Source organism: Microtus oregoni, unplaced genomic scaffold (genome assembly GCF_018167655.1).
Source record: "Microtus oregoni isolate MIOR12 unplaced genomic scaffold, Mior012 000060F_004, whole genome shotgun sequence".
Taxonomy (NCBI): Eukaryota; Metazoa; Chordata; class Mammalia; order Rodentia; family Cricetidae; genus Microtus; species Microtus oregoni.
The window spans coordinates 416,653-557,766 of NW_024543839.1; the positions used below are offsets into that span (position 1 = coordinate 416,653).

General features: G+C 49.1%; 6 protein-coding genes across 9 annotated transcripts in view; 1 reads left to right on the plus strand and 5 right to left on the minus strand.

The window, feature by feature from the left end:
- Positions 1–32,037: 32,037 nt before the first annotated feature.
- Positions 32,038–56,787, minus strand: LOC121439118 (182 kDa tankyrase-1-binding protein-like). 3 transcript variants are annotated; one of them, XM_041639621.1, is made up of 12 exons: positions 56,670–56,787; positions 53,794–53,893; positions 52,207–52,831; positions 50,741–50,810; positions 45,804–47,177; positions 41,265–43,366; positions 35,004–35,373; positions 34,610–34,760; positions 34,367–34,503; positions 33,374–33,531; positions 33,081–33,153; positions 32,038–32,447 (listed from the first exon to the last, which is right to left on the minus strand). In XM_041639621.1, exons 2-11 carry the CDS (start codon positions 53,876–53,878, stop codon positions 33,093–33,095), a joined length of 5,133 nt encoding a protein of 1,710 aa, XP_041495555.1. In that variant the 5' UTR covers positions 53,879–53,893; positions 56,670–56,787; the 3' UTR covers positions 32,038–32,447; positions 33,081–33,092. The 3 variants fall into 3 exon arrangements, with proteins under 3 accessions (XP_041495555.1, XP_041495557.1, XP_041495556.1); XM_041639623.1 differs by lacking the exon at positions 56,670–56,787 and adding an exon at positions 55,749–56,301; XM_041639622.1 differs by lacking the exon at positions 56,670–56,787 and adding an exon at positions 54,219–54,310.
- Positions 56,788–57,663: 876 nt separating this feature from the next.
- LOC121439131 (FACT complex subunit SSRP1) lies at positions 57,664–68,105 on the minus strand. Its single transcript, XM_041639637.1, has 16 exons — positions 67,966–68,105; positions 67,328–67,503; positions 66,722–66,907; positions 65,480–65,585; positions 65,012–65,202; positions 64,578–64,912; positions 64,360–64,488; positions 63,916–64,137; positions 63,182–63,254; positions 62,652–62,790; positions 61,882–61,927; positions 60,289–60,418; positions 59,187–59,357; positions 58,982–59,070; positions 58,344–58,530; positions 57,664–58,135 (listed from the first exon to the last, which is right to left on the minus strand). Exons 2-16 carry the CDS (start codon positions 67,379–67,381, stop codon positions 58,064–58,066), a joined length of 2,130 nt encoding a protein of 709 aa, XP_041495571.1. The 5' UTR covers positions 67,382–67,503; positions 67,966–68,105; the 3' UTR covers positions 57,664–58,063.
- Positions 68,106–69,953: 1,848 nt separating this feature from the next.
- On the plus strand, positions 69,954–103,661 carry LOC121439123 (P2X purinoceptor 3-like). Its single transcript, XM_041639629.1, has 12 exons — positions 69,954–70,072; positions 78,055–78,190; positions 78,546–78,617; positions 78,826–78,883; positions 79,632–79,725; positions 79,949–80,026; positions 80,719–80,860; positions 81,272–81,408; positions 102,142–102,235; positions 102,507–102,572; positions 103,273–103,350; positions 103,548–103,661. Exons 1-12 carry the CDS (start codon positions 69,954–69,956, stop codon positions 103,659–103,661), a joined length of 1,188 nt encoding a protein of 395 aa, XP_041495563.1.
- A 5,964-nt stretch (positions 103,662–109,625) lies between these two features.
- Positions 109,626–114,054, minus strand: LOC121439114 (proteoglycan 3-like). Its single transcript, XM_041639613.1, has 5 exons — positions 113,994–114,054; positions 113,242–113,525; positions 110,923–111,054; positions 110,091–110,202; positions 109,626–109,684 (listed from the first exon to the last, which is right to left on the minus strand). The coding sequence occupies exons 1-5, from the start codon at positions 114,052–114,054 to the stop codon at positions 109,626–109,628; spliced, it is 648 nt and encodes a 215-aa protein (XP_041495547.1).
- A 5,804-nt stretch (positions 114,055–119,858) lies between these two features.
- Positions 119,859–122,112, minus strand: LOC121439140 (bone marrow proteoglycan-like). Of its 2 annotated transcripts, none has more exons than XM_041639646.1 (5): positions 122,055–122,112; positions 121,258–121,529; positions 120,705–120,836; positions 120,092–120,203; positions 119,859–119,917 (listed from the first exon to the last, which is right to left on the minus strand). In XM_041639646.1, exons 1-5 carry the CDS (start codon positions 122,110–122,112, stop codon positions 119,859–119,861), a joined length of 633 nt encoding a protein of 210 aa, XP_041495580.1. The 2 variants fall into 2 exon arrangements, with proteins under 2 accessions (XP_041495580.1, XP_041495579.1); XM_041639645.1 differs by having other exon boundaries at positions 121,225–121,529.
- A 17,259-nt stretch (positions 122,113–139,371) lies between these two features.
- The window catches only part of LOC121439124 (solute carrier family 43 member 3-like), a 21,911-nt gene continuing 20,168 nt past the window's right edge, over positions 139,372–141,114 (minus strand). Inside the window, 1 exon segment of the mRNA XM_041639630.1 lies at positions 139,372–140,335. Coding sequence (XP_041495564.1) covers positions 140,237–140,335 — 99 coding nt within the window. The 3' untranslated portion in view covers positions 139,372–140,236.

A 141,114-nucleotide genomic window follows, 5' to 3' on the forward strand; every position in this document is an offset into this window, starting at 1 on the left:
CAAAGGTATCATTCTGTTTATCCATGGCTGTTCTGTTGTTGCTTGTTGGTTAGTTGGTTGATTGGTTTGAAAAAAAAAAAGTCATTATATAGCCCAGGCTAGCCTTGACTCTAAAGCATTGCTCTTGCCTCAACCTCCAGAGTACTGGGATTACAAGCATGCACTACTCTACCTAGCTCCAGCCACAGATTTATTAGCAACAAGCAGGCTGACCCATGATTTTGTGTGAACAGCCCCTACGTATACCAAAGGCTCTGCTTGTGAGCCGCCCATTAGTTCTCAGACACAGCCAAGATCACAGATGCCCAATAACAATATATCTTGCCAAAAAGACAAAATACTAATGCTACATTGTGTCCATACTCGAAACTGCTCGGGGCTGCTGTGGTTGGTCAGATAGAATAAGGCTCTGGACACAGGTGAACTCCACTAGAATACCCAGGCTTGGGAGGTTTCTTCAGGGCCTCTAACTGCTTGGTGATGCTGACCCCTGCTGGCCATGTCCTGGTACTCCGCCTGTTCTCTCCCCACCTCCCGGGTTTGCCGCACTGGCTCCTAAACGGGCCTCAGGGATTCAGACCTATCAAGGAAAGGCCCAGAAGATCCAACTGTGACTGACCTCTTCACTTGTTGAAGGACCCCCAGGCCTCTGGAACTGATAACCCCAGAATCTTGTGGCTTTTGAACTGAGTGAACCATTAAAGAAGGAGATTTACCCCAAGCAAATCAGCTGATGGTTTTGAGGGTGAACCCAGAACCCAGCACAGGTCCCCATGACCCCCAAAACCAAGCTAACACCCCTCCACCTTGTTCAGGGTTTTAAGGTACATGTTCTTTCTTGAAATGTTGTTAGAGCACGCTGTCACGGCACACTATTATGCTATGACTCTGGCAGAGAGGAAAGAAATGATCTTGTGTTACTATTTTCTCTTTGGGCGTTGCAGGCATAAACACAGCATTGCCCATGACTCTTCCTTAAGCATGTCATTCTGCAAAGGTTATTCAACAAAGGCTGAATGAAAATGTTTGACTGAGGAAAATTATGGGCTAGAAAGCGGCTGCGAAATTGCTTTAATAAATTGATAATTGGTGAGAAAAGGGTGACAGTGAGGTGCGTAGCAAAGAGACGCTCATTGCTGAGCACACAGCACCACCTGGTGGTTACTTCTAGAACTACCGTTCCGCCTTCACACTTCTTCAAAGCCTGGTCAGAAATGCACATATGTGTGAGAGATTAGGAAAAAATTAAATGATTTTTTTAAAATGCATCTTCTATAAAACCTCTTCTAGGCACTTTGCCTTGGTTTCTTCACTAACCCCTTTTCTTTGCCTATGCGTCTTCATGGACTTTGCTCTGGAGTCTCTTGTGCTATCCCTACTAAGTTTAGCTTTTAAAAAGTGTGTACGCATCAAATTGGCCCAAGTAACAGATGCAGGGAGGCAGTGTCTATTTATAATCCTGCAAAGAGATTTCATTCTTTGCTCTGGGTAAAATAAACACTATACAGAAATTTGACAGGAGCGGAGAGGAGAGGGGGCTGATTGAGATTGTACTGTCCTGTGTCTTTGGCTCTGGCCACTGAAAAGAATATGAACTTCAGCACAGACAGGCAGAGATAATCAGCTGTCAAAGGGAGCTAGAGTTCTAGGCCCCTGCCATTTATTTAACACTGCCACCTCTTCAAAGGACCCCAGGTTAAGCCCAGCAATGTCAAAACACCACCTCAGCCTCTGCCTTCATGGGACCTAGAGTCTTGTGGGGGAGAGAGTTGGGAAGAAAAGTGCATTTCAGATACTAATGCAGTTCTAGTACAGGAAGAGTTCTGAAAGCCCAACTTTGAGCCTTTTGGTGCTGGCCACAGTCTCTGTGACCTAAGAGGATGAAAGAAAACAGAAAATGCTATGTGTGCTGGCATGTGTTAGGCCCTCCATCCAATCCTCAGTGTTTCCAAAAAGAGTATAAAGAAATCCTTGGCAAGGTCCTATTTCTCCTTTAATGATTTCTTTGAAATGAATTTCATAGCTTTAAAAAATTCCATGTGATCAAGGATGAGGGAAAAGGGGACACTTACACACTGTTGGTAGGAACACAAATTGTTACAACCACTATGGAAAACAATACAGAGGGGCTTCGCTAAACAAAGAAGAGGGCTACTTTGTGGCCCAGTGTATCTATCACTGGGCCATCCAAAGGAAGGGAGATTGGTCTTGCACTGAAGAGACATCTGTGCTCCCATATTAACTCCAGGGATTTTTATACTAGTCAAGATCTGGCCTCAGCCTAGATGTCTGTTAAAAGATGAGTTCAGGGTTGGGGAGATGGATCGGTGGTAAAGCACTTACCACACGGTCTGAGGACCTGAGTTCGAAAACCAGGAGCCTATGTAGAGCCAGACAACATCGGTTTGGGATTTGGAGGATGCCTGGAAATCTGGTGAGCTAGCAAGCTTGGCCTCCAGCAGCAAGATGTCCCTCTTCAAAGTAGGTAGAAGTCAAGGACTGACATCTGAGCTGTCCTCTGTCCACCACAGGTGCGGTGTGGCGCATACAATCACGAGAATACAATTCAGCAGAGATGACAGCAGCCTGGATTAATAACGCACTGTTCAGAGCCGAGAGACGTGAGCAGACTGGGGTTAGATGCAGACATAAGGAAAAGGGGGATGACAGGGTAGCACCAAGATTGCCTGTTCTCTGGACCCAAATGAAGAGGGTCACACTTGGAAAGGGGTGGAATACACCCTTTGATTATTTAAGTATAACCAAATGGAAACAGCAAACACCTGTGCCCCGTCCTCCTTCCTCTGACAATCACAGTTTCCCACAACCTCCCAGTCTCTCCATTCTCCAGTATGAGCTCTGCAAGGGCTCTGATAAGCCCGCAGGCAGCAGGCAAAAGGTCCTCGCGCCTGGGCGCTGCCGCGCATCCTCTTGCTTTCAGCCATTGTACACCCCAACTAAGATGATCACCCATTTAATATTTTCAATGATTAACAGAATAAAAAAATGGCGAAGCCCTGTTGCTCTGACCCACACTTTAACGTTTACCATAATTAACACATGAGGATCAAGGGAACAGGACCAGGTCTGAAACTAAGTGGTATTTCAGGAACCTTAGTGGGGGTAGGTGGACATGGGAACTTGAGGGATCGGGCTGGGAAATGGGCAGTGGGGGAGGGGGGGTCTTCTGCATTGGCAGCCTGAGGACTTTTCCCAGGGAAAGTCTTTTCCCTTACGGAGCAGAGTGTGGCTAGTACAGCTGACTGTAAGTGCGGGATGTTGAACTATCCTCACCTGGTTCATTTCTAAGACAGAGACTCATGTTGGGTCAAGACAAGCAGAGGTAGCCACCCCTGCCAGATGAATTAGGATTGTCACTCTGAGAAAACTGGGCCACTGCCTCTTCCGAGCTCTGAAGAAGAAAGAGTTTGAGATGTTGGTGAGAGGGAAAGACAGTCTATTAGCACGGAAGGTTTCAGAGCTCACGGCAAAGAGACTGGCTTTGTCTGAAACAGAAAATAGGCAAAATCAAGTTCAAGGTCATTCTCAATGGCAGCAGAGATGTCGGAGCTCATCAGGAAGAAAGCAATTAGATGGTCTGTCAGAGTCAAAGAAATGAGTCTTCTAGAACACCAGTGAGACTCAGGATGAGAGACAGCTAAGAACCCTGAAGGTCAGAGCAAACCAACCTTGCTCTTAATCTGAATTAGGCTGCAGAGCAATTGATATCCAGGATATCCAGTCAGGCATTGTGGAAATTGTAAATGATAATAATAATTTAAGTTATATTAATCGAATTTACTCCAAGACACCTTTAAAATGGGCATTCTCCATTTTTCATGGAGGCTAGAGCGACAGCTCAGCAGTTGGCTACTCTTGCAGAGAACTGTAATCAATTCCCTGGAACTACATGACAGTTAACAACTGTCTGTAACTCCAGTTTTAGGGTCTTCAATGACCTCTCTGGGCTCCTAAGGTACCAGGTACTACAACAAAACACCCATACACACAAAATAAATTTTTTAAAAGGTGTCCTCCATTTTCCACACAAAGAAACACGTCTCCACGTTTAAAAAAAAAAATGCTATACTATGGTCGTTCATCAGCTAGGACCAGTATCTCCTTGACTGTGGTCTCCATGGAGACCCTCTCATCACTACTGTCTGGGAGCATTTGATAGTGTTACAAAACCTCCGAGAGACATCCCCACCCCCGCCCTAAGCATGTTGCCTTTGAAAAAAGAGATCTGTGTCCTTGAAGAGATGCAGAGCTAAGCCCCAAATGCTACTTGCCTCTTCCATCACCTGGAGAGCCAACGGCAGGACAGAGCTTCAGTAAGAGCAGCTGAAACCGGGCACACAGTCCGGCAGCCTCATTGGCATGGCTGAGCTGGCAACGGGAAGCTCACGCGGGGCAGTTGAATAATCGGCACTGAGGCCTGGGCTTTAACCACTATTATTTGAAAGATGATTGTGTGCAGTTATTTCAGCCAATTAAACCCTGATCATCAGCCAGCCTGGCTTCCAGCTCACAGCAGTTGGTACAGCTTCTGCCTCAGCTTCTCTCTGTCTGTGTGGGGAAGTAGAACTGGAGGCTAATCGGCATGGTCTTCATGCCAAGAAGGTGGGGAGGGGAGAGTAGAACAGGGTGCTTAACCTCTCACCAGGAAAGCAAGAGGTCCATCTACTGCTGCAGGAAGACTCGCTCTTTGGCACCTCCTTTGTCTGTTTATCAGGGGAGAGGCGGAACTGGGACAAAAGCTGGGGCTGCCACTGAAGCATTGATGGGGCTGCCAGTTTTATGGCTGGAAGCTGTGATGGTTTGAGGATTGTCTTGTCTCCTCATCCTTGATGATGTAAGGAATGCAACCTTACGGAGGCAGCAATGCAGCTCAGTACTGTTTCTATCCAACGTGGTAGACGTGGAGAGACATTCTGGTTTCCACTAACTCACAGCTGAGGATGTTGCTCAGGGTGCACCGTGTGCTTTAGCGTGCTCCAGGTCCTGAGATAAACTCCCAACTCCAAAAACAAAGTTAGATTTTAATCAAAGTTAGATCAGGTGGCTGGGAAGAAGTCTCTGTCACTAAAGTCCTTGCCACGTAAACATGATCCGTGTTTGGATCACCAACACTCACGTAAAAAGCCAGGTGTGTTGGGGAACCTCCTTCAGCTGATGTCCTTTGAGAGTCTGGATCAGGTTGCGCGTGCTGGGTTTGGTTCCTGTTCCCCATTCATGCAGAGGGCTGTAATCTGTGAGTTCCCCTAAATAAAAAATAAATAAATAAAAATAAAAATAAACCTTTCTTATGCTCAATTCTGAGCTAGTGTGGAATTATTTTATTCATGTTCTTCTACACAAGTGTGCTGGTGTACACTTGTGATTTCCGTGCTGGGGAGGCAGAGAGTGATGTCTCCAGCCAGCTGGTGAGCTCCAGGTTCAATTAGCAACCTTGACTCAAAAAATAAGGTGGAAGCATGAAAAGGGATGATACCTTATAAAATTAACCTCTGACCCCTACTTACATGTGCACACACATAGGAACCTTTATAGACTCATACACCTCTCTCTCTCTCTCTCTCTCTCTCTCTCTCTCTCCAAATAAAACTGGGTTCAATCTCCAATACACACACATGGCAGCTAACAACCATCTGTAACTCCAGCTCCAGGGGATCCAGTGCCCTCTTCTGACCTTTGTGGGCACCAGGCATACATGTGATGTACAGACATACATGCATACAAAACACTTATACACACAAAATAAAAACAGATAAATCCCAAGACTAATTTTACAAAAACACTCGGTGTTTCAGGCATAGAGCCGCACTTCAAGCGCTCAGTAGGGCTGTACTATGGTTTGTATGTGGAATGTTCCCCCAAAGGCGCCCATGTTTGAACACTTGATCCCAGTGCCTAACTGGCTGCCCTGTTTGGGAAGGCTATGGAATCCAATCTGGCAGACATAGACCACTGCGGGAAAACTTAAAGTTTTCAAGCTCTCTCAGGTTTTTATGTGGATGAGTCCACGTTGGCACCAATTCGCGCATGTGTGTGTGCGTTTGTGTTTGTGTGTGTGCATGTGTGTATGCAGAGTTACTTTTCAAGCTCCCCCAGGTTTTTATGTGGATGAGTCCACATTGGCACCAATTCTGTGTGTGTGCACGCATGTGTGTGTGCGTATGTGCATGTGTGCATGTGTAGAGTTACTTTTCAAGCTTCCTCAGATTTTTATGTGAATGAGTCCACGTTGGCACCAGTTCTGTTGGCCAAGGCTGCTTGTTCGTCCCTGGCTGCTCAGACCCAAAATAATTACACAGAATCTGTATTAATTAACTCACTGCTTGGCTAATAGCTTAGGCATCTTTGTAGCTACCTCTGATATTATAAATTGACCCATTTCTTTTTTTTTTTTTTTTTTTTTGGTTTTTCGAGACACAGTTTCTCTGTGGTTTTGGAGCCTGTCCTGGAACTAGCTCTTGTAGACCAGGCTGGTCTTGAACTCACAGAGATTCGCCTGCCTCTGCCTCCCGAGTGCTGGGATTAAAGGCGTGCGCCACCACCGCTCAGCTAAATTGACCCATTTCTATTCACCTGTGCATCACCACAAGGTCGTAGCCTACCGGCAAGATTCAGACATCCGTCTCCTGTGGTGGTTACATGGTGTCTCACTGACTCCACCTACTCTCTATATATTTTCCAGCCTGGCTATATCCTGTTAAGCCATTGACTGAAAGCAGCTTCTTTATTAACCAATGACAATAAAACATATTCATAGCATACAGAGGGAAATCCCACATCATATGGGTGTTTTGCATACATATATATGTATGAATACAAACATACATATATATATATATATATATATGCATGGCATCCATGTGCTACATATATATGTATATGCAGGCAAAACACTCATATGTATACACATGTGTGCCTTGGAGGTCAGAAAAGGGCATCAAATCCCTTTTTCCCCACATAGAAAAACCTCTCTCTCTCTCTCTCTCTCTCTCTCTCTCTCTCTCTCTCTCAGCTACCATGACTTGAACACACACCCCAACTCCCATGACATTCTGCCCATGGTACTAAGTAACTTCTGAGTTTGTGAGGGGGGGAAATCCTTCCTCCTTTAAATAATTTATGTCTGGTGTTCCAGTCACAACTATGCAAAAGTAACCACTACACTATGGAGGCAGTGGCCTAAGGACCCACAGGGTGCTGCTCCTCCCCATTTACCTCTCACAGACCCCTCCTTCCTTGTGTTTCAGCCACAGGGTTCTCCCTCCACTCCTCTTCTCCCATCCCCAGAAAAGCCTCCTTTGACCCCAGAACCACGCCTGGCTCCCCATCATTTGATCCGTACCGTTCTATGCCTGTCTTTCCTTGCACCGGTCATCCTGAGAAAGCCGATGCTCCTGGCATCACTAGACCTCACCGTTTGTGGGAACTTCTACATCCCTGGTACCTCTGCATTATATGGCCGGTGGCCAATGCTCAGTATATACCCAATGGGCAAGTGAATATTACATTCTCAAAATGTCTTCGATTGACAGCCCTTTCCCTCTGACGTTCAGGCTTCTTCTATTATTCTTCATAACGATTAGCTTTTATTTTCCCACTAAACGTTTTTAACTTTTCTAGAGTTACTTATTTTATGTTATGTGTGTGGGCGCTTTGCCCACATGTATATACGCGCATCATGAGTGCCTGATGCCCTTGGAGGTCAGAAGAGAGTGCCAGGTCCCCCGGAATGGGAGCTACAAACAGCTGTAAGCCGCTATGTGGGTGCTGGGAAAAAAACCAAGTCCTCTGCAAGAGCAGGACGTGCTCGCGATTGCTGAGCCACCTCTCCAGACTCCTGTCGTTGCATTTCCTTTTCTATTGTTAATTATTAACAGTGTGTGTGATGTGTGAGTACACAAAAGTGTGCATAGGGAGCCAGAGGACAGCTCTCCGGAGTCAGCAATCTCCTTCCAGCTAATCGCCTCTGCCTCTCTGAGTCCTCCAGGCTAACCGACTTCTGAGCATCCAGGAAATCCTCCTCTTTCCATCACCCATCTCACTCCAGGAGAGGTACAAGGAGCTGTACCCCGCCCTTCCCTCTGTACAGCCAAACAAAGGGAAATACACCTGGTGGGGTAATCCCAGGCTATGCTTGGCACAAACCAACTCTCCGCTCAGTACCTTCAGCTCGCAAAGACTGGTGTGAGCCTAGCAATTCCATCATCCCCCAGGTGGCTCTAAGAGAAACACAGGGAATGGAAAAGTAGCAGGCACTGAGCCCTATGTGGCTCCCCCTAGAGGACATGCATGTCATCGCGGCTCACACGTCACGGTCCCAACCAGTGCATTGGTGAGCGTTTGATGAATATGTCTTATCTTAGTCCCAAGCAACCATCCTGTACCTGTTAAGATCAAGGAAAGGTGAGGCTTGAACATTTCAGCCCACAGGTTACCAAGGTATCAACAGAGGAGGAACAAAAGCCAAGATCCAAACTTGTAGTTAAGGAGTCAGGAAGAAGTGACAAGATTCAGCTGGGCAGTGGTAACACATGCCTTTAATCCCAACACTTGGGAGGCAGAGGCAGGCAAATCGCTGTGAATTTGAGGTCAGCCTGGTTTACAAGAGCTAGCTCCAGGACAGGCTCCAAAGCCACAGAGAAACCCTGTCTCGAATAACAAAACCAAAGCAAAGAAAGAAAGGAAGGAAGGAAGGAAGGAAGGAAGGAGAAAGAAAGAAAGAAAGAAAGAAAGAAAGAAAGAAAGAAAGAAAGAAAAAGATTATAGAATTAAAAGCTCCAGGACCTGGAGCTGAGAAGATCTCTCAATCAGTAAAGTGTTGCCACACAAGCCTGAGGACCTGAGTTCAGATCCCCAGTACCCACACAAAACAGTCAGGTATGGCAGTGTGCACCCGCAACCCCGGCATGTAGGTGAGTGGGGGCAGGGACAGGAATATGGCAGCGGATGGCAGGCCAGCTGGCCAGGTGGAACAAGGAGCTTCAGGGTCAGTAAGAGACCCTGTTTTAGAGTAATATGGCAGAGACACAACTGAGAAAGGCAGCCGATATCCAGTCTCCCCAGGCACCAGCATATATAGGCATTCACATCCGTATACACGCATGCTCGCACATGCATACAGATACACAAAGAAATAAATGCATGAAAGGAATGCGTTACTTTTAAAGTAGACTCTAAAGCCAGTGCCTGGGCGGCACCATGATCATTGTTTTGAGTATCGCCCAGGAGACGCAGCCAACACTGAACTCCCTGGCTGAGACTCACAACTCCTATCATCAAGACTCGGGACTGCTAATGACAGGATGTGACCTGAACTAAGTGAACAATGTAAGAAGAATAACAACCCCTAACTTCTCAAATCGCTGGGGTGGACAAATCGTACTCCCAGCCACAATCTCATCTGACCTTGCAGCAACCCTGTTGACTTAGGCACGTTGTCTCCATATGGGACAGAAACCTTGAGAAGGATGATTAATGGACTAACGTCACACAAAACCTGCACGGGCCAGGCACTCCTCTGTCCCTGTTGTGTGTTTGTTGGTTTAATTTCTATCATGTTGTGTCAGCATTTGCTCTCATGTAGGTGACCACAGGCATTCCCACGGCACGACACACATGTGGAAGTCAGAAGACAGCCTCAGAGGTTCCACCTTGTTGGAGGAAGGGTCTCTTGTCATTGGCCACTGCCTACCTTAGACTCGCTGGCCCATGGGCTTCAGGGATTTTCCTGTCTCCCCCACCCATCACCCCGTATGAGTGCTGGAATTACAAACACTCTACCGTGCCTGGTTTTTTTGGTGGGTTGTTCTGCACAAAGCCTTCCATCCACCAACTGTCTCCCCAACCCTCAGCTCCAGGTTTCTAATCCACGCTTAGGCCTCTTGCTTCCTCGGGTAGCTACCTTCCAGGACAGCATGAAACGAGCATATGTCGGCTGTGGGTTCCAGAGCGTGGGCGCTCTGAGCATCAAAAGGAGTTTACAAGTGCAGATATTCCAATCAGACCGCTCTGCCACCTGCTTGCTGGGTGGCGGCTGGTAAGTTTACCCACTCCGATGACATACAGACACACTGCCTAGCCCTTAGGGTTACGGTTGGGATTTAAATGGATAAGGAATACAAACTGCTTAGCGCTGTGCCTGGCCCAACATTAGAACTTAATAAACACCGAGTGCTGTTGCCAAGATCCTTCTCGGAGACAGAAAGGGGCCACTGTCCCTTCCTTCCTCCCTGGGGTGTGATCTGCCTCACAGGGCTACACTCTGCCCTTAGTCAGGGAACAGCCTCACCAACCACTTCACCGGCTTCACTGCCTGTGAGAAGTGAATGTCCCTTCCTTTGTCTAAGAACCAGCACTGGCCACACTGCCCATCCCCCAGGCCTCCCTCTCAGTTTCCTGGCCACTGGGTGGCCCTATGGTGCCACACCTGAGTTACTCTCAAAAGTGTTTCTTTCAGGATAGTTTTCAGAGGAAACAAGAGAAGGGGAGGGGAGAGACAGGAAAGACATCCAGCTCTTGGGGGTAGCTGAGGCGTGGGAGGGAGGAAAGAATCTCACAGGTGACACTAACAGTCCCCTGTGCTCTGCACCCTGAGATCACCCTTCTGACACAGAGAAAACTGGCGAGCAGTGGGGTGGGGGAAGGGAACGGGAAGGACCTGTCTGTTCCACTACCACCAGGCCTGCCTCCAAAAAGGCTGTGCCCACGGACGACGGACGACGAACCAATGTTTATTTTCTGTCAGTTCTCCAGTCAGTAAACACAGGAACCAGGAAGTTAGGAAATGGCCTTTTCTAAATAGCCTTAGAAGTAATCCAACATGAGGGACGTGTGGGGGAAGGATATAAAGAATTTACACTCACAATGGAAGGAAGAACCAGCAAAGACTATGAATCGTTCCTTCTCCAGTGACGTAGCAGGAGGCCGGGGACATGACACTTGCCGCTGTCTGCAGGGGTGCTCTTGCATACTTCTCGTCCAGGGACACAGGCAAAGAAATCTCTGTGAATTTAAGGCCTGCCTGGTCCACATAGTGAGTTCTAGGACTGCCAAGACTATGTCATAGACTATGGGGGTTTAAATGAGAGTAGCGCCCATACATAGGTTTATATATTTTAATACCCAATTCCAAGATGGTGGAACTGCTTAGGAAGGATGAGGAGGTGTGGCCTTGTTGAGGAGATGTTGTTAGTAGCTCTCTTCTCGGTGTTTATGGATCTAGATGTAAGCTCTGAGCTACTGCTCCCTTATCCATACCCACCTGCCTGCTGCCATGGTTCCTGACATAATGGCCAAGATTCTAAGCCCCAGAAACCATAAGTCTCCAAATTAAATACTTTGCTTTATAAGTCATGTTGGTTGTGGTGTTTTATCATAGCATTAGAAAAGTAACTAAGACATAGAACCTACTTTAGACACACAAACACACAAAATTACTTGCTGCTCTTGCAGAGGACCTGGGTTCAAGTCCCAGCACCCACCAGACAGCTAACAACCATTTCTAATTCCGGAGGAACCCACTGCCCTCTTTTAACCTTTGGGGGTATTGCATGAACACGGTAGCCATACCTACATGCAGGCAAAACACCCATAAACATAAAATAAAAATAAATACATCTTCTAATAAAATTTTAAAGAAGGCACATGAAAGGCCTATCAGAAAATTAGAAGGTTATTTGCATCTTTAACCTCTGGTGAAACATGAACCCATAGATAAGCCAGATGTGGGGAATCTGGACACTATACTACCAGTGGGAACAGAAAGGCAATTCAACTGTTGAAAACGAGCCTGGCTCTAGGGACTAAACAGAGAGTTCTTATATGGTCCAGCAATTCTATCCCCAGGTATATGCCTGTACAACATATATGTCCAGAGAATAATACACACAACGTTTGCATTAACCTTTTTGTTTGTTTGGTTGGTTGGTTGATTTTGAGACAGGGTCTCTCTAAGTAGCCCTGGCTGTCCTGGAACTTGCTACATCTATCAGGCTGGCCTGGAGTTCACAATGAACCTGCCTCTGCCTCATGAGCGTAAGATTAAAAGTAGACACCAACAGAAGAAAAACATTCTTCTTTTTTTCTTTTTAATTGATTTTTATTAAGCTCTACATTTTTCTCTGTTCCCCTCCATTTCTCTCCCCTCCCCTTCAATTCTCCCCCAAGGTCCCCATGTTCCCAATTTACTCAGGAAATCTTGACTTTTTCTAAGCAGCCCAATCCCCCATGAAGCAGATTCCGGGGTAGTCACATTGGGGACCGCTGATGGTAATATAAAGGAATAAAGCTGTCAAGTGTGGCCGCACGTGCTGTCCAGGAGCTGAAAGCAAAAGTTTTGTACATGAAGGCCTGCCTGGGACACTAAGCAAGACCATCTCAAAATAACATATTTATAACTTGCCTATCCTGAGCAAGTCCTTCAGTAGCCTTTTACCTTCACCCTGGGAAAAGCACTGAAACTCTAACACATACGGTAATGTGCATGAAGCTGAGGACCAGGGCTGGGGAGGTGGCTCCCTGGGTAAAGACACTTGCTGCCAAGCCTGGAAACCTGAGTTCATTGTCAGGGAACTTTATGGTGGAAAAGAAGAAGCTCCTGAAAGTTGGCCTCTGACCTCCACGTGTGGCATGTGTAAGAGTTAGATTTGAAGAAGAAAGAGAACAGGAAAAATACAGAGGCCAAAGGGTAGAGTGGATAATTAGTTAAGAAACGCAGGCAAGAAACAAGCCTAACTAAGGGCGAACATTCATGAATAAGAATAAGACTCTGTGTGATTCATCTGGGAGCTGGGTGGTGGGCCCCCGAGAGGAGTTCAGAGAGCATAACATCGTATTACAACAGAGGGACAAGACCAGAGACTGACCTCTGGCCTCCACACACACAATATACACACACACAGCATTTTAAAAGTCCGTAATAAATGCCAAACACTCTGCTTTTATTTTTCTTGGTCAACACATTGATAAAGGCTGCAAATGAGTGATTTTCTCTGAGTGTCTTCGCTACAGTCCTAGACGCACTCAGGACTGTTTATTGTTTTTACGACAGAGACAACTGAAGTTCATTGTGACAATATCCATTGTCACACAGCAATCAAGAAGCCACTATACCAGCCATCATCAAAGTGCCATATTGGTCCATATGACCACGATATCGGTCACATCTATATAGTGAAGGGAGCATCTCATAATGTGGGAAAGGAGATAAACACAAAATTAAGCACTCAGCAAAGAATTCTGAAAGTCAAGGCACCAAAGCCCTTCTTCCTGAGTGATATTCCTGTCTGGTGGCCAGAGGGAAGGTTGTCTCTGTGGGCCAACCTTCCCAGCACCGAGTCCCCAGCTCTGATCAGTCCCCAGCTCTGCTCTACCAGCATCCTACGAGCCCTCCCTTCCGGAGCTCTGTTAAGGAGACAAAGACTTGTGAGTGAGACCTTCTGTTTCCAGAGCCATGCGCTCAGAGGTATTCCAGATCTCTCTCCTTCTCTGAAAAAACACTGACCAAGACCAGCTGGAGAGGACAGTCATACATCAAGATAGAAACCTTAGCAGAGACTGTGGAGGAATGCTGATTACGGTTACTACCCATGGCTTGTATTCAAAACCTGCCCAGGGGTGGCACCATGGACATTGGGCAGGGTCCTTCCACATCAATCATTAGTCAAGAAAATACTCCCTTAGACATGCCCAAGGGCCAGTCTGATAGAGGCAATTCCTCAACTGAGGTACCCTCTTCTCAAAAAAACAAAAAAACAACAACAACAAAAAAAAAACTCTAGTTGTGCCAAGTTGACAAAACTAACCACAACAAGAAGATTGAGTTAAAAGTGATAAGAAACTCTTAGGAGAGGCCAGAGGGTGCAACAAGCAGAAAGAAGACTCAGAAGATCAACTGTGTTGGTTTGGTTTGGGGTTTTTCCGTTTTCTACCCAGTAAGAAGACTCTGGCTCTTCTAGAAGACATCCTCTTCCTATCTTATTTTATGCACATCAAATGCTACCCAAAAGTTCAGCTACTTAAGAAGCCATTGTATTATGTGCCTGTATGCTGTGGACCAGAGGTTTGGACAGACCACAGATGGCATGGGCAGAGGAATGACATGTCTCTGCTTCCTCATGTCACAGACCAAGAGGATGGCTTGATTCTGGGGTCAGGATCGTCTGGAGCTCATCCCCGAATATTCTAGGAGTCCCCAAACACTGGTATCTTCAAAGCTTCTATGCATGATTGACATGTCATTCCAGTTGCTCTCACAGTATTGCAACCTTGAAGACACTAAGACTTCTGAGGTGGCAGCTATCTTACTCTGTCGTTTATATTAAAAGATAAGGTATGTTTTGTGCTGCCGCTCGCGTGGCTTGAGTCCTGGAACCCTGTCTGGGGTTACTGAGGAAATGAAGAATGATTGAATGCATGAACAAAAAGTTGGGGCCAAGAAGGCTGTGTGCATTCTGATGGATGGTAAGGGGTCTCCGAAGGTGAGCAGTCTCAGGCTGCCAACACCCTGGAGGAAGAAGCTAAAGCTGATACACACTGGTCGCTTGCTTGCACTCAGACCCCTAGGAAGGCTCTCAACATCCCTCTTAGCCTGGCCCATATGGGGAGTGGTATTGCCAACATCCGTGTGTTCGAGGCTTCGGTCTTTGTCATGGCTGTGCCCCTGTCAGCAATACATACTCACTCAGGACTCCAGATACTCGGGACTTCTGCTTCCTACAGCTTAGGTCCTAGTTCAGGGGCCTGAGAAATCCAAGGGTGGGGCTCCAGCTTCTGGTGAGGGCCAAATAAGGCATCTTCCTTTCTTTCTTTCTTTCTTTCTTTCTTTCTTTCTTTTTCTTTCTTTCTTTTTGTTTTTTGTTTGTTTGTTTGTCATCTTTTTTTTTCTTTTTTGTTTATTTTTCAAGACAGGGTTTCTATGTAGCTTTGGAGCCTGTCCTGGAACTAGGTCTTGTAGACCAGGCTGGCCTTGAACTCACAGAGATCCACCTGTCTTTGCATCCCAAGAGCTGGGATTAAAGGCGGGTACCACCACTACCCAGCTTCTTGGTGCATCTTTACTTGGCGGTGAGACAAAGGAAGCATGATGGCTTGGGTCTCCCTCTTCCTTCAAATGCATTGCTATCTTTGGTGCCCCTTCGTGTCATCGTCTAATCTAACCACCTCCCAAAGGCCCCACATCCAAATAGCATCAACATACGAGTTTGCGAGTAAGTTCTTAACATTGACTCCCAGCGCCTTAAAACCAAACTGAGAAATGAAGGAGTACCCACTAAATGATCCCTTTATTCAGCCTCCAATGAAAGACAGAAGCTCTCCCCGAGGTACAAAGGAGGCAGCTTGCTGAGCTGCTGGTCTGTTCTAAGCCATCCTGCAGCGGTAGCTACACTACTGTATTTGTGTGTGAGGGATTGGCCAGGCTCTGAACTGAAATACACACAGCATCCACTGTTCTTTATTCTGTAAATACCAGTGCTTTAGACAGGGCGGGGGACAGAGCTCAGTAACAGAGCACATGCCCAGTGTTCAAGGCCCTAGGTTCACTCTCCTTCAGAGAAAACAAAAGTGTATATGTTAGGGAGTAGATACAAGACAGTCCTGGAAGGAAGGGTGTGATCAAGGTATATTATACTGCTATGTGCAAAACTGCAAGAATAAATATAGAACCAAGGAAAATGGAGGATAAATAAGATCAAAGCACATTGTACAAAGTTCACAAAGAACTAAGAAAAATATTTTTTGCTTAAAAAAAAAAGTACAGCCAACACACATCTCTGTCCATCCTAACTCCCAGCCAGCCTTACACACCTTAGGAAAGCAGATTCCCAAGCCTCCCCACTTTGGCTGGGATATAGAATTTGGGGTACCTCCACCCAGAGTGGAAAAGTCTTCCCTCACCACCTCTTCCTCTGGGTTTCAGAGTCTAAACACGCCTGAAGTTCCAGGCCCTTAGTTGTGTTAGCCTGACCCTCATTTTATGGAGAAAGAAAACAGTAGTCAGTGAGGCAGCAGGAGGTAAATGGACCCAAGGGCAGCGGTGTGGGGCCTTGGACCTTCTGAGATGTGGGGAGTTTACAGAAGGCAGAAGTCTGGTTCCTGGTTTTTCTCTTCCTCTCTACACCCATAAAACTGCTCAGCACGAGTGCTGTGCAGTCACGTCTGTAAAGTGGGAGTTTCCAGAAAGTTTCTGATAAGCTTCCAGCGCCCACCCATCTGGGCAAGGATCCCATACTGCCCAGGCAGAGAGCCAAAACTGACGCTTCCTTGGGGCGTGGCTCCTGTGATCAGCGCTAGGGGCCACATGCTTGAAAGATCCTGTGCCGACCAGAACCGCCAGAGTATGGCAGACAGGAAGCTGGGATTGTTTGCTTTCCAATGAGGTTTCCCAGGCCAAAGCAGCAGCAGGCATCTTTAAGTCCTAAAGTGTGAAACCCAACCCAGAGAGCCAAGGCATTCCCTCACGGAACTCTGCTCTGTGACTACCGCCTAGGCCCACCTCTCCCTCTTCCATAGCCACCCTGATGGAGGCTCTGTCAGCTTCTCCAAAACATATGTTGCAACCCCTAGTCCTTGAACATGTGACTAGATTTGGAGACGATACCTTTAAAGCCATGACTCCACTAATGAGGCTACTAAAATGGGCCTCCTCCGGATTCAACAAGGAAATTTGGACACACAGACATGAAGAATATGAGCACACATACATGGAAGAGACCTCACAAGGCACAGAGAGAAACCAGCTATTTAAAAGTGGAGAGGCTTCAAAGGAAGTTCAGCCTAGGGACACCTTGCTCTTATACTCCAAACCTCCAGAGTCACAGGGAAGTAGTTTCTATCAAGTTTGGAGCCTTTTGTTATAGCATCCCTGACAACCTAATGCTGTTGCTGCCTTCTGAGAATTACACATCTTCACACCCAACCTTGGTATAAGCTGGATCAATCCTCTCAGGGAGCTATTCCCTCCCTCCTCCTCTGACCTAATGACTAACTTCCACAGTCCAGACCTCCTTGCTACAGCCATCCTCTCAGGCCCTTATCCATGGGGATATATTCCCAGGCCCCTCATGGATACCTGAAACGACAAGCACTCCCGAACTCTGCATTTTCATATGTGTACATTAAAATTTACCCTAAGAGATTAATAGCCATAATAATGGAATGATGATAGCATCCAATGATAAAGTTACATTTTTCCTCCCTCAAAATACTTTACTCTCCCACTGACTTATGACGTCAAAGATTAAAGGAAGCATTTCATAGTGCGTCTCTTTGGCACATCTAAACGACCAGCATCCCTAGTCTTGCACTTTGAGCTAGTAAGTAAAATGAAAGATTACTTGAACACAATGAGCTGGTGGGTAGTACCTGCAGCGTGGATATGTTGAACAAAGAGAGGATGCCCGTTCCAGGCAAGATGGAACAGGACTACACAAGACTTCACACTGTTACTCAGACTGGGATGCAATTTAAAGCTTATGAACTATCTATTTCTAGAATCTCCCATTTGCTATTTTCAGACCACAATCCACTGCAGACAGACAAACGTACGGAAAGTGAAACCGTGAGCAAGGAGATGGCAATACATTTGCCGCCATTCTAAGCTCTATGACATCATATCTTAGTTTATCTCCCGTCAGCACCTCCCTTACAAGAGATTGACCTTTGAGACATGACTGTATTTGGCTCCTTGCCATCTCCCAAGGATGAATAATTGATTAACTAACAAAACAAAGAGTAGGTTGAATTGAACTTGGACGTCTGATGAGTAGCTCAGCTTCTCCTGGCAGGCTTTCCCACCTTAGACCCCATAGCATACTTTTTGGTGTGTTCATCTTCTTCCTATGCAAATTCTAAAGCCACACTAGGGTCAGAAGAATTAGCGCTGCTCTACAGATTGCAGATCACAAAATAGAAGCCCGAAGAAGAGTGGTACTTAAACAGAGATACTGGTTGTCTACGATAGCAGTGCAGGATGTCCAGGCGTTGAACACAGCAGACTTCGGGGAGGCCCTTACCACTGTTCTACCATCCCCTAAAGCTTGAGTCAACGGCTCCCTCTCAGTCTGGGTAAAGTTGTCCCTAAATACTACAAATCTGTAGGATTGTGCTCGTGTCTTAATGTGACATGCCTGTGACATCAGTAAGAAGCTGGAGCAGAAGGATCATTCGTTTGAGACCAATCTGGGCAATACAACAGTGTCTCAAAGGGGAGGAAGTGATGGAGGAAGGAAAGATGGGAAAGATGAAGGGAAGGAGGAAGGAAGGGAGGGGAAAAAAGAAGATAGAAAGGTAGAAAGGAGGGAGGGAGGAAAGGGAGAGGAAGAGAGAAAAGAGCAGGAAAGAAGAAAAGAACAGGAAAAGAGGTGTGTGTGTGTGTGTGTGTGTGTGTGTGTGTGTGTGTTCACTCAAGATTGACAGATGCATATGTGCCCTCAGGCACTAGAGGAGAATTGGGAAGAGGGAATGTTGAATCTTGAGGTGAGGGTGGAAATCCTACCCTCACCTGTGTGCAGAGGAACGGCTAGAATCCTCTGGGACCCTAGAAAGTAAGAGGAACGGGAATACTGGAGACCAGAAAGGCCTAGTTAACAGCTCAGTGCTTTAACGGATGAAATCAGCCTGGCATTCCAGTGGAAGAGTCTGGGATCGATGGCTCCTGGTCTTTGGTGAGTGCTCCTCTTACTTCGGAGGCTACCCCTCTCTTACTCACCTCACCCTCACACCGAGCCCAAATCACAGAAATCATTTTGTCTGGGGTCAGGCTGGCTAGGATTAATGAGAGAAAGATGTTTGTTTCCCCGAAAACAAAGACCTGGGTCAACAGATCTCCCATGGCCGCTATTGATTAGGAGAGCCAAGGCTCTCGACCTGGGAACCCAGTGGCCCTGCAGGAAAGATAGGCCATGACTGGAGAGGCCTTTTGTAAGCGTGTCTGTGGGCTACAATCCTAAGAACAGAGTACCTCTCCTCACACCTGGGATGCCTCAGAGTCAGACTCAGGATCGTACAGTTGGAAAGGACCCCAAGAATTCCCCCAATTCGGTTCTTTATCTGGAGTCCACATTAAGAATTTGGCGCGTGTGAGCTAAGAAAGGGGCTATAAAAGTTTCACTCATCTCTTTCTGAAATTTAGCATTTCTTTTCAACATAAACATAGCCAACAAGACACCTATGAATTAGGAGTGGCCAACCCCTTCTCATTAAGATTAACAAGCTGGGCACCACGGTACGGACAGGCCTGGACTACCAGCATTTGCCTTGCTGAGACAGGAAGAGTGTGAGTTTCAAGTCAATCTGGGCTATTTAGTAAAACCCTGTTTCAAAAGACAAGTCTCCCACCCCTGTGGCACGGTGGCATGTACCTCAGAGGAAGGTGGATCTCTGTGAGTTTGAAGCTAGCCTGGTCTATATATCGAGTTCCAGGACAGTCAGGGCTACACAGACAGACCCTATCTCAAAACAAACAAATAAAAAACCAAAGCAAAAATATGGAGTTTATCAGGAGTGGGAGAAGAAGAGAGAGAGAGCAATGGGGGTAAAAATGGCCTGAATAATTCATATGCATATATGCAATAGCAAAAACATTATAACTAGCCGGGCGGTGGTGGCGCATGCCTTTAATCCCAGCACTCGGGAGGCAGAGGCAGGCGGATCTCTGTGAGTTCGAGACCAGCCTGGTCTACAAGAGCTAGTTCCAGGAGAGGCTCCAAAACCACAGAGAAACCCTGTCTCGAAAAACCAAAAAAAAAAACAAAAAAACAAAAAACATTATAACTTTCAAAAAAATTTTTTAAAAAGAGGCTGGAGAGAAGACTCAGCAGTCAAGAGTGTTTGCTGCTCTTGCAAAGAACCCAGATTCGCTTCTTAGCACCCACAGAGCAGTTTACAACTGTCCAAGTTCCAGTTCCACAGGTCCAGCATCCTCTTCTGACCTCTGGGTACCAGGCATGCATGTGCTTCACACACAAACATGGGTGCAAAGCCCTCACACATATAAAATAAATAAATCTCAACAAGCAATGAACAAAAGGGCAATGGCAGGTATTTGATAGTGCATTACAGTCATTGCACGAGTCTCAAAACATTAGGATTGCGCAAACCTCAAAGCTGTAACTCCAGATCCTTGTTTTGTTTTGTTCATTCTTGTTATTGTGTACATGTGTGCGCTTGCAGGTGCCTCATGGAGGGGGGCGCGTGTGCCATTGCACACGTGAGGGGGCTAGACAACAGCTTGTGGAGTGCTCTCTGCTCACCTCCGTGTGAACTCAGGTCACCAGGCTCGCACTTCTGAGCCTTCTCGCTGATCCTAGATCTCATTGTTTAATACATTTATAAGCTCACTTATCATTGTGGGCACTGTTGTACGCTGTCACCAGGAAGAAATGCTACACCATACAACACACACTACTATATCCCAAACATACGTTTTAATATTTTGGAAGCTTTCAGTACAATCAATGTTTTAATAAAGTTTTATTAGCATGTGTTTGTTGCATATGATAATGGGCTTCACGATGATATTTACATGCAGACATGCAATGAATCTTGATCATGCTCTCACCCCCGTTACTCTTCCTAGTCCTGCTCTCACGCCCACTGAACACCTTCCTCTTCCCAGAGAGCCCTTCTTCTTATTTTTTTTTAAAGATTTATTTATTTATTATGTATACAACATTCCTTCCATATATGCTTGCATGCCAGAAGAGGGCACCAGATCTCATCATAGATGGCTGTGAGCCACCATGTGGTTACTGGGAATTGAACTCAGGACCTCTGGAAGAGCAGTCAGTGCTCTTAACCTCTGAGCCATCTCTCCAGCCTCCTTATGCTACCTTATCTTACCATCTTTTCAGATGAGCTTATGACACACACATACACACAGGCGAGAAAAAGGCTAAAACCTTCTACAGCTTGAAAGCATATGGTACTGTGGCTGAATGGGTGGAGTGTACACAGACAGTGGATAGATTACTGTGTAGAACTGCAAAAGAAAAAAGTATCTTAATAATAGCAATCCTCCTCATTGCTTTCACTGAGCCAATAACCCTCACAACAGCCCTAAAAGGAAGGAGAGCCATTGTCCCCATTGAGCAGGGCAGAAAAACAAGGCACAAAGACTTGACCTGGTTTACCCAAAGCTGTGTCCACACTTGGAATTGTTCTTCTCTAGGCTTCCCTGAACCTGTCTGCTGCAGCATGTTTTGGTGCTGGCCTCTGGGGTTACAGACCAAGGGCTGAAGACTAGCCTAACCAGTAGACTGTACTACTGACTTCACCACATATCACAGTCCAGCCCCACTGAAGGCAGAAGCATTACGTCCAACCTGGGGTCAGACGTAAGTAAATAAGGGGGGCATGGGAAAGAAGGAAGCACTTAGCACAGAGCCTGGCACCTCAAAACTGCTGGATAATTTTGGTTTTGATGAGGAAACTAAGCCTAGACCCATTTAGAATGATTGTAAGTGTCTCCATGAAGTAACCACCAGAAATAAGAAGATTAAACGATTAAGACTGGAACCCAGATCCAAGCAATGAGCGAAATAGATGGATGCTGGGGGTGAACAGATGTCTGGTGGAATTTTGTTCCTTTGGAAAATAGTATGGGTGGGGAGTGTAGTTCAGACCCAAAGTAAATGCATGGAAATATAGCCCTTTATAGCTTCTTCCTAAAGAGGACAGTGTGGGGCCAGCAGGATGGCTCAGTGGTTGATACAGCACCTACCTAATACCCATGGAGCTGGGCTGGATCCCCAGAGCCACCCAACCAGGCAAGAAGACACCTGCAATCCCAGCACTTGGAGGGTGGAAGCTGGAGGATCAGAAGTTCATCATCTGTTATATCACAAGTTCGAGACCAACCTCGGTTATATGAGATCTTATTATATGCACACATACACATGCACATACACACACACATGCATACACATATATGAATTAATGGGACAAGAAGAATAACTTCATGGGGGAAATATTATCAAGCACTCCACAGGTCAGCTGGTCCAGGTAAAGTCAACTGATAAATCGCTGTGACAGCAGGTGCCTTTGATGTGGAAGATAGGATGGTACTTTACCTTCGACTCCAACCACTCACAACCCCAGCCTAATCAGGAGAAAACCTGGCAAACTCAAATATAAGAATATTCTACTAATGTGTCCAGGTCATCCAAAACAAGGAAGAGCTGAGAACTGTCTCAGTCAAATCTAAGGAGTCACAGCATCTAAATTTAATGTGCTATCTTAGATAGGATTCTGAAACATTTTTTAAGGATGTTTGGTAGGGCTGGAGAGAGGTCTCAGAAGTTAAGAGTTCTTCTAGAGAACTGGAGTTCAGCTCCAACCCCCTCATGATGGCTCAGTAATTCCAGCCCCAGGGAAATCTGATGCCCTCTTCTGACTTCCGGGGTCAATGCCTGCATGTGTTACACATACAAGCATGCAAGCAAAACACACATGCACATAAAATATAAATAAATAAGTCTTTGTTTTTAAAAGGACAGTGTGTAGAAAGTAAGAAAATGTAAATGAATTATACACTTCAATTAGCAATGATGTGTTGATATTGTTTTATTTGTTGTAATGGATATACTATAATAGTATAAGATAGTTATATGAGGGAAAACTGGGGCTAGAATTCTCCACTATCATTTTAACTTTTCTATAAATCTATTCCAAAATAAAAGTATCTCTTTAAAAAAAATACTGTCAGTATAACTGGTGGTGAGATTACAGCCAATTTATTTATGCATCTAATTATTTACTTTGTTTTCTTGTGACACTATTTCATGAAGCCTAGGCTGGCCTCGACTTGCTATGCAGCCAAGAAAGACCTTCAAATCTAGATTTTTCTGCCTCCACCTTCCCAGGTCTGGGCTTGGAGATGTATACACCTTCACCCTGTTTTGGGGGTACTGGAAATGGGGTCCAGGGTTTCATGTTGGGTAAGCACTCTGCCAGCTGAGCTGCCTCTCCTGCTCGAGCAGTATCTCTTCTTAGTTCTCCTTCCGAGTGTTTCCTCCATTGTCGACAATGAATAGAGTCTGTGCTAGTTACCAGAAAAATAGTCAATAAATACTGCTTTAAAAAATTAATGAATGGAGGTCAGGGCATCGGAGACAGAGAGCAGTATAAATTAGAGTCGTTCCTTGGGCTGCGATCCAAACTTCACCAGGGCTTGGCACCCACAGCAGGGTACGATGCAGCACCTATGAAATTTACCAGCATTTTTCCTCCCTGTGATGGGCACTGAATCACAGGGGACGGACAGGAGTCAGAGCAGCTGCTGTAAGGGTTTTTCAGGTGAGCCAACCTTCTGGCTCAGAAGGACCAGACACTGAATCAGCTCCCAACAGCATCACATCCCCAGCCTCCAGGGAAAGATCAGCATCATAGAACTCAGAGATGGGAGGGCTCCCCCTGCTCCCCAGCCCTCACGATGGTCAGGCGAGAACAGAGCCAATGCTCCGTCTCGGGGACTGGGTTTGCTGTCTTTCAGATCTCAATCAGTCCTGTCAATCTAACACTCTCTCCACCCCTTTTTTATTTAGCCATTTTTACTTTATATTGGGAATTCCGTGTATGCATGTGATGACCACCTCTTTCCCCTCCCAGCTTCATGTGCTCTTTTTTTTTTTTTTTTGGTTTTTCGAGACAGGGTTTCTCTGTGGCTTTGGAGCCTGTCCTGGAACTAGCTCTGTAGACCAGGCTGGTCTCGAACTCACAGAGATCCGCCTACCTCTGCCTCCCGAGTGCTGGGATTAAAGGCGTGCGCCACCATCGCCCGGCTCATGTGCTCTTTTTAAAAAATCCACTGAGCCCACCTAATGCTGCCGTTAGGTACACGGCCTTAGAGCCGTCTGCTGGAGCATGGGTAGACTATCTGGGCCTGCATCCCTGAGGCGAACTGATTCTCACTCCTGCAAAAGCCATCAGCTGCCAACAGCACCTCAGCTAGCCCTGCCTCATCAAAGTTGGGGTTTTCATCCGGCTTGGTCTTTTTTGCCTGCATGTATACATGTGTACCACATGTGTGCAGTGCCCATAGAGCCCAGAAGAGGTCAATGGATCCCCAGGTCTGAAACTGCAGACTGTTGTAAGCCACCATGGGTATTGAACTCAGGACCTCTGGAAGAGCAGCCATTGCTCTTAACCACTGAGAAATCTCTCCATCTCTCGCATTTTGTTTCTTTTCTTTAAAGAACTGTTTTTTGGACCAGGTATTGTGAGGTACACCTTTGAGCCCAATGCTCAGGAGGTCAGAGGCAGAAAGATCTTTGTGAGTTCAAAACCAGACTGGTCCACACAGTAAATTCCAGGACAGCTAGAGCTAAAAAGACAAACAAACAAAAGATTTACTTTATTGGACCGGAAAGATGGCTCAGCATTTAAGAGCGCTTGTTACTCTCACAAGGGACTCAGGTGTGGTTCCCAGCACCCATGTGGCAGCTCCCAACCATCTGTAACTCTGGTTTCAGCACCCTCCTATCTCTCCCACAAGCACTGGGTATGCACTTAGTACACATACATTCACACCAGCAAAACTGTCATATACATAAAATAAAAATCAATCAATTTCTGCCAAAACTTTTATTTGACTTATTGATGTGTGAGTGGGTGGGTGGGGGGGTGGATGCCCACACCTGTGCCCATGCAGAAGCAAAGGCTAAGGGAGGGTGTCAGGAAGCCCAGTTTGTTACATGGATGCTACATGGGGTTATAGGCGGCCACGCAGGTCTGAACAATGGTCCTCAGGACTGAGCAGCAAACACTCCTAACCAGTGTCGCTACTTTCTTTTGTCTTTTGAGACAGAGTGTCAAATAGCCCAGACTGGCCTCGAACTCTCCATTGACTGTGACTGGCCTTGAACATCTGTTCCTTCAGCCTCTACCTCCAAAATGCTTCGTGTGCAGGCTTGCCCCACCGCACCCAGTACGTACCCATTTCAAAGTTGAGCTCCAAGAGTGTGAGTTTTGATCGGTTCACAACTCCTTCTGAACCGTCTGGGGTGGGGACATGTTTTTCTACACTAACTCTCAAGGAACAAGGTATGACCACAGTACAGAGCTGGACCACAACTCAGAGGCATGATGCTAGAGGAAGGAAGGGGCGCACAGCGTGCAGCAATCCTTCAGACGTTCACAGTACCGATGCCCCCACAAAGGACCCACAGGGCCAGCTTCCCCAGACGCAGTGTCCTGGAATCATGGGGACGTGGAAGGGCAGCAGAGACTCCTGTTAGTCGGTTATGAGAGCATCTTCCACCATCCCAGAGCGCAGTTCGCACATGCGCATTCTCTTTGACAAGGGCAGAAGAAGCAGAGGAGCCGGAGGAGAGGTTTGAGGCATTTCTAATTGTAATGAGATTAGGGCCAGATTCCCTTTCTGCATTATCAGCAGGAGCCCAGGGGAAGAACAGCCCAGCTTTCTAGCTGGTAAGAGACCTGGTGATTGTTTTTAGAAACACCCTGAACGGCTGCCTTCAAAGTAGTCCAGTGACTTCCGGAGCTCATTCATCTCTCTAGAAATGTCTCCAGAGCCAACCTTGACCCTGATTGGTCAGCTTGCTTGATGGTCTAAAGTCTTCCCCAAGATGAGTCTATAAGGCCCTCTGAAGCCACTCATGAGAACCCCGGGGCAGTGTTTGAGAAAGAACTGCACGAAACGGTACCATTATTTTCTTGGGAGCATTGCAGACACCTCCCTTTACGCCACAGCACTGTGGGTACTCATCTCCTCTCCCTGACAAAGGCCCTAAGTTATTCCCTGATACAGAAAGAAAGTTTGAGCCTCTGCTCCAGGGGCTCCTGCCTCGCCTTTCTCCCAGCACCCACTCTGGCTCTGGGATCGACCCAGGCTCCATTTGTTTCCCCTAATGAGTCTTAAGTGTTTGGCTTGGGTGCCTGCCAGTCCCGCTCCTACAGGGAGGAGGGGTGGGAGAGAATGGGACAGAGCTCACCACGGCTCAGCCATGCTAGGCCCTGGGAGGACTGGCATAGCCGCTGCCTGATTCAAACCAATCAGGAACGCTGCCAGGCAGCCCCTTTAGGGCCCACTTTCTCCTCCACTTCGGAGACTTCCCCAAACGCACAATTCCTTAAACATGCTTCCCAGGTTGGAACCTGGGGGTGGGCCCAGAAAGGTGCATTGTTCTTTCCCCGCTGTCTTGTGTATGTTTGTACGGTGTGGATGCATGTGCCTGTGTATACAGCCAGCTTGCTCACAGATTCTGTCTCCACCTTGCCAGACTAGAATTACAGGTGAGATATCAAACTCACCAGGCATTTAAGGAGTTCTGAGGATCTGAGCTCCAGTTCTCAAGCTTGTTTGGTGAGCGTTTTAACCACTAATCATTTCCCCAGTTCTGGAATGTGCATTTTTAATCGGTGATATGCAGTGAAGATTAAGAATTAATTCTTTAAGGATTGGGGAGATAGTTCAGGGGTTAAAGTGGCTTGTCACCAAGAGGACAAACAGGAGTTTGGAGCCCCAGAGCCCAGGTAAATGTAGGGTAGCCATGTTTGCAATTCCAGCCCTGTAAAGGAGAGACAGGGGATCCCCAGGGCAAGCTGGCTACCGAGACCAGCCTGTGAGCCCAGGAACTGATTGAGAGACCAAAGCATAGGGCGGAAGAGCAATAAGGAAGGTTCTTGACTTTGGCTTCAGAACTCCACACATGCATGTGCACACACACACACACACACATGCATGTGCGTGTGCACACACACACACATGCATGCGCACACGCATGCAAGTGCACACACATGTATGCACACACATGCATGTGCACGCACATGCATGCACACACACATGTATGCACGTGTCCTCATATATGCGCACATGAAAACAAACATGAAAAGAAGAAAAGAAAGAATTAGGCTTTAGAAAAATGTGGTACATAGCAAGACAAGATAATTTCATGCAGGCGCAAAGGAAAAGTGAAGCATGACTTTTGCAAAGAAATGGGTTGTCACTGCAAAGAAATGGGTTGTCACTGCAAAGAAATGGGTTGTCACTGCAAAGAAATGGGTTGTCACTGCAAAGAAATGGGTTGTCACTGCAAAGAAATGGGTCGTCACTGCAAAGAAATGGGTCGTCACTGCAAAGAAATGGGTTGTCACTGCAAAGAAATGGGTTGTCACTGCAAAGAAATGGGTTGTCACTGAAAATCGCGGCACTCTGTGAAATAAGCCAGATTCAGAAATGCAGAGGCCACATCTTTTCTCTCGTATGCAGAACCTAAATTTGAAATTGTCTACATATATGTGCTGAGGAGATGACGCTCAGTAAAAGAACTTGCAACACAGCATGAGAACCTGAGTTCTGATCTCATGTAGTGTGTCTCTGTAATCTTAGTGCTGGGAGACAAAGATGGGGGGACCCCTGGAGCTGTTGACCAGCGGTTCTCCCTGAATCAGCTCCAAGTCTAGCTAGAGAGCCAGTCTCAAAACACAAGGAGGGGTCCACAGAAATAGTTCAGCAGTGTAGAACACTTGCTGTTCTTGCAGAGGACTTGGGTTTAATTCCCAGCACCCACTTAGTGGCTTGTAACCACCTGTGCCTACAGTTTCAGGAGGGCTGACGTCCTCTCCTCCAGCACCAGGCACACAGGTGGTGCACAGAAATACATGCAGGCAAAACACTCATATGCATAAAGTTAACTAACATTTAAACCAGGGTGGAGAGCAACTGACGGAGTCACTAATGTTAATTGCTGGCTTCCATATGCATATACACACGCACATCCGCACACACATGAACACATACACATATCAACACTTCATGTGTGAGTGTAGCACACTCATGAATACATACATATCAACACTTCCTATGTGAGTGTAGGTCATGAAGCTCCAATAGGGATGATAGGAGAGGAAGAAGAGATGGGAAACGAATAATGGATTATACGACACAGGCAAACAGAAGGGAGCACTAACTGGAGGGAGACAAAATCCAGCTGGAGCAAGGAAAAAGGCTCGGAGACAGGGAAGAGCAATGCAGAGAGCAAAGCACACGGACACACGCATGAAGGTGCCATGATGAAATGCATTCTAAACTTTTTCAGAAAAAAAAAACTCTACTTTAGGAAGTTGAAAGCAGGGATTCTGGGAACGTTGAGACGTTTTATGAATGTCTTAGTTTGCTTTCTAGGGCTGTGATGAAACACTGACCAAAATGAACTTGGAGGGAAAAGGGTTCTTCTGGTTTGCAAGTCACAGTTCATCAGCAAGGGACGTCCAGGCAGGAACTCAAGGTACGGAACTCAAAGTACCAAACTGGAGTAAAGGTGTCTCTAAAAAGATAGTGTGGAGATGTAGATGACAGAGAACTGTCTGTGTGACAGCTCGGTGTCAGAGGTAGGGGCTTAGGTGAGAGCAGACCACGCCTGTCATTCCAGAATGCCTGAAAAAACCTGAAAGGGCCTCAGGAACCAGTCCTCTAGATGATGGTTTTTCAATACCCGTCCAGCTTCCAGCCACATGATGAAACTACATTTCCCAACTGGCCTTGCGGTTTCTAAGAGCCATGAGTTGAATCCTGCCCAATACAGTCTATTTTAGGTCTCGACTAAGTTCCAAATGTTTGTACCCCAGACCCAAGATTCATATGTGAAATTCAGATTTTCAGTGTGGTGCTAAATAGGCGGAGAAGCCTCATGACAAGTTATTAGCTCACAAGGGTAGACCTCTCCTGAAGGGTGTCTGGGCTCTATCAGAAGCAACACCTTGCCTCGCTCCCTCCACGTGAGCAAGAAGTGAACCAGAAAACGGGTCCTCACCAGATCCTGAATCATCTTATGCATTTTAGCCTCCTGAACTCTGAGCGCTATTGTATATATGCTATCTGTTAACAGTATTTTCTATAGCAGGTTTGTGATATAAGACATACATATTTTGGCTTTCAGCCAGTTTCTGGTTTGTTGCTTTTTCCCCAAGACAGAAATTCTAACCTTCCCCAGCTTTTCAGTGGCCATAAAAAGTATTATCTGGCCTGCTTTGTCTGATTGGAAGTCGAAAGACCTGCTTCACTCCAGAGGTCCTGTGCTTTACCCTTCAAGACAGGAATGCTGAAGAATCTGAGAGGTGCCTATACAATGAAGTCTCAAAAAAAAAAAATAGAGTCGGGCGATGGGAAAGTATGCTTTTAATCCCAGCACTCAGAAGGCAGAGAGAGGCAGGCAAATCTCTCTGAGTTCAAAGCCAGCCTGGTCTACAAGAGCTAATTCCAGGACAGCTAGAGCTGTTGCACAGAGAAACCCGGTCTCAAAACCCGAAAACAAACAAACAAAACAAAAACAAAAATAGGGATTAGAGATTCTCGGCAGCAGAACTCACGGAGGTTCCTAGAGGGTAACTGTGTGGTTTGCATCTGATGGACCTACAAAAGCTCACAACATCGAAGTACTGGTCCCAAGTTGTAACGGCGTAAACGAATGCAGACAGATTGTAAAATATATATATATATATATATATAGATATATATATATATGTTTAATGGAGAAATAGACTTACAGAACCACCGTCCGCGGAGACCAGGAAAGCAGAAGCAAGCACTGCGAGTACACTTGCCAGATTTATAGGTAAACATTAGCCCGAGGCAAACACGCCCCCTAAGGGGTGGGACTTATCCCTACACCAAGTACCACAGTATTTGTAGGTAGGACCTTTGGAGGTGATTATATCATGAAGGCTATAAGCTCATCGGTAGATTAAGTCATGGATGTGTACGTGGCTCAGTGGGTTATTGGAGGACAATGGCAACTTTAGGAGGTGAGGTCTATTCGGAAATAGGTCAATTAGGGGCAAGCCTTTGAAGAGTTTCAAGTGCATTCTCCACCCCACCTAACTCACCCGTGTGTGTGTGCATCTGTCTGTATCTCTCTCCCCTCTTCTCTCTTCTTCCTGTTCACTGTGAGACAGGCTGCTATCCTCTGCCACCCCCCCATGATGTATTTAATACTGGCCTCAGGCACAACAAGCCAAGTGACCATGGGCTTAAGTCTCTGGAACTATGGACCAAAATAAACCCTTTTTGTTGTTGTTTCAATCTCAGACATCTGGCTTGGCTATGCAACGCTGGCCAGCACAGCCATGCAGCCAGAGCAAGCGACCGAGCCCCTCTTTATTGATAGTCTTTGTAATATCCCTCATCATAACACAGAAGAGCTTCCCTCATTCTGGGAGCCATTCAAGCCAATTAATTACCCCTGAGCAGAGTTGTAGGAATCCCTCTGAGAGACAGCTGCTTCATTAGGGGCACAAGTGAAAAGACAGGGCGTTTGGCTGAAGAAGTCCTAAGCAGAGTGTTGAAGATACAACTTGGCTTTTGCTTAATAGATATAGTAAATACAGAAAGGGTTGAAGGATAAATTTTTAAGATAGATGTTGTAGTTTTTAATCTGAAATGTATCACACACACACACACACACACAGAGGTTCAAGTACTCTCTTCCCAGATTAAGGGGTTATTCTGAAGGCTTGGAGCTTCTGCAATTGGAGCCTGCACCTGGTTCTGGTTCAGCTGTCCTTGCTTCCAAGTCTGTTCTGTGTGACAAATCTGACACCATGGGCCCTGCTGCTCTGCTCCGCCTTCCCCAGCATGATAGCTCTGACCATCGGAAACTCGGTCACAGGCCATGAAGGAAGGTGTGGTACGTTTAGGAAACACCACCAGAGTGTGATGCAGATGTTAGCATGGACCGTACGAGATATCCGTACAGTGTGTAGGATGCCGTGTCTAGATGCCGCTCATCTAGACATGCTGGGAATGATTTATTCCTGCCTTCTTGTCAATGGCTCCCTTTAGACTGGGAATGTCTAGCCCATGACTGTCCTGTGGTGTATTTGGGAAGCGTAATAAATGTCTGAGTTCACGGACTCACAGCTGGAGAGCCATGTGCCTCAGGATAATGCGCACCTTGAACTGTCATGCTATCTGATTAGGTGATGTTGAGAAAAGACCTTGGGTGGCTGAAATGCAAGCCTGGAATGTCTGCCGCTGAAATGGCGCAATTCTAACCTACAAGCTGATGGTGTGAGGGAAAAAAGGGGCCTTCTGGGAAGTGACCAAGAGAAGAGGCATCATAAATGAGATCCGTAGATCGTAAAGGAGCCCTGGAGCCACTTGGTCACTTCCACTGTGTCTGCACACTACGGAAGGGGACTGGTTAGACACCGTGAATTAACTTCTCACTAGTCATGGCATCTGACGGCACCCTGATTTGACTTCCCAGTCTGCAAAGCCATCAGAAATAAATTCATTTAGAGGTCATTCAACCTGCTGCTGTTATAGCTGCTATAACAAAATACAGTAGGTTGAGCGGCCTCCACGGTGACTAAGACTGACTCCCTGCCGCTGCCTCTGGAAGCTTGGCAGGATTCCAAGGCCCTACGAACAGTCAGCCTACCAGAGGAAGGACTTTGAACTCCAATGACTGAAACACAGTCACCACACTGACTGACTGGACCATAAGAAATAAACATTTTTGTGTCAAGCTACTGAGACAGGGTGGTGGTGTTTGAATCAGCACCCAAACCACTACACCATCCTGTACAGACGGAAGTCCAGAGAGTGGAAGGAGGCGACGCGTCCAGTGTCTGGGTGAGCTCACAGAGTACATGGTTGATCCCACTGACTAGAGAAGAGCCTAGATCAGCAGCACACACCTGTGTCTGGGGAGGCATTTCCAGAAAGGGAAGGAGGTTTACCCTGAATGACCATGGAGTACCCGACAGGTTGGAACCAGATAGGACAGAAACAAGAGGGATACCCGCTAACACAAAAATAAAGGGGTTTCTCTCTGCTTCCTAGACACCATAATGTCCCTGCTCTGTTCTATCCTGCCCACCCTGCCACAACAGAACAAAACCGTAAGACAAAGTAAGTTTTCCTCCCTGGAGGTGCTTGTTTAACTATTTTGTCATAGGAATGACAGGCTGTACCAACACAGGGGAGAAGTAGCCTTTTCCAAATGCTGCACCAGAATGGGGGATACAAGCACCGCCACATACCACAGTCCTGCACAACACCAATTCCCAAAAAACTTTATTCATTGTTTCAAGTGGTAAAATGTCATTGGTCTCCATGGGGCACCTGGCGGGAAGGGTAGGATGGGGCTTGGGGTGGGGCTTGAGGTGGGGCCCACCCATTACAAAAATCAAAGGCTTTTATAAAAAATGCTATAAATTGGTATCAAAAGAAAACCCAAGGAGAGCTGAAGAAGGAAGCGAAGAGGGTAAAGGGAAGAGAGGGAAGGTCAGAGAATCCGGGCTGGAAGAAGTTGGGACGGTGATACAAAGTGCATAAATGTGCCTCCCAGACTCTCCTCAGAAGGGGAGGGGAGGGGGGCTGCAGTCTGAGCCTTAGTGGGGCTCCAGCTGTCTCCTCACTTGGGGACCCCACAGGAATGGCACTGCCTGAGACTGCCAGATGGAAAGACCTGCAATTGGGAGAGGGGGCAAAGGTCAGAGAAGAGGCAAGGCTTCTGCTTCCTAGGCCCCATGGCCATCCTGATTCCCTCATGTGAGCCCCATACTTGGGAGCTCTGAACTGTGTAGGCTGGATGACCGGAAGATGACCGGCCTAGGCTAAGTGCAGGAGCTGGAGGACTGTCCCAGCTCACAGGAAGATGACCGGCCTAGGCTAGGCGCAGGAGCTGGAGGACCATCCCTGCTCACAGGAGCACAGCCTAGGCTAAGTGCAGGAGCTGGAGGACCGTCCCTGCTCACAGGAGCACAGCCTAGGCTAGGCGCAGGAGCTGGAGGACCGTCCCAGCTCACAGGAGCACAGCCTAGGCTAGGCGCAGGAGCTGGAGGACCGTCCCAGCTCACAGAGGCACAGGCTAGGATGGAAGTGCTTCCCACTCTTCAATCCCAGAATCTACTCCAGCCCCAGGAACAAACCTAGAGGAGCCAAGAGACCCAACCAAGTCTTCGTTTAGTTTCTCCGGCTTCCTTCCAACCTCTCACAGAAAGAGGAGAGCCTCAAGGACTAGGTGAGAGGACAGTTCAGGGCCTCCCAAGCTCTCCACACAGGGCCCTACTCTCACTCAGGCCCAGGAGCCCAGCCTTACCTTGGCCCTCGATCAGATCTTTTTCTTCTTTAGCTTCAGGGCTTGTAGCCAGTTGGGTGATGATCCTTCTGACCTGGAAGACAGAGTGCAAAGGTCACAAGGTGAGAAGATCTACCCTCTGACCAGGAGAGGGAGCCTGGGGTTCAGTTGCAGGCCTGGGACCCCTACTTAATGTGAGGCAGCTCAGTGTCCTCCCCACCTCAGTTTTCTATTTCTGCAAAGTGGGTTTCCTCTTCTCAAGATAACACCTGAAGCTCAAGAGATACCCAGATAGAACGCAGTGACTTACTTACCCTGAGGATTTTTCTGGCTTGGGGGGCAATGTGAGGGGCTTCCCTAGCCCTGGGACCTTGCAGGACTTCGATCGCTGGACGGAGGACTCCTTCTGGCTTGATTTGCTCTCTGTCGCCTCCCCCTCCTCGGCTGAGCGGTTCCGAGAGCGCAGCTTAGCCTGGGCGACACAGACAAGACTCAGAAGGCCAGGCCTTTACAAAGAGGGTACAGCGCCCAGAACCAGGCCTGAACTCCTCCATAGACAGAAAGTCAAAGATCTGCCTCCCACAGAGCTGATCCTCTCACACTTGAACATCAGAAAGATATCAGATGGACAAAATTCAATAAATTAGGCTGAACCAAGAGCGGTAACTTCCTGCACCTACGCCTTTGCGTGTCTACCCTTTCTGCAGGCAATGTCCTTTCTACCTCAGAGCCAATTCCTGCACCAACCTCAAGGCTAAGAGAAACTGCTTAGAAGAAACCATGCCCGAGCCACCTCCCATGCCCAGTTACAGTCAGGAAATAACTCCTTCTACCTAACGGTCCTGCCCATGGTTGAACTCCCCATTTGCAGTTACGCATCTCCCTTCACAGGAGATACTCACGTGCGTGGACCATGCCCGCCCCCCAACCCCCACAACACCCTGGAGGCGCTGAGATTAAAGAATATCCCATTCCTTCTTCCATCAAACTTGGCACACTGAACCAAGTTGAGCAAGTAACAAAGGGAACCTTCCGGAATCCAGTAAGAGAAGAGATGGGAGAAGGGCTGGACGGATGAAGGGACGGATGTGGGTAGATGGGTTGATGGATGGACAGACGGATTGGTGGATGGATAAATGGGTGGATGGACGGAGGGATTGGTGGGTGAATGGACGGACGGACAGCCTAACGGACGGGTGGGTGTGGATGGATGGATGGATGGATGGATGGATGGATGGAAGGAAATGCTGGGTTCAAGGCTGGCAGGCCAGATGGCCGGGTGTGTGTGCTGAATGATTCGATGGTACCTTCAAGGCTGATGGGCTCAGGCCAGGAAAGAGGTTAACTTTCAGCCCTTTGGAACCCAAGGACATGCGTGTCCGGCGGCTCTGAGGCTCCTCCACTACCTCCTCATCTGAAGATGGCACCCGGGAAGCCCTTGGCTCTGCAGATGTCAACGGAAAAGCATCACAACCTGAGCAACAAGGCAGACACCACGCTTCCCCAAAACCTGACATCGACACAGACCCCACCCAATACACTGATCATACCTGTTGAATCTTGGAACAACCGAGCATCCGAGTCTGCTGTCTCTGACAGGCCCAGGGTACCCCCAGGCCGTATGGCTGGGGCCCGGTGTCCCCGCTTACGCCCTAGGTTGGCACGACTCCGATACATGGCACTGTCAAGGATCTCAGTGTCCTGCTCAAAACAATACCAACATCATCGCTATCGCTGACCCACATCCTGCGTCACCACACCCCAGGAGGGGAGCCCCTCAACACGACCCCAGGAGGGGTTCTCATTGTCACGAGGCACCCCAGACTGTGTCTGTCTCCCATCGACCACTCAGAAAAGTTCTGAGAATGAGGCTTTGACTCCATCACCCACTTACCCTGAGCCCCCAACAACCCAACAACCACTGCAAGCTCACCCTCCACTGACCTCTATGAAGGAGAAGTCCTCACTAGGGCAGCTAGGCAGAGGTCCTCTGGGAGGCCGCTGGGGGGGCAGGGCTGACCCCTGCTCATCTTGCCTCGCCCCCCCTGTAAGGTTCCAGGTGCCGTCCACCTCTTGCACCTGGCTGGCTTCGCCATCAGGCTGAGGCCTCGAGGGAGGCAAAGGGTCTCTGCTAGACTCTTCAGGCTCCCCTTGGCCAGCACCTGCCACGGCTCCTTCTTCCTCCAGCAGAACCCTGGGGCCTGAAGCGGCTGACTCCCTCTGAGCAGCTGCCTTTGAGGAGCTGGCTGTCATCATCTCCTCCGAAAGGCTCTGGGAGCCAGAAGGTGGGGAGCGAGCGAGGCACCTGCTGGGGCTGCAAAAGGGACAGGCCAGAAACCACGGTCAGTCACCAGCCAGTGAGACCACAGTTCTCTTCCCTGCTCAGAAGGCCCTGGACAAGGCTTTACATCACACGACAGGCTGGGCATCCGTTATCAAAATGCTTGGCTCCAGTTTTAGAATTTAGGCTTTTCCAAGTTTTGAAATATTTGCACATGCATAAAACGAGATCTCTTTGTGGGTCAATGCATGTGTGGTGAGGCCAAAGAACCATCTCAGACATCATTCCTGGCCCGCGCAAGCACGCATGCATGCATGTGTCGCCAAGGATAACTTTTGGGAGTCAGTTCTCTTCTTCTACAATGTAGGCTCCAGAGATCAAACTTGGCTAGCCAAGCATTGACTTAAGACACATTTACCTGCCCTGCTCCCTTTCACCGACCTGGACCTTTCTTCAAGCAGGCTAAGGCGGCAGGCCCGGAAGTCCCAGAAACCTTCCTGCCTCTGCCTCCCCACCACTGCCGTCACAGGTACCACATCAAGTTCTCCTACTGGGTTCCAGGGACCAAACTCTGTTAGCACTTTACTGGCTGAGCTGTCTTCCCAGCCCTGTAAGGAGCTATGTGGATAACAAAACCTAAACAAAAATTCCTTTGTGTCTCATATTTACCCCACAGGTGTAGACGTGAGGTAATTTTGAGGCAATTTTGGTTTATCTGTACCTGTGACCCGTCACTGGGGCCAGGTATGCGTTTCTATGTGACGACATGCTCAGACTTTAGGGCGCTGGAGAGGTGACTTGGTGGCTAAGAGCATTAAAAGTTCTTTCAAAGAACTTCCAATTCCCAGAACCCACACAACAACCAATTCTAGTTCCAGGGGTCCAACGCCCTCTTCTGGCTTCCACAGACACTGCATGCACATGGGTACCCAGCTATACATGCAAATGAACCACCCATACACATAAAATTAAAAAATAAGCAAATCTGCCAGGCAGTAGTAGCAAATGCCTTTAATCCCAGCACTTAGCAGGCTGAGGCAAGCGGATCTCTGTGAGTTCAGGACAGTGAAGGCTACACAGAGCAAACCTGTCTTGAAAAAAAACAACAAAACATTTAAAAATAAATAATTAGAATCTAAAGAAAATTTTTTTCAAGTTTCAGATTTTGGGCTTTAGATCTTTGGGTTAGGACAGGCACCTGTACCTAAGCCCTTTGCCTGTAAATACTCTGCGTTCCTCTACAGAGTTCAGGCGAGGGAGAAAACAAACCAATGCCTGTCCACACAGCATCCAGTACTCAGGATATTCCCAGAAATCCCACGTATCACTGCATGTGCCTGGATGGGACGAGCCAGGAGTCGGCCCATGTGCCTTCACCCTCATCTCATCCTCGGCCCCTGCACACCTTCACCCTGTATCCCCAGTCTCACTGAACCTGGGCAGAACACGGCCATCTCGGACACGTAGCGCCCTCCCCTCCCCCGGGATGTTCCTCCAGGGCTGCACTCCAGTAGCTCTGCAGAGCCCACGTCATGCTCAGAAGCCGTCTTGCTAACACGGCTCTTCAACTCTGAGAACTACAGACTCCAGCCTACGCCAGCTCTAACCTACAGCCCAATCACCTTCAATCTTGAGTATCTGCCTCCACTGCCTGTCCGGGAGATCCTTTTCATCTTTGTGGCCCCGGAAATGTACCTCTGTTCTAGAGATGAGACCACACAAACATCAGGCAGGGTCGGCCACCTTAGACTACAGCACAGCATTGTCTTCAGCTGCTACTCCCTAAAACATGTTCACGCATCACACACCTAGGGCACACCCACACAAACACAAAGCCACACTCTGACACACGCAGGGGCAGTGAAGGCTCACGGGCAATGCCTGAGAGCCAGACTGCTGGGTAACTGTGATACTGTAGAAGGCCGGTGAGTCAAGCCTGAGCAAGAAGATGAGACAGGGCAGGGGGAAATGTGTCAGTCTGTCCTTCCATAAGCTGCTGACAGATGGAAATTAAAGCAGCACGGGAGGGAGAGGCAGGGAAAAGGTGGCAGGCGACAGTGCAGCAGCACAGAGGACTCAGAGCCTGGATGGCAGCCAAACCCAGCTGACCCTGCAGCCAGCTTAGAGACAGGGAGGAGGCAAGAGAGGAGCAACAGGACCCCACCCAGCCTGGACAACAAGGCAGCTGAAGAGATGTGGACCAACTAAGAAGGGACAGAAAGATCTATGCTCTGCCCACAGAGGGCAGAGGTCGTTAGGACCCTGCGGAGTGGGCTCTATGGGAGGAATGGAGAGTACACCTACCCAAGAGCCTCTGCCTTCTGTATCTGAAAAGCTGTCCTTACTGAGATCCCAGGGTATCCACAACCTAGGGGCAGCCTTCTGGAAGGACAGGATGGGGAGGAACCTGGGAGCTGAGCCTGCTAGGCCTACAGAATTGGGTTCCATCACACCCATGCCAGCCTTGGCCTCAAGTTGCATGACCCATCCAAGCCCCAGTTTTTCTGTTAAATGGGAATCAAAAGAAATCCCAGAACTTCACTGGGCTTCCTGGCAGAAACAGGTGCCCACAATGTGGCTGATACATGATAAACACACATTGCTCCAATGGTCCTCGTCATTCTGATCAGAGGCTCCTGGCCCGAGACAATGCCTCACCTACACCTTTCCCATATGCTGCCCAATTTAAGGATGACCTATTCTGCCCAACGCTGCCCTCCACTGCTGCTTCACATGCAAATACAGGGGACAATCTGCAACATGTCCTCGTGTCGAAGGTTCTAAGACAGAACACCAGGGTCAGAGTTGGGATGACACAGTTGACAGGACAAAGTTGGCTTTGATACCAGAGAGAAACTGGGAAGGAACTCAGAGAGGACAATAAAGTTAGGGCCCACAGCGACAGAAAGGAACTCACAATACTCGCCCTCTGGGCCTCAGTTTCTCCATCCCTGAAATGAGGTAGCTGGACTTGATCTTTGAGTCTTCATGGATCCTACAAAGAGTTCAAACTGGCTGGGAAGGTTTTGTATTGTTGAGTCCAAAGGACAGGAGCCAGGGATGACCCAAAGGCCAGAAAACAGAGGACCTTGGACCAGCTCTGTCAGACAAAAGCAGCACTCTCGCTGGGGTGAGAGGGCCCTGATCCAGAACAACTCAGGCCACCCACTTCCACACTAGCTTGTCATAGTTACTCCTGCCAGCTGTCCAACCAATGATTGCCATCAGGGGTGTGTTTGTTCAACATGAGGACTGCAACAGAAATGTCTCCAGCATTCAAATTTGCAAAGCAGATGCAAATGCAGGTGACTAGTATTTTTTTTAAAAGTAATTACCACAGGAGAGGGGGATTTGTATTGATCACTTTACACGTGTTAAGATTCTTCATAAAAATCCCCAAGAGAGCCTGGAGTAAATTCTCAATTTACGTCTGAGTATGTGGATTCTAAGGTAAGGCCAAAGACATCTGAGGAGAAAAGGCCATTGCTTCAGGTCACTTGCCTGAGGTCACAGTGATGGGTAAAACATCGGGATCAGCACACAGACCCCAACCCAGATTACCCTCACCCATTCTTAAGGACTTCCTGATACAAAGACAATCTCCAAATCTTTCTTGGAAGATAAGCATCTCACGGTGCATCAGCTGCCCCATGTCAGATACTCACAGCAACAACTTGCTGGGCATTAGTCAGGGAAGTCTGGAAAACTTGGTTCAAGTCCTAGATACGCTACCCCATGCATGGTCACAGAGTGCACAGCTCCTTCCAAAAACAGGACTGGCTTTCCTCAGGCCACGCATCAGAAAACACGGCATTCACAAGAGCCAGCAAACAAAGCTTCCCTTCCCTTCCCTTCCAGCTGTGCAAGAAACATGGGCTTTTTGGTTTGGTTGTTTTTGCTTTTTTTGTTTGTTTTGTTTTTGTTTTTGTTTTTGTTTTTTACATACAATGAGGCTCAGCTGCCTGCGTTCCAGCTAAACTCTAAGCTTGGGTGACAACACCAGATGGATCATGGTGTCCAGAAAGGCACAGGTGCTTAGGGGTGTGGAGATTCAGGCAGCCTCCCCATCAAAGTCATCCTCACGCAGGCACCGTCCCGTCAGTCTTCAGGGAGCATCGCCCCTCCATGTAAAACAGCAGAAGAAAAGGCCACCCGCCCTCCTCAGAAGCCAACCCCAGTGGGACAGGGCAGACCCCCACTCCTGAGGAATCTGTTTTGAATACAGTGGCCATGCCTGAAAGCAGCTGACGAAGGAAGTCAGGATGCCTCTGTGACCTTAGGCTGGTCACACCATCTCACTCAAACAAGAGAAGAGGACCCAAATCCCTCTCCTGATGCATAGGGCAGTTGTGAAGATCAATGCATCGCTGAACACTCAAGCAGAGGGCTGAGTCCCAAGAAGAAAAATGAGAACAGGCGCACAGAACCCATAATCCCTGTGTCAGGACTGGACCGCTCCTAGACACCAGGACCTCCCGGGCTCAACGGCAGAAACAGGAGCTCAGAGCCCAACACCAGACCAGGCTCACAGGGCCCTCCCACCAACGTCGAATTCTGCACATTTCCACCCCATAGACTCCACTGCAACCTACGCCGTTCCTTGTCCCCTGCCCCCCAATCCTCAGCCCAGTCACCTGAGAACACCCTTCCTCGGCTTCCCTTCCTAACCTTATGCTTTCTCCCGCTTCCACCTCCAAGCCACATGTCTCTCTCACCCCCTCTCGGAGCCTCCCTAGCCCCTTCCTGGTCCCTCCAGCTCTCCTCCCACCGCCATCTGCCCTTCCAATGAGAACAACCCCCACCCAACACCTCCCTCAGCTCCCACTCGGGAACTGGAAAAGGTAAAGAGTTCCACACGCTGGAGAGAAGAAAGCCACATCTCAGTGGGTGAAAGCATCAACGAGAGACATGCCATGCCTTTCTCATGCCCTCCCCTCCAGGTGTGAAACCACCTCTGCTGGCTTTAGAACATCCATCTTACCAGACTGCCCCCCAAGAAAAGTCCTCTTCCCCAGGCAGCACCCCTTTGAGAAACAGAAGCAAGCTGATCTCTCTGAATTAGAGGCCAGCCTGGCCCTCACACAGAGAGTCTGAGGTCACCCAGGCCTACACAGAGAGACCCTGTCTCAAAAAATAAAAAGGGAGGAAGGGAAGGAGGGGTTGGGGTCAACACCTTCAGATTCCTTGACCACTGCTCTTCTGGGCTCCATGACAGGCAGGTTAAGTCACTTAGTCCCAGCCCCTTGGCCAGACAACCAGAGTCACCACCCACGGATCGCCTTCAGCTACCTACGCAAGCTCATTTGGCATCAGAGCTTGAGGGCTACAGAGCTCACCAGAAACTAGACCAGGAAGATAGATTACTTAGTAACGCTTGCCATCCCAGCACTGGGGAAGCAGAGACAGACAGGGTGATCCCCTGGGGCTGACTGGTGACTGGCCCTGCCAGCATAGCCTACTTGGCAAGTTTCAGAGCAGCAAGTGAACCTGTCCCAAAAATACAGTGAAAGAAATACTAGCAGAGGTAGTCATGCCATAAGCACAGAAGCGTGCATGTGTGTGCTCCCACACACACGTGCACTTGCACACGCACGCACACGCACAGTCACACATACACAACTTACCAGAAACCACCAAAGATGTGGTAGATTCCACTTCCCCTAGATAGTCATAACTCAGCCCAAAACATGAGTTGCAAAATAGTACCTCAAGTTTTACATTCATCCCCCAAGAAAGAACGTATCTAAGTTTTGTGTTTCCAAGTTTAACGTAAAACGTAAAATGTGAAGCTGACATTCACAGACCTAGAGGACTCCCCTTCCCACCATAGTCCACAGGGAAAACTGACTTTCCCTCCTAAAAGGGGTTCCTCATTTAAGGAGCAATTGCGCGTTCCCTCCCGGTCCCCAGATGGAGTACCTTACCTGGCTAAGCCTGGGGCTTCTCCTGTATCCATTCCAGTGTCTTCAGGATGGGTCTCCAAGGAAGGTGATGAGCTGCCTTCACCCTGCGAGTCTGGACCACTTGTTTCTCCGACCCCCAGCTCCCTGGTCTCCAAGGGGTCTTCATTCTCCAAACCAGGGGACAAACTGCCACTATTCTTAGGATTTAGCTCTAGGCCAGGGCCCACTCTCCCCACCCCACACTCCCTAACTTCACTTGGGGCCCCACAGAGATTGAGGTTCCGGAGTCCCAAGTCCTGGGTCCAGTCCATTTGGCCAACTCCACAGCCCCGAGAACCTCCCGACTCTAGGTCACAGGACACCTCCAAATTCCTGAGACCTAGGTTGTCACTCCAGTCTACCTGACCCACTCCAAGTTCCCTGGGCTCTCCAGGGCTGCATCCTGCCCCCGGGGCCATGTTTCTCAATCCGAGATCAGGTGTCCAATCTGCCTGTCCAACTCCTCGCTCTCTTGACTTAAGGAACTCTCCAGCCTCCACACCTGACCAGTCGGGCTGCCCCACACCACTCTCTCTGGCCTGGCTGTGCCCTCCTCTCTCTCCCTGTCCTGACAAATCCCTGCTCCTCACCTCATTGTCAGAAGTCCAGTCCTTCTCCCCAACCCCCATTCCCCTGGGCTCTTCAGAACCTCCAGTGCCCAAATGACGGGTCAGATCCCCATTGTTCAAGCCCAGGCTGGCTGACCAGCCCATCTGTCCAACAACATTCTCTCCAGCCTCACTTGGGCGCCCGGAGCTCACACAGCTAGACACCTCCAAGTTCCTGAGACCTAGCTGGTCAGTCCAGTCCAGGGCCCCCACGGCCTTTGTCTCTCCAGGAGGCACAAAGTGGCCACCTCCCATCTTCTCGGAAGAGCTGAGGCCAGCTCCACTCACTCTGTCATTGCCAATGATGCCAAACTTATAGCTGCTCCCGGGAGCCTCCATGCACAAGTCCCTGCTCCAATCCTGATGCCCGGGACTAAATGCTGCCTCCGACTGGCCTGCAACACCAAGGCCAAACTCCCCAGCCCAGCCTCGCTGCCCTCTCTCTTTGTCTTCTGAGTCCACATTGCCGGGGCTCTGACTTCCTCCTGCCTGAATTCTCCCCTGCAGCCCTGTGATCTCCTGGCTGGAACCACCATCTTGCCAGTTGCCCTGGTCTTTCTGCCTGATGGCTCCATCTTGCAACTTCGGTGTGCTAGGGCTCAGCAGGTCCCCAGATTCTCCTCCCTCCAGGTGGCCCGTGTCCCTGCTGGTCGCGTGGAACCTGTCTTCGCCACTTGGGGTCTTCTTCTCAAACTCCTCATCCTGCTGCTGAGCTTCCTCGGGGCTGAACCCGGAGCTCAGGGTGCGTGCCCCGAATCCTCTATCCTGTAAGCTGAGGGCCCTTGAGCCGCCACTGTAATCCTGCAGCCAAGAACTCTTCCCGAACTCCTGATCTTGCTGGGCTGTGGCCACGCTGCCACGGATGTCAAGTACAGAATCTCGCTTCTCAAACTCCCGGTCCTGCTTCTCAGCATCGTGGCTGCTGTAGCCACCAGAGAGGTCCTTCATCCCCAGTTCTTGACGCTTCTCATCTGCATCTCTCTTCCCAAACTCCCAGTCTTGAAGGCTCACATCTCGGGCGCTGAAGGATCCCAAGGAATCTCTCTTCCCGAACTCCTGGTCCTGCAGCTCTTTGTCACGGCTGGAGTAAGTGCCCTGTGAGTCCCTCTTCCTGAACTCCCATTCCTGTGCATCAGACTCTGGGCCCTGATTGCTAAGCTGGGCTGGCTTTCCCACTGCCCATTCATGGACAGACACTTCACTCTCATCCTGGCCGCCACTGGCTCCTATCACCTCTTGGCCAAGGCTGCATCTACTGGCCCACTCCCTGGTGCCCCCCTGCCCGGATCCTTGCCCACACTCGCTGCTCCAGTCTCTATTCCCCAGGCCTGGGTCTCCACCAGGGCTCCCGGCTCCTAGGCTGTAGTTCTGAGAAGCATCCTGAGACCAGCTAGCAGGGCCGAAACTGCTGCGGTGTGAGTCGGCTGCAACCCCGAATTCACTCTGCAGGTCTTTCTGGGCCCAGCCAAGGAGGCCCTGGAAAACAGGAGGGGGAAGGGGAGAGAGAAAGAAGGCTTAGAGTTAATTGAGGAGCCAACCCAATTTGAGAAAGATGGCTACCAAGTGCCTCAGAGCCCCATTGTGGCAGAAGAAAGCAGCCCAGATTTCAGCTGTGCGACCTTGAGTAAATCACTTAACTCCTCTGGGCCTAAGGATCCTCAACCTTAAACAGGTAATTCCTACTCCATGTGACTTGCGTGAAGGGACCAGTCGGGAGCATTTGAACAGCCTGGCACACATGGACACTCAGTTAGACAGTCCTGTGATCATGTTTACAGCCCTTGGGCAAGACCTGGATAGCTGCCAGGAGAAACCCAGCCTGAAGGAGAGGCCTAAATGCGTGACTGGGAGGAGGGGGCACACTGTCGGTGAAGGGCAACGGATCTGCAACTTACCTTGCAAAGCACCACCCAGAGCTCTTCCAGCCCCCGGGAGCACCCAGGCCCTTTTTTCCCTCTGCACAGCCTTCCCCAGGAAGACTCCGCCCTCAGCCAGCCCAGAAAACTCAGGGAACAAGGCTCCCTGCACCCCCACCCAACTTTCCCTGACTCACCCCAGAGGGCGGGCGGGCTCGGGGCTCCGGGCTCCGGAGCCTGCCAGCCTCGTCCCGCAGTGCCGCGTTGGCCAGTAGCCGTTCCAGGACAGACATGCTGGCTTCCCTCTCCCCGGGCCAGGCCATGCCCCACACCTCCCTTCTGACCACCCAGGGGCTGCTGGGTGAGCCAGGTACCAGGACAGGGCTAGGCTGCACCCCTAGCCAGGACCTGTCCGACGGCTCTGGCTCCCGCCAGCCCTGGCCCTGCTCCTGCCCTGGGAGCAGCTGCAGTTCTGGCAGCCCCGCCCAGAAGCCAATTGAGTCACTCACATCCTGGGACAGACACACCTACTGCAGGAGTCAGAGTGCTGTTAACCCCTTCCTCCTCCCTCCTCCTCCAAAACTCCAGAGGGCCTCCGGGGGCTCCTCCCTGCCTCCAGCTCCACCCGAACCAGTCCAGTCCAGGATTGAAAAATCTGTCTCAAAAGCCACCTGGATCCCTAGCCCTTCAATGCAGAGGCAGCCTGGCATGAGAAAAGGCACAGAGCCGACAACTGGGCTGGTCCTGGCTCAGGCCCAGCTACCAACTTGCTGGGTAACTTTGTATGGGACACCACTTCCTCCGGGCCTCAGTGGCTGGTCTACAAAACAGATCTTGAACTCAACGGTAATTCCAGTTGTAAAGCCAACGCTCATAAACTATTTATAATGAGCCCAACACTAACACTAGCCCCAGTACTTTTACATGTCCCAACTCATTGAGTCTTCTGGCTCTCTGCGGTCCAGCCAATCACAGGCATTACCACTTTACATACACAGACTCTGAGGCAGAGGGGAGAGAGGTCTCTGACTCACGGTTACACCTGGGCAAGGAATTGGTAGAGCCGCTGAGCCCAGGAAACACAGCTCTGCTGTCAGAAGAACCCAGGCACCCCCAGTCTACACGGTGTTCCCTTGTATAATACTCCCAGGATTCGCAAAGGCTATGCAGGGCCTGAGCTCTTTCTCCACTTCATTATAGGCAAACGCAACAGGGGTGATGGCGACATTGGAAAAGTGTTGGCAGCACAAGCATCGGCACCCAAATTTAGATCCCCCAGTACCCATAAGAGTTGGGCACAGGGCGTGTGTCTACGATCCCTGCAGCGCGGAGGCAGGGACATGAGGATGCAGGGAGTTCACTGGCTGGCTGGCCGGCCTAGGTAAATGGGTGAACAGTGAGACCCTGTCTTAAAAAAAATATGGTAAACAGGGCTGGAGATATGGCTCAGTTGTCAAGAGCACTGACTGCTCTTCCGGAAGTCCTGAGTTCAATTCCCAACAACCACATGGTGGCTCACAACCATCTGTAATGAGATCTGGCGCCCTCTTCTGGTGTGCAGGCATATATGAAGGTAGAATGTTTAAAAAAAAAAAGGTGGAAGCCGGGCGGTGGTGGCGCATGCCTTTAATCCCAGCACTCCAGAGGCAGAGACAGGCGGATCTCTGCGAGTTCGAGGCCAGCCTGGTCTACAAGAGCTAGTTCCAGGAAAGGAACCAAAAGCTACGGAGAAACCCTGTCTCGAAAAATCCAAAAAAAAAAAGGTGGACAGAGATGCCCACCACACACACACACACACACACACACACACACGCAGGTGTGAACATGCATGCACGCACACACATCTCTATAAAAGGACAAAGCTTACAATTAAGGCTCACTCCTAGGACGGCTCGGTTAGTGCATGCTGGTGTCAGGACCAGAACGCAAACAGCTAAACCATAAGCACTACCCTATACGGCTCTGATATCAACTGCAGAAATATGGGACTTGGGTCCACAGCTACCTTCTACTCTGGAGTACCAATGTTAAGAGAACCCTCCCTACATCCTCCATACCTCCGAGCAGGTGCTTGGTGACTGAATATCCTTTAGCTCAGATCCAGCTGCCCGCCTGGCACTGCCGGAGTTGGGCGGTGGTGACGCCAAAAGATCATCCAGCCAGCGAGAACTGCTTTCGGGGCCTGTCGGTTCTGGGGACACCCTACATGGGTCCTGAGCCTCCGTCCTGGGTTGGGTGGTCTCTGCCCAGCCTAGGGTCACCACCTCCTCCTCTGAAGGCAGTGCCTGCTCATGATCAAGTACATCAGGTACAAAGAGGATGCAGGGTTGGTCAGGGGGTGTCGGCTGCTGCTGTCCCAGGACTGGCTCAAGAACAGGCAGGGCTGCTTCCCTGGTGGCCAAAGCGATGGGAGACTCCCGCCCTGCCAGTGACTCCTGGTCCTCATAGCTCTCCTCGGCCTGCAGTAAGGGTGTTCCAGCTGGGCCCTCAACTGTAGAGGAAAGAACAGCCGGAGACGGAGGCTGACTCTCTACATCATCTCTCTGGGGGAGGGAGACACCTGGATCACTTCCCTGAACCCCAGAAACAGGTCTCCCTGGACTCTCTGGAGACGACGGGGCTCCTGGTCCCAGCTGGGACACTCCTTCTTCCCTGGCAGAGACAGGCCAACTGCCAGCTTCAGCGGCCTCTGCGGCTTCGCTGGCTTCAGTAATGGGAGATGGGGGTGGGGAATCCAGCCGCCACACACCCAGACCTGAGGGCTTCGTGGGGAAGGTCCACTCAAATGACCGTGACAAGCTCCAGTTAGATTCCGTGCCACTTCCAAAGGGACGATCTAAGGCTGACTGGCTCCCCTGGTCTTGCGGCAGAGCAACCAGCGAGCCCCCCAGCTTCTCTTGGTCCCGGTTAGGTGGCCGAAGCACCCCTTCTGAGAATCGGCGCTGAGCCAGGCTGCTGGGACAGGGCTCTGTGCGACTCCTGGCTACTGCCTCCTCCCCACATGGGAACGTTCGTGTAAGGTCTGGCAGCTCAGCCCCCTCCATCAGGGGTTGAGGCAGGACAGCTGGGGGCTGCTCTGGGCTGGGGTGTCCTGAGACTGTCTCCACAGGAGAGCTACTGGGTCTGAAGGTTGCTGGGGCTGCCTCAGTAGGCAGCTCTGAGCTGGGGGAATGGTGAGGATGCTCATCGGGCAAGGTTGCACTGGAGGATGCTGGAGTCACATGGGGGCAAACGGCAGCCTCAGAAGCTGCAAGACTCGGGGGTTCTGAAAATTGAGAATGGTGGGGAGAGCACTGGTGGCTTGAAAGCCGGGGAGACTCGGAGGCTGGGACAGAGGCCGTGACGGAGGCGTCAGCAGGGAGGACGGTGCTGGTACAGCCTCCGTGCTCTGAAATGGGGTCTGAAGTGGGGGTGGTCCAGGTCTTGGGAACCTACAAGAGAAAGATCAAGAGTTGTCAGTCACTCCTCAGTTGGGTCCAAGCTCACACACACACCTTGGGTCAGCTGGGAAAGGCCCAGGAGGTGAACTCATACAGGGCTCCTCCACCGGGTCATCCGCCCGGAAAAGGTACCCAGCTCTGTTCACCTGGCATCGTTCTTATACTTCAGGGGTCCAACCCCACCCCAAGGTGCACCTGAGCACCTTCTTAAAGAGGCTGCATGTTTTATAAATGGGAGAAGAAAAGGGGGACTCTGACCACCTAGATACGCATGAATGGAAGGGAATCAGCTTGCCTCAGAACAAAAGGGACTGCCGGTCCACTTCAGGCCCACCCAGAGCATCCATCTCCCGGAGCACCACCACAGAGAGCAATGAAGTCCCAGCCTCTGCTCTGTGCACCCACGGGTCTCAGCACTACCCGAGGAAGCCCCAACGCCGGGGATTCAAGCAAAGAATGACGGAAGCCTCCTTCCTACAGAGTCTTGTCCACTTCAGAGTTAGAGAAGGAGTAAACAAGACCTGTGCATCTGGGCCCGGGGTATTTTAAAAATAAAAAGCCAGCTGTGGTTACTGTGAGCAGAGAAAGTAGGCAGAGGCGACGCTAAGCCCCCCGTTCTCCTGCACTGTGACACTCTGCTGGTGCCCAGGCAGTTTAAGTGAACCCAGATATGCGGACATTGGCCCCAACTTCTGTGCCCACCACTGGAGGCCGTGACCTCGAGCCTCCAATGCCACTGTCCGCTGCATCTGGGTGACAGGACGAATTCTATTTCTTCTCAAGCCCCGCCCCCACTCTCCTTCTCTACAATAATCTAGTTCCCACACTGGTGCCTTTGGACTGTACCCTGAGGCCCCACCCCTTTGCCAGTCTTCTGACAGCCACTTTACTTCTTGAAAATGCAGCCCCTGGACTAGCGGAAGCCTCTGGGCATCACTTTTACCATCCCTGTGTTCAAGGGCAGCGTCAAGTCTTCCAGCATCCTGATTCCCTACACTCTGATTCGGTCCCTGCATTCTTCTGGGGTCAAACCTTTAGCGCCAATCCTTCCCAATAACCACATCACCACTGCCTCTAGTCTCAACTCGAAGTCTGCGACCAGTCCGTCCCATTTCCTATCTGTCCTGCCGGTTTACGTTCCCAGCTCTCTGGCATTCCTCAACCCCCTTGGGAAGCAAGGGTCAGTCACCCTACTTCCTCCTCACAGCCCGTCCCTCCTCCCAGGCCTCAACTCTCTGGCACTCCCACCAACAGTTGCCGTTTGTACAACACAATCCTCAGCACCCTCGCTGCTCCCTTCACCTTACTGTCTGAAAATGTGTAAATGTTCTCTGCCAACCCTGGCACTTGGGGAGTTAGCTGTGGCTGGAAAAAAACACACAGCAATGACCGAGGAGGTCACTGACCTCCAACTGCTTCCCGGGTGCCCACCAACCCTACCGAACTTACTTTCCATTTACCCCAACAAACAACATACTTACAAGTCTATCCTCAAACCTCCAACACCTCTTTCCTATGGCCTCTCAGCTGATGGCCTTCCTTCCGGTTCCCTCAGAACAGAAGAGAACTCCCACATTCTGTACCCTTTCCTGTCCGCCACCAGGAGGGCTTGGTTCCCCTTCGGTGACCAGGCAGTGTCCTTGCTCCAGGCTAAGGCCAACCCCTCTTCTCTCTCCAACATCGATTTTTCCCTCCCCCTCAATCCTTCCCACAGCACACCAACTGCTCTATTTTCTTCTGTCTGAGCAGAAACAGGAGAGAGACAGAGATGGAAAAAGAGAGAGATGGCTCTTGGCCCCACATCTCTCTCTAGCTACCATCTGTTTTCCGGAAAGTATTGCTACCTGAAGGTACGCACAGCTTCTCTAGCCCACCTCTCCTGACTCACTCCAAAGAGGCTTTCTCCTCCACGTCTTACTCCTAACTATTTGCCAAGGTCACTGAGGACCTCCCTGTAGCTAAACCCAACTGATGCTAACCAGAGGCAATCCCACAGAGGGACTGGCAGCTGCTGGCCCCCCCTGCAGTCCAGGCCCTGGAGCTGTCCTCCCTGTCTCCACCTGTGCCCTTGGTGACCCGAGCCAGTCTTAGCCACCATCTCTACACTGGTCACTTCCGAGACTTCCTTCAAACACATTCCCTTCCCCTAAACGTCATCACACTCTATCCAGTCACCCAGCTGACATTTCCGTCTGGACGTCTAAAGAGCATCGTGATCTCAACAAACGCAAAAGCCAACTCCTCATATGTCTCCCAGTTACGCTTTGCCTTTAAAAGTCCCCATCTTAGTACATGAGACCCTCATCCTTCCATGCTAAGGCCACAGCCATGGGGTATTCTTGGATGCTGCGTGCTCCCTCCGCAAGAGACTCTGGATATCCCCTCTTTATCACCTGCAGATTTCAATCCAGATTTGACTACTTCTCGCCAGCTCCAACAGCTGCCTCTAGGATCCAAGCCATTAACATCATCTCACTGATCTCTGCTGCTGTTTGGAGAAAATAAGACATCTTCCCAACTAAGGCAGTTTTCTCTGACTTCAGACTGCTTGGCGGTAGCTTCTCCTTGCTCAAGTCAAAGTCCTCAAAGGCCTCCAAGCCTCTGCCATCTAGTACTATTGCTTCTTGGTCTCACTACTACTCAGTCCTCCTCTCCTGCACCCCCAGACCTCTGGCTTCTTTGCTGCTGTGTTTGCCGAGTCTTCTGCCAAGAATGCTGTTCCTCAGACTTCACAGGCTCACTCCCTGACCTATGCAGTGAGAACTTCCCACTATCCTCGCTATCCTCACGGGCATGTGACCTTCCCAGTTCTCCGAGCATGTATGCAACATCTTGTGTGCCTGCCAGTTTCCAGGACGTCTAGCCTAGTCTCTGACTGGCTCCCTTTGGAAGGTGAGGGCCTTACACAATGCACAGTTTGTTCCCTGATGTCCTAACATATAGCATACAATTACACAGACCCAGAGCTCCATTCCCCAGGCACATGAGACAGCCTCTGGCTGACAACGGCTCTCAATGCAACGGTTGTTTTTTAACACAGTTTGCTCAGGAAATTAGGCTTCATCGGAGAGAAGGAATTAACAGAAAGCCCAGTCTTTCCTCTTTCTGAATCCAGGAGTAGCAGTATGACCAGGTGGGATTCTAGAGTCAGACACTTCAGGTCCTGCCTCAGGTCACGTGAGTTACTTAGCCCAAGTCCTGGCATTCTCAGAAGGGGCTTACAAGGCCTGCTAGCTAGAGGTGCCAAAAGGACTAAATTAACTAATGTTCCTAGGACATGCTCGGCACACGGTAGGGGCTTGGTCAATGCTATGGGTATCACAGGTATCATGAGTACTGCCCTAACCATCCTGATCAACCATGCATAAACACCTTGATGACCAGGAACACTGGCTGGGAGTTTAAAAAAAGATCTGAGTCTTGGAGGCCAGTCCCTGGGCAAGCCCATGGGCCTCAGTTTCCCCATCTAAACTCTGAAAGCATAAGAGGTGATGTCAGACAACTTGTCCGCTCTACTTTACCACAACTGTGGTCACGACATGAAGACAACTCACATCAGTAGGTGGCTCAGAGCTGGTCAGCTTAGCCAGGTCCCCGTTCACTGCCGGGCTAGAAGTGATGCTCCTGAGAGGAAAGGAGACAGAGGGGAGATAAGGAATGTTGAAGTCTGTCACAAAACAGAAAAGGGGAGAAGCAATTTTAACAGTACCCAAAGGTTAAACACCCCAGGGTTTATTATTCCTGAGGTTGGCCTGGAACCTGGGATAAGGAAGCTAGGTGGTGTCCAGAGAGAAAATGCCAAGACATAACTTCCTTCCCTTCGTGCACACAAAGGTTAAAATCCCCCTCCCTTTTAGGAACATCACATGGCTCCAGACCACTCAGGGGTTCCTAAGGAGACAATGTCTCCCTCTCCTAGTCCCTAAGGGGTTAAGTTTCTTCTGTGGCTAGAATGTAGCTAGTCCTGGCAGCCCTACTGATATTTCTTGAATGACTGTAAGGGGGGTGGGGATGGGGGTGGGGGTTTCCAAGACTGAAACCGTCATGGATGGAAGGAGGAATCCAGGCTGGGAGTCCCAGCAGCCCTGGTCCTGGATGTGCAAAGGTTAATGTCCCAGCCCAACCACCAGGTGTTTTCAGGTGAGAGAAGGAAAAGCTGGAGGGTAGGGTAGGGCAGGGCAGGGCAGGGCAGGGCAGGGCCGGGCCTTCCTTCAGCTACTGGCTCAGCCCAGACCACAACAAGTCTGGCATCCAAAGTGAAAGAGAAAAGGCAACCTTTGGGACTAACTACGCAGGCTTCAGGCTGGTGCTCTCTCCGGCCTCGGCTAGTCAAATCCCTCGCCTCCCACCCCATGCCGTGGCTACTAACCCAAGAAGCACCTCCCAGTCAGGTTTCCTTTACATGCAGGGCAGCTACGGGTAAGCAGTACACCATGGGGAAAAAGTCTCTAAATGGAAGACATCTCTATGCAGAAATTAGCTGAAAGTACATTAAGATCTGTTGCTGTTCACTCTCTCCCATCACAGTCCTCACAGGCTAGGGCTGTGCCCTACAGATCGTCAGAGTGAGCAGGTAAGATCGATCACGGGTTTTAGAATCATGCGCACCGGCATTCAAACTGAGAGGCTGGAGGAAGTCACTTTGGGGCCTGGGTGGTCTAGTCTCTAAAACAGACCTAACAGTCCCTTCTTCCAAGGAGCATGGATATGGATGCATTCCGTGGACTACACACTGATCTACTGAACCCTATGCCTCTCTGGCCCGCCATGCACCCACTCTATAAAGAGAATTATGGTTGGCTGGGGTTGTAGCTCAGCGATAAAGCACCTGCCCAAGGCCCTGGGTTCAGTCCCTGGCACTGTGTGCGCACACTCGCACACACGCAGAGAGAGAGAGAGAGAGCAAGAGAGCGAGCACAATGACATCACCATTTGATACTCTCAGGTTGAGACCGGTTGACCCACGTTCACCTAATTAACTGGAGTCCACTTGCTCCCTGGCCCCTTCAGGACTTCTCACCTCTCCTCAGGAGTCTTGCTCCGTTCTTCCTGGGACTCCGCTGGAGACTTCGTTGTCCCCTCTTGGGACTGTCCTTTGCCAGTGGTCTTATCATCCTCTCTGGGTCCAGGGGTACCATAGGTCCTGGGGCCATATCGAGAGCTTCCATCGTGGTTAAAAGTGAGGCGGGAGCCCCAGAGGCGGTCAGGGCTAGCAGGGATCTCCTTCCGAGGCTGCTCCATCTTGGCTAAGATCTCTTCTACTGTACTGGTGGCGAACCGTTCGGAGGAGGGACGGAAGGGGGCAGGGGCCTTCCGCACACCGCCCAGTGCAGCACACCGAGCCGGGGGTGTTAAGGGGGGTAAGTCTTCTTTCCCAGCATCCTCTTTCCCGAATTCCTGGGTAACTTCTACGGCAGGTGCCTCAGCTGCAGGCCTTGGTGCGAACGGGAGGGGACGCTTGCTAACACCATAGGGCTGGGGTCCTGCCAGCATGTTCATCTTCCGGGCAGAAGGCAGCTCGGCCAGGGGACCCCGAGGAGGCCGAGGCCCAACAGGAACCAGGAGGCTGGGCTTGGCGGGCAGAGCTGGCTTACTGGACAAGGTTCGGGGCTTGGGCTTGACAGGTGGTTTAGCCCGAGGGTCACCTATCGAAAGGAAGGATTCATTGGAATTGTCAGGAGTATGGTGGAGCAGGAACGTTTGTGACTCCTGCAGTACCAAATCTCCCAGCCTCCAACGCCAGGAAGCTCCCATCCGTGTCGGTTCAAGTATGCGCTTCCTGTGCCATGAAAACCTGCCTCCATTCTTCAGATCCCAGAAGCAGCCTACCTTCCCCAAACTCATTCCGTGTTCACCCGTTCCCCTTCTTAAAAGCTCAAGCTATTTGTGGGTGCTATGACACCTGACTTCTCTAAGCACCCTGTTTTACACCTAGCACAGACGCCTATCAAATACATGAATGAACAAATGAGGATATTCATCTGTCTGAGCCCACCGAGCAGTCAGCCCGAGTACCCAGTGTAGCTCTATTTCTTTATAGGGCCCTGTGGACCCTATTTCCACAGTGAAGATCTTACCCTAAGTGAGCTCCCCCTGCTGCCCCCGTATCCCTGCACACTCCCAGGCTACCTCCTCAATGTCATGTGATTCGTGATCAGGAATGCAAACTTACTATTGACTTATGTCAAACAGAAGTAAATCTGCCACAGGAAGAAGATAAAAAGACCAGAAATCTGCCTTGTATATAAGGCACTCTAATGCCAAATAAAAGACCTCTCACGTCCACAGCCCTTCTATAACAGAATCCCGTATTACCCACTCATTCAGCTAAGCATTAATAGAAAACAAGAAGTCTAGACAAGGAGAAAGAAATGCACTCCATGTCGCCTTCTCAAAGTTACTGGACCCATCGAACAGATTCTGCGTCCACACCCGCTGGGGCTCTCCTTCACTCTCCCAGCTCCCAAGGCCCTCACTCCACCCTTGCTGCCTCTCACCGAACACAGCTGTCACTCAGTTACCTGGTAGGACAGCACAGGGGTGCAGCCTCTGCCCTCTCCACCCTCCCAGTCACCAGCCCCACCCTGCACCCATCACCCATTGGTACCTGGCTCAGAGCCAAGAGGCGCCAGCTCCTCCCCCATCTCCTGGGGCAGTGGGGAAGCCATGGCAGTGGTTTCCCCGACTTTCATCACAGGCAGCGGACCCTGTTCGAGAAAGTGGAAGCGGTGTTAAGTTGGGTGGCTGAAGACCCAGGAAAGGGGGAGGCGGAGAAGGAAAGGGGCTGGGCGAGGCAACAGGCTTAGCCGAGGAAGTCTATTTCTGACCCAGGCTGTGTGGGACAGGAAGAGAGAGAACTAACTCCAGGAGGAGATCGAGGAGGTCCCCACAGGAGGGGTGCGGAAGGTCCCCACAGCCACATCCTTACTACAGCTCTCCAGTTCTTGGCTCCGAATCTCAAAGACGGGGAGCATCAGAGAGCGACCTCCACTCACACCGTCCCCGAGCTCCCTCCTGTGACACCCTACTTACAGTCTTCAAGACACCCCTCTCGGTCAGGCAGCCCCACTAAAGGTATCTGCACTCCAGGCGGGGCAAGAGGGCCTGAAAGTCTCAAGTCTCGGGAATCACCTCATGGGAGACGGGAAAAACCCGCTCCTCCCCAACCTGGGGCTCCGCCCCACTGCCGGCCCCCCTCTTCCCAGTCTCCTCCCTCCCCCTATGGCTGGGAGTGGCTCCCTACCCCCCTCTCCCCCATTCTCCTTCCACATCCCTGCACTCCCCCCCCCCTTCTCTCAGAGCTGTCTCATCCAAACACTGGGAAATAAGAAATAAAAAGTAAACATCTGGAATACATTTTTTCCCTTTAATTTCTCAATCGTTTTGGCTTCAGCTTGGAATTTGATGAGGTAAAGCCAGGGCCTAGTCCTGTTACCATAGCAATGGCCTCCCACTGGATTTCCAGGGCCTAGCCAAAGGAAAGGAGGAGCCGGCCCAGGATGGGCAGGGAGAATGGACTGGGCTTGATTATATGGGGGTGGGGGGTTTGACTTGGAGGAAAACTCCCCAGGGTTCTGCCTTCTAGGACAGTCAGGGAGGGTCCCCAATAGCCTGTGAAATAGAAATGTGTGTAGATCACTAGCCTGGAGACAGACTGAAGGAGTTTTGAGTGACCAGAAGAAATTAAACCAGATGATAACCACACAGTAGTAACCTGTCACAGGAACTTCTGGATCCGATATTACAAGATTTAACCGCTAAGCAGGCATACCACTTTAGAACTGTGTGACTTTTCCCTATCTAAAAAAGACGGTATTAAGACTTGAGTTTCAAGCCAGACAATGCATGCAAAATCCCAAGCAGGGAAGTGATGAGTAACAGTTGGCCACTATTAACGTGACTTACATTCAGTGCCCTTGGTAACCACCTATATACCTCTCCCCCCTACCCTAGGCTGCATGCCTAGACCATTCCTTCACATCCCCAAAAGTCACCAGTTCCTCAGGCACTCCACCTCCTCAGTTCCCACCCTGGCAGCTGAAGCACCCTCCCACCCACAAGAACCCCTCAGGCTCTGCAGCCTGGTGAATGAGCACTGCCCCTCTGGTTCAAAAGCAAGGGAGAAGCTGCCTCACACGGCCCTGTGTGGAATGCACACAGCCCTGGAGGGCAACCCAGCCCTCTCCAACTGGCCCCACGTAGCAACCTAAAGTCCCGCTCCCACTCCAGCTGGTCTGAGAAGACAGCTCTCAGTTCTAAAACGACCTGTGGTGCCCAGTCTTTGCAAAAGACACCCCTATCATCCTTGACCCTGTCCCAGCTTATTTCGAAGAGGACACGGAGAGAAACTCTGGCAATGGCAATCTCTGATCAGCCAATTACCACGGTCTGTATCCCTGGTACGTGGGAGAATAACACGTGGGGGGTGGGGGGAATGACAGGAAAAAATAAAATTAAAAATACACAAGATTGTTTCCTTGTCCTTGAACATCATTACAAGGGATGTGGTGTGGGTGGTTAGAAACAGAAAAAAACTAGTCCAGAACAGAAAAACCCTCTCACCTGCAGGCTTGATGGACACCTCTGCGGTTATAAGAGGCTGCAGAGAGGAAAACAGGCTCGAGTCCCCAACAGGGGACGTGGCTACAGCAGAGAGGCCCCAGCCAGGAGCCCCAAGAAACCAAGGCCATGGCCACAAGCTGCAGAATCGCAGTGCCTCAAGAACTCCGCACCCTTAATGGTCTAGGCGAGCCAGACAGCCCCTGTGAGTAAAGGCTGCCCCCAAAGGATGGGAAAGAGCTGGGTAGCCTCAGCCCTGGGCAAGCACCATAAGGGCAGGCAGGGTCGTCCCTAAAGGTCTCCCGCTGGACGTACGACCAGTGCGACCAGTAGGGTTAAGTGTGGGAAGAGGGAGGGCCAGCAGGAAGACGGAACAGCTCAGGGCAAGGGGCTGCTAGGAGGGCCTCCGTGGGGAGCTTACGGACACCGAGCGGCCAGCCGAAGAGGAGGAGCAGACGAGGGCGGAGAAGGGGGGGGAGGCAGCAGCCGAGGACAGCGCGAGATGCCAAGCGGCCCGCGAAGGAACAGACCGCGGACTGGCGACGCGGACTGTGGGGGTTGCCTGGGGTGGCTGGGGGCGTGCCATGGGAGCCGGGGAAGGGGACCAGTGAGGGCAAGGGCAGGAGGGGGGGGGAATCCCTCGAGCCGCTCGGCCCGCCCCCGGCCCCGCCCCACCCTCGCCTCTCCCCGCTTTCTTCTGGCTCCCGGCACGAGTGCCCTCCACCCCCGCACACACGCGCCAGCTCCGCAGCGTCCCCGCGTCCCCAGCGCCCCAGGCCCTTGCAAACTTTCCTGGTGACAGCCCCCCCTCGCCGCCGCCGCCCCAACACGAGATCCGGGCTGCTAGGCGCCCGGTTCTTTCCATGCCCCTCCCCGCCCCCATCTACGGACCCCGCCCCCTCCGGCCGCCGCCACCGCACTCACGCGCTCCCCCGGGACGGGCTCCGCTCAGCTAGGCACCCCGACGCCAGTGACCGCTGCTGCCGCCACCGCCGCCGCCACCGTCACCGCGGGACCGAGCCAGTGCAAGCCCCGAGGCCCCTCCCCTGACCCCGCCCAGCGCCACGCCTCCAGGCCGCTCATGAATATTCATGTAGGGATACGGAGTGGGAAGCGGGAGCTGAGGCAGAGTCCGGCCGCACCGTAGGCAAACAAGCACAGCTCACACATAATTATTCATGACCTTGTAAATGAGGGGCCGGTCCCGATTCAGACTTGGGCGAAACTGACGCAATTTTACCCCAGCGCCACCGAGATGACTGCCTAGAGAGGAAACCGCCCTGGACTGCTTTCCCTAAGCCTACGCTGATTACAGCACCATAGAGCGCGGGCAGCACGAAGGGAACCGTTGGCGGACTGAGGAGGCTTCCTGTTACACCTGAGCCTTCCTGGGAGCGCAAGCGTCGTGGCCACCCCACGTGGATAAATTCAGATTGAGGGACACAGTGTGAAGTGGGGTAGCTTTTCCCCTCATGTTAGGTGTTTAAGATCTCTTTATCTAAAAGAGATACAGTTCCCAAACACAGAATTTTGTAGCCCTCCCTTCCTCTCACGCCTAACTTCACACAACTCATCCTCCTGACTCAGGTTTCCACTCTCTACACTAGAAAGGAAAGTCGATCCTCATTCTATTATCTCAAGCCTTGTAAGACCCTTGACTTGTAAAGTGATTAAGGATAGCGTTCAGTATCCCCCCCCCCCCCTCCGCAAGCCGGCTAATGGAGTGGAACTATGAGAGGCTTCCTAATCAGATCAGAACTCATTTCTTCACTCCACCCAGACAGGGTGAAAACCAAGGCTTGTCCAGCGGGCAGGAACAGGATGTACCTAGAGACTTGCTTCCCGGCTGAACAGCACAGCCCTGCCCAGTCAGGATAGAAAGGTAAACACTCCGTGCAAAGGAGACATAAGGACATCATTTCCAAAGTCAGTTCCGTTTATTAAATTGACTTCACAGACCAGAAATACAAAATAAAAGTAGAAATAGGCCCCAATTAGGAGCTCCAGGCCTGATTTCGCACGACCCACTCGTGCTGCAGCTGCAGCCGCTTGAACAAGGCAGGAAGCAGCTTCTTCCCCGCAGTCGGGAAGGTGACTTGGATCCTTCAATGCACTGTAGCAGACGGAACACACTCCTACCCAGTCTGTCCCCAGATCACAAGGAGCCATCCCTGCACAGCAGCAGAGGTTAGGTGTTCCCCTCGATGCCTCAGAGAAGTGGAAGCCACCAAGGGCAGTTGCTCAGATGGCACAGCATCCAAGGACTGTGGGATGAGTAGGAAGCCTGGAGACGCGACAGGGCAAGGACGGATCCTCCTCTACTCATCAGATCCCGAGGCAGAGTCCTCCGAGCTTGGTGGAGTACTGGCAAGTTCCTCTTCCTCAGAGTCCTGGAAAACCAAGTCTCTCAGGTAAAGAAGTAATGCCCAGCTACCTTCCCAGCCAGTTTTTGGTAAAGGTCCCTAATGCCCAGTTCCTCCCATGGCTCCGGCACTCATCGGAACTTCAGAAATCCACCTGTCCACTCTTAACTCACTCCTCATGTAGACCAACCCCACCCCGTCTCACGAGCCCCTGCACCCCACACTTCTGCCGCACCTCGCTCCGCCGCCTCTTCTTTTTGCTCTTGTTCTCTCCTGAAGAGCTCTCATCACTGGACACAAATTCTTTGCTCTTAAAGCTCTCACTTAGCTGCCGTGATGAAGACTTGGATGACGAGCCTCTAGAGGGCGTGGACTTTTTCTCCATCTTTGCTTTTACTTTCTTTTTCTTCTTAGACTTATCCCTATATTAGGAGAATGTGAACGAAGTCAGGCCATTAGCCTCTCCGTATTATCAGACAGGCCGCACTTCTCCCGGCTTGAAGGAGGACTCTTCCAGTACTGGCCACACTGATCTCACCAGAGGGCACAAAGGAAAGGGTCACACCTGAGTACCCCGGAAGAGCCAGGGTCACAGCCTGAAGCAACTCATACAAAACTTACCTGACACTTTTATTCTGTTTAAAAGGTCATATGGATTTTGAATTAAGCTTCATGAAAATACTTTTTTCTCAACTCTCCCATTATTTGTTTGAAGATAAAACTATCTAGAAAATTGGGTCTTATTTATGCCCTGGCCCCATACATCACCCATACTTGGCAATGACATAAGCACTACTCTACTGCCGTTGAAAACACATACAATTCTAACCTGGAAAAAGCAGTTACTGGGGCCATTTTGTCCCTAACACTCACCTTTTAGAAGATTCTCCTCTTCCTCCTTCATACTCCTTCATGGCTTTCTCGTACTCCCTCCTGGCGTCCTCAGCCTTGCGGTCCCACTCCTGTCAGACAGTCCTTCAGACCGAGGCCAGCACATCTGGACCCACAGCTGTTCCATGGGTGCATGCCCCACACCCCACAGCCCTTCTCACCACCCCTCCTGTCTGCGGCTACTCGCCTCTTTCTTCTCTTTGGACATTCCCTTCCAGATCTCGCCTGCCTTCTTGGAAAGATCGGTGATGCTGATGCCAGGATGGTCTGACTTGATCTTCTCCCGGCTGGCATTAAGCCACAACATGTATGCAGACATAGGTCTCTTGGGGGCATTTGGATCTTTACCCTTCTTCCCCTACGTGAGAAAGAACCCAAAGGCCGTCGGCCATCCACACGTCACAGTTACCCCAAGCTTCCCCAAGGAGACCATCTGGAGAGCGAGGAGATGCAGGAAGAACTAATTAACACTGGTGACAGAGAAACAGCTCTAAGGGCAAGACAGGCAACTTCTTCCTTCCCCAAGAATCCCCGGAGAGGCAGGATGACTTCCAATTCAGACTGTACTGAGAATCAGTGAATGGGTGCTCAGCGGAACGTCTGTATCATCGAGGGCCAGGGGATATAGCTAAGGGGTAGGCAAGAAGAGCGCAAGAGCTATGGACTCTGCCACCCATACACAGCATGGCTGTTGTGACTATTAGCAGCTAGGGGTACTTGTCCCAGGCCCACACAAGACTGGGCCCTGATATTCTAGCTTACACGGGAGAGGCACCCACAAGGCTCACCCCTCCTAAGGAGCTACATGCAGCTAGCATGCAGTTGCTAGAAGACGAGTTCTTTTTCTCAGCAGCACAGCACTGGTAAGGTCTCACCTGTGCTATCCAAGCAAGTCTAACTAAACTCACCAAATGCAAAGCAGAGGCAAGACATGAAAGTAAAAGATGGACTAGTTAAGGAGTTAACGGAGGGGAACAGAGGGAAATGGGGTATGAATAAAATCGCAGTACAGCAAATGTGTGTACAAGATTGTCAGAAAATATTAAAACTAGACAAACAAGAAACCCAGATCTTCTAGAAACAGAGTATCTCAGGACCAAAAAAGAAAGCCTAGAAGTTATCTGTCAAAGCCATTTGCCTACAAAGGCAGTACAACCAACAGGGCCTGCTGGGAGGGGACAGGAGAAAGGAAATAGAAAGTGGATACACACTCACATACACACACTCACACACACTCATACTCACACACACACTCACACACTCTCTCACAACCTACAGCTAGTCTATACCTCTGAAGACTTCTTGCGGCTCTTGCGATCCTTGGCCATCTTGGCCCTTTTGAGCTGTTTCCGCTTCTTCTCTTCTCGGTCACTGTCACCCTCGTTACTGGAGGAGCTGGCAGAGGCGTTGCTGTCAAACCTGCCAGAGTAAAGCTTAGACTCAGGAAAGGACCGCAGGATACAAATCTTTTGTTTTGCTTCAAGACAGGGTCTCTCTGTATAGCCCTGACTATCCTGGAACTGGGTCTGTAGACCAGGCTGGCCGCAAACTCACAGACAGGGCCTACTGGGAGTGGACTCTGTCTCTAAGTGCTAGGATTAAAGGCATGCGCCACCGCAGCCCAGCCAGAAGTAAGGAATCTAGACATCTGCCCAGAAAGGGCCAAGGGAATAAGTCCCAGGACAGTCTGCACCACTCATTGCCACCCCAGCTCCCTGCCTTTCATGAAGATGGCTTCACAGTCCTTCTCCAGACCCAGTACCACACAGGGTTACTCGTTGGTTCAATCAATGAAGAGCAAAACGCCTCAGTGGGCTCCTCTGCTCTAACCCTGGTGGGTTCTGCCCCACCTCTGTCCATCAGGTCACTGTCTCCTGTGGGCCTGCAGCACACCTAGGCTACTGCACCTCCCCCTTTGGTTTAAAGCACCTCAGTTTATACCACAACCTGTTCTGAGAAAGAGACAGCCCTGAAAGGGAGGAAACCAAGCTTCAACCGCAGCCAGTCCCTGCGCTTGACTCTCCTGTCCAATAAACCGCATTTCCTCTGCGCACGCAGCTGCAGATACCTGCCTCCTGCAGACAGGCTCCAGAGGTTCATCGGCATCTGTGCCTCAACCTTTGCAGCAAACCAGTGGGCTTCTGAAGGGCATTCACAGTTGGGTTTTGATTTTGCTGCCCAATCTTTTCAGATCAATAGTTCCTTTTATTTACTTGTTTGTTTTTTGCAAAGAGGGGGAATCATTCCAACTGCAGGGTCTGAGGGTAGCTCTGACCCATTAGAGCCCTGAACATATTATCTCAAGTTCCGAAAGGCAGTTGAGCAGAGACAACACTGTCCGCTGTGCTGTTCACCAAGAGGGGCTTCTGGGTATGAAGCTAACCACGTTCAGCCTACCTAGACCTTCTGAGGGACATGGAGCAAGCGTCCTAAGAATAGTATAGTTAGAAGCAAGAAAGACTCCTCACGGCTTCTAAGCAAACAGATGCAGTGGGACCTAAGGTTAACTACATCCCTGCACTCTCCAGTTACATGAACCAAGACAACCACCCAGCCCTGTGGAGCCAGTTCCAGTCCCTCCTGCACAAGACAATCAGGAGTCTTGACTGGCACACACGACTGTTATACGGTCACTTGCAGGCGAGGGCGCCCCGCATGCAGAAGCTCTAGCTCTCCTCCCCAGCCTCTTTCCATGTCTCTGGTTTTAAATCATGCTATGCACTAATAAATTCCTTGACACCTTGACAAATACTTTCATGTCTCACTTCATGGGAGGTCACTTTTCCATCTCGGAACACTAGCTAAGACAGGGACATGATACTCAGAAACCCTTAAATTTATAGGCCATAATCTCATTCCAGTGAGGTCCTATCAAAACTCACTCCTCTGCCACATCGTCTTCCTCTTCACCAGGGTTGAAGGACTCATCTAAGGGAGAACACAGACGGCATCACCTTCTACTCCAGTGGAGTCCCATCCTGCACCCAGACACCCAACCTAAACACAGGGTAGAACCTGACTGCCCAGGCCCCAGCACAGTGGCTAGCCCACCCCCGCACCCAGACACCCGGCCTAGGCACAGGGTAGAACCCGACTCCCCAGGCCATGGCACAGCGGCTAGCCCACCCCCGCACCCAGACACCCAACCTAAACACAGGGTAGAACCCGACTCCCCAGGCCATGGCACAGCGGCTAGCCCACCCCCGCACCCAGACACCCAACCTAAACACAGGGTAGAACCTGACTGCCCAGGCCCCGGCACAGCGGCTAGCCCACCCCCGCACCCAGACACCCGGCCTAGGCACAGGGTAGAACCCGACTCCCCAGGCCCCCGGCACAGCGGCTAGCCCACCCCCGCACCCAGACACCCGGCCTAGGCACAGGGTAGAACCTGACTGCCCAGGCCCCGGCACAGCGGCTAGCCCACCACCGCACCCAGACACCCAACCTAAACACAGGGTAGAACCTGACTGCCCAGGCCCCGGCACAGCGGCTAGCCCACCCCCGCACCCAGACACCCGGCCTAGGCACAGGGTAGAACCTGACTGCCCAGGCCCCGGCACAGCGGCTAGCCCACCCCCGCACCCAGACACCCGGCCTAGGCACAGGGTAGAACCTGACTGCCCAGGCCCCGGCACAGCGGCTAGCCCACCAGTTTCTTCTCCTGAGTCATCGCTGCTGTCGTTGGCATTCTCCTCCCGGATCTTGCCCTCCTCCTTCATCCTCTCCAAATAGGCATCATGCTGGTCTTCATCCGAGTCGGCATAGTCATCGTAGCTGGGGTTCATGCCCTAGCCGGGGAAGAGAGGAGACTCAGCCATCATATTTGAGCAGGAACTCCTGCGCACGCCACAAAGCCTTTCCCCACACCTGTGAAACCAGAGCGGCCACTCCCAGGAGCCCCTGAGCAGGAATGTCCACACAGCCAACATGCAGGGTCTACTAAACTGAGTGTATCCAAGCCCCTCCCTTTCCTGGCCCCACAAGGGCTCCTAAGAGGCTGCACAGACTGATCTAAGGCCATGCAGAGAGAACCTGCTCAGGAAGGGGAAGGAGCCACACGCACCTCTTTTTTCTATAAGGGTAAGAAGAGAAGAAAGAGTGAAAAAGAGGCCACCAAGTCTCTGCTCCTTTCTCCTCTACAGAAAGAACAGGAGAGAGGTGCGTCCTGCCCACAGATACCTCTTTGAGTCCTCTGTTTTTGATGTTGAGCTTTTTGGCATTCACAAAATCAAACAGCTTTCCATACTCCTCCCTGAGAGGGAAGACAAATGTCGTTACTAGATGGTTAGAACCAACTTAGGTAGACTAATGTTCTGATACCAACAGGTTAGGTGGAGGTGGAGCTCATGACCACACCAACCTGGCTGTCGGTAGGTTAGACACACCCTAAAGAGTTATGGGACAGAAGAGGCGTAGGTCTAGGTAGTTACCAATAGACCCACAGTGGGGCATTGTGGGAAGGGAGGTTTCCATCTTTTTTACTGGTCTGCGTTTCACCCTTTGTAGGGCTGTAATAAGGATTAAACACGAAGATGTTTGTAAAATGTTTTACTCACAGCTGAGTACTCAATAAACATTAGCTACTGTGTTCCTGGGCACGAAGCTCATTCCAGGAAAGGAAGAGATAATATTTCCACCATGGGAAAAGAGGAGAATGAGCTAACCAACAAACACAGCTTTTGTAATGTTTAAAAAAAACAAAAAACAAAAAACTTTTCTAAGGACAGAAAAAAATGATGAATACATTTCTAGAGTCTGAATACTTGAAAGACCAGATCTCAGAGAACCTGAAGAAATTTCATCTTAGCTAGAAAAGCCCAATCATGGGCCCAGAGAGGACCCAAGGCTAGTCTGAGCTTCGCAGTAGAGGTGGGATCAGGATCAGGACAGCAGAAGGAAACAGGAGATGTTACCTCTCAATGCTGCTGAAGGTGTACTGAGTGCCCTGCTTGGTCTCGATTTCAAAGTCGAAGGAGCGAGTGGTCGTGGTGCCTCGGGCGAAGTTGACAAAAGCGATCTCATCGAAGCGAATGTGTACAGGGGGCTTGTGCACATAGATGAAGCCCCGCTCCAGCGGGTACAGGAGTCCTGAGCTGGCCTTGTAGGAGCAGGTGATACACTGGGCTCCCGAATGCCTGATGGAGGATGGAAGGGGCCCGGTCAGCACTGACCACAGAAATAGCAACGTAACGTCCAGGCCACTACATTGCTTTGACAGAGGTACTGGCAATTACAAGAAGTGCACCTGGGCTTCTACTAGAGGGTGCCCATCACAGGAAAGGTTTTATTACTAAGGTGCAAAACATTTCCCACCCACCCCATCCCCAGTGGGTCAGGAATTCTGCTCCCATTCTTACCCTTGGAAGTTGCCTGGGACTGTGATTTTCCGATTTACAAGTGCTTTCATGACCCGGCTGACCATCTCATAGAGGGACCCTGACATGTTCTTGGTGAGCCGACCCTCAAAGCGCTTCTCCACTTCTTCCCTGTCAAGAAAGCGAGACGGGATCCTGAGGCAGGCCGGCTTTCTGCTTGGACAGCCGCAAGAAACAAGTTCAGTGAGACGCTTGCTTACTCGTTCATGTTGAGAGTCAAGGAGATGTCCTCATCCTTGGAGAAAAGGAGGATCAGGAAGTGGTACCGGGTTTGGCCCTGCTTGATGGGGGGATCCAGGCTGATCACAAAGAACATCTGCCTCTGATCCTTGTGGGGCAGCAGGAAGAGGCGGAGCACTGTAGTATAGGGGATCTTGTAGTCAAAGGTCTTGCCATGGAGGTGTAGAAAGGTAGGGTAGATCCGGATATCGTAACGGCCACGAGGTGTCAAACACTGCAGCTCCCGGAAGATGCAGATAGCATCTCCAGTGGCCTGGATCACATCTGCCTTTGACAGAACATTCTGGGCGAAGGCCTGCAAACACACACAGGCAATCAAACAGCCTCTACTCCCAGGCCAGCTAGCCGAATCCTACTCAGCAGTACCCAGCGGACCAACAAGCAGAAGCCTCACCTCTACAGGGTCCACACCATCTTCCTGGGTGGGAGGGACATAGAAGCGCACCTCCATGAGCGATACTTCGGCATCGTCATTCTGGTGGAATTCCAGGGTCACCTCATTCTTGCCTGTTGTACACTGGGACACATTGCTTAGGGGGATCTCAAAGACGGGCTGATCACCAATGTCAAAAGACAACAGCTGTCCTGTGAAGAAAGGGCTATTCAAGCTGCAAACTGCTCCCTGGGAGTCTGCAGAAGCATGCCCACCACCTCTGGGTTCCGTGAGGACAGAGGACCAGAGGAACTTCGTTCACGCCGTACTGCAAGCAGGCACAGTGCCTGCTACACTAGACACACTAGATAAATAATACAAGCTAGACACACACACTGGGATTAGAAATTAGGGCAAAGAGCTAAGTGAGGTATCATCCGAAGCCCTCACCCCACCTTCTCCCCAAACCCCTCAAGCTTCCTCACTCACCACCAAACTTCACCGTCCCCCAGTTCCAGCCCTTCACACACAGATCCTTCTCCATTAGCTCAAGGCGATAGTGAGTTTTGAAGAAATCAGAGAGTTTCTCGAACTCCTATAAATTGTAAGGAGAAAGTGAAATTCCAGTAAACCCTCTGGACCTTAACACAACTTAAAAGCCCTGAGATCTCTAGTTCAGAAAAAGTTCAGTAATATATCCTTTATTAGAAACCACTGCTAAAACTGTGCACAGGAACTTAGCACATCAACTCTGAAACTGTTGTAAAACAAATTTTACTTTGTTACGAGAGGCTGTTTCTGGGACCAGATGCCCTCAGCCACACTCTCAGAGACAGGGTTTATCTGTCTAACGGCCCTGGCTGTCCTGGACTCACCCTGTAGACCAGCCTGGAAAGCTGGGACTAAAGGCAAGTGTCACCACCGCCCAGCTGCTTAAAACACTGCTAGAGACATGATGGCTCATAGGTTCGATTCCCAGCACCCACATGGCGGTGGCTTGTGCACAACTGTTTGTAACTCCAATTCCAGGTGACCTAATGCCTTCTTCTGAGCTTTGAGGGCACAAGGCATGAGCATGGTGCACAGGCATACATGCAAGCAAAGCCTCATATACATAAAAATTAGCTTTAGTGTTTTTGTTCGTTTTGGTTTTTTTCAAGACAGGGTTTATCCATTTAGCCCTAGCTGTCCTGGAATTCGCTCTCCGACCAAGCTGGTCTCAATCCACCTGCCTCTGCCTCCACAGTGCTGGGATTAAAGGCATGCACCAACACTGCCCAGCAAAATAACTAATTTTTTAAAAAGATAAAAATATCCCAGGCTGGGAGAGGAGTAAAGGAACTTCCATTCCCAGATGTAGAAATCACCTGGCTGAGTGTTTAAACTGTGCAGGTGCTCTTTTGATGAAAGTGGATATTAAAACCAAGCAACCCAAAATGTTAAAACAAATCCCTACAGCACCATGCTCTAGACTCAAGATTCTGAACCAGGACAGAAGCAGCAAGTGAAGCCACTATTTATATTAAGATGTTAGATAAACCCAGAGTCCAGGCACAAAGAAATTCACAAAACATGGAACACTCGTTTTTGGTTCAATAGTCCCTGCTCTGAGGAGCCCATATGAGCAATGACATGATTATCAGAATACCAACTGTCTCTAGAAGACTAAAAACAAACAAGACAGGACAGTTTTTAAGAAAAGGAGAGGGTCACAGCAACAAGATCTCTCACCGATTCTCGAAAGCCGTCATACTTGTAGACGTGGCCATTCTTTGTGAGCAGTTTAAGTCCATGGCCCAGGGCTACCCGGCGCCAGATGCCTTCTGTTAACTCCCCGGCCTGGATATTGTCCACTTTACCGGTCTTGCTGTTCTTAAAGATGATACCCTGGCGGCTCAATCGTAGCCTCCCATCGTTCTGCCCAAAACACAAACCCGGATTCAGAACAGGATGCAGTGTGTACCAGGTTGACTTGACCCCTCACTGGTGTGGTGTCGCAGGCTGAACAGATTCATCAATGGAAAAGCAACAAGTAGTGCAATCAAGTCAAGAGACACAAGAGACATGGAATCGAGACTGCAAGCTTGACCATGGCATCCAGAGCCCTGTAAGGATCCCAGTTTCCTGGTTCTTAACACAGGGGTTCAAGACAGAACGGCACGTGCAAGCTCTTCAAACTCAGGGTCACAAACAACTCTTAAGACTGTGCTGCTGCTCTGCTTGAGGAAACACCAGATACACTATTGCCAAAACAGTAGTCAAGAGTTAAGCTTTTGCCAGCGGACACAAACTCTTCCCAATCTCTCTGCCTTTAATAAAAGCCCAGGCAATTCTCACCATGGACCCTTTCACCTCCTGGAAGATGTCGTTGAACTCCAGTGTCTCTGCCATAGTCACCTGCCCGTGGTGGCCTGAGCACAGAGCCCTAGGCTGCACCAGAGAAGACGAACCCTCTTCTGGGAGCTGGGCCCCACTTCCTGGGTAGATGTGAAGATGTTCAGCAGGGTGGGAATCTAAATTCGGGAAGGAGATTGATAAACAAGTAAAGGCGCCACCTTACTCCGCACACCCATGGGGAGCTGTGCCTGGATTGGATAGTCTCAAGTTCTCCATTGCTTGGGGACCTTACAGCGTTCCCGAGGCCAAGGCCCAGGACCCTAGGTGCAGAACCAGGCCTGTCGTGGCGCTCACACCCCACCGACACCCTCTCGGGACGTTCCACCGAAGGCACGGCATCAATCGGCGGAACCCCGCGACCAGCGCGGAGAGGACACCTCCGCTGTGCCCAGGGGGCAGAGTCCGGATCCCAGCGATTCCCACCACCCCGAGGCCCCCTGGACCCATGCTGCTCCCCCTCCTTGGAACATGGATTCGCCCACTGCCGGCGAATTTGAACGCGGAACGACCCATCTCGAGCGTCCCGCGGGGGAGCGGGACCCGTGCACACCCGGGACCTCGGGATCGCGACCACCCACCTCTTGGAGCTGCAGCCTCGCGACGGCACCGCCCGGGCGGTGGGCGCAGGGGACGCGGGGGAGGAGGCAGGGACGCGGGGGAGGGGGCCGCCGGGGAAGCTTTTTCCCGCGTGCGCGGTCCCGCGTCCCGCCACCGGAAGTCGCGCACCGACCATAGAGAGGAAGACGTGGCTAGAAGGACGCCCGCCGAGCCGACCAATGGGACGGCACCTAGAGCGTCAGTCCTCCGTCCCCTTCTGCAATCAAAGCGATTCTTAGCTAGGAGATGGGAGCTCCGCTCAGAAAGTTACAAGCCGCTCTGCAAAGCGTAGATTCCGAGGAAAAGTTATGCAGTTTTATCAGGTTTTCAGGTTTGTTTGTGCGTTTGACTCGTTCACGTCCCTCCCTCCTGTAAAATGGTCTAGGAAGGAGTCTGTTGAACCAGAAAAATACAGAGCTGTGGCCAGGAATGACGCCCCCACTAGCTGCAAAGGGAATGCAGTAGTCGGTGACTGCTTGCTTTCCTGCTGTACCCTGGCAAGTGCATCAGATCCTCTCTGAGATGAGTTCACCTTCCATCGCCAACACCATCCCATCCATATCCCTAATTTGTGGGTTCTCCGGAAGAGCCTGGCAGATGGCCGCATTAAGTTCAAGTGCTGGTGTCAGATTTACCTTTGAGCTAGAACTTACTTGAAACCACATCAGTCTGAGTTGGCAGAACCCGAATGGCCTCACATAGCATCAGGGTGCATCTTGCAAAATCTGAAGCCGGGTCTGAAAGAGGTGCTAGAGTTTCTCTCAACTTTCCCCATTTTACAGAAGAGAAAAGTGAGGCCTACAAAAGAATCCTAGAACTCAGAATCCTTAACATCAGCCTTTCATCGTAACCATAAGGGTCCAACCTTTAGAGGAATTGCAAGAACGTGTCCTGCATAAAGACAGAATATTTAAACTCCCGGTTTTCCCGACAACCACTGCACTGACTTGCTAACTCAGTCCTGGGATATGAGACAGTCAAAATGCATTCTTGGCTTCTAGAACTTGTGCTTTTAACCTCTGGGTTAAATACTGCTATTGTTAGCACTATTTAGCTAATTCAAACTGGGTTTAAGACATGTCATGAGAACCTGTTGTTAACGCAGCACAGTTCCAGGATTTGAGGAAACTGTGGAAGATGGCTAAAATAGCCCCCAAGCTTTCAGGAGCAAGTACCCTAACAAAAGATCCAAATAACCTGGGGGCAAAAAAAGAAATCTGGCAATTTCTGTACAACCAGAAAGTTTCAACCACCCCTGCCAACTGGAGTTGGAAATTAAGTGACTTTCCGCTTTGCAGTGGTACAAACCTGTTATCACAACACTCTGGAGACTGAGGCAGGGGGATTGTGAGTGTGGAACATAAACAAGTTTGAGACCAGCTCGGGAACATAATGAGATTCTGGAGGGCAAAGAGGAGGGGATATGTGACTCTTCCTCTCGGGAGACCCAAGAACCCTTTCTCCCCATCTGTGCTATTAGCTAGAAATGGGCAGACACAGCAGTGGAGTCCTTGGCTCAGGCAGATCAGCTAACTCAGGAATGGACCCTTCCAAGGGGCTTTGGAGAACACAGAGGAGCTGGTGAGCTGTGTGGTGGACACACCGCATAAGAGAACTGAATGGAAGCAGTAGACAGAGTGCAGATAAAACCCGAGTCCCAGAGGGCTCTAGCCAGCTGCATCCCAGGCAATCTGGAGCCCGGGATTGGAGACCCCACCCCTGCTGTGACATCACAGGGGAGTGGAGCAAAGAAGACGAATAAAAAGGTGGTCCGCCCTGGTCCTAGACGGTTGGCAGCCGCCAGAGGGTCAAGAGGCGAGAGAGACCGCAGTTGCCTGGCTTACAGGATCCATTCCTCAAGTCCCACTAAGCGACCCACTCCAGGCCTTGGTCTCCCTGTCCTGAGGTCATCTCCTTGGGCTGCCATCTACGGCCGGCCATTCTGAGTGACTGTGAGCACTCTCTCAATATGAACTGTATATCAGACTTCTTCACCTACGAGACTACCAAGTCGGTGGTTGTGAAGAGCTGGACCATTGGGATCATCAACCGAGCCGTCCAGCTGCTGATCATCTCCTACTTTGTGGGGTGAGTCCATGGTCCTTCAGGTCCCGGGATAGGAGAGCTACCCGATGTCCTTCCATCCCTCTCCCAAGACTGCTCTGCAGCTTCCAGAGCTTCTCCTCGGGACTGGCCTCTGCCACTCCCATCCAGTCCCATCTTCAGGTGGATTATTTTACCCGGTAATTCTTCCAGGGCTAGAAAATCAGTCTAGACACACACTCCAAGGATAGGTGCATTCCCTAGGCATTTAAGGACCCACACGGTCCTTCCCAAAAAGGGGGGGGGGGGCGGTGAGGGGACAGAGCCCTCCGCACACTTTTCCGTTCCCCTTAGTCTTTGAAGTCTCAGATACAGGAGCACAGGAAGGAGGCACTGGGACCAGGGAAATGGGCTGATGTTTTTTGGGAAAAGAACCGGCTGGGGAGGAAAGGAGAGCTCTGGGCTTCATATAGAGTTGGGGATTCTCCCTACCATGGATTAGATGGTGAGAAGTTAAAAAAGGCAAGAACCCCTTGCTCTTGGAGAGCAGGACAAAGGAGGAAAGTGACCCTCACAGTAGAGAGAGGCACAGGCACAGATACATTCACGGAAAGAGTTTGCTAAAGACAAAGGTACCTTTCCTGACTTAGTGTGGGGCTCTTCCCTCAAGAATGCAGAAATGATATCTATTGTTAAAAAGCATAAAATCTCCCCTCTACCTGACTCTGTGCAGTAAGACTCGTGCTAGGGGTTGCTCAAAGGTCAGCAAGATACACACACGCACGCACACACACAACACACGCGCGCACACACACACACACACACACACACACACACAAAGGGGCCTGAGCAAACAATGGCTGGGAGGAAAACACAGGTCTGTCCTTCTTGCGGTCAGTACTACACCCTGGTCGGCACCAGGAAATGCAGGCAGAAACCTCAAGGGTTTTCTTTCCTGGCTTTCGGGTCTGTGGTCACTTGCTGTTCCTTGAGACAATGAGTCTGTCTATGAAAGACAGAAAGCCACTGACTAGGTCATGAGTTAATTCAGGCAAATCAAAGAGTACATCCTGTGTGCCTGTGGGCTGGAGCTGAAAGGTCTGAGCAATGTGGAGAGGTTGGATGAGTGGAGAGACGGGCAGATGTGGCTGTCCTTTAAAAGTGATTTTTGCTTTATGGATTTGATGAAAGCCAGTAGACCTTGGTATTCCCGTGTATAACAGGGCTATATAGCCTTGTGAGGACATTAGAAAGAATCCAAGCTATGGAGTTGAAACTCCTTTCCTATATTGTTTTGTGAAAGATGTAGAGAAATGTTCCGTATCCCTGTCTCCAAAGTTTGGCTCGAAATTGGTTCCTTTTTTGGTTGCCTGGTTTGTTTGGTTTTGTTTTTTTAAGACACAGTCTCATGTATTCCAGACTGTCCTTAAATTTACTACATAGGTGAAGATGACCTTGAATTACAAGTGTGGGCCACCACATCCTTATATGATGCTGGAGGGTTGAACCCAGCACTCTCCCAACCGAGCTACATCCTGAGCCTCAGAGTCAGTCCTGAAGCCTTCTGTGCTCACACATGTATTCAGCGCCTTAATTGTTGATAGTCACAGGCTGCTGTATTGGTCCAAATGAGTACAAAAGCTGTTTCAGCGCATTCCTAACCTGGTCCGGCTCTCCTGGCTCCAGGCAGGGCATTGATGGACGACAGAGACAGCCGTCTCCTGGACTAGCCTAGCCCCCTCAGCCCTGCACTGCCCTTGGCTGCCCCTCATCGGGATCAGATTGACTTCTCCAGTGTTGGGGGCTGGAGTCCAGCCTGCTCAGGGGAGCAGGAGAGAGGCTCTTTGGCGTCTTGATATGCAACCCCATCCATCTGCCAGCCTGACAGCTCCCCGTGGACCCGTGCCCTGCAGTTACATCAGCACGCTTGGCAGCCCAGCCCCCCAGCCCAAGCTGTTTATAGGGGCCCAGACACCATGTGACTTCATGAATCCATTGTGATTAATTTAGCAAAAAGGCATCAAGTATCTCTCCGTGCCAGGCATCGGGCACTGAGGGTAGAGCCATGGACAGGAGCAGACAGGGTCTTTATCCCGTCCACATCACACCCATGAATGTGGCAAGAAGTGGCTATTCACGCAGTGATCCCCACAGACAAATGCAAAGTGTGAACCGTGTCCGAAATATGCACAACACCAGAAGCGCTGCCACCGTCGAGGCACTTGGCTTCATCCGGAACCCGAGGGGAGTTTTCTGGAAATGCCACAACCAGCCCAGGTTCTGAAGGATGGGTTGGAGCAGCCAGATGAGCAGAAGGAAGAAGTCCCGAGGCAGAAAGAACCCACCTCTGTGGAGGGAAAGGGCCTAGTCTGGGGGAGGAGGGAAAGGAGTCTATGGGAGTAGAGGCTAGTGTGTAGGAAGACCCCTGGAAGCACAGAGGTCAGACCTGGCGTCCCACAGAAGCCTGTGTTTTCACAGGACAGTAGAGTGAGAAAGAAGTTACCCTGTCAGCCTATGTATGACTGAGACTGGGGAAGAGTCCTAGGGTGAGATCTGAGCCTCCTGGTGCGCCAAGGATTAACAGGAGTAGATGCGGCTGAGCGAGAGCCTGAAGGAGAGTCAGCACTCCCTAGACTCAATAGAACTTGAAAGGGTTTTATTTATTTATTTTTTGCATTTCATGTTATTCGTTTTGTGAGGTAGTGGAGCATAGACATGTGTACAGGTCAGAGAACAACAGAGTTGCGGGGCTTTCCTCTCTCTCTTTCCACCACAGGGACACGGACTTGATAAGGACTTTATCCAAGGGGCCAAATTGCTCCTGTCCCTTGAAAGTATATTTAATGACTGCTATGGTGTTCGCACTCACTAGTTCCTCAGTGTTTCCCCTGTAACTTCCTGCCAGGGAGACAGGACACACAGCATCACCTAAGAAGTGTGCAACATGAGCCAAGCATTCATCTTACACACTCACAGCAACACACCACCTAATCATCTGCCAGCTGGGCTTGACACACTTTGTCCTTCACCCGCCCTAAGTGTGCCAGAGGCTGGGGATACCATGCTGCTGGCACCCAAGGCTCCTTTGTTTGGTTTGGGACAAGGTTTCTCTGTGTAATAGCCCTAGCTGTCCTAAAACTACTTCTTATAGACCAGGCTGGCCTCGAACTCACAGAGATCCACCTGCCTCTGCCTCCTGAGTGCTGGGATTAAAGGTGTGCTCCACCTTGGCCACCCAAGGCTCCTTGTCAACACACTAGGTGACACACTTGGAAGATCAGTTGGAATCCCTCATCTTCTAGATACAAGGGGAATGACACCCATTGTTGCCTGCTTTCTTCTTATGCCACAGCCTCAGGATGAAGGGACTTCATGGCTTGACATCCCTGCTTTGATACCACCTTGACACAGACCTGTGAGTCTCAGTCCACAAGGTCTAGGAAAGGGGTGTAAGGGTACCTCCTGTCAGGGACAAGAGGTGACACATGCTAGGTGCCTCTCCGAGACAGTGACTCAGTAGTGTTATGTGTGATAACTATTACTGCTCCTCGACTCCCTGATGTGCCTCCGTCTTTCTCTCTACCCAGCTCACACCTTCCTAAAATGACCCCTCTCCTCTGACACACACAACTGCACACATTTCACACCCACTCCCTGGCCTCCTCCTCCTCCTTGCCTCCCTGGGGGCAGATGGGAGGGGTTTGGGATGCTGCTTGGGCCTCTTTCCTGCACTTCCCACCTGCCAAGGAGCTGCCACCACCTTCCGCTCTATAAATAATGAACCAGAAATGCAAGGGGAAAAAAAAAGAAATCAAGAGCAGCCGAGTAAATGCCAAGAATCAGAGGCTTAGTCCTGCTGCATCTCCTGAGCCCTGGCCTCTAGAGACAGCCTCAGCCCCTCTGTGCTGGAAATGAAGCAACCCCTCACCTCCCATTGCTAGCTACCCTGATGATGTTCTCAGCCCCATGGGGTCGCTGAAATTCTTCCATTTGTTAACTCAGAGAGAATTCTAATGCGGCCTCTCCTCCCTACTGGGCATACAGGGAGTCTTAAAGGAAGAGGAGGAGGAAGAGATTGGTTAATTGTTTCTCCACCCCAAGCCCCTTCCTCCTGAGACTTTCCTGAGTTAGGGGATGCTTTGCTATCAGTGAAGCAGGGATCCTACTTGAGATATAGCTGGAGACCCTACAGTGGTGTGCTTGGGAATGGTCCAGAGCAGACTCCAGTTTGGAACCCACTTCCCAGCTACGTGACTTTGGGCAAGTCAGCAACCCATCTGTATCTGTTTCCCAATTGTCACACAATGGTCATGTCCAGCCGTCTCACAAAGGCTTTATGGACTAGGTCCATGTAGCGTCATAGTCTTGGTGTATGATATGACACTCTGAATGCTCTTTGCATCTACAAATGTGCCTTGGCTTTAAGGATGGGGTACTGGCCTCAGAGAACCATTTCCTTAGCTCAGCACCCAGAAGCATGTCAGTCCTGTGACAAGGCTCCCCGGAGTTCCAGAAGTCCGTGTGGACTGTGCCTTACTCTCTGATAAGTGTTCAGCAGCAGCCAGTATCTTAGCTGAGTTAGAGAGTCAGGCCCCCAGACCTCATTCCCCGTCCTTCCAGAGGGCACAAGGCCATGAGCTAATGGTGCTCTCTTTCGGATAACTTCCTTGGATCCTGTAACAAGATGCTGCCTGCCTTCGTCTCCGTTAGAACATAACACGGTGAATGAGACCTTAATGAAATTCCTCCCCTTCAAAAAAAAAAAAAGGAAACTATGGAAAGATCAGTAACGCAGACAGCACTGCAGAATTCTCTAAAGGTGTGGTGCTCAGAAGAGCATTTTACAAGCATGTGGATAACGCTTAATGGTGCATTAATCAACTTACCGGCTGCTACACAGCAGCCACAATAAAGCAGGTAACAGGTTCAAAGCCATTTGGCAGAGCTGCAACTCCACCCTCTTGCTCTCATGCAAGAAAGCATTCAGAATCCAAGAGGATGCTGCTACAAAAAAAAAGCAGAGAAGTATAAAGAGATAGTTATGCAAATCAGCTTAATAGACTCATTCTCTAATGTATACATGCACCAAAACATTCACAGCATGTCCCATAGATACAGACAACGATTGCTCGCCAATTACACGTTAAAAACGGAGTGGCTGGGGAGATGGCTGACTGCATAAAGTGCTCACCTCGCAAGCACAAGCACTTAGGGTTAATCCCCAGAACGTGTGTGAAGCAGACCTGGCATTGTTGCACATTCTTCTAATCCCAGGGCTGGAGAAACAGAAACAGGTGCGTCCCTGGGGTTTGCTAGCCAGCCAATGTAGCTTAGTTGGTGAGTGCCAGGTAAAAGGGAGAGACCTTGCCATTCATAGATTCATAGACAGACAGCCAGATAGATGAGAGACCCTGTCACAGATAGATAGATAGATAGATAGATAGATAGATAGATAGATAGATGAGAGATAGGTAGATTGGTAGGTAGATAGACAGGCAGACAGATGCTATGCCAGTAAGAGAGCCTTTATGTCAAGCTACCTTACACCAAGCCTGGAAACCTGAGTTAAGTCCCCAAGACCCGCAGAATAGAAGAGAACTGGTTCCTGCAAGTTGCCCTCTGACCTCCCCACATATACAATGGCATACACATACTGACTCCCACACAAGGGAAAAAGGAGATAGCTTCTGAGGAATTATACACACACACACACACACACACACACACACACACACACACACACAGAGAGAGAGAGAGAGAGAGAGAGAGAGAGAGAGAGAGAGAGCGCTTCAGTAAGTAAAGCTCCATCATAGGGATGGTACTGGACTCACTAAATGGAGAGACCTCACAAAGACCAGCCCATGCTTGCTGTAAACAACAGTGTATCTATCCTATCCTACAAGTGACTCTACCTCCCTTAGTGACCTGAACGCTGCTTCCTTCTCAATCTTCTAACAGTATAGGAACCTCAAGGTCATACAGTCCACCCTCCACCCAAGAAAAATATCTCCTCAGCTTACACAAAACATGGAAAAGCAAGCTGCCCAGTCTTGCCAGCCTTGTGGTGTTCATAACCTCCTGAACAGCAGTTCATAGCCAATCTAATGACAGGAATTCCTGGGATGGACACTCGCTAACCCCTTCCAAATGCCTCATGCCTGCCTAACCCTCTGCGGGGTTGTATACCTCTGCAGCTGCCCTTCCAGGGGTGCCCACAGCACTGCCTCTGCAGCTGCCTCAGGGGTGCCGACCACATTCTCTGAGCTAAACTGTCCCAGACTCCTTCTGTCATCTCCTGATGTGCCTTCCCAACGTTTGGTAGAGGCAGATAATGACGTTAACCCAGCCTTCCCGAAGTATTCTGCTTGATTCGGCCAACTGTCCTAAGTTCTCTTTCCCAAACAGCTTCTGTGGTCAAGTAAGGCCAGCAGGCTTAGGAGTGTATCTCAGTGATAGAGTACCTGTAAAGCCCCAGGTTCCATCCTTAGCACCGCAACACAACAGCCATAACAGTGGTACTAATGATGATTATGATGATGATAAGGTTACCAAAATTTAGCAAATCATTGGTTTGTTGTAGAGTGTGTAAATTTTCCCAAACCTGTTTGATAGGTTTTTCTCGCCTACAGAATAAAGACAGTAACTGCATTGACCTTCCAGTGTGTCACCAGGCCCAGGTGTCAGGCTGGGACAGGTATAGGGACTGGATGCCTTGCACCCTGAGAGCTGTGGTGGCTTTTTTCACACGGGCAGGCAGGCCTTCACAGATGGGCGGAGTCAGCAGTCTGAGTCTCTCAGACTGGTCTGGGAAGGTCCACAGAAGCAGGTGAGACAGAAGGAAGGTCACGTGACGGCTTTAAACTATGGGAAGACAGGTAATGACCACTAGGTGGAAGCACAATGCAAGGAATAAGATTAGTGTCCCCATTTCCCCAGTGGTGTTCGCCGCCCAGGCAGAGGCACCATCACCGTCCACACCCCCACCTCCTCCTAATTTCCTAGCCTGTGTTGCCAAGAAGCCCGCTCCAAGGACCTTTCATTGTTTTTTTTCTTGAATGTCTGCTGTGTTCCTGACACACAGGGCACAACCATAAATAAAGCTTGGGCTGCTCAGGGTTTGCAGCTGGGGACCTCTGTCTCCACTCTCCTTGGTGCCTGCTAGAGGCGAGACCTTGTTATCAGCAGTACTTACTTTTGGCCATGCATGTAGCCCACAAGGGGTGGAACTTCCTCCTAAGGAGTCAAACATAGCTCCATGTTTTCTATGTGTCAGTCACAAATAGGCTGGGACTGTAGCTCATCATTAGTAGAGCAATTTCCTAGCATTCTAGAGTCCCTGGTGCAGTCTTTAAGAAAAGCAGTGCCAGGCATGGCGGTGCATACTGGTAATCCAGTGCTGATAGGTAGACAGGTAGCTAGAGAGCTCACGGCTAGCCAGCCTAGCCAGTCACCGAGTACCAGGTTCAGCGAGGCCTTGTTTCCAAGAAGATAAGGTGGACAGCAATAGAGGTGATACCCAAACGTCTGTCTCGGTATCAACTTCTGATTTCAGGCACAGTGGCACTCGCCTTTAATCCTAGCACTTAGGAGGTAGAGACGGGTACATCTCTGTGAGTTCAAGGCCAGCATGGTCTACAAAATGAATTCTAGTCCAGGCAGGGCCAGACTAGAGTGAGACTCTGTTTCAAAAAGAAAAAAAAAAAAAAAAAACAATATCAACTTCTGTAGGAGAAGGGACACCGCACCAAACTTCTGACCTCCAGACATGCACACACTGTACACCATATGGTACATGTTGGAATAATAAGAGTTTTCATAGGAGAACAATTAGAAGAAGAAGCCCAGACGTGCTCCCCAGAGGTGGTTATGAAGACTTGCTAACTAACCAAGAACTCGTCCCTGTTTCTCATCCCAACGCATGACCCTGCCAAGCATACCCCTAAACTCTAATGTTGGCAGGAAGGAGGATTCCCCACCCCATCTCATTAGCCTGTGGGCTCTTTCCCTATCCCCATTCTCTGCTGCAGGTGGGTTTTCTTGCACGAGAAGGCCTACCAAGTGCGGGACACTGCCATTGAGTCCTCGGTAGTGACGAAGGTGAAAGGGTTCGGACGCTATGCCAACAGAGTCATGGATGTCTCAGATTATGTGACCCCACCCCAGGTACGGTGCCCTACCCTAGGGACATGTGCATGCCCACGTCTGGGGAGCGTGGGGACAGAAGCTACAGCACTGCTGGGGGGATTGGGCATAAAGAAGCTGGACTCCCTCAACCCCACCCCACCCCCCAGGCCCTGTGACATCTGTTCTTTCATGGAGAGCGATCAGAAGGAGAGCAAGAGGGGACACCAGGTGGTTAGGAAAAGTTTGTTTGAATGCCAGCTGTGCCTCTTGTTAGCTCTGCCACCTTGGCCAAATCACAGGCAGACTGCGGCTTCCTCTTCTGTAGAGCAGCAGAAATCACTTCCTGCCCTGCAGATTGGGACGGGGCTTTTTCCCTCTCCCTTCTCCTCCCAAGGGCACCTCTGTCTTTGTCATCATCACCAAGATGATCGTCACTGAAAATCAAATGCAAGGATTCTGTCCAGAGGTGAGTGGAAAAGGTCACAGAGGCGTACCGGCAGAAGCAAGGCAGGGGGTATGAACTGAGGCCCCTGGTCTAGCCTCGGAGCTGAGACTGGACCTGCCACCTACCAGAAGCCACAGCTGTGGGAACCTGGGGGAGGCAATGGGAACGAATGGCTGACCCAGGGCCAAGGGAGGGTCCTTCATACACGTGTGACCCTGTCTCTCCACAGAATGAGGAGAAGTACCGTTGTGTGTCTGACAGCCAGTGTGGGCCTGAGCGCTTCCCGGGTGGGGGTGAGTGCAGCCCTTTCTCCATCCCACCCCAACCCCAACCCCAAGCCTTCATGGGACTCTAAAATGCAGTGAACTCTCCATGGGGATAAGCCCAAGTCAGAAAAGGGGGCAAGCCTATTCTATGGAATTCTGCCAGTGTTACAAGAAGTTTTCTGGGTGCAGTCAGGGCTGTGGAGGTACATGGTTCCTGCCCCAAGAGTTCAGTCTAGGTTTTTAGTGGAAACGTAGAGTAGCAGGTAGTATTTAAAAAAAAAAATACAGGGGCTGGAGAGATGGCTCAGCAGTTAAGAGCACTGCCTGCTCTTCCAAAGGTCCTGAGTTCAATTCCTGGCAACCACATGGTGGCTCACAACCATCTGTAATGAGGTCTGGCGCCCTCTCCTGGCCTTCAGGCATACACACAGACAGAATATTGTATACATAATAAATAAATAAATATTTAAAATAAATACAGAGAGCCCAGGGGAGGGAACAAGGATGGTTCTGAGATGTGGCTCCAAAGCCCTCCTGGAGGTGACCTGAAGTTGGGGGAAGATTCGGCAAGATGGAGGGAGCTTCGTGAAGGGTATTCTAGGAAGAAGGGATGCTCAGACTAAGAGGCAAGGAAGAAGAGTCCTGGGGTGTTGGGGACACATGCATTGGCTTGCCTTGCTCACCTGCTGGGGCCCTGGTGAGGATGGGGGTGGGGGGTGGGAGTGGCAAGGGTCAGGAAGCCACCTCGACATGAAGTTCCACCCTCCAGGGATCCTCACTGGCCGCTGTGTGAACTACAGCTCTGTTCTCCGGACCTGTGAGATCCAGGGCTGGTGCCCCACCGAAGTGGACACCGTGGAGATGTAAGGCTCTGAGCATCCCCAAGCACATGGAGGGCTTTGCATGATCCCAGTGGGAATGTTATCTTAGGGTGTCATCGCCCTGCCCTGCCTCTGCCTCTCACCCTTGCTCCCATAGGCCCTTGGTCTATGTCTCCTTTCCAGAGGCACCCACAAAGGAATATTCCTGAGAAAAGCCCCCTGTCTCCCTTCTCCCAAGAGCTGAATCACCCCTTCTCGCCCGCAGGCCTATCATGATGGAAGCTGAGAACTTCACCATTTTCATCAAGAACAGCATCCGTTTCCCTCTCTTCAACTTCGAGAAGTGAGTCGCCGATTCCCCCCTCATTCAGTCTGCCACAGAGGCCCCCCTCTTTCTCTCCATCTACTCAACTCCCTGGAGCTCCTATCCCAAATGCCACATAGCCAGTTTCTCTGCCTGTGTCCCTGCTTTGGAGCTTTGAACCCACATAGGAGTCTCTCGCAGCAGAGAAAAGACAGCATGGCCCGGCTGTGGACACCGAGGCCTCCTGCAGTTGGGGTGTGAAGAGTCTGTCGCTTTTATTTCTTGCCACCTACAGCCCTCAATAGAGACTGTTGGTTTGCTTGGTATTTTTGTTTTTTGTTTTGTTTGCTTGTTTGCTTTGTCTTAGTTTGCCCTCACTACATTGGCTCATACATTCAGCAACTACCTAGTGGCAGTGAGCCTTGTGCAAAGGACCCTGCCAGGCACCACGGAGATACACAGAGCAATCAGGAGAGACTCTGGTCACCAGGAGCCCAGCCTGGTAGTTGGAGACCCTGGCCACAGCATTTCTAGCCCTGCCATGAGATGGAACACGGGGGTTACAAAACCATGCGAGGAAAGAAGGGAGGTAGACGGGGAGGGGCTGAGGTGCAGTAGATGTCCCCATCTCGGTGTTGAGGGCCAGAAGCATACAGAAGACTGGAGAAAACTTAGGCATAACTATCTCTACTTTAATTCTGGGCCTCATCTCTTTCCTCTTTCCTCCCCAGGGGAAACCTCCTGCCCAACCTGACAGCCAAGGACATAAAGACATGCCGCTTCCACCCTGAAAAGGCCCCATTCTGCCCCATCTTGAGGGTAGGGGATGTGGTTAAGTTTGCCGGGCAAGATTTTGCCAAGCTGGCCCGCACGGTGAGAACCTGTCTCTTGTCCATGCCCCTCTGCTTACCCAGAAAGTTCAGGGCTCCCATAGACTTCAGGGATCACCCCTGGGATGCTGGGCAGTAAATGCCTCCTGGTGGAGGCACCCCAGACATGCAGATTCCCAAATCCTGTCCATCTCTCCCCCAGAGATCTTGCCTCTACTTCCCCAGAAGAGGCATTCCGTCTCCTGAAAGCACCATGCCACAGGAAAGCTATCTGCAACAGTGCTCTCTCTTCCCTATGTTGTCTCTCGGGGACTCTAAGACTCTGGGCTCTTCCCCGAAGGTCACCCCCTCCCTACTACCACCTCCCATGTAGAGAAGAGAAAGAGATCCCTCTCCACAAACCCTCAGCCCTGACTGAGGACAGCAGAGAGCTCATACCTGGCCCTTTCCTCAGGGTGGCGTTCTGGGCATTAAGATCGGCTGGGTGTGTGACCTGGACAAGGCCTGGGACCAGTGTATCCCCAAATATTCCTTCACCCGGCTGGACGGAGTGTCTGAGAAAAGCAGCGTTTCCCCTGGCTACAACTTCAGGTAAGCCTCCCTCGCTGAGCAGGGGCAGAAGCCTCAGGCAGCTAGCTCCAACGACGTTCCTGTCGAGCAGAAATGCACATTGGGAAGAGAGCTCCTCATGTCCCTCGTCTGGTCCCCACCAGGTTTCAGTTCAAGCTTGGGGAGGACTTCCTGAGAGCTGGCCATCCCTGAATTGTGGTGTGAGGTGTGGATTCCTGCCATAAAAGGAATCCAACCACCTGGGATCTGCTGAGGACAGTAGTCACACCAGCTGGCCAAAGTTTCTGGAAGTACTCGATTCTGTCATTTTTTTTTACTTGCTTTTAGCTCTGTCCCTGACACTGGTTGGTGTGCCTGGTTCCTGTCCAGCCCCATTCCCTGCCCTGCACACACACTGGTGTTCCTGGTTCATGTCCAGCCCCATTCCCTGTCCTGCACACACGCTGGTGTGCCTGGTTCCTGTCCAGCCCCATTCCCTGCCCTGAGCCTGAATTTTCTGAGGCTCTGACTCCCAAAGTAAGCACAATATCTGCCACAGTTTCTTCTTCCAAAATGGGAAATTGACATTTCTCTCTAAAACCAGGAAATCCCGTGATTCACAGGCAGCAGCTATAGTGATCAGTAGTTCTTTCATGCTCTTCTGGGGGAAAACTGGTTTTTAAATATCATCTAATTGGTATTCCAAATAGCTGTGGGGCCTGAAGAACTTTTATTTGGGGGAGTTTTCCCACTAGGCAAAAGGGAAAGAGAGGAAGCCCAGGGTGAACTGATTGGAACAGCGGAGCCTTGAACAAGTCCTTGGCCTCTTCCCTATTAGGTCCCCATCTGTGAAATGCTGAGAGAATATACTTAGCTGCCCAAAGGGTGGAGTTTTGCGCTCTCTCTCTCTCTCTCTCTCTCTCCCTCTCTCTCTCCTGTGTGTGTGTGTGTGTGTGTGTGTGTGTGTGTGTGTGTGTGTGCATGCACATGCATGTGTGTACACGCGCACATTCAGAGGTCAGAGAACAAACTCTGAATTTTCTACAAACTATGTTCTCTGCCTTGTTTGAGGCAGGGTCCTGCTCATTCATTCCCACATATCAGGACAGCTGGCCTATGCACTTGTGGCGATTTCCCTGTCTCTGCTTCCGCTATTACAGATCCCTGTGCCATGCATCTGGCTTTTATATGTGTGCTGGGAACTTGAACTCAGATATCCAGGCCTACGCACTGAGCACTTATGCCAAATGAGCTATTTCCCCAGTCCTTGCCTTAATTTCTGAAAATCCCCAAATTCCCGGAAGGACCCTGATTAAGTACACAACATTATATGCTTGAAAAAAGAAACTTAAGAAAACGGATTTGCAGAGATGGGGTAAGATACGTAGAATACATTGTTACAGATGTGAAGAATTGTTACTCAAGCTCCACCTTGTTGTAGCAGTCTTCAGTGTAATGCTACATTGTATATAGTTAGTCTTTTGCCTCCTGTGAAAACATTCCAGAAGAAAGCAATTTAAAGCAGGAAGGTTTGTTTTGGTACAGTTTGAGGGTCCTGTCCATCATGAGGGGAGTCATGTCATCATGAGCCTAAAGTGGCTAGTCAGATGGCATCCTCGGTCAGCAAACAGAGATACTCCACCCACTGCCTGCTCTGCACTCACCTGAAACTCAGCCGCCACATCCACATCCGCCACATCCAGGTGGGTCTTCCCACCTGAATTAAACACTCCATCACACAAGGCTAGAAGTGTGTCTCCTAGGCGAATCTAAGTCTGGCCAAGTTGATAATCAGGATTAACTATCACAAGTCTTCATTTCATCAGCTTGACACCCGAGCGTATCACTTTTAAATCATACCATTGCATCCCTCCCTGATTCCTATCTCCTGTTCATTTTGTAATTTAAAATATATTAGTTCATCTCTAATAAGTCTCCAATATCTCAACAGTTCTAAAATTTCAGAACTTTAAATACGTTCTCCTGTGAGATTTGGGAAATGTCTTATATATGAGTCCCTGTAAAAATCAAGCCTTCAAGTCGTACACTTCTCTTATGCAATATCATGAAGAAAACATGATATTCTTCTGACAAAGGAAGGATGGAAATAAACAAGCAAAGACTCAGACAAGATATGACTGGATCACAGCAGGGTCGACACCAAACCCTGTAGTTCCATGTCTGGGATGTGGGGCTCTTGATGGCACTGTCTGGGCTGCAGTTTTCTTGGGTGGCTGCAGTTCTGGTTCTGGTGCCTACCGTACACACAGGCTCTCTCCTAGGCCAGCTCTGCTTCATGAAGCAGTTCTTGGAACGCATTCCTCATTACTAGCATCTCCAATATCCTGGGGTCTCCATTACAACTTAGGATTCACCTTCTCAGCTTCATGCCATGGCCTCTTAAGGCCTACTTACAGCAAGTCTGACCTGACCCAGCTCCACACTGCCTGGCTTCAGTAGCTTCTAGAACTCTGGTGTTAGCGTCTGTGACTCCTCCATGCCTGCAGAACCAGTGCCTCATGGAAAATGCTGCCAAGTTGTGCTGCCAGATGAAGATGTAGCATAAGCCCTCAGACAACGGTTATGGCAACCTTTGTGTGCCTTGGAGGCAGACCCTGGGAAAATGCTTTCCTATGTGGCCCTCTGGTTCTGGTGATTAGCATGCTTAATGTAGGCTTTCTCTTTTTCAAGCGAATTTGCATTTTCACAAGTTGAAGTGCTCTGTGAGTAAGACCTCGCCTTTCCTACTGCCCTAGGGTGCCAGTTTCTCTTGAGTGGCATTGATTTCTCCAGCAGCTCTAGCTGCCTTCTCCTCATCCGCTTTGTCTTTGTCTTTAAACCTGCCGTACTCCGTTCTCATTTACTGCACACGCCAGGCTTTTCTGCTGTTCCTGCTGTGCTGTCACGGTGACCCTGACACACAGTGGCCCTTTACTCTCTTCCTATGTAGTTCTAGGGCTTCTCTAGTCTGGAGCCCCAAATTCTTTGCATTCCTCCAGCAAACTCATCCCAAAAGCACGCAAACCCAAGTGATTATGTTTATCGCAACAGGAACCCTGCTCCTGGTACCAATTTCTTGCATTAACTACTTTTCTAGCTTCTGTGGCAAAATACCCAACAAAAGGAATTGAGGAAGGAAGGATTTTTTTTTTTTTTTTTAATATTTATTTATTATGTATACAATATTCTGTCTGTGTGTATATGTGCAGGCCAGAAGAGGGCACCAGACTTCATTCCAGATGGTTCTGAGCCACCATGTGGTTGCTGGGAATTGAACTCAGGACCTTTGGAAGAGCAGGCAATGCTCTTAACCATTGAGCCATCTCTCCAGCCCCAAGGAAGGATTTTCTTTGGCTTGTGGTTTGAGGGCATAATCCATAATGACAAGAAGGCCTGGTGGCAGGAGTGTGAGGTGGCGGGTCACATTGCATGCTCAGCCAGGAAGCAGAGAGAGATGAATGCTGGTTCCACCTGCTTTCTCCTTTTCACTTTGTGGCCACTCCAACCTTTGTGATGGTACTGTCTACATTCAGGGTTGGTCTTCACTCCTCTGTTAAATCTCTTTGGAAAAGTCCTCACAGACATTCCCGTAAGTTGGTGCCCTGGGTGTTTTAAATCAGATCAGATTGACAGTCGTTATTAACCATCACAATAATCCGCTTTCCTTTTCACCTTACTTTGCAACTTTAAAAAATAATGGCTTCTCCCATTACACTTTCCATTTGGTAGTTTAAAATATATATGTATGTTCTCTGGAAAGAAGAATTTTTAAAAATTGAAATTGCTTTCATAATCAACTCCAGAGTTTGAAAAACCCTAGGAAACAACACATATTTTAAAGTAGGTTAAAAATACTGTTTGGCTCACTGGAAGAAATTGGCATATTTATTCAGTTAGTTCATCACACTGAGATCAATACAAAGGATATTTGTATGGTGGCTTAAAATAGTTATATACTTTAATAAAATTCTCAATCTAAAATACAAGTTTTCACATTATAACTCCCCTTTGGCCATTAGGAAGCCTTCAGTCCTCCAAACGACTCCAGTGACAGAATGCTTGTGTGAAGTTGGGGTCTGCTGTGAAGACCCCGCCTCCTGCTGTCAAGCAGTTTGGAACAATATCTTTCATTTGAGGAAGAGCTGCTTTGGAGTTCTGTAGCTCCAGCTGATTATGCAGTGGCTGTGCCCTGGCTAGGCACAATGGGACCGGAGAAACACTTAGTTCAACATAAGCTTTGGTTGAGGGTGTGGATGTAGCTCAGTCGGTAGAGTGTGATCCTAACACGCAAGAAGTCTGGGGCTCCAGTGCCACCTCAAGAAGTTACACAAAACCTAAAACCAGGAATGGAGGCACTTGCTTGTAACCTCAGCACTCAGGAGGCAGAAGCAGGAGGATCAGTTCAAGGTCATCCTTGGCTACAAAGGGAGTTCAAGGTCAGCCTGGGCTACAGAGGGAGTTCAAGGTCTGCCTGGGCTATTTGAGTTCACGCCTCAAAAGGAAGATAGCTTAGATTGTTTATTTGGACAAGACTGGGAAGAGGATCTCCCCGGACTCCACCAGTGTAATCATCAGGATCTAGGGGAGCCACCTGAGTGGCATAGGCTTCTCTGAGGAACCTAAATAACCTGCTCTGTAACAGAACCAGAAGTACAGGGCAGGCAAAGCTACCCAGCTGAACCTGGGTAAAGTCTTCAGAGAGCCAAAGAAAACTGCCTTCGGGAGACATCTGGCATCCTTGCCAAGCAGGGCACAGTTCTATCTCTTCCCTCCACCCGGGTCCCCACCGCCACTCTCGTACAGCGGTAGACATACTGACACTCAAGGCCAAGCTGCTGCTGTGGCAGGGAAAATCGCCATTCTGGACGCTCAGATAAGGAGAGGGCACTCGCCATGGTTTCCATGACAAGGTGATTTGAAGCTGATGTTTGAACCTCACAAAGCCACTTAGCAGTAGGACGGGCACTCATATAGCCACGTGCATAGCATGCTGTGTGTCTGATTGCTCCTCACCCATCCTAGAGGGTAGACGCTACAATCCCTCCAGTCCTGACGGGAAAAGGCAGGCTCGCTGAGTTCACACATCCAGTCCATGCAGGGACCCGGATGTGGATAAATATTCTTAGTGATGCCTGCCACAGCCAGGAAAACTGCGGCATTCACACTCGTGAATCCTCAGTAAAGCATGCATAGGTGGTTGATTTTTTCCACCCTGCTGAAAAAACAAAGAACCCGGGTTCCCAGGGAGTGAAAATACTAGCAGATGCTGGCGGCCCAATCCGCATTCTGGCCTTTTGCCTCCCAAACAAGTTCGTCCGTCTCCCCTCCAACAGAAGCCAGATTTCTCCCCACTCTATTGTTGCCGTCTGCTCTGGAGAGAGTGGAATTATTCAGACAAGATTGGCCTTGCTTTTCGCTGCACATCTGATACCCAGGGGCAGCTGGAGACCTGCACTTCCATCGCTAATTACTTCTGCGGCTCATTTCTCTGCCCCCACCTCCCCACTCTGTGCAGCTCTTTGCCTGCAGAATCATTGATTTTGAGATGGTCTAGGTGTTAAAGATCCCATGAGCACATCTAGACAACGCTGTCCCTTTACAGAGGGGAAACAAACGCTCTGAAGGGGAGGTGCTTGGTCTAAGACCACGAGAGCATCTTAGTGTAGCCATAGAGGTCATTCTGTCCAAGCCGCTGGCATCTGCTTTCCTAAGTCACAACCCCAAGCAAGAGGATGCTTCATACGGTGGCCTGTTGGTCATGAGTCAGGTCCAGTTACTGGAAAAGTGGCCTGGGTACATCTCCCTTCAGTTCTTACCTAGTGGACTTGGTTCTCTCCATCTAAAATTAATTTTTGTGTGATCTCTAAAGGCTTTTGTTCTTTCTCCACCTGCAGTTTGGTCAGAAGAATGTTTGGTTTTTATACCTAGATTTGTCTATTCTGCATAGTTAACTATTCTAAGTATCTCCTAGTGTTTTTTTTTTGTTTGTTTGTTTTTTGTTTGTTTGTTTTTGGAGCTTTTTTCCGAGCATATAGAGAGTACAGTTGATAGGGTTGTCTGGGTGTGTGGTAGACAAAGTGTTGCCACCGTGTCTAAACATAAGAACTAACAGCTCAACAGTCTATAGACAAAGGACCCCCCAGAAGCAGGAGGTAGCATCCCGTAGCTTAGACAGGAATGGGGTGGGACCTTGCAGCCCAGGTATATACCCTTAATTTGCCTCAATTCCCTCTGAAAATTCAGCTCAGTATTTTGAATTGGGCTAATTGTCGTACTGCATGGTGAGTTTGTGAGGCACACATGTTTGTTAGTGATTAAATGTTACAAGCCAAGAGAGAGCAAGTCTGTGTACGTGTACAGTGCATGTGTGCGTGTGTGTATGTGTGTACGTGTGTGTATATGTATGCATGTGTGTATGTATGTGCATGCGTGCATGCGTGTATGTGTGTATATGTATGTATTATGTGTGTATGTGTGTATATGTATGTGTGTATCTCTGTGTGTGTGTATGTGTGTGTGTAGGCATTGATGATAGTGGCAGATTTATAACACCGTGTCTATGCGGGCCTCAGCAGGAAGCAAATGACAGACCCAAATTAGGTATTTTGAGGAGAGCTTAATAAAGATACTGCTTTGAAAATGTGGGCAGGGTGCAGGGAGCTACAGGGCCTGTGGAAAGGGGCTAGAACTAAAGACATGGGCATGCATGGAGAGTGAAGCCTCAGCAGTCAGAACAGAGGCAAAGCAGCCCACTGAGGCAGGGAGAAGCTAGGGTCAGAGGGCACATGTGAGGTCCAGTCAAAGTCCCTCTGCTGCCTTGTGGAGGTCTCTGAACCCTGGTGAAAGCGTGAACCATTGCCTAATAAAAGACTGTGTACTCCTAGCCATGAACAATTTTGCTGGCGTTTTGCTGCTTTTGTTCTTAGAGGCTATGTTATCTACAAATATAAGTTTTATTAAAATATGCTTTTTTTAGGCTAGGGATGTAGCGCAGTGGTAGAGCCCTTTCCTAGCGTGTGCATGGCCCTGGGTTCAGTCCATAGCATGCCTTTAAGGGATACTGTCTACAAGAGCTACACAGAGCAGCAACATGGGCTCCTTTTCTCTCAGTCCTGCTCCCCTCACAGAAGTTGGTGTCATAGATGGCAGCCGGGGCGGAAGGGTCGTCCTTCCAGTCAGTTATACACATGCAACCTAAAATTCCTGGTCTTCGAAGACCTCAAAAACTCCCCTCTGGCTCTCATCTGGAGAGATGACTCAGTGGTTAAGAGAACCGGCTACTCTTTCAAAGAACCTGGATTCAGTTCCCATTATCTGCATGGCAGTTCACAGCTGTCTGTAGCTCCAGTTCCAGGGGATCTGACACCCTAACACAGACGTCCATGCAGACAAATCCCCAATGTATATATAAAAGGATAATAAATCTTTACTTTTTAAAAAATATTTATTTATTTATTATGTATACAATATTTGTCTGTGTGTATGTCTGCAGGCCAGAAGAGAGCACCAGACCTCATTACAGATGGTTGTGAGCCACCATGTGGTTGCCAGGAATTGAACTCAGGAACTTTGGAAGAGCAGGCAATGCTCTTAACCACTTAGCCATCTCTCCAGCCCCTAAATCTTTACTTTTTAAAGAAGCCCTTAATGTTGAGTCTGTGAAGCCCTCTCACGCTTGGCTCTTTGACCTCATTGACAGACCACCACACCCTCCCACTCAGAAATGGCCCGACTTCATTGAGCCTCAAAGCCAGAAGCCTGGTCTGTGTTCATTTCTTCTGGCATACCCTCAACCATTATGTGACTGGCCCAACAACACACAAATACAGTAGCCATAGGGATATACCCAGTGCTGACAGCTGGGGAGAAGGGAACAGAAGCACTTTTAATGATGTCTGATTTCTCAGTTTCACTCTCAGAGTTCCTAAGACAGCATTGCTACTAAAAGACAACACAGTTTTGGATTTCCTCTCTTGGTGTCTAGGACCGAAAAAAGTGTGTGTGGGGGGGGGCACTTGTTCATCTGCTAGATACTCCTCGTGTGCTAGGTATTTCCAGCAGGCTTTCTGTGTTGGAAAATCACCCGCGGCAGCTTTCCTGAAGCTCAGGATCTGGGTGGTTCCCCTCCCATCTCACAGCACACAGCTCACCAAGCTCCCAGGCCAGCTGACAGACAGAGCTGAAGTGGGCCCTGGCTTTCACCTCTCTCCCTGCAATCTGGATTTCCTTCCCTGCTTTCAGACGCTGCAGAGACTGGGTTTCAAAGGCAGCCACTTCAGTCATTTCCACAGAAAACCATTATTGGGAAGGCCTTTCCGTGGGGTGTTTGCATGTTCCCATGGTTCTCTCTCCTCCCCTCTCTCTCTTGCCATGTCATGGGAGGACCAGTGGTCCCGGGTGCATATAGCTCTTTCTAACATCCATGTTTAGCCTGTCAGCACAGAAACCAATGTTACTAATAGAAAATATCATCTAAAACTTGTTGAGTGCTGACCAAAGAGCCAAAGGGGTTATCTCTTCACCTCTGAGAAACTCTGGGCCTTGGGTGGTCCCATTAACCTGGGCAAAGCCACATACCCTTATATAGTGCCAGGGAAGACGTTCAGAGACTGGCAGCCTGGCCCCACAGCCTGCACTCGCGGCTGCTAGTAAACTATAGGACCAGTACGGTTGTCCCCTGCCCCTGCCTCTCCCTGTGGCCCAGGCTGGCCTGCAGCTCATTATGCAAGCCAGGCTAGCTGCTACCTCACAGCAACCCTCTGCCTCTCCTAGGGCTGCATGACAGGTGCAGACTACCACGGTCAGCTCGGGATGTGTTCTTAAAGATCAACAACAGGCAACTTTTTAAATGGCTGCTTTTGCAGTTTATCAGGTCCATAGACCCTAAATAAATAAGCTTGGCTTTGGGCCTGTCTCTCAGGGGAGGAGTCCAAGCAGGCTCTAAAGATGTGGCCCCCGTCCCAGATGCAAAGAGACTGCCAGGCAATATTTTTCTATCTGTACAGAATCAACTGTAAAAGTGTATTTCAGCTGGCAAAATTACTTCCCAGCAGGCAAAGCTTTGCTGAGAACAGCACCTCCTTCACAGAGAAACCCAAATCCCAGACCCAAAATTTCCCTCTCAAGTCAAACCGGATCCTGCACGTTTGTTGCTGTTTTTCCTGCTGGTTTAACAGTTTTGGGTCCTGGTTTAGGAAGGAGTTTCCACTACTCTATGGGAGGACAAATCATTTCTAAACAGATATGAGTGCTTCCAAGGGATTTGTGCTCGGTGATAAAAAACGCTTCTTCATTCAGCAAGCGTTCTTGAGTGTCAGCTCAGCATGGGGAAGCCCTTGTAATGGTTGGCACTACTCAAAGCTTAAACTTGGCTGCATGCTTCCTGCACAGGAGTGTTGAGGCCTCAAGAGTGAAAACTCTTACAGATAATGAGGCGATGGCTTTGAAGGTCTCTTTCAGCTGCTGGTTCTCTCACATGCTGAGCTGCAGGGCTGACGGGGAATGGAATGAGGCCAGTTCCTGTGATCAAGAGAATGATAAACCTAAACCCAAATAGAAAAACTGTTTATACTGAAAAATGCAGGCAGCTCTCCTTAGCTGTGGGTTCTACATCTGTGGATGCTACCAAACATAGATCAGAGATATTTGAGGAAGTAATTATACCTGCCCCAAAGAAGAGCAGGCTTTGTTTCCTTCTTATACCCTAAACAATAGAGCATGACCACTGTTTGCACAGAATACACACTCTGGTGAGCCTTATAAGTTATGTAGGGAGGATATGGCACACACAGGACAGTGTGCACAGTTTAGACAAATACCATGCTGTTTTATAAAAGGGGCTTGAGCCTTATAAAAATGGGTCTTGGTATCTACAAGGCTCCTAGAATCAACCTCTTGGAATTACTGAAGGATGACTAGGAATAATTAAGATGAAACTGAGTATGTAACTCAGTTGTAGATTGCTTAGTATACATAAGGCCCTGTTTTCTGATGCCCAACACAGTATAAAACCAGGCATGCTGGTGCACACCTGTAATCACTTGGGAGGTAGAGGGGAAGATCCTAAATTCAAGGTCATTTTTGTAATTAGAGTTTCTCTCCTGCCCACCAGCTTCCAATATTACTTACTTAATATTACTTACAGATGCTTAGCCCATGACTAAGGCTTATTATTAGCTAACGCTTACATTTAAATTCTGCTCTTCTCCTGTATCTCTGCTTGGATCTCCTGCCTGACTCTATCCTGCCTTGCCATAGGCCAAAGCAGCTTTATTTATCAACCAATGAGAGCAACACATATCATAGCATACAGAAAGACATCCCACAGCATTTCCCCTCTTCTGGCTAACCAAAAATTGAGGTTTTCATTGTAGCATAGTAAATGCATACAGAAAGACATCCCACAATACATTCTCAGCTACATACTGAGTTTGAGGCCAGGTTTGCCTTCAGAAGACAAACAAAAAGAATCAATCTGCCTTTAAACCTAACTTGTAGGATCCAGAGGCATTCATGACTCAATGAACTAGATGTCATCTTGGTCTACATAGTGAGCTCCAGGTCAACCAGGGCAGGTTAGGCTACATAGTGAGACCCTGTCCTAATAACAGTTCTCCTCACCATTATCATGAAACAAAGGGGAGGTAGTTAGAGTCCAGGGAGTGGATACAAATCAGGGACACTTGGTGCAACTGAAAGCAAGTCTCAGAGCCTCTGTGGGCCTGTTTCCTTTTCTGTAAAATGGGCTATAAAGCCTTTTGAACTCTGACAGCCTAAATTAACACACATAGGGTTGGGACCAGGGATGGCTTTGAGAGCTGGGGCTGCTGAAGTGTGCACTGTTATTTATAGCCCCGCCACGCTGGGACGGAGCTTCAGTCCTGACCCACAGAAGCACATCTGACAAATGATTTATTACAGCAATTGGCGTTCGTACTTACTCATCCTTTATCCGTTCCCGCTGACGGCACAAGGGAACACGCGTGAAGCCTTGCCCTACTGGCAGGCCTCAACACAGCTCAATTTGGTCCAGTGTCGGGCTGTCCTGTCTGTTCATGGAACAGCTATCTCTGTGGAGGTCTCAGTAAGAAAGCACATTGAGCCAAGACTTGGGAAGAAGTGTACAGCCAAGGCACCAACATGGGAGCTGCAGCAGACAGGGGGGAATACAGACAGCCATCGCTACTCTAGATTTGCAGGGAGGAATGGGCACGTGGTTTAGACCAGGATTCCGGGCAGGAGCAGCCATCACAAACAGACATAGCCACTAAGAAAAGCAAGACAGGGCTTGGAAGCAGCAGGCAGAGTAAATACCCACCTTTTCCTCTTGCTTGCCTTCTGATGCCCAGCCAGTACCTCCCCCATCAACCACATCTCCAGAAGCCAGAGAGCAAGACAGAGAAGAGAGACTCGCTCTGCTCAGTGGACCTCAACCTTCTTAATGCTGCAACCCTTTACTACAGTACCATATGTTCGGGTGACCCTAAACCATAAAATTATTTATTTGCTACTTCATGACTATAATTTTGCTATTGCTCCCTTTTAGTTTCTGTCTTAGAGAAGCCGTAGACCTTGGATTTGAACAGCCTGAGTTAGGATCTCAACCATGTCCCTAACCTGATCGTATTTCTGGTTTTCTCTGGCTTGTAAAATCACAGAGAGTCTGGGGTGGTGGTATACACCTTGTAATCTCAGCTCTCAGGGAACAGAGACAGGAAGAGTACCACAACCATCCCAGTCTACTGAGAGTTCCAGGCCAGCCAAGCCACACAGCGAGACTCCGTTTCAAAAATAATCAAACAAAAAATAAAGGAAGTGAAGATAAACAGGCTACACACACACACACACACACACAGCCTACTGAATCAATTCTGTGTTGCTTGTACATGCATGTGTTTAAGGATGGCCACTTAGGATTGAACAACGTATCAGGGAACTAATTCCTGGGGAAATTGATTGGTTGTCTCTCAGCAGCGATTTAACGACCTGTAATGCTTTATCCTAGTGGAAAGGCCTTGTAAAATTTCCCCACTGACACTGGCGCATCAGCTGGTGTCGTTATGCAGGTCTTGTGTAGTCAACCGCATTGTGATTCCATGCATACAGCTTCCGTGTCTAGAGAACTATCTCAGGCAGGAGTCCTGGTCCTCTGACTCTCACAGTCTCTCCAGCCCCCTCTTCCATGCTGTCCTCTGAGCCCTAGATATATATAAGGGTTGTGTTGTAGCTGTATCAGTTGGAGACAGGCACCCACAGTGAGCTGTTCTTTCTATTTTGACTAGCTATGGCTCTCTGTAATGGTCTCTATTGATGTGAAAAGAAACTTCCGAGATGAGAGATGAGAGCCACACTTACCTGTAGATGTCAGGACTGGTGTTTAGAACACAGTGAGGAAATACCCTGGCTTAGAAAAGTGGCTGTGGTCGGTTCTCCTCACTAGCTCTGCGTGGTTAGCTAGGCTTACAGCGTGAGGCGTGATTTCCTTCCTGTTCAGCAAGCCTTAAGTCCAGACAGACAGTTGTTGTCCACCAAGATGTGAGCACCACTATTTCACCTTTAGGGATACCTTGCCATGTTGTCATTGTGGTTCATGTGCTTTACAGCGGGTAGAACTGTTGATGGCCTTTCTCTTTTGGCATGTTGTGTTGCTCCTTCAGATACTATGAGAGCCACAGTCCTCAGGAAGGAGGCTCCGGGTCGCTCCTAGCTTCATTCTTCCAAGTCCTGTGTTCAGAGTGCACTACGGTCTCACTTTCATGTTCTAGAAGATGCCAAGTGCAATGGCAGTAGCCTCTTGGACTCAAAGGGAGTTTCTCATGCCAGGCACTGGGGTTTTTATTACATAGTCTATAGCTCTTGTGGGAAGCATTATCACTCCATTTATCACATACATATATGTGTTATGTATGTATTTTTAAGTAAGCTTCTAAAGCAATGTGCTTTCCTACAGCTTTTAAAAACATTCTTGGTGTTATTTCTCCCTTCTTCCTCTCCTGGCTCTCCCTAAGTATTCCCCTCCTTCCCCCATCACTAGTTAATCCCCTCAGCCACCAGATGCTGATGTCTCCACCTTACAGACAGGGAAGTGATATGTGTGTGTGGGGGGGGGGGAGTAGAGTTTCCAAGGGTGTATAAAGTACTTCAAGTAGCAAAGCAAGGGTTCAGACCCCAGGACTGTCCCAAGTCTAAGTCCCTATGCCACCTAGGGCTATCAGAGGCAGTCCTGAGTGTGAAGCCTCCCCTCCAGGCTGAGCTTGTGTAAGTGCCCCACACGTGTTATGTCCTCTCTCCTCCCAACATGTCCCCCACCAGTGGCACCTACCTTCCCACCTAGCCAGCTGCTGGATCTAAATGTTTTCTGTCTGAGAGAGAAAACAGTGTGTTGTTACCACCATCCTAGTTCCATCTGCCAAACTGGGAGAATCTGGAGAAGCCTGGCCAGCAGAAGGATGCCCAGGGGCTGGCATTGAGAAACTCAATCTTTGAGGGGTTAAGAATCGAGAAATTCATTTGCTGTTCCAGTAAGTGTTTGCTCAGCCCCTCGCTATGATGACCTAGCCAGAGCAGGAGGATCAAGCCACAGGCACCTCGGTCCATCCCTACCTTCCAGTCCAGCCACACGCTCAGCTTCTCCAAAGCACCATGTCCTTTCCATGAAAAAACCTGTTGCTCTCTTAACCAGGACTGCCACCTCCGCCTCTCGCCCAGCCCACCAAGCTCAGTGTTATCACCCCGAACTTTGCCTGAAATCGAGCCTAGGCCAAAAGTCTTTGGCGACCCTGTGCTCTTCAGCTGGTGTGCCTCAGCTTCCCAGGCTTCTCTGCGCCCCGTTTTGGGTTTTGTGACGGACACTTCTCTCCCTCTAACAACAGTAGAGCTTATCAGTGTGTCTGCGGTGCCTAGCCCAGTGCCCAGCACCCAGTAAGCGTTCTAAGCCTTTACTGACCACTGAAAAAGTGAGAGGTTGTCTGAGCCTGGGCCCTAATGGATAGATAAAGTATTCACGGAGTGGAGAGGGGGGAAAGGGGTACAGCGTGAGCCAAAGCTCCAGGGTCTGTATGTGGAGCATGTCCGGGACTCACGGGAAGGCAGGCATGTGCTGGGGTGGGGAGAACGTGTGTTGTGGCTCATGTTAGGAGAGCCTGAACTCCAGGCCAGGGTGTCGAGTGGCAGTGTTCTTATCACCAAGCGCACTTCCTAGCCAAGAAGTTCAAGACTAGAGGGATGAGAATGGGGATCTACAGAGGCCAGCCTTCCCCTTTCCAGGTGGAGGGGTCCCTTCTTCCCACTCTGAGCAGCTCTCCTGGGCTTCCTGTGCAACCCAGTCTGTGACACCAGGGATTCAGACACCAGAAAGTGGAAGAGATCCTCCTAGCTGCAGAAGTACTGCCTGGAGTCAGGACCTGAGATAAATCAGGGAGCGGGAGAACAATCTAGAATTCTGGCTGCCCTGTCCCATTTTCTGTTACTAATAGCAATACCATAGCTGGGTATGGACAAAGAAAGGGTCTCATTTTGACTTGTGATTCTGAGTCAGAGTAGAGGAGACACATCTGGAGATGGGTCAGAGCAGAGGGGACACATCTGGAGACGGGTCAGAGTAGAGGAGACACATCTGGAGATGGGTCAGAGTAGAGGGGATACATCTGGGGATGGGTCAGAGTAGAGGGGACACATCTGGAGACGGGTCAGAGTAGAGGGGACACATCTGGAGATGGGTCAGAGTAGAGGGGATACATCTGGAGATGGGTCAGAGTAGAGGGGATACATCTGGGGATGGGTCAGAGTAGAGGGGACACATCTGGGGATGGGTCAGAGTAGAGGGGACACATCTGGAGATGGGTCAGAGTAGAGGGGACACATCTGGAGATGGGTCAGAGTAGAGGGGACACATCTGGAGACGGGTCAGAGTAGAGGGGACACATCTGGAGACGGGTCAGAGTAGAGGGGACACATCTGGAGACGGGTCAGAGTAGAGGGGACACATCTGGAGATGGGTCAGAGTAGAGGGGATACATCTGGGGATGGGTCAGAGTAGAGGGGATACATCTGGGGATGGGTCAGAGTAGAGGGGACACATCTGGAGACGGGTCAGAGTAGAGGGGACACATCTGGAGACGGGTCAGAGTAGAGGGGACACATCTGGAGATGGGTCAGAGTAGAGGGGATACATCTGGGGATGGGTCAGAGTAGAGGGGACACATCTGGAGACGGGTCAGAGTAGAGGGGACACATCTGGAGACGGGTCAGAGTAGAGGGGACACATCTGGAGATGGGTCAGAGTAGAGGGGATACATCTGGGGATGGGTCAGAGTAGAGGGGACACATCTGGAGACGGGTCAGAGTAGAGGGGACACATCTGGAGACGGTCTTCTTGCTGTCAGAGCCCTGAGGCAGCATGAGACATCGCATAGTGACAGACAGGTGATGTTCAATAGACACACTGGACCTGCTGTCATAACACGCCCACTCTTTGTTTGTTAGAGACAGGATCTCTCTACAAAGCTCTATCTGTCCTGGAGCTCATTATGTAGACCAGGCTGACCTGAAACTCACAGAGATCTGCCTGCCTCTGCCTCCTAAATGCTGGGATTAACAGCATCTGCCCTCCACGCCCAGTCATCCTTTCTTTTTTAAACTGTATTTATTTCTATCTTATGTGTATGAGTGTTTTGCTTGAAAGTATGTATGTACACCATATGTGTGCCTGGTGTCTGTGGAGGTAATAAGGAGGAGTCCAATCCCTCGGAACTGGAATTATGGAGAGTTGTGAGCCACCATGTGGGTGCTGGGAACCGAACCCAGGTTCTCTACAGGGGCAGCAAGTGCTCTTTTATCTGCTGAGCCGTCTCCCCAGCCCAGCACATCCACTTTAACGCATTTACCCATTATTACTGGGTCAGAGATTCACAAGGAGAGGAGCTAATCACCTCATAAAGGTCCTGCCTGTCCCACCTCTTAACGTCTTACACGGAGATTCAGTTTCAGCAGGAGACAAACCATTATCAAAGCACGGAGCTGGCTAAGAGTGTGCACTCTGCAGCTGGACGAACGGGGCTTGGGGGTCCAGCTTCCTCTCCTGACCTTGGCTTAGACTCTTTAGCCCCTCTGACCCCGTCCACTCATCTGTAACAGTGCTTTGTGACATGGAGTGGCTGCAAGCACAAAGTGAATCGGTGAGTGCAGAACACTGTTCACAGTGCCGGTTCCTGGTTCTCAGGATGTGCTGGCAGCTACGGCACTACAGAGAACTCTGTGAGTCCTATACACTGTGAACTACACAGTAAGAGTTTAGTATATGTTACTAATATTACTATATTATAATTATTATATAGCATATCGTAAATGTTGTATCATATTATATTACAGTTAATATTGTAATATTAATATTTTAGGAGCAAGAAGAGTTAAGGCAAATAACAATGCTATTCTTTATCTTGGCCTTAGGATAAGACACTCCACTCTCTTAATTCATTCTCTCCACAACCCGCCCCCTTTCAGTAAAGGTAAAGTCTCGGAGAGATTGAGTGACTTACGCAGGGACAAAATGCTGGTTTAAGAAGAGCCGAGTAGCATCCTCAGATCTCGGACCTTCTTAGAGGGCTTAACCCTCGGAATGACCCATTTGGTGCAGTCCTTGTCAGCTCTAACTTATTCTTTGTCCTTTGGAAAAGCACTTCTCACTGTGCCTCAGTCTTCTCAGTGATAAAGCTAGTGGGGAGGGATGTAACAGTCAGAGTAAGTACTGACAACTGCTGTAACAAACAGTCCTCTCATCTCATCGGCGACAACATTGTGGGCCAGTAATGTTGGAGGGCTTTGTGCGGTTATTCTGGGCCCTATCTCGACTCAGTCTCCTCCAGGATTGCTTCATCAATCTCCCCTGGTTCCTACACCATTAGTCATTAGATGGGAGAAAAGGAGAACACAGAAGGTACACTGCACTGAACCATCGTAGCCGACGGTAACGAGCCTCACATCCATCCTCATTCCATTAGAAGAGCCAGTGATGAAGCCCTATTAGGTACGAGGGACTGGGAAAACAGTCCAGGCGTGCCTCACAAGAGATCATACTCCAAGCCCCTGTGCCCTGAGACATCCCCGCCTCAGGTATGCGACAGCTTCCACGATCTTCGTTGGCTCCCCTAGAACAGAGTCTGGTCCTGTTCACAGCCTAGACCCTCCTCCCTGGGCTCTGCAATTCCTCCCTCCCAGCAGGAAGCCTCCTTGAGGGTGGGTGGCTGGTGAGATAATGATCTTACCACGCTTATTGCCTCTTGGAAGGTAGGTGCTGGAAGAAAACCAAGTCCGCTCTGATTTTTCTCCCTGTTCCCTTCACATTTTTTCCCAGGATAAATTTAACCAGTGGAGCCCAGGCTGCCAACTTCTTGTTCTCTGAGTCCATGTCAGAGCTCTTGTCGTGGACGCAGCCTTGGGCTGCACACAAAGGCTGCAGGACTGCAGGCCTGACCCTTGCCCTCCCCAAACACCCGTGATTCGTCCCCACTCCCCCTGTCCAGTTGCTAGGAGTACATCTCAGTGACAGAGACCTTGAATCCTGCAGTGATGTAAGAATGTAGAATTTAGAAGAACTCTAGGACTTTGCACTAGGGTGCCCTGCTTCCTTAACAGCCAGCTGAAGACAGATGGTTCAGAGATTCCAAGTCATAGACTCAGAAGTCATCAGTATCCTGACTCACGCAAGTTACCTGTTCATCTTCCTCATCTGTAAAATGGGTCAACAGCCATGCATTATTCATGAGTTAGCCGAGGTGTTCTGCATGTATTTCTGGGGCTTTATAAATAGTGGGTGCTGAGATGGCCATGGTCTCTCTGATCTACATACCATGGTCTCTCTGATCTACATACCATGGTCTGTCTGATCTATACAGCGTGGTCTGTCTGATCTACACACCCTCAAGGCAGCCTGAAAGCCATGGGTGTCTGAAATCTTCTGTTCATTTCAAACACTTCTTTGAGATATCCCTGGAGGTCTCCTTGAAGATCCAGGCTCTTGGGTCTCGCCATAGATAGAGAACTGTTTCCCTTTCTGCAGTCCGTTCCATCATCCCCCTGCTGCTGCTGGATTCACTTTGCTCTGCTTTGACCTAAATAGAACTCTCCACTGCTACCCAGACATTACTGACCGGAGTTAAAGATGGTCTCATTCCCCACACATTTTCTTGACCTCCGAGCCTTCCTTCCTTCCTGCGCAGTGGCTGTTCTTCATTCAGCATCCCCTTGGGTCACTGTCAGTCTCTGGAGAACTCTGGCGTCTTCCCTCACTCTGTCCCTTCAACTGCAGAACCCACGGGCAACACCTCGCATCAGGCACCCCCGAGAATGCTTCCGCTGAATGGTTCTCAGCCTTACTTGGTGGCGGGTTCAGTACTCGTCTTGCCCAGGCACAGGTGGGGGCAGAAGCCTGCTGCCTGAACTTTCCTGTACTGGTGACAAAAGCCCCTGGCCTGAGCTTCCCTGTCTGCAGAGTGGGGACAGTTAGGGTAGGCATCTCAAGGGGACATGGGTGGCCCAGAAGGTGTGATTCCATGAAGAAACAATGCGCAAGGGTACACACGAGCCAAGAGGAGCCAACCTAGATGGGGAAGGACCAAGACTGTCAGCTGTGGAAGCTGTTGTCCCAGGGCTAGCATGGGCAGGCCAAGGGAGAAAAACTGACGCTGCTCTGTCAGCCCTCGGCCTGTGTGGAAGCTAAGCCACTGCTGAAGGCTGAGCAGACTGAACACCCCATTCTTTCTGCTCTCCTGTGGGTTCTTCCTTTGGATGAACCCACCTAAAAGCTGAGCAGACTGCTTGGGAAAAGCGGCAAGAGACAGGCTCCCTGGGCAGAGAAAGACAGTGTCCAGCAGACAAAATATCTGCTGTGGGATTTTAGTGGCGCTCAGAGTCAGTCTCAGCGAATACTCACCTGCTACTGCTAGCAGAGCTTTGACAGGACAGGAGCACCCCATCTTTATAGACTTGAAGCTGACATTTTGAGGGCTAGGAACCTCACAGGGGATGACTGTAGAATCCAGACTCATTTCTGCCTGAGTCCGGAGTTCCCCAAAGGCAGCCAAAGCAGCAGCCAGCATTTCACCACGCCTTCCTCCCACACCTGTGGTCCTCCAGCTCCGATCCACTCAGGCTGACGCTTCCTTCTCCCGCCTCAACCATTGCATTCAGAGGAAGAAGCCAGCACTGAGCGAGCACAGCTTCAGCTTCACACCTAGAACTTTCTGGGCCCTTTCATTTCCATCACTTCACGGAATCCTGACATCAGGAACCCTCTTCCCAGCAGTGGGGTTTTGCCCAGGGAGATTACACTCTGCTGGTGTTAGAGCCTGGCCTGTGGTAGGCAGAGCCATATCAGGAGAAGTGCCCTTCCTTGATTTAGAGTTCAAACGGTCAGTGCAATTCCAACCCCGCGTCCAGCACTTACGAGCTGCCAGACCACAGGTAACTCCCTCCCCTGTCATAGGCATCTGCCAATCAGGGTGTGAACACCACCCTTCTGTGTGGGCACCAGCTGAGTCAGTGGGAAGAATGGAATGCGATCGCTCCTATAAGCCCCAAGCTTGCCATACGGCACCCAACAACCAGAGCTGAGGAGCAAAAGACAAAGCAAAGGACTTGGGCAGATCTAGTGTTGAGTTTCCAGTAGGAAATCCTAGGTGAGTCATTCAACCTTGCAGAGCCTTGGAAAATATGAAAATCACTTCCTTCTGCCATGGGATGGAGGCAAGGGTAGAATGAGGTGAGGCGTCAGGAAATACTTTTCTCAGTTCCCATGTAAATATATTTCTTCTGCAAATAACCAAGGCCAACACTAGTATATGTTTCATGGGCCCAGGGATGTTCTAGAACATGGCCATGTGTTTTCAATTCTCATTGCATTCTATAGAGCAGAACTGTTCTATTGCTGCCCCTCAAGATGCAGCCACTGGGTCTCAGACAGATTAAATGACTGGTCCACAGTTATATGAGTCATGCTTTGAGCCCAGGTAGGTTAAAGCTGAGCCCCGTGATACCCAAGCAAATAGAACTAAAGAAGCCTGGGGCCAGTTGTGGTCAGCTGTAGTTCAAGCTTTCATAAACATAGAACTCGTGGGGAGAGAGGTTTTCAGAGGTGGTTCAGTGGGTAGAGTACTTGCTGCTCAAACCTAAGAGCCTGAGTTCCATCCCCAGCACTCATACGTGCATAGTCCCAGTGCTGGAGAGATGGAGATGGGGCTTTCCAAGGTCTCACTAACTAACTCGTCTAGCTAACCAGAGAGGTCTCACTAACTAGCCCGTCTAGCCAACCAGAGAGGTCTCATTAACTAGCCTGTCTAGCCAACCAGAGAGGTCTCATTAACTAGCCCGTCTAGCCAACTGGAGAGCCCCAGGTTTACTGAGAAAGTCTCAAAGATAAGGTAGAAGACAATCAGAGAAGACACCTGATGTTGACCTCAAGCTATACACATGCATAGACCATTGCATTCACATTCATAGGGATACACACACACACACACACACACACACACACACACCCCTTGTAGGAAGATTATTTTAAAAGGAGATTCTTTGTTCTCACCAAGAAAGATGCTGATTCTGTAGGTTCTAGGTTCGACCTTAGAGTCTGCCGTTGGAGTCCCCACATGAGTGCAGGAAGAACTATGGCAGGCATCTTACCAACCATCAGCTGCTTGATAACTGGCTGTCGAGCTCTAAAGAACCCTAAGAGTTCAGGCAGGAGAGCTCACAGACAGACCCATTTTCACCCCCGGCCTCCAGGTTTGCCAAGTACTACAAGATGGAGAACGGCAGCGAGTACCGCACCCTCCTGAAGGCTTTCGGCATCCGCTTCGATGTGCTGGTGTACGGGAACGTGAGTCCTGGGATCCAACGGAGGAGGGGACCAGGGGAGGTTTCCCATGCCTGCACTGGGGCCTTGAAGAGGCTCTCGGGACAGTGGCCTTCCACGGGCCAACTGGCCATATCCCCCATCAGCTCCCTATCCTATGCAGAGCGGAACTGTCTGACCCTCCACAAACCCTTCCGGCTCCACGGCCTCTCTCACAGGAGCCCAGGTTGAACCTCAGCCTTCACCCCTCCCTGCTGGTCCCTCTGTCTTCAGGCCTTGCTCTTTATCCGTACAGGCTGGCAAGTTCAATATCATCCCTACCATCATCAGCTCTGTGGCTGCCTTCACCTCCGTGGGAGTGGTAAGTTCAGTCTTCCCAGGCTCTTCCTGGGCTCTTCCCAGGCAGCCAGAGTCGGCCCAAGCGAGGCACAGGGCTATCAGACAGTTCAGCTAAGCCCTCCTTCTGGCCTCCAACACCTGCTGCTAAGCAGCTCTGATTTGGGCATCTCCCATCATTACCTCCCAAGGCTCGTGGGCTCCAGAGACTGCCTTCCTGTTTTCAGGTGGTTCTGTCTTATCAAAAATTCCCAGCAACCACACGGTGGCTCACAACTACCTGTAATAAGATCTGGGGCCTTCTTCGGGCCTACAGGCATACATGCAGGCAGAACACTGTATACATAATAATCTTTTTTAAAAAAATTCATGCTTCTCACTATGAATGGAGGGAGAGACTCCGTGTTTCCACAGTCCTGGGATGCCTTAGTGAGGAACAGAGTCACCAGGAAATGGGGGGACAAAGGCCCATCCCGAAGACTCCTCCCCTAACTCCCTGTTTCTTCCTTCACGCCCTTTGTGCTTGTGATCCAAGGGTATTTCTCAGTAGCTAGAAAGGTGGGCCATAGAGGACCCTGAAGAGCCTCTGGGAATATTCTGAGAGCTGTACAGTCGGGTCGTCTTCTGTAGATCGTCCTAACCAAGAACTGCTGCACAGGAATTATTCGAGCCCTGCCAATCTCCAAGCTGCTGCTCGAGCCTGTACTGCCTCTCTCTTTCTCCAGGGCACTGTCCTCTGTGACATCATCCTGCTCAATTTCCTCAAAGGGGCTGATCACTACAAAGCCAGGAAGTTTGAGGAGGTGAGTCGGGGAAGAGACTGAAAAGCAAAGGACCCCGGGCTCTCAATGGCAGAAGTTCAGTGGGCCATTAGTATGCAGGGGTCCGAGAGAGGGTTGGGCCAGGCAACCCCACCCCACCCCGGCTTCTGATTCTGTCAAATGGGTCCCATTGGAATATTCTGCCCCACGTCAGACGTGACTGACTCTTGTGTTTGCAGGTGAACGAGACAACACTGAAGGGCACCACCTCTGCCAACCCAGTGTTCCCCGGCGACCAGGCCACTGTGGAAAAGCAGTCCACAGACTCAGGGGCCTACTCCATCGGCCGCTAGGGCCTCTTTCCAGGGTCCCACTCACCCGTAGGCTGCAGAACCTCCAACACGCCACTCTTTCTGGGCAGAAAGGGGTGGGATGGGGGGAGGAGACAGGCTCTCATTTCTGCTGCTCACCCCAAAGACCACAGCCAGGTATCCAGGCCCCCGTTCAGCAGACTGGTAGTGCTTCCCGCTAAAACCCGAGTCTCGTGTTTACCCCTTGCATGCCTCCCATCTGCTTCCCAGGGTCCTGGGACAGCAGAATCCATCCCTTTCCAAAGGATAGAGAAAATGGTTGCTATAGTTACGCCCATAGGGGCCTACAAGTACCAGGCGTTTCCATACACGTTATCTCATTGAGTCCTAAAATAATCCTATAGGGTGTGTTTCCATTCTTTGTTTTTGAAGAGAAGCAAGGGGTCAGGGAGACGGAGTCATTTGCCCCAGGCCATGCGGCCAGAAAGTAAGGGTTCGACCCAGGTCCTTTGCCCACAGCCTTAGGGGGAGAATCAGATCCCTGGTTATCTGCCCTTTGGGTCAGTTGCCCTTCCCTGACTTTCCAATGGCCAGGTCACCGGGGAGCTTTCTCAGGAATGCAGGCCCAACTTTAGGGGAGCCCAGTGAGATGGAGTATAAACTCTCACTTCTGACTGGGCCAAGTCCAGCTTCAGAAGGAAATAGGAGGTATGACTGCCAGTGAATTTTTCCTTGCCTTGCTGCGTATCTCAGGCCCAAGCTGAGGAACAGGCCTTCCTTCTCCAGTTAGGCCCTCACACATCTGGACCCTCGTTCCAGAATCCAGATAGAACACACACACACACACACACACACACACACACACACACACACACACGACAGCTGAGAAGTGGTTGCGGATCCTAGCGCCAGGCCCCAGTACATCAGCTGTCCTTGTCTAAAGCATTGTTGGGAAAGCCTCAGGTAGGCGCTCGGGATGTAGCTATGTAGGTAGTGTTTGTCTAGGATGTGCAAAGAAAGCCCTAGAACCCACGTCCAGCACTATACACACCATATAGTGGTGCGCCCGTAATCCTAGCACTCAGGAGATGGAGAGAGGATGGAAGGTTCATGTGTGGCTGCACAGTAAGTTTGGGGTCAGCCTGGGACCCCTGAAACTGTCTCAGAAAAGAAGTGGGAGGCATAGTGAAATGCAATCCCTTCTTAGCTTCCAGCCAGGTTCCACGTGATCCTAACTGGTGCTCGGTTAGGAGCTAACGGGGCCTCCGGAACCATTGTATCCAACCCTCTTGCTTACAGATCATCAACACTGAGGCCAGAAGTGGAAAAGGGCTTGCCTTGTGTCATCGTAGGGAGATGACAAGAGAGAGCTCTGGTGTCCTGTGCTCAGAGAAGGGTGCTATTGAGCAGAAGTCAAGTCCATCTTGTCTCCATTGGCTTAGATGTACTTTCTGGGCTTTTAAAGAAAATGGGAGATGGAAAGGAAGTTCTAAATTGCAGAGGGCAAAGCTAGAAGAAAGATCAAGGTTTGGGGAAGAAGCCCCTCAAGAGGCTTTTGTGTTTTGTTTTGTTTTTTTAAATATTTATTTATTTATTATATATACAATGTTCTGTCTGTGTATATGCCTGCAGACCAGAAGAGGGCACCAGACCTCATTACAGATGGCTGTGAGCCACCATGTGGTTGCCGGGAATTGAACTCAGGACCCCCGGAAGAGCAGGCAATGCTCCCAACCACTGAGCCATCTCTCCAGCCCCTTATGTTTTTGATTTGGGTTTTTTGGTTGGTTGGTTGGTTGGTTGGTTGGTTGGTTGGTTGGTTTTTGATGAAAAGACTTTGCTGTGTATCCCTGAGTGGCCTCAACTTTACAGCCCTCCTCCTTCAATCTTTCCCCAGTTTTGGGATTTACAGGCAAGTGCCATCACCCAGCTGAGGAAATACAGAATTAGGCATCAGAGAGGTTCAGCTAGTACGTGGACCTGTGGTACAAGTTTCCTTAGTGTCGGGGTCAGTCTCCTCTGGGAACATGGGCATGATGTGAGGTCTTAGCAGAGATAAGCATACATGTAGACAGAGGGCTGGCCCCTCACCAGAAAGTACAGTGAGCAGTGGGGAAGGGTAGTGGGGAGACATGCCTAGACAGACTCAACTCCAATGACCCCCACCCCAGGTGGAGACGGGGTGAGAGTCCTCTACCAGGTTCATCAACCCTTCCCTCACTCTGATTGCTCACAGCCCCCATCATTATGGGTGATGGGGCACTGTCTCCCCGGCACCAGCATCCAGAGACCTGGCCCGGCTTCATCTCCAGCAGAGACATCAGTGAGGGACACAGCACATCCTCCAATAAGGAGGCACACAGGCCCCCTTTGAGCTGAGACTGAGTTCACAGGAAGAGATGGAGATGCTGTGTCCTGGAAGGGAACTGTACCCCAGGCTAGGATAACCACCCCCCCAGGTGCCTGCACCTCTTCTGGACCTTCCAGTAGGTTGAAAGCCCCATTCTCTGTTTCCTTTGAATCAAGTCCACTGTCGTGTGCTAGCTGTAGGCTGATAATAGAAATCACAGCAGCCAGCTTGTACCTGATACTCTGTGTTTACTCAGCGCCGTCACCAACGTCGTCACACAGGCCCTGGCCACACCTGCTGAGGGTCCTGGGGTTTGTTATTCTTTTTGTTTGGTACAAAAACAAATAGACAGTTCTGAGAACTAGAGCTGGAAGCTGTGTCCACTCTCGAGGCCACACTGCTCAACATACAAGCTGCCATTTGGTGGTGGGGTGGCTCACCACTGGCAGGCTGTGGGCTAGATGTACAGCAGGCGTTGCCTAATCCAATCATCATTTTACAAAATAAACTGAGGCTGAGTAAGATGAAGGAATGGAAGTGGAGCTGACCTGAACCCAGATGTGTGCTGCTGGGATGTGAGATGCTGGCTTCTGTGGTCTCTCTTTTGGGGGGATGTCAGGAAATTTGCTGGCTCATTTTTTATCTGTATGTGTCACTTGGGCTAATCAAAATCCTCTTTTTTAACATTGTTTAATATTTATTTATTTATTATGTATACAATATTCTGTCTGCGTGTATGCCTGCAGGCCAGAAATGGGCACCAGACCTCATTACAGATGGTTGTGAGCCATCATGTAGTTGCTGGAAATTGAACTCAGGACCTTTGGAAGAGCAGGCAATGTTCTTAACCGCTAAGCCATCTCTCCAGCCCCCAAATCCTCTTGAGGTGACTAGTGAAATTGCCACGCACCACGCTCCCCCCCCCCCCCCCCGTCTGCACTCTATGCGCCAGAACCCAGTTCGCGAGCTTCGGACAAGGGGCTGGAGGTTGAGGAAACACACACAGAGACAGACCGACACACAGACCTTCAAACACTGGTACCAAAAGCCCTTCTTTAATAGCACCATGGAGGCTTAAATACCCTGCAGTCAATGGCCAACAGATGAAAATCCCATCCTCTGATCCTCTAGGCTAGGCACAGCTTCTAGTAACTTCAATTAGAAGGCTTTAGACAGGGAAGAGCACCTGAAAGCCAGGACTCAATTAGTCCCAACAGAAATCTCTGTGGAGTAGCTAGGCAGGGTGAGAAACACAGACTCCCAGTGGCAGGAAAACGGAGACCTGGAGAACTATAAGAATCATCCGGTACCTAGACCCGCACTGGCCAGGCTCAGGAACAAGTTACAGAGCCGACTTACTAAAGGAATACCGAGGATGTCCTCTCGAGTCTCATGGACACAGCTGTCACTTCCCTCCCCTCCCCCAGATGCCTACCATACCCTGACATCCCATACCCTCCCCTTCTGTTTTCCTCCTCACAACACCTTGTTCTCAGCGAGTTTCCAGTCAGCCTCCCAGAGATGGTAACTGATAGGGTTCTAGGGACTACCTTCTCTCAAGATTATTCACCTTTTAGTCAAGAGCTAAGCAAGAGTGGAAAGCTTTGCACAACTGTACAATTTCTACACAAGGGCAGACTGCGATCCCTTGAAACAGTGCCAGAGAACTGAGCATCTGACTAGCTAGGTGTGCCCTAGGGAGGCTTTAGCAGAGAAGGAGCCTGTCCCCCCCCCCCACACACACACACCAGTGCCTATGGCTCTGGTCATCAGGGTGTTGGACTCCTCAGTCAGACACCCTTCTCTGTCAGGGAAGGAGGGGGAGCTTGGTGTACCCCTGAAATGTCTTCCTTAGTGCTCATCTCCTTACCCCCTGCAGCAATTCCACTTTCTCTTAAGAAGCATTGAATTGAGTCTACTTACTGCAGTGTTCAATGGGGGGAGGACCTACATGGCACCCCACTCCTAAGCAGCCCCACCTCTTGACAGGATTCTATGCTGTAATTAGGAGCTGAGGCAACAGTCTCTCTACCGAGACACACCCTGGGCATCCACCATCAGTGAGGTGTTTTGGTACCAGAGCTTATCCATCCATGGTCAGAGACCTCCACGTTTGAAAGGCTTATCTCTACTGTTTCTCCCCAACCCATTGTCTAGGACCGTGCCATGCCTGTTCTGTTCCCTCAAATCCAGTAAACTTAGAGATAGAATTTGTGGGATACTAGTATTTTTGTGCCTCAAGCCATTCTGCATCAGATGCACATACAAACATAAACCTGTACACAGTCAAACACTATTATTAACCCCTACATACCTATGACAGGTAAATATGCATGTGTATGTGCGGAGACTCAGGTACATATAGGTATAAAGTTACACAGGCTAACATATCCAAGACAAGTTTCCATAAATACGCAGAGAGGTGCAAAAGTGTGCACATAGCACACTAGTACAAACACATTCACACATACCTATGTAGGCTCACACACAGATAGCACATCTATGCATACACAAAAATACAAGTGTGCACCTTTACAAGCACGTGTACAGAAATTGTGCATGAGCACACACGCACGTACAATTTGAGGTTCTCTCTATACCCTTCAATACTCTGAACTTCCTGTTCTGTCAACTCTAAACCCTTTCTGCAAAATCCTTCTAGCCCAGGGTCCTAGCTGGCCTAAAGTTAAAGGCAGCAATGATACTCCCTCTGTCACCCCAGGTCTGAGAACGGGAATTGAAGGATTTCTGAGGCCTAAGATAATAGACCTAAGAGTGGGGTCTGTGCTGCTGCCAGTCTCCTGCCTTTGGCTTCCTAGTGGAGGACAGATCCCTTCAGAATCATGGCCTCTCTACAGAAAGGGTGGGTGATGAAGGAGGAGAGGGCCGCCTCTCTCCAGACAGCCAATGGAGCCTGGGAGAATGAGTAATGGAAGCGGTTGCTAGATAACAGAAAAGCACCCCACTAGAGGAACAGATCTCTTTCTCCAACAGAGGGTTTTACCCCATACCCCCAGGGTGTCCCACACATCCAATCACATTATTGCATACCAGATCTTGAGAAAGCCCCATCTCTTCCTTTGTGGAAAGCCACTCAACTCCCCACCTCATAATGAGATCAAGCAAAGGCAGGACCAGCCTCCCACCAGAGAGATCTCTGTTCTCCTCTCAAGGTAGAAAGGTGAATCAGAGCCCAGTGAAGAAGAGACTGCAGAGAGCATTCATTGCTCAGCTTCTGGGTGACTCCATGCGGCCGCCACAAACCCCAAGCTCTGTCACTGCTCCCCACCTGCAGCAGGCTGCCTAGCCCCATCATCTTGAACTTCCAGGGTTTTTCCAACAAGCAGGAGTCTCCCAGAAAGGGCAACGAGGAAACAAGACTTGTTGTGAGTGGTGGTACACGCCTTTAATCCCAGAAGAGGCAGGCAGATCTCTGTGAGTTCGAGGCCAGGCAGATCTCTGTGAGTTTGAGGCCAGCCAAGTCTACAAAGTGAATTCCAGGGAGAAAAAAAGGAAGAAACAAGACTTAGGGAATGCAGGGGGAAGCTGACTTTATGACCAGGAGAGGCAGGAGACAGAACTGAATGCCAGAGGCTGGGACACCAGCAGCCAGGGCTGTGGAGACAGGAGGTTCAGAGGTAGGGTCTTCCTCCAGCTTAGAAGGAGCAGACGAAAGGCAGGCGAGTCTTGCAGGAAGCTCTTTGCCAATGGCCCCCTGCAGCAGAGAACACAGTGAATCACATCCCTCTTGCTCTAGCATGCATTCCGCCACTGCACTAAAGTGCCTCACATCTGCCACGCATGCTGTTCACCACATCTGCAGTCAGAAGCTAGCATTTTGTCTCAGCCATCACCAGTGCCTTAAGTCATTCCAGTTTGTCCACAGGGAATCAGAGGAAGTACAGGGTTCCCAGCAACCTCCTCCACAAGCTACCCCACTATCCCATCATCTGGTCTTGCCCTGAGAAGTCTGTGTACCTCAGCTCTCCCCACAGACCAAGTCTTAGTTCTCCACATAGAGTTAGTAGGTTCGAAGAGGGATGTCCAGGCAACTCAAAGCAACAGCAGCTAAAATTCTACTCTATCAATGCATCTCCTTGTTGGGAGCCTGTTCCTCTCACCTGTGGTGCACAGAGTCACACAGTGTCCTCCCCCATTCCCAGGCTGCCCTGGGGCCCAGTTTCCAAAGTCCCAGCAGCTCCCATCAGTCCACCGAAACTTCTTCCAGAAGAACTAGAGAAGAGAGAAAGCGAATCAGAGAACCAAAGAAGGTAGGAAGATCCAAGCCACTGCTGACCCCCTTCATTGCCTGCCTGGAAAGAAGCCGAATACTCTCGTCACCCACCTCTCAGTGTTTGCATGGGACGGGATGGGAAAATAACCATTGCTCCCAGACACCATACAGGCCAGGTTTCCCCAACTGTACAGATCTGATTGACATGCAGACTCAGATTCTGGAGCTCAGGCATGGGGTCTATTATTCTGCATCTCTTGCAAGCTACCAAGTGATGATGCTGAACCCTTACCTTCTTCTTTATGTCCCTGTCACCAGAAGTAAGTAGTTCTCTCTGCCACACACTCCCACCATGACATACTGTGTGTCAAGTCCAGACCAACACCTTCAAGTGAGTGTAAGCTGAAGCCTCTGAAACTATGTCAAGATAAGCCTTTCTTCCTTTTAAGTTGGTTCTCTCGAGCATTTTGTCGCAGTGACAGCAATTGATAACAATTGCCAGTTTTCTTGGTGTAAATTTCCCATGGTTAATTTTGAGCACAAACCTGAAGTTGCTGAATAGAATTAGTGAGAGGTGTGGGTAATCAATTCTCCCAAGACAGTGCAGGGCAACTCCAGCATCCTTTGCCTATCATTTAAAGGACACCTTAACTGTGGAGTCAGTGAATGAGCCCTCAAGACAGTCCAAGCTTTCTATACTGAGTTGGGCCCTAACTTACCCAGCCCTTGAGGATGCCTCCTATCCAGATGTGAGACTGGTTGATCTTCCTGGCCAGGCACTGAATTTGGAAGTTGAAACTGTAGCTGTGGACGGAAGCAAGGTTACCTCGGTAGCATCTCCTGCAGACGCACTGTAGAGGGGAGAAATGGGAGAGAGAATTCACTCTCTTTTGCCTCAAGATCCTGAATCGCCAAGAAAGATCCCTACGACTACTCACAGATTCAACACAGGAACCCACTTGCTTCCCTCAAGCCTATATTTTGCTCCTTTGACAGTGGTCATGAAATCCTTATAGGAAGTAGTAATCTTAATTATAATTATAGCCATCACTTACAGACTGTTCCACATGATAATTCAAAAACATAATCTCGTCTGGCCTTCATTACAATTAAAAAGCACCGGTACCATACAGTCAGCCTTCCATAGCTGTGGGTTTCTTGCCCACATAGTCAATCAACCATACATTGAAAATATCTGTATGTTTGTATGTGGGGCTCTGGGAGTATTGCATGTATGTGCATGCGAGTGTGGATTGCACATGTGGAAGCCAGAGCAGGACATCAGATGGGGTGTCCTCTGTCACCCTCTGCCTTACTGTCTTGAGCAGGGACTCTCTCTGAAGCAGTATACAGGATAGACTGCCTGGTCAGTGAGCTCCTAGGATCTGCCTGGCTCTGCCCCCTAGTGCTAAAGTTATAGGCATGCACTGCCATATCCAGATTTTCCCATGGGCACTGGATATTTGAACTCAAGCCTTCATGCTTGCAGAACAAGCTCACTTTACCCACGGAGCCATCTCCTCAGCTCCCGAAAAAGGTATATTTTTAGGTATGCTTACTCTGAGCAATACTCTTTCCTTTGACATTAGTCCCCAAATAATAAAGTATAAGATCTATTCTCATGGTGTTTACACCGCAGTGTTATAAATAATCTCTAAATAATAGAGATGGTTTAAAGAACACAAGAGGGGTAATGAGAGGGCTCAGTGAGTGGCAAATGAATTTGATACCAGATCATGCATGGAGGAAAGAGCTGTCTTCTGACCTACATGTATGTGTCATAGTTTGTACACCCCCCACAAATACACAATAAATAAACATGCATAAAAGTTTAAAATACAGGAGAATGGGCAAGGATTATATGCAAATACTATGCCATTTCTCTGTAAGTACCTTGAACATAGACGTTGGTGTCCATTGGGAGGGTCCTAAGACCAACGTCCCATGGAGACTAAGGGGCAGCTATAGATCTTTATTTGGAAGAGCCTGATCTCTGAAAGGTAAAGAGAGTCACCCACAAATCAACCAATTGTCAATCAAGGGAGGGAGTGTTGTTTTAGCACAGTGGTTTCTTTTCTTTGTTGGGGGTAAGATTATTCTTTTAAAATTCATCCAGCGCTGTTGTCAGATCTTGAGACTTCCTAGTTAGCATGCACATGCATGCACACACACAGTTAGACACGCACACACGGCAGATCTGAGTGAGGCACAGAAGGGTATGTCTGTTATTTTGACTCTTCCCTCTTATAGGAGTTGTTTTTTAATGCTCTATCTGGTTTTAATACAATATTCTATTTGTAGATTCTCATACATGCATTTAATGTATTTTGATCATATTCATCTCCCCACTCCCTCCCCTAGCTCCTCCTGAACCACACACACACACACACACACACACACACACACACACACACACATCTTTCCAACCTCATAGCCTCTCTTTAGTAAACATACAACCCACTGAGACTAATTAATGCATGACCATAGTCAACCTACCAATGACCATACCCTAACGAAAACTGACTTTCTCTGCCTTAGCAGTCATCAATTGCCAATAACTCGTCACCTAGGGGTGGTGCTTGTGGACCCCTGCACACCCACGATGGAATGTTGACTGGCTTGATCCTGTCTTGCACAGGCAATCGAAACTGTTCTGGGCTCACAAATCATCTCAGTCATGTCTAGAAGAAACTGCTTCACTTCACCCCAATCCCCATCACCAACATCTTTCTCTTACACATTTTCCACCTCCTCTTCCATGAAATGCAAATATCTCTCTCACCAAAGTGTTCTAATGCAGATCATTGGTTCTAAAGTTGCAGTCCTCAGACCAAGAAGATCTTTATTCCCTGAGACACACACCCCCACCTCCTGCTTCAAAGACTGTGAAGATGGAGCTGTCATTCCTATATCTTAACCAGACCTTCAGGCAATTCTGCAGCTTTGGGAAACACCAGTCTAAATGAATACAGAACAGAAGTTTTAACGTAGTGCCTTTCCCCTCCCTTGACCTTTCACCATGTCTTCCTATCACTTACCTGAGCTTTATCAAAAGTCCTGGGAGTCCTCACCAGCACGTAGCGACAGCTCTTGCACCCAGGAGTTCCCTGAAAATGAGCTATGTCCTCTTCTCTGGGACATGTTGAGTCCGACTCCTCATCCTCAAAGATGTCTTGATGTTTGGAACCCTCAGTCTCCTTTCCCTCTGTCCACATTGTCTGTGGGGTCAAAGCCAAATCTCTTCCCTGATCCTTTGAACCATCGGCATCCTGCCACAGGTCTGGCTCTCTCTTTGGGATCTCTTGATGGTGGCGAGTGGTCTCTAGGAAGAAGATGGTAACGTGCCATCACATCGGAGTCCCTCTTCCTCCAGCACCTCGGACAGCTCTAACTGTCCCCTTGAGCTTTGAGTCCTAATCTGGAGCCACACACCAAGAAGGAACTTCCTCTAGATTGGGCAAAAAGAGATGTCTCGGACCAGATTCATAGACAGACAATAGCCTGAACTCTGACTGATTGTCACCACAGGTATGTATATGGGTGGGAAGACCTTGTGTGAGAAGCCTGAAATGATCACTGGCCCTTTATCTTATAATATAGGTGCTTTGGTTTTGTTTGTTTCCTTCTGAAGGAACCAGTTTTGGGTCTGGGAGATAGCTAACCAGAGATGTGTGAACAACCTAAAAGAACTCTCTGTGACCCTGGCCCTATGGCAACAGCAACAACAACCAAAAGGGTGGGAGAGAGGGGAAGGGAGAATGATCGATGGGAATAAAAGGGAAGGACTTACCCATATAAGAAGCAGAAACTGTCCCCAGCAGGAGAAGGGACAGGATCAGGGGCTGTTTCATGTCTACTTGATCTTGCAGTTGAGGCAATTCTGCCTTTGTTCTCACAGCTGTCCTGTCTGTGTCCAACACAGCTTCTGGTGCATGACATGATACTTGTCATTTAATTACCCAATTAAAGGGAGAGTCAGGGAGCTCCTCTTTCTCCCTTCCCTCTTCTTCCCTGAGCTGAAAAATCTGAAACAGGAGTCAGCAGTGGACAGGATGGGCAACTGAGCTGCAGAAACCCCTGCTAAGATCTCCATGGCCATTCTCTAAGACAACACTCTACCCAGATTCCTGGCCTGCATGGACAGAACATTCCCGAGTCAGAACTGACTTCACTTATGTGGGGAAAGACGAGGCAATGAAGGCAGTTGTGGTGACCCTAAGAACAGGCTCCCCAGCTGTCTGCTTGCCCATGTCCTCCTGCTTCCTCCCTGATCTTGGCCCAGCACAACACTCACCGTATGGCTCCACACTCAGTGGCTGTGTGTGGCTACAGCTGCACAGCCGGCCTTATACTCTGTTTTTTGGGGAAGTTAAAAGGGGCCAGGGTGATTGCTCCAGGCCAGGCTTGGGGATAATGGAACTGATAAAAATTTGTTCAGTTTTGTTCGCCCCAGACCCTGCTCTCTATTAACACAGCAGAGTCCTGCCCTCTGAGTCTTGCTGCCCTAAGTAGAAGCCCGTCTGCACCAGTTTATTTGAGAGGCATGCATAACACCATGATGTAATTAGTATTAATTAGTGCCCAGCCTGAATTATACCCCTTAATTCAGAAGCAGCTTTCCAAAGTGACGATTCTAGGAAGTAAAGTGCAGATCTCAAGGAGCAGCTAGGAACTGTGGAGGGAAGGAGGACGAGGTAAGCCTCAACATCCCCACGAGGTGCTTCATAGACAGCACACCCCTGATCCTCGCCTTCACCCATCTCCACTGAGACTGTAGGATTTTCCTGCTTCACAGATGTAAGCAATAGGCTTCAGAGAAGGAAAGGCTTTTTTTTATGTCAACTTGGCAAAAACATCATCTGAGAGGAGGGACCGTCAACTAACAAATGCCTTCGTAAGATCAGGCTGCAGGCAAGCATTTTTTTAGTGATTGATGGGAGAAGGTCCAGCCTATTATGGGTGCTGCCATCTCTGGGCTGCTGGTCCTGGGTTCTATAAGAAAGAAGGCTGAGCAAACCACGATGAGAAAGCCAGGAAGCAACACCCTCCGTGGCCTCTGTATCATCTCCTTCCTCCAGGTTCCTGTCCTGTTTGAGTTCCTGCCCTAACTGCTTTTGCTGATGAACAGTTATATAGAAGTGTATGGTTTCCTCTCTGAGTTGCTTTGGATTATGGTGTTCCATCATAACAATAAAAACCCTAACTAAGACTCATAAGAAATCAAGGGGCAGGGATTTCTAAGTACTAAATATTCTCACATTCTCCCTCTCCCTCTCTCCATCCCTTCCATTCTTTCCTCCCTCCTTCCCTCCTCAAAAAACAGGACCTTTGTGGTTTCCATCTTCAATATGTATGTGGTTTCTTCTGTATTATGGACCTGCATCAAGCTTCTCAACATTTTCTTAATATGTAGGACCACGTATTAGTTGTGGGGGCTGCCCTATGCATTATCTAAAGTTTAATAGCACTATTTGTCTGTATCCTTGAGATGTCTGATGTCACACACACACACACACACACACACACACACACACCGAGTAGGCAGCCATCAAAACCATCTCCACACGTTTTATTTCCTAATGTCCTCTAGATCATTTAGAGACCACTGGCCTAGACGACATCATTTCATCCCAACCTCTAAACGCAGCTCCAGGACTGGCAAAGAAGCAGGAACTGGGATGAAAACCCTCATGTTAGGTCTTCTGGTCAACATGGAGACCACATTGCCCTCCCCACCCTCACTGTCTACCTTCTACCAGCCCTCTGGCACTAACAGGGTTAGGAGTAGGATCAAGCAATGAAACGCTCATCTCAGACCACAAATTTAAGAAGACACTAACAATTCAATATTAAGCATAAGTAATACTTTAATGCAAACTCTTTTGAAATCAAATTAAGTGCAAATATTTTCACAATGACTAATTTTATTTAAATAATCAAGCTCCAGTTCATTCACTGTTGCCCAAAGAGAAAAGAGTGAGTGTGAAGCCGGGCGATGGTGGCGCACGCCTTTAATCCCAGCACTCGGGAGGCAGGCAGGCGGATCTCTGTGAGTTCGAGACCAGCCTGGTCTACAGAGCTAGTTCCAAGACAGGCTCCAAAGCCACAGAGAAACCCTGTCTCGAAAAACCAAAAAAAAAAAAAAAAAGTGAGTGTGTAGACCTGGTTTTGCCACATCTTCCTGCCAAGAGTTTGTGTGTTGTTGAAAGTGAGGTTGATGCAGTTTGGAGGTGTTCTATTGGATAGTGCATACTTGCTATGTGTACACTGGCCCACACCTCCAAAGAAGCAGACACAAATCATCTAGAGGGCAAGATGGGCTATGCATGCCTTGACTTCCTCTGCTCTCCCAATGGACCTATAATTAGAGAAGAAGCTGAGAGGCCATTTCCTGGCCTGATTTCAGAGTAACGGTCTTGGCCCTTATCTCTCCACCGACAGACCAGACTGTCCACTTATCTACCTGACAGTGGGAAGGTTGGTCAATTCTAGGACCTCTAAAACTTGGTCTATAAGTTTCAAGTTTGAGATTGCCCCAGTGAGAAAAGGAGAAGCAGACACCCTTCCCTGTTGCTCTCCTTCACCGTGGGGCCCATGACAGAGGTGGCAATTCACTGGATGGCTGGGATGAGTCCCGGGGTTGCTCTTCTCATGAGCCAGCAGCACCATAAGTTCTGCAGGCATTATTTCTCTTTACAGATCTCCATGTGCTTAAAGGAGTTGCCCAAGATCCCATGGCAGGTCAGGAACCAGCTGAAACTCAGGGTTTTGTGCCCCTTACACACCCCATTTTGCCCTTCCTCTTGGATTTCTGTCTTCTCCAACCCCATCGATTCATTCACATGGATCCTGTTTTCCTTGCACACAAATCCTGAAAAAAAAAAGGCATTCCAATGACTTCAATAACCTTGCCAATAGCCAATGCTGCTATGAACATAGTTGAGCACATGTCCTTTTGGTATGATTGAGCATCATTTGGGTGTATACCCAAAAGTGGTATAGCTGGATCTTGAGGTAGGTTGTTTCCTAATTTTCTGAGAAATCACCATACTGATTTCCAAAGCAGTTGTACCAGTTTGCACTCCCACCAGCATTGCAGGGGTGTTCCCTTTACCCCACATCCTCTCCAGCATAAGTTGTCATCAGTGTTTTTGATAGTAACTATTCTTACAGGTGTAAGATGGAATCTCAGAGTTGCTTTGGTTTGCATTTCTCTGATGGCTAGGGATGTTGAACATTTCCTTAAGTGTCTTTCAGCCATTCTAGATCCGTCTGTTTCCACTCCTGCTTTATGTGATGCCAGGGGCAGAACCCAGGGCTTCATGCATGCCGGGCAAGCACCAGGCCAACCATGCTCATTCCCAGACTCACTTCACTTTAAAAAACAGTTTTATGTAATAATAATAAATCCGTTTTTCATGTGGATTTCTAAATATTCATCTTGTACTAAAATTCAGCCCAACTCCATTTTACCAAAAGGATGATTCTCATCATCAGTGTGAGAAGGAATGAAATCCCCAGGTCAGAGCAGTGTTTAGGAGCTCAGCCTCCTGAGCCTTACTCACTGATGAGGACACCTGGAGTATTTGTGAGTGAGCTGGGCAAGAAAACTATAGTCATTGCACCTGTACAAGCACGTCCAAAGCTATGTAGAGAACATAGTAAACCACCTTGGAGCCTCCGCCTGCTTTTTAAGAGACTTTGATGGAGCAGGTGCCACAAACTCCACTAAGAGAGCTGTCTCTGAGAAGCATGACCAAAAAGTCTACCTGACTCTCAGTCTGGTACCCAGAGTATAGCAATGCTTAGCGATGGTGGTGGGGAGAACCGTGTCTTATTCCCGCAGCTTTTTATCCATTCATGTGTGTCAGAGCTGGAAGCCTGCACAGGGCTTCATGTGTGCTAGTCAGCTGCTCTATCACAGACTGATGGTCCCAGCCCCTCCTAATCTTTATTATTAAGAGTCAAACAAGAATAGTGACAGCAGAAGATGTCATCCCTGAGGACTTGTGTGGCTATATCCTCCCAGCACCCACCACAGAGCCAAACACACGGACTTTCTGAAGCTGACCATAGATAAAACCAACAGCAGACGACACAGTGGTTGCATGAACAAAAATGTGGCTCTGTCTCCTTTTCAGCTTACAGAGTAACTAACATTGAGCAAACAGTCCTCCTTCTCTGAGTCATTCAGAAGCTCACACATCTCCGTTTGCATCCTGCTTAGCTCCCTGGTAATATCAAAGCTGTCCTTCCCCGTCTTTAACCGAGCTTCTTCGCCTCCAGATGGGCTGAGTTCTATGCCCCAAGGTGAAGTCAAGAGTGAAGGCGGTCATTCAAGACTTACAGGCATGGAAACAATAGATACAGAAGCAGCAGGCTTTGGAGCTGAGAAAGTCAAATCTCTGCCTTGGAAACAGCCAGCTGTTCTGTCTTGAGCAAGTCTTTCATCCATGTATAACTTCTCTAAACCTGTTTCTGCATGGCAGAGATAATGATACTGCTGCCGTAGTGTGATCAATGCAAGGCGTTTGCCACAGCAGGTGAGGGCCCAATCATTGGTTACAACCAGCACGTGCTCATGTGTTCTCTCTCTCTCTCTCTCTCTCTCTCTCTCTCTCTCTCTCTCACACACACACACACACACACACACACACACACACACACTGTGTCTTAGATTCCCAGACCTTATTGAAAGTTTTACTCATAATAAAGAGTTTAATACAGGGTTTTCTCCAAAACGGAGCCTGAGACAAGGATTTGAGTCCACATCCTAGAGTTAACTTGGGGAAGTGCAGAAGCCTTGCTAGAGGAAGAGAGGATTCATCTGGGGAGAGGCACGCAGCCAATAAAATACCTGCTGTAATGCCAGTCACCTTAATGGGTAACAGAAATGGAGCCTAGTACATGCTATGTGTTTGTTCCGCTTAATAGGCCCGATGGTGACTATTGAGTGTCAACCATCTCTCTGGTTACCTAGGAGACCAGCCTCTGAACAAGTCTGGGAGGGAGTATCTTGATTGGGTCAATTATTGAGATGTAAAGACCCACCATTTCCTGGGTTTGGATCCTGGGTTGCATTTGGAAGAGGCTAGCTGCATCTGAGCATTTGTCCCACTACTTCCTAACTATGGATACAATGTAACCATCCGCCTGGAGCCTGGCTACCAGGACTTCCCTGCCATAGTAGACAGTACCCTTGACCTATGAACTCAAGTAAACTGTCTCCCAGACTCAGATATTTTGTTACAGCGACAGGGAAAGCCACTAATACAATAGGAAAGAAGAGCCGGTGTGGGTGAGAGTTCACTCAAAACCGTCACATGTCTGGAAGCTGTTGGCGGGGTCCTGGCAGTACCCAATACACAGATGCTATGTCATTGGGTCTTCCACTGGCGCTTTAGAGCCACCTGCACACATTTCCCTACTATCAGAATGCTTCATGCACCCCCACTGCACCATCCTATTTGACAGGCAGGATGAGATAAAACAGAAAGCTCAAAATGAGACCCAGCTACCAACGATCACAAGAGAGAGGGAGTCTGGTTCAGTAAAGCCATTTTATTGTGGGTAGGAGAAAGAAGGGGACATCTGGCAGGAAAAGAGAGGAGGTTGTCAAGAAGAGTATGGATTTGAACTCCTGGCTGGGACCAGCTCAATACGAACAGATGAAGGGACGTCTCTTGATACACAAAGATCGACGCCAGTGGCCTCCTGTGAAGGGAGAATGGGAGAACTTCAGTCCTGTGTCTACCCTCACATGACACCAGGAAGCTCGTGGTTCCCACCAGCCCTACACCTCACCTAGAAAGCCTCTCCCTGAGTGACCAGGCTCACTTCCTGGCACTCTTCTTGAGTCCTTCCCTTCCCATAGCCAACCAACCTCACCTCGAGTACACATGGTCACGCATCTGCCAATACCACAGCGGGGCTGGCCAGAAGCCCAATATGCAAAGTTCCAAGAGCTTCCATCAACCCACTGAAGGCGTTTGCAGGGACCCTAGAGAAGGGAGGAGGCCAAGGGATACAGAGTGAGGGAGAAAGGGAGGGAAGGAGGGAAGGAGGGAGGGAGGGAGGGAGAGAGGGAGGAAGGGAAGGAGGGAGGGAGGGAGGGACAGAGTCAGCACTATCCCTAAGGTCCTTGACCACAGGGCCATAACGATAACTAGCTAGCTGAAGTATTGGCCCATAGGGATCGTCACCATTCTCTGCCTCTCTATGACATGATCATCCTTACATCATGAACAAGAAATGGCACCAGGGAAACCAGGTGCAACCTAGAGGTCAGGAAACAGCACCCTGATCACAAAGATAGAGAGGCTGGGAGGAACTTGGACTCAAACCTGACTCTAAAGACTTGGTGGCACCTCAGTGTCTTGTGTGAGTGTCTATCCCCAACTCTTTGGGGGACAGTAAAGGGGGAATACAGACAAAGCTGTAGAAAGGTTGATACGGGATGGGGTGAAGAGATGCTCCCATTTAATTCTGGTACTCCTCTTACCAAGCCTCTGATCCTGCCTCCAATCCAGACTTGACCCTGGTTGAGTGCCCTGAGAGAGGCCTGGATTTGGAAGTTGATTCTGAAGCTGTGGATGGAGGCAAGGTTGCCCCGGTAGCATCTCCGGCAAACTGACTGCAGAACAAAACAAAAGAGGAAGAAGGGAGGGTCCCTCACCCCTTTGACAGCAGTTCCCATGGTCACAGCCATGGTCTCTGAGTCTCCAAAATCCATTCCCTTCCTCCCTCCTATTCTATTTCCCCTCCCTCCATAACCATTAGAAAACAAGCAAGCAAAGTACACCACATGCTGCCACATGCCCCTCCCCCCACATGCTTCCACACACCCCTCCCCCCACATGCTTCCACACACCCCTCCCCCCACATGCTTCCACACACCCCTCCCCCCACATGCTTCCACACGCCCCCACCCACCCCACACTCTGCTGGTGTGGACTGCTGTGGGAAATGGAGGCATGTCTCCTGTCTGTCCCTGCTCTCAGCCTCAGTCATAAGCCACTTACCTGAGCACTGTCAAACTTTCGAAACTGCCTCACCAGGAGGAACCGACAAGTCTTACATCCAGGGTTGCCCTTCAGACTGATTGTGTCCTCTTCCTTGGGGCACTGAAAATCCTCATCAGCCATATCCTGGCCTGAGACAGCTCCCTCAACCCCAGGGGTGTCGTCACTTCCAGAACCTTCCTCTTCCTCCAGTGATATTAGCTCCTCTCCAGGTGGACACTCTTCTGCTTCCGGTCTTGAGATCTCCACATCCCTAGGCAAGTTGTCATCTCCCAAAGGGCTTTTGAAGTCAGAAGTTTCAGACTCTGGCAAGTAGAAAATTCAAGTGTCCTTCCTTGGCACCTTCCCCTATTCTCCCTAGAACTATGGGTATCTCTTACTCCACTCCAAACACCAGTGTGCAAAACCCTGCCTGTAAAGAAAGGAACCCACAGCCACATCTCCATGAGGAGACAACCCATTTCACACCACGAGGTCAAGAAGGCTAACCACAGTAGCTTAGAGTCCATTCTTTTTGGGTCTGGGTCCCGGATACAGCAACAACTCACTTTATTTCTTTGTGTGTGAAATTGGTATACAATTTCAAAATAAAAAGAAGCCATTGTTACTGCAGACATCATTAGAATTATGTAAAAAGGACAAAATTGGAAATACCACAGCAGAATCAAGGCTACAAACATAACAGATGCTCTCGGGAGTCCTGCAGAGTCCCTGCACCCCTAGTGTACAGGGGTTCTGAAATTGGGGATGATTAGTGATCATGTGATTCCCATCATCTTTACACCAGGAACAAAAGAGGAAGAGCAAACCTGAAGAACCTGATGATTCACTCAGATGAAGAGCAGACGCGCCCCCAACTAGAAGAGCCAGAAGTAGAGCGAATTTCATTTTGGCTTTGTCCTGAAATAGAGAACACAGATGTCTCACACACACGCACGCACACACACACACACACACACACACACACACACACGCACTGCACTGCCAGACCATTTTGGACCCATGAGAGGGGAAGTGTGGAAAAAGAAGGCAAGAACTCAGAATGACCGGGAAGAGCTAAGGCTGAGTCCAGTCCATGCTGTTCCAAGGAACTCATTTGTTTTGCTTTGCTTATGACAAGGTTTCATGTAGCCCAGGCAGCCTGGAACTCAGGATGTAGCTGAGGAGGGCATAGAGTTCCTGGCTATTCTGCCTCTGCTGCCCAAGTGCTGAGATTACAGGCTTGCACGATCACACCTGGTTTATGTTTTGTTGGGGGTTGATCCCAACGTTTGCTGCGTTGCTGAGCAATCACTCAACGACCTGAGCCCCAGCCCCAGCCCCAAGAAGTCCTTTCTGGGCAAAATGAAGCAGACCATAAGAAGCAGCTCAGCCTTGCTTTCCTGTAAGCCTGCAAGCAAGATCAGTGATTGATTGATTGATTGATGATTCCTTTGTTTACATTAATGAGCTTGGCAGCGTCTGCAATATGAGTGAATGGAAAAGCAACAACTGTCGAGCTTGCTAGGAATGCACAGCGCTTAAATCGTGGGTTCCTTCCCCCAAGCCAGTTACGCTTTCCCCCTATCCTCATCCTGATGAGGAGAGTTTGCCTGTTGCTCAGAAGTGATGCTTACGGCACCAGCAGAAGCTGAAAGCCCCATGAAAGCCTGCCAGCCTTCCACAGCCCTCTGCGTACCTCAGGGTCCTCCCCAGAAGCTGGACATCCCCAGTAGGGAGAACACTTACAGGTCTTCCTTGGTCGTGTCAGGTTTCCAAAGCTGGGTCCCCCCTCAGCCCATCTCACAGCCACATTTATAGGCACCTTGGAGGAAGTACCTGGCCAAAGGAGGGTTTGTCTCAATCAGAGGGAGAGGATGAGCTGATAAGAGCCCTTTCTTCACTCCTTTGAGGAGTCTACTTCCCCACACTTGGGGGAGGGAAGCCTTGAGTTCTTGGCCTGAGCTAAGAGTTCTGACTCTCCCCCCAATTCAAGTCTTCCCCACTTTACCTGAGGCATTGGGGGAGCCTATTGATTATCTGTTAGAGTTAAAGGCTCACTTTTGACCAGCATCCCTCTCTGTAGACCGTTGTGTTAGACAGGAAAGTGCCTGTAATGTAGGCACTTTCACAAAGCTGCTTATTGGTTGATTGTACCATCTGAACAACTGGGCTACCCACCCCTGGGACGGCGACTAAAATGTGTCACATCTGTTTTAGAGAATCTCCTGTAGCTACCCCTGTGCCTCTGAGCCCAAGGAGCTGTGTGCGGACCACACCAGGAAGGGAAGAAAGCAAGACAGACAGGAAAACATCTGAGGGCTTTGCTTGTGTTTCTCTGTTTGTTGCCTCTGTTTGTCTCTCTGGTTTTTCTTTTTGTTTTTGACACAGGGTCTTGCTGGCCTGGCTGCCCTGATACTCACTATGTAGCTCAGGCTGGCCTCAAACCTATGCCAATCCTCCTTTCTCAACTTCTCTAGTGCTGAGACCGTAGGCCTGTGCTGCCTCCACACCCACCAGCAAGAAGAAAATACTCAGTGTGAGAACACAGCTTTCCAAGAAGAAACCTGGGCAGCTCCTTCCTGTGAGTCTTCATCGAGACCATAGTTAGATGTGTAAAGAATTCAACCAGTCTGGACCTTGGTGGCATCCACGAGTGAGAAGGGAGGCAGTTATTCCTTCTTTTATTACTCTACACGTCTCTGTGGATTACAGTCTATCTGTGCAAAAATCTGTAACTTGAAGAAAGTCTGTATTAAAGATGTTTTTAAAACACATAAGTCCTTCTCTCAGAAATTCTTATTAATTAGTTTTTCTAGAGCATTTAATGTGTCCAGACTATGGTGATGAAGATGGGCCTGGAAATCACTGAGCTGAGGAACTCAATGAACAGGAATTATTCTCATACAACCATCTACTTGTTATCAGAATTGGACCCCTTGGTTGGCCAATCTACTGCCTTCATAATTATAAACTTTGCGTATTTCAATACTGTGTGTGGAAATATTGGTTTATTTAATCTTTATGTGCAACATATGCATGCACATGTGTTTATATGTGTGCACATGTGTGCGTGCTCAAAATACCAAACTCAACCCAGAGGTAGATCCCCTAGTTATACTACAAGCAGCCTACCCTCTGAGTCACCTTCCCATCCCTAATCCTTAAAAAGGGAAGTGAGCTAATAATTATCCCTTAATCTACATATTCACACATGCACACTTGTACACATACACACATACAAACATATCACTCACATTGTCTGTTCATCAGCATCACCAGCATGCCCCTGCATTCCCAGCACCTGAACATATCGTCTTAACCTGGACACTGAATAATGCCCCAGGAGTCATGAAGCCTACAGTCATAGATAGGTCGTGTGTGATGTTTGATAGGTTCTTTTATGACCTATAGAAAGTCTAAAAAACAGCCAACTTTACTGAACGGTTTGTTCCTTAAGAACCAGAAATGACTCTCCAGGCTCCTGTGATGGAAAGAATCCTACAATGCTCTCTAAAGTCTTCACCATTTCCCACCTCCCAGTGTGTATACTGTACAAAATCCTTGGGACTATTGATATGGACCTTTTTCCTGTGGTCATGTTATATATTCTACAGTAGAACTAATTTTAAGATGGGGATAGTGATGGGATTGTGGCTCAGTGGTGCCCAGCATTCATGAGGCCCTGGGTTCAATCCCCAGCATGGATGGAAGGATGGGAAGAAAGGAAGTAAGGAAGACAGGAAGAGAGGGAGGGAGGGAGGGAGGGAGAGAGGGAGGGTAGGAGGGAGGGAGGGAGGGAGGGTGGGTGGGAGGGAGGAAGGGAGGGAGGGAGGAAGGGAGGGAAGAGGAGGAAAGGGGCATAGAAGAGAGGAGAAAAACCAGATGGGAGGAGAAAGGAAAACAGGAGGAAAGAGGAAGGGAGGTAGGTAGGGGGAACAGAAAGACAGAGAAGGGCGATATGGGGTGAATTTGTCTAAGCAAATGAACCCTTTAAAGCAACTTGGCTCTTCCTGAAGTCACAGGTCTCTTGTTAGGATATTCAACCCAAGGGACCTATTGTTGGCTTTTAGAGTGAAGTGCACCATGACAAGGAATATGGGCAGTCTTGAAAACTAACAGAAGCCCTTCTTGCAGCCAGTGAGAAATCAGGAACCTCAGTGCCATACCCACAAGAAACAGAATTCTTCTACAACCTCATTAGCTCAGAAATGCGGTCAAGCAACATTTTGATTTCAGCCTTAAGAGCCCCTAAAGAGAAACCCCAGTCATGCCATATGCATATCTCTGATCTACCGAACTGTGTGGCCCTACATTACTAAACGTGTAGCAATATATCCTGTGGCATGGCTGCCCAACAACTTCGGGACCATCTCCCTGTCAGTTGGTTCACTTGGTGGAGGGAGGGGCATAGGCAAGGGTCCCAAGAAATACGCCCGAGAACCTGCTAGAATAGAACACCAGGACAGAAGAACAGCTAATAGACAGAGGATGAGTCCTTTCAGATCATAAAAGACACACGTAGCCTTTTATAGACTCAGGCGGCTCTGCTCAGTTGGACTCCCTAGCCTCATAAAAAAGATAAAGTCTGAATATGACTAACTGCCTGCTGGCTGGGCTTGGCCAACATCCTTGTGGGGCAGATAAAGGTGATAAAAGGGTCAACACAATCCCAGGGGCAAGCGGCCCACGAGATAGGGATGAAGCCGTTGCTCTGTGAAACAGGTCTTCCCTGGCACTTCCTCATTTAGGTGTCCCAACACTTGTGATAGAGTAAGATGCACCACATCCCAGAGCTGGAAAGTCCTGAGAGATGAGCCAGTCCAGCCTCCAAGTGTCCGATGGGGAAAGACCAGGTATCCTGATTCCTTCCTGCTCCCTCTCCTCCTCAGCTGCAGCCTCACAGACCCAAGCCACCACGACTGGTGATATACAAAACCCATCATCCCCACACTTTCCATTGGAAGTCTCTCTGCTCACAAGCAAATAACCTGATTTCATTGTTGCTGCTTGCAAGGCTGTCCACTAACAGGGTCCTAACCACTGATACAACTTCACTAGAGTGATAGACCCTCATCAAATTGGTTCCAGCTGCTCTAACCCAGATAACGCGTCTGTACTGCTCTATCTCATCTGCTAGACCCCAGATAACAGTCGCCTGCTCATACAAACCTTCTCTAAGAACCATCTAGACACACACCCCACCATCATAGCCAGTTACTTTGCTCCACATCATTCTATTTCTTTTTACATTCTAGTTGCACTTTTGAGATTATAATTATGTTTTCCCTTGCTATTTCCTCCCTCCAAATCCTCTCCCTTCTCTCCTTCAAATTCATGGCTTTTTAAAAGAAACTGTTATTGCATGTGTGCATGGGTGTGTGTATGTGTGTTGTCTATGTGTATGTGTGAGTGTGTTCCTAAATATAACCTTTTCAATCTGTATAATGTGACTCCTATGTATGTTTTCAGGGTTGCCATTTGGCCCTGGATAACTAGTTTGTGTGCTCTTCCCTGGGAAAAGCCATCTCCTCTTCTCCCAGTCTTTACAGTTGCCTATAGTTCTTCGTGTAGGGTTGAGGTTCCATGGGCTTTCCCTTGTCTATTTTGGCATGTCCATTGGTGTCATCGCACTTATGGTCATTCATGTTGATGAGAATTTATTGGTGTAACTTCTAACATTATTAGGAGACAAAAATCTCACAGCAAACTCTCTGATCCTCTGACTCATACAATCTTTCTGTCCACACTTCCTCAATGAACCTTAGGTGTGAGAGTTTTGTAGATGTATCCATTGGGACTGGGCGCCACAACTCTGCACTTTGGTTGGTTGTGGTTTTGTGTAGTGGTCTCTGTCTGTTGCCTACGGTAGTGCCCTTGATGAGGAGTGAAGACCACACTTCTCTGTGGGTAGAAGGGCAAATGTTTGTAGATTGTTGTTAAGAATGATGCTGGGCTAATAACGTTCTAGATTCTCCTCCAATAACCATGACTTCTCTAGCACTGAGTAGCTGGCTAGGTTTCGGTGCCAGGCATGGTTTCCCTTGTGTTGGCAGGGTCCTAAGTCCAATTAGACAGTTTTTGGCTGTTGCCAAGGTATGTGTGCCATTGCTGCACCCTTAGGGCTATCATGCAAGGCTCGTCATTGATGTGGTTCATAGGTATCATCGCTGGGTAGGACTATTGGTGCCGCCCTCCTTTGGAAGGTTGCACAGTGTCTTCTGGTACTGTGAAAGTAAACCCCCAGGGTGGGGGACATTCAGTCCAGTTCCAGCTAAGGGATCTCTGGGGTCCATTTTTGAAGTTCGTGGTGTCTTCAGCTATAGGGACTTACCTCCTATTTCTGGGATGGGGGATAACAAAGGGCAATAGCAATAGATTCTGTATTTGGGGACAACCCTAGCCAACAACTCAAAAATAAAAGAGGCTTCCCAAGCCAAGTACTAGGTTTTTGTTAGGTGATCTTTAATTCTTGAAGAGAGCACCATAAGCCCAGATGAGAAAAGTTCATTAAAACTGTGTATGTGTGTGTGTGATTGTGTGGTTGTGTATGTAATTGTGTGTATTTTAGGGTTTTAGGTAAATAGCAGTATAATTCCTTGTGAGTTTTCAGACATCATTATTGTTGTTTTACCATCCTCCCTCCTTCTTTTGTATTTACCTCTCTTCCCTCTTTAAAGGTCCTCCCCTCTGCCATTTCCCTGGGCAGATCACTGGTACCCAGCTATACCCCTTTCTATTGCCCCCCACCAAACACCCTACACATCTGTCAATGATCCTCTTTTTCCGTCCTTGCTTTTGTAGTTACTACAAACTATGAACTCATGTCTGAAGATCTGAAGCCAGGAGCGGCCAATGAGAGAGAGCATGCAGCATTTGTCTTTCTGGGTCTGGCTCACTCCACATAGTAGGATTTTTTCGGGTTCCATCCATTTACTTGAAAAGTTCATGATTTCATTTTTCTTTACATCAGAATAATAAGAATTCCCTACTTTATACATGTACCACCTTTCCATCACCCATCCATCAGTTGTAGGACATTTTGGTTGTTTCCATTTCCTGGCTATTGTAAATAGAGCATTGGTGAACATTGGTGAACATGGCTGAGCAAGTGTGCGTAGAATAGGATGTTGAGTCCTTTGGGCATATGCCAAGGAGCGTATAGCTGGACATACAGTAGGTTTATTTTCAGCTGTTTGAGAATTCTCCACACTGATTTCCATAGTGGCTGCCGTGCACCGCGGCCCCAGTCTGCACTCTATGCACTAGACCCCCGTTCACGAGGTTTGGGTAAGGGGCTGGAGATTGAGAACTCAGACTCAGAGACAGACTGACACCAAAGCCCCAAGAATGCTCTTTTATTGTGTTCAGGGGCAGATTATATAGAGATAGCCACGCCCCAGCCAAACCCACCAGAAACCACTCTCCTGCCATCAGGAACTCCTGAAGGTCTCATGCTCAGAGCAGCTGTAGGCACTCAGATTAGGAGAAAACAAGTTGTTTACAAGAAATTCAGGATCTGGGGTCTCACTGCTCCCAACAGTGGCTGAACCAGTTTACACTCCTACCAACAGTGAATGAGGTTTTCTTTTCCCCTGCATCCTCCCAGCATTTGGTTTTGGTTGTTCAGTTGATCTTTGCCATTCCAGCTGGGATAAAATGAAATCTCAAAATTGTTTCGATTTGCATTTCCGTAATTACTAGGGACAGTGGACATTTTTCAGATATCTCTTGCCATTCTTTTTTGTTTTGTTTTCGATTACCCCTTAATCAGGTTTCAGACCCATTTTTTGAATGAGCCATTTATTTTTTGACTCCGTATTTTGAGTTCTTTGTATATCCTGTATAATAATCTTCTGTCAGGTATATAACTGGAAAAGATTCTCTCTCATCCTGTAGGCTTCCTCTTCACCTAGCTGATTGTTTTTTTACCTGTGTGGAAGCATTTTAGTTTCATGGAGTCTTGCTTGTTCATTTTTGGCCTTAGTTCTTGGGCAAATTGACTTCTATTCAGAAAGGTCCTCTCCTATTCCTACATCAGGTAGGGTACCACCTGTATTTTCTTCTACATGTTTCATGCAGAGGACTTTGATCAAATTGGAGTTAGTTTTTGTGTAAGGTGATAGATCCAACTTAATTTAATTTTGGTGGCTTGGTTGAATCTAGAAATTCATCCATCAGGTTGTTTTTGTTTTATTTTGTTTTAAGATTTACTTGTTATGTATACAGTGTTGTGCCTGTGTGCATGCCTGCAGGCCAGAAGAGGGCACCAGATCTCATTACAGATGGTTGTGAGCCACCGTGTGGTGAATTAAACTCAACGCTGTTGGAAGAGCAGGCAGTGCTCTTAACTGCTGAGCCATCTCTCCAGCCCCAGTTCAGGTTTCAAAAATATCCAAATCAGGAGCAGAAGGAGACGGAGCACGAGCAAGGAACTCAGGACCACGAGGGGTGCACCCACACACTGAGAGAATGGGGATGTTCTATCGGGAACTCACCAAGGCCAGCTGGCCTAGGTCTGAAAAAGCATGGGATAAATCCGGACTAGCTGAACATAGCGGACAATGAGGAATACTGAGAATTCAAGAACAATCGCAGTGGGTTTTCGATCCTACTGCACGTACTGGCTTTGTGGGAGCCTAGGCAGTTTGGATGCTCACCTTATGAGACCTGGATAGAGGTGGGCAGTCCTTGGGCTTCCCACAGGTCAGGGAACCCTGATTGCTCTTCGAGCAGATGAGGGAGGGGGACTTGATCGGGGGGAGGGGGAGGGAAATGGGAAGCGGTTGCGGGGAGGAGGCAGAAATCCTTAATAAATAAATTAAAAAAAATAAAAAAAATATTTCCTTACAATTTTCTGTATTTTTTTTTAGTGTCTGTCATATTATTTCTCCATTCATTTCTGATTCTGTTCATTTGTATCCCCTCTTTGGGTCAAGGATCTCTTAAAGCTGTTTATCATCTCAAAGATAAACAAGGGTCTTATTTGTTGACTCTTTGTATTGTTTCCTGTTCTGTTTTGTTGTTAGATTCAGTTTGTTCTTGCTTTTCCAACTATTTGAGTTGCATCACTAAGCCATTTATTGTGCGCTTTCTGATTTTAATGTAGGCACTTAAAGTTATAAGTTCCCCTTGTAGGATCACTTTCAATGTGTGGTTTTGTTGTGTTGTGTTTTTATTTTCATTTGGCTCCAGAAGGTTTTTTTAAATTTCTTCCTTGATTTCTTCTTTGACCCATTTATCATTCATCATGGTTTAATCTCCATGAGTTTGCGTGTTTACTGGAGGTTCATTTGCTGTCAGTTTTACATCACAGCGCACTGTGGTCAGATGGGATACAAGGGATGAGTTCAACCTTTTTTAATGTGGTTTATTTTAGAAAAGTTTCCATGTGCTGCTGAGTGGAATGTGGATTCTTTGGAGTTTGTATAGAATACTCTGTTGCTATCTGGTAAGTTCATTTGGTATGATGGAAATTCATCCTGATACTTCCCTGTTTACTTTTTATGTACAGATGACCTGTCTACTGGAAAAAGTAGGCTATTGAAATCATCTATTTGTAAGGGATTGGTGTGAATCAATGTCTAAATCTAGTAATGATAGATAGATAGATAGATAGATAGATAGATAGATAGATAGATAGATGGGATATTAAGGTAGTGTCTTCCTGGTTAACTGTTTCCCTAATTAGGATGAAGTGTCCCTCTTTATCTCTTCTGTTAAGCTTTAATTTGAAGTCATTTTGTCAGATATTAGGATATAGACACCTGCTTCCCATCTGACTGGATTCTTCTGTCCAAGCTTCAAGGTGCTGCCTATCTTTAAAACTGTGTTTAATGGAAACAACTGAGAGGGATTTTGTTTCTGATCCATTGAATCAGTCTATATCTTTTTATTGGAGAATTTAGGTCATTGATATTTAAAGTTATTATTTGCTTGCTTGTTTTGTTTTTCAATACAGAATTTTTCTGTGCACACCAAGCTGGTCTCAAACTCAGGGATCCTCCTGTCTCTGCCTCACAGGTGTTGGAATTAAAGGCGTGCACCACAATGCCCGGCAATATTTAAGTAATCATTAATGTGTGTGCTAATTGTTACCATGCGTTGTTGATTTTTGGTGGTGCTGTGTTCTCAGTGGTGTTTTGTGTTTTAATAATTATGGCTTCATATTTCTTGCCACAGTCTCCCTGATACCTCATTCCTCTCTCCAGCTCCAAACAATGCTTCCTGTGTTTATTTAGGTTTGGTTTGTAGTATATAAATGTTTTGGGGGTGTTTGTATTCTGAAAAGGTTGTTTTTCCTCTTTCAATCATGAAAGAAAGCTTTATGCATTATGTATTATTCTAGGTTGGCCATTGTAGCCTTTTAGGACTTGGGATGCATTGCTCTAGGCTCTTCAGCATTCAAAGATCCCATTGAGAATTCAACTGTTATAATTATGGGTTTCCCCATATCTGTGAATTGTGGTTTTTCTCTTATAACTTTCAATACACCTTGTTTGTTATGTATGCTTAGTGTTTCAGCTATGATATGCCATAGGGAACTTCTTTTCTGGTCTTGTCTATTTGGTGTGTTGTGTGTTTCTTGTGTTTGTATGGGTATGTCTTTTCTTAGTTTGGGGACATTTTCTATGTTGAAGAGCTGGACTATGCTGTTTACTTGGGATTCTTCTCTCTCATCTATGCCTATAATTCAAAAGTTTAATTTTTTTTCACAGTTCCTGAATTTCCTATGTGTTCCTTTTCTGTGCTTTTATTTCTAATTCATTCTGCTTGGTTATTTGGTCTAGATCCTCTACTTTATCTTTGAGATCTGACGTTCTATCTTCTGCTTGATCCATTTGACCTGCAAGGCTTTCCTTGGGGTTTCCTAGTTGAGTTACTGGGGTTTTCCACTCCATTTTCATTTCAGTTTGAGTCCTCTTCAGTGTTTCTACCACCTGGTTGAATTCCGCTCTCAAGTCCTGCATTGTCTCCATCATCTCCATCAGTTCTATGTTTGTGTTTTCTTTTGCAACCCTCGGGCATTTATTTCACTTAGCTCTTTCTCCTTGAATTCATTGAACTGTGGCTTGTGTCTCCTTTAAACTCCTAGAATTCTTTTTTCTATATTTATTCTTCTCTCACACATTAAATCCCCACTGGAGTTTCCTATCCCTCTACTCCTCCAGCTTCCCCCATTTTCCACCTCCCCCAGATCCACTCCTCCTCCATTTCCCAACAGAAAAGAGCAGGCCTCCTGGGGATAGCAACCAAACAAGGCTGTGGTAGTTTGAATGAAATTGGTCCCCATAAACCATAATCTCATAGGGACACTCTTAGTAGGTGTGACTTTGTTGGAGTGGATATGCCCTTGTTGTGGGGGTGAGCTTTGAAATTTTATATACTCAGGATATTGCCCAGTGTGTCAGCTAGCTTCCTGTTGCCTGCAACATGTAGGACACTAGGCTATTTCTCAGGCAACCCGTCTCCCTGCATGCCACCATACTCCCTGCCATGGTGGACTGAACCCCTGAACTGTAAGCAAGCTCCCTCAATTAAATGTTTTCTTTATGAGAGTTGCCAAGGTCATGGTGTCTCCTCACAGTAATAACTAAGACAATGACATAAAAAGTTATAAGAAGACTAAGAACAACCCTCATATCAAGGCTGGATGGGGCAACCCAGTAGAGGGTAAAGTATCCCAAGAGCAGGCAAGAGTCAGAAACACCATTCACTTCCGATGTTAGGAGTCCCACAAGAACGCCAAGCTACACAACCATAACACGTTTGCAGAGGACCTAGCTCAAACCCACGCAGGCTCCCTGATTGTTTCTTCAGTCTCTGTGAGCCCCCTATGAGCCTTGCTTAGTTGTATGTGTAGGTTATGTTCTCCTGGTGTCCTCTGGTTCCTACAATCCTTCCTCCCCTTCTTGTGGGGGGTTCCCTGAGTTCCAGCTATTGTTTGGCTGTGGGTATCTGCATCTGCTCCCACTGGTTACTGGATGAAACCTCTCTAATGACGATCGGACTAAGCTCCAGTCGACGAGTACAGGAGAATATCATTAAGAAGCACTTCACTGACTTTCTTTTTCTTTTGTGGCCGGTTGTGTTTGGTTCTATCCTGGGTCCCTAGGCTATCCAGCATCTGGTTCCTGGCCATCCAGACAGGGTCAGATGTGCGGCTCATGGTGAGGGCCTCAAACTGGCCCACTCATTAGCTGATTGCTCCCACGTTTATGTGACATCATTAACCCAGCACATTTTGCATCTTTAACAAAAAAATGAAAGGATAGGTGAAAGTAATTGCAAACCTACTGTGTCACGGTGGGGCCAGCATAGTCATAGGGAGCCCCACTGGTCCTCACTCTTCGCTAAGCAGAGATGATAACCTCCATTCAAAAGCACAGAAACTGCTGTACCAAGAGGCTGTCTAACTCTCTAGGACACCCGGCTGGAGGACGCGAGAACAGGGTCAACTCCTCTCCACCTCCAGGACTTCAGGGAAGTCAAGAGCCTTCCCCCCAGGCATCGACATTTTTGCACATTTGGATTTTCCACATTGACTGCTGGAGAAACAAACCTGACACACACACACAAAATGAATATGAAGATTGATATTTTTCATTGACTTTGGCTTAAGGTTTTAGATAATGAGAAAATCTGGCAGAGACAAACTTGAGTTGAGGCTCCCAGGATGGTTTTCCATCCCAGCCTAAGGTGGTAGCTTTCCAGACTCCAGCCAGACGGAGATGCCCCCGCTCTGCTGTTCCATGGGGTCGCCAGAGACATGCACGCACGTTTGTGGCTCAGCCAGGTGGTTCGTGTGCCGTGTGCCAGGTCCTGCCTGAAGTGCTGAAATTCCCTGTGTCCCCTCATCATTGTGTTCCAGTCTAAACAGTTGTTAGAGGACGGCAAGGTGGCTCAGTGGGTCTTGGTGCCGAGCCTGACAGTTGCATGGTCCCCACATGGTAGAGAGAATGGCCTGGTGGAAGGAGAGAACTGATTCCCAGAAGTTATCCAACTTTGGTATGCACAGTGTAGCATGTGCCCCCTTCCCCCCACAATAATGTAAGTGTAATTCTAAAAGTGAGTATTTGGTTAAAGCAACAAGATCAGGGACACGTGAGGAGATAAATGAGAAGGTTTACACCTGAGTATGAGATAACCAAACTAACCAGATAGCAGGGAGGAAAAAATAATTGTGGTCTTGGCAGGTTTCCCCTTGCCAATTCTATCAAATCCTTCTCTGAGAAGTACAGAGCACCAGTGCCCTTTCACCTAGTAAAATTAACTTTTTTTTTCTTTTTTGGGGGTTTTTCGAGACAGGGTTCCTCTGTAGATTTGGAGCCTGTCCTAGAACTAGCTCTTGTCGACCAAGCCGGCTTCGAACTCACAGAGATCCACCCGCCTCTGCCTCCCGAGTGCTGGGATTAAAGGCGTGCGCCACCACCACCTGGTGTAAAATTAACTTTACAGTAGTTACACCTTTATACATATTCTAAGGCGTCTAGTTGAAACTGACGGAATTGTGGGTAAGTGTCTAAGAAAGCTGCTGTTCCAGTGAGGGGATCACCCCTAGACCTTCCTGAGGGTGGGCAAGGAGAGGAGCAGCAACAGGCTGAGACTTCCCAGGGCAGGTGCTCGCGGCAGCCCTGGCTGCTGCGCCTTGTGTCTTCCTTCTGCTTTGTCACCTGCTAAAAGCCAGTCTTCCTGATTGTTTGCTCTATCTGGGCCTTCGAGTGGATTGCCCTCCTTGGAGAAAGGCTGTGGAAGTGCTCAACTGCAGGAGGCCAGGGCCGCAGCTCCCCAGCTCCAGTACAAATCGTCTTGTCACTCCACAGTGGAGACACTGCGCACCGCAGCCCCGGAACCTGGAGGTTCCAATTCCAGGGCCCGAGACAAAGCAGTCCCTTATTCCCAAAATTTCTCTCTCATTCTTTTGTTGTTGTTATTGCTTTTCTTTTTGTAACAGGGCTTCTCTGTATAATAAAAGAGCTCAGACTCACAGAGTGAGTTTAAGTCCCAAGTGCCGGGATTTAAAGGCATTGCTTTCCCATACCCAGCTCATTCTCGTGCTTGTGGCAAAACTTACTGGAATTTTTATCTCCCCTATAGTTGGGCAGAGTGAAGTGCAGTGTGAATAAGAATTCTTTCTGTTTTATTTTGCTTTGGATTGCTGCTGGCGCCTACAATACCCAGAGTCTTTCCTACACAAATTAGACCCAGGAAACAAACTGTTGAGGGAGACACAGCAAATATTTGCGGTTAAGAAAAAGAAAACTCAAAACCCTGGGACAGGATCTGATATGAGGTAGCCATGGTCCTGGACTTTAAGGCCAGCTGCTGAGTCAGCCCGGTGATGAAAGTCACACAGGCTGCTTGTGTGCCCAGGAGCAAGGATGCCCTATCTGGGAGCTCCTTATCACTCACAAAGAACAGGGGCCTGTCTTTGATGAGGACAGAAATGTCATAACAAAACAATGTTAGAGGCAGGAGTTCTTATCCTGTCTCCAGAGAGGTTGTGGAGAGGGAGGCTTCGAATCGAAGCCACAGGAATCCTTGCTCCAAGTGTTCGTTCTCAGGGAGGGCGCTGCCAGCACTAGGGCATTGGCATGCAGCACCTTCAGCTGAATCAATCAGCTTCAGCTGATCAGTGAGGATTAACAGACGCACACTGGGTCATGGCAGGACCCATGAGCCTCAGGCATCATGGTGAGAGCACTCACCGGACCAGAAGTGATACAAAAACTTAAATTATTTATTTATTTATCGTGTAGGTGTGATGCATAAATGTGTGGCAGTCATAGGCAACTCACGAGAATCCTTTCTCCCCTCCCACCGTGTGGGTCTCCCAAGAATCAAACCCCAGTCGTCAGGGTTGGCATCAAGTGCCTTTACCCCCTGAGCTATCTCAACATCCACAAAAGTTTGAGCAGTGAACGTACACACAGGGGCAAACTCTGAGACAGAGAGAGAGATACTAGAGACTCAGAGGGAAAGGGGCTCTTTTATAGAAGTAACCTTCCGGGCAGTGGGGGTGCACATCTTTAATCCCAGCACTTGGGAGGCAGAGGCAGGTGGATCTCTGTGAGTTCAAGGCCAGCCTGGTCTACAGAGTGCGTTCTACAGCCTGGTCTACAGATCCAGGCCACACAAAGAAACTCTTGTCTTGAAAGAAAGAAAGAAAGAAAGAAAGAGAGAGAGAGAGAAAGAAAGAAAGAAAGAAAAAGGAAAGAGGGCTGGAGAGATGGCTCAGTGGTTAAGAGCACTGACTGCTCTTCCAGAGGTCCTGAGTTCAATTCCCAGCAACCACATTGTGGCTCACAGTCATCTGTAAAGAGACCTGGCGCCCCCTTCTGGTGTGTAGGCACACATGAAAGGAATGCTGTACAGATAATAAATAAATCTTAAAGAAAGAAGAAAGAAAGAAAGAAAGAAAGAAAAGAAAAGAAAAGAAAGTTTCCTGGCCTTGCTTCCCACTTGTGTGGGACTGAGTCTGAATAGAATTCAAAAGGGCAGCTCACTATCTTGTTACATTTTAAATCTCATAATACCACCTGCGGTCCTCAGGAGTCAGGCTCTGATGGTCTGAATAAGTCATCACAAGTCACTGGGGTCTGACTGCTAGGAAGTCTCCTCTTTATTTTTGGTCCTGTTTTGGGGGAACTTTTTGTCTCTACACCTCAGTCTCTGGAAACTCCCTCTGTGAGAGTTTTGCAATGAGCCCTGGTAACATCTGGCTGCTTGCTGGGTTCTGTCGTTACACTCTCCAGTCTGCTTTCTCGGTCTGCTCCATGGCTTCAGGTTGTCTGGGACCCTGTGCTGGTAGCAGAAAGAAAGTACAAGAAGAAACATCCCAAGCATGTGTGTAGGAAAGTGATAGCCAATGATGGGATGGATGAATACAAGGGGAATCATAAACCTGTGATTGTAGGACACAGCCTTGATAAGCTCAATAGAGGCCCGAGTCTCCGCAGTTTACTCTGGTTCCAAGAAAGACCACAAACTGAGACCACCCAGCCACCTCCCAGGAACAGACCATCCAAAGGAAATTCCTAATGTTCCAACCATTATAGATAGGATCACCTGCCAGCACACACCCATCTCTTTTCACCAGGACATCCCTAGACAAATGTCAGCCAATCAGGGGTCCTGAACCTTAGAAATCCCTCACCCCTATCTTTGCTGCCATAAAAACCCATCCCTAACTGAGCTCGGGGCTCTCCGACCACTCCAATACAATGGACACACAGAGAGACCAAGTTTGCATACTTGTGTAAGAATAAAGACTTTTTGCTTTTACATACAGGACTCGGTCTCCTCATCAGTTTTGGGGGGACTCTGTGATCTGGGCATAACACGATGGCATCATAAACTGTTTTTATATCATATTTTGGTAACTTTGATGACACCAATTTACAAAATTATAATCCTCTCAATTTACAAAATGATAAAATGGGACTAATTGCATCTACTTCTCTGACCAAAACAGGCTTAAAGAACATCACACACGTCCCTAAGAAATTGTTAACTAAACTTCACATGATGGTACTGTCCCCAGTGGAGGTCCAGCCACGTAGGATTTCCCCTCTGTATGTGAACGTGCGCAGCCCCTTAGCAGCTGGATTCTGTTCCTGTTGCCTGCTCATGCAGAGGACTGCTGATCTGTGTGTCTATCCCTAAATAAAGAGACCTTTATTATACTCCATTCTGGCCTAGTGTGGGACTATTTTATTGTAATCGATAACAGCCCACCATGGCACTATGGGACACAGTGAAGGCAGTTGCCCCTCTGAAGCACCAGTTGCCCCTCTGAAGCACAATTAATAAAAACTCAGAGACAAAAATTGGGGTTCAACCTGAAGATCCGAAAAGCAAAGCAGCCAGCCACTGGCTCTTACCTCGACCTCAGTCTGAAACGAAGATCCTGCCTCCCGGAATCTCAGAATGAGACTGTGAACTGTCTTCTCCCGTGTTATATTCCTCTTTAGGACTGGGATTAAAGGCTTGCACTGCCCGGTTTCTAGGGCAAACTAGTCTGGCTACTGGGATTAAAGGTGTATGTTACCACTGTCTGGTCTGTAAGGCTTATCAGTGGGGCTGTTTTACTCATCTTCAGGCAAGTTTTATTTATTCAGATACAAATGAAATATCACTATACACCCCTCTCTGCTGAGATTGCTGGCTGCAACCTAGGATTGCACTGGAAGTTCATTTGGCCAACCCAAACCGTGGGAACCCTGTGCTGCTGGCTTCCACCTGTGAAACTGCAGCCGGTTCCTTCCAGGAAGAGACTGAGAGGGAGGGAGGCCTCTCTACAGGGTCCCAAGAGGAAAATCCGTTCATCCACTGGCCATGCACTCCAAGAACTGGCTAGTTTCACGTCAGCTTGACGCGGACTGGTCATCTAAAGGGAAGGAATCTGAAATGCCTCCAGATGATCAACTGTAGAGCATTTTCTTAATTAGTGATTGACGGAAGAGGGCCCAGCCCACTGTGGGTGGTGCCATCTCTGGGCTGGTGGTCCGAGGGTTTATAAGAAAGCCATGAGGAATGTGCCAATAAGCAGCACCCCACACCCATGACCTCTGCATCAGTTCCTGTCTCCCGCGTTTGAGTTCCTGCCCTGACTTCCTTCGGTGATGGACTATGATGGGGAAGTGTGAGCCAAATAAATCTCTCTGCAACTTGCCTTTGGTCATGGTGTTTCATCACAGCCATGGTAACCCCATGCTCTGGACCTTCCCATCTCTCCCGCCTCCATCTCTCTACTTGTCTTTCTTTAATCTGACCCTGAGTAAAAAGAGAAGTGGCAGTCACGGGCTTCTACCTTCCTTCTCACCGCACTCTCAGGGACAGAAATGAGTGGCCGCCCTCTGCAAGTGACTCGGCGCCTGAGGGGCTTTCCCGGGTGCTGGCGACCCACTGCGATTATCCTGAGACAGTCTGAACGCAGGCACCTAGCACTATGAGCTGGTATCTACTGAGGTTGGAGAGTATGCAGAGGGGGAAGGGGCTCTGGGAGCTCACTCCCCAGACCCAGGAGTTTGCCCCACCCCCGTGCCCCAGTTCTGTGTCAAGCTGCCAGCCTACAGTGGACAGCAAGACCCTGGAGGTCTGCACCCACTCCCCAAGGATGGCACCTCCCCACAAGCACAAAGAGGTGAAAGCAATGGTTGCCTTAAATATAGAGTTTATTATTGTATAAAACTGTCCCCTAGAAAAATTATTTATTTAATGTACATGGGTGTTTTGTATGCAAAACATGCATGTCCGTCCATGAGTGTGCAATGCCCATGAAGAGAGTGGAGTTATAGTTTGTGAGCCACCATGAGTGCTGGCAATCAAACCCAGGTCCTCTGGAGAAGCAGCCAGTGCTCTTCAGAGCTAAGTGACTCCCTGTCACTGATTTAAAAAACCTTCCAGGATATCAGTTCCAAAAATGGTCTTTGACTCTGAGCTCTAGCCTTTACACATAGAAAAAAGAGACAGAGATGCTCTGACCTGCAGGGGCCAGCCCAAGGTCATCCATCAGCGGTGGAAGAGGGACCTCTGTGTGCTCCTCTTTCCCCAAAGCTCATGGACTGTTCTCTTACAAAAATGTGTGTCTGAGGGAGCCACAGTTGCTCTCTGTGTGGTACTTAAATGTCAGGTGAACTACGGAGGCCATAATGACCTTACATTTATCCTAAAATTCCAGAGGGTAGCAGGTGTTCTGCATATGGGTTTCAGTGACATCTCCCCAACCTCCACTGAGACCTTGTGCAAGGAGTAACTTCCCACTCCCAAACCAAAGAGAATTCACATGAGGTTTTGCTTTAGGTCAGTGTGAATGCAAGCCACTGAGCCACTGAAATTTTCTCCTTGGTGATCAAAAGTACTGAATAGCACTTAAACGCCCAGTTTGTTTGTTTAAAAAACAAAAACAAACAAACTATGGCTCTTAATACAGTTCTCTGGGGTAGGCAAGGTCTCTGTGGACATTGGATCTTCAAGGGTGTGGAAGGCTCAAGAAAAGCACCATCAAGGCTGCAGCGTGAAGGCCTCTCAACTAGGGAGTCACAGAAGGATTTGTTTTCTCAGCACGACACTCACGGTACACCAGGAAGGGATGGGCCAATGTCAGAAAAATGGCAAGCCCCATTGACACCTGGGAAGACAGAAAGAAGGGGCCAGTCCAGTAACTGTGAGCTGCACCTATCACCAGCAGAAGGAACAAAGTCCTACTTGGGCCATATTTCTCCCCCCGACACACACACACACACACACACACACACACACCAAGCTGACCTGAAGGACTTGTGGTTTATTTTCATAATTTTTTCTTTCTTGAGATAGATCTCACATGGCTCAGGCTGACACTGAACGTCCAACCCATCTCCCAGATGGTGGAATTACAGGCATGTAGCACCACACAGGACATATTTAGTGCTGAGGACTAAACACGGGGCCTTGTGCTTGGTGCAGAAGCACTGTACCAATAAGACACACGCCAGCCCCTATGAAGCATATTTCCTGGGAGAGCAAACAGTGGCCTACAGAATACTCAGTGGCCTGCACTGGTCACTCAGGAGCTGGGGAGACAGCTAAATGTTGAGTTAGGTCTCCTGATGTCACAATTGAGGAAATTTTTCTTAGTTTTTAAGGTAGTCTCATTAATCCTAGTGATAGATTTAAAAACCTGCATTACACTTTAATCTTAAAAGAATTATATTTGGGCTGGAGAGATGGCTCAGCGGGTTAAGAGCACTGCTTGTTCTTCCAAAGGTCCTGAGTTCAATTCCCAGCAACCACATGGTGGCTCACAACCATCTGTAATAAGATTTGGTGCCCTCTTCTGGCCTGCAGGCATACATGCAGAATACTAAAAATACTGTATACATAGTAAATAAATCTTTTTTTAAAAGAATGTATTAAAAAAAAAGAATC

What these genes read in the sequence shown, in the direction of transcription:
- LOC121439131 (XM_041639637.1), bottom strand. Translation starts at nt 67,381, where the DNA reads ATGGCAGAGACACTGGAGTTCAACGACATCTTCCAGGAGGTGAAAGGG. An exon ending in AGGAGGTGAAAGGGTCCATG is followed by an intron (nt 66,908 to 67,327) that starts GTGAGAATTGCC and finishes TGTTTTGGGCAG; the next exon opens with AACGATGGGAGGCTACGATT. An exon ending in ATGGTGTGGACCCTGTAGAG is followed by an intron (nt 64,913 to 65,011) that starts GTGAGGCTTCTG and finishes GTGTGTTTGCAG; the next exon opens with GCCTTCGCCCAGAATGTTCT.
- LOC121439114 (XM_041639613.1), bottom strand. Translation starts at nt 114,054, where the DNA reads ATGAAACAGCCCCTGATCCTGTCCCTTCTCCTGCTGGGGACAGTTTCT. An exon ending in GGACTTTTGATAAAGCTCAG is followed by an intron (nt 111,055 to 113,241) that starts GTAAGTGATAGG and finishes TCCCCTCTACAG; the next exon opens with TGCGTCTGCAGGAGATGCTA. An exon ending in TGTGACTCTGTGCACCACAG is followed by an intron (nt 109,685 to 110,090) that starts GTGAGAGGAACA and finishes TCTCTGCTGCAG; the next exon opens with GGGGCCATTGGCAAAGAGCT.
- LOC121439140 (XM_041639645.1), bottom strand. Translation starts at nt 122,112, where the DNA reads ATGAAATTCGCTCTACTTCTGGCTCTTCTAGTTGGGGGCGCGTCTGCT. An exon ending in GAAAGTTTGACAGTGCTCAG is followed by an intron (nt 120,837 to 121,224) that starts GTAAGTGGCTTA and finishes TTTGTTCTGCAG; the next exon opens with TCAGTTTGCCGGAGATGCTA. An exon ending in CGTGACCATGTGTACTCGAG is followed by an intron (nt 119,918 to 120,091) that starts GTGAGGTTGGTT and finishes CTCCCTTCACAG; the next exon opens with GAGGCCACTGGCGTCGATCT.
- LOC121439123 (XM_041639629.1), top strand. Translation starts at nt 69,954, where the DNA reads ATGAACTGTATATCAGACTTCTTCACCTACGAGACTACCAAGTCGGTG. An exon ending in TGCAAGGATTCTGTCCAGAG is followed by an intron (nt 78,618 to 78,825) that starts GTGAGTGGAAAA and finishes GTCTCTCCACAG; the next exon opens with AATGAGGAGAAGTACCGTTG. An exon ending in TTGCCAAGCTGGCCCGCACG is followed by an intron (nt 80,861 to 81,271) that starts GTGAGAACCTGT and finishes CCCTTTCCTCAG; the next exon opens with GGTGGCGTTCTGGGCATTAA.
- LOC121439118 (XM_041639621.1), bottom strand. Translation starts at nt 53,878, where the DNA reads ATGAAAGTCGGGGAAACCACTGCCATGGCTTCCCCACTGCCCCAGGAG. An exon ending in GCCTCTTGGCTCTGAGCCAG is followed by an intron (nt 52,832 to 53,793) that starts GTACCAATGGGT and finishes TCCTTTCGATAG; the next exon opens with GTGACCCTCGGGCTAAACCA. An exon ending in AGCAAGACTCCTGAGGAGAG is followed by an intron (nt 50,811 to 52,206) that starts GTGAGAAGTCCT and finishes CTTTCCTCTCAG; the next exon opens with GAGCATCACTTCTAGCCCGG.